Consider the following 108,616-nt stretch of genomic DNA (forward strand, 5'->3'; position numbering starts at 1 on the left):
AGCCAAAAATTAATTAATTAATTAATTTTTAAAATGGGATGGACTTCCCTGTGGCGCAGTGGTTAAGAATCCGCCTGCCGATGCAGGGGATACGGGTTCGAATTCTGGTCCAGGAAGATCCCACATGCCGTGGAGCAACTAAGCCCATGTGCCACAACTACTGAGCCCACATGCTGCAACTACTGAGCCTGCATGCCTAGAACCTGTGCTCCGCAACAAAGAGAAGACACTGCGATGAGAAGCACGTACACTGCAATGAAGAGTAGCCCCCGCTCGCCACAGCTAGAGAAAGCCCGCGTGCAGCAACAAAGACCCAACGCAGCCAGAAATAAATAAATAAATAAATTTAAAAAACAATTTAAAAAATAAAAAGGGAAAAAAGGCTCTTTTGGAGACAAAAATCTAAGACACTAGACTGCAAAACATTTCAGTGAGAAATAAAGGGACCCAGTAATTGTTGTGAAGAGCAATGCTGTGTGGGCAGTGGAATACTGTATCAGGTGTTCGCAACCATGGCGTAAAGTCTGCAGGTGACCGGAGATACGCCACCTTTTGGGAGGCACTGTGGCTGAGTTATGAAACGTGCAGGTTCTAGGGCCACCCAGACCTGACTTCAAATGTCTGTTATACATTTCCTGCTGTGTGAAAGTGGGCAAGTTAGCCTCTCTAAGCTCTAGTTCTCTCCTTCAAAATATGAGGATAATAACAGTACCCAACTCACGTGACTACTGTGGCTGATTAAAAAAGATGACACTTAATAGTGTGCTTAGTACAGTGTATGGCATGTAAGAGCTCAATAAATGTTAGATAAGAAGACTACTATCATTTTGCTAAACCCAGCTCCATTCCTAATCTTATGCCCAGTACTTGGGGTCGCTCTGATTATAGCTTATCAAATTTCTAGGCAGACACACTCCACCTCCCTTCACCAAATCATAATTGGTAGCTGCTCAAAAAATATTAGTGACTGACAGGAAGTTGGTTCATGTGAGATGTGCTTCATTCCTGTACACACGGTTATTACTGGTAGTGGCAGCTGCTAATGACATATTTTTCCACCTCCGTTGACCAAAAACAAAACAAAAACAAAAACAACCCAACAACAAAAAAACTAAAATAGGCAACAATAGTATCGAGTAGAAAATGCTCCATCAACCCACATAGAAAAACAGTAAAGAGAATGGGATTGGCCTGAACCCTCTCCCATGGTCTGTTCCAGTGAATAATCTTCCTTACTTTTTTTTTTTTATATATAAATTTATTTATTTATTTTGGCTGTGTTGGGTCTTCGTTTCTGTGCGAGGGCTTTCTCTAGTTGCGGCAAGCGGGGGCCACTCTTCATCGCGGTGCGCGGGCCTCTCATTATCGCGGCCTCTCTTGTTGCGGAGCACAGGCTCCAGACGCGCAGGCTCAGTAATTGTGGCTCACGGGCCCAGCTGCTCCGCGGCATGTGGGATCTTCCCGGATCAGGGCTCGAACCCGTGTTCCCTGCATCGGCAGGCAGACTGTCAACCGCTGCGCCACCAGGGAAGCCCTTCCTTACTTTTGATTTGCCCTATTGAGAGGGACAGGGTCAATTCATCCTGTCAGTCAGCAAGTGCCTACCATATTTATGGTAAGAATACCTCCTAAGAATACCTCCTCCACTTCTACCCCCACCTTAGTTAACTTCTATTCGATATTCAGAATTCAGCTTAAATATCATTCAGCTACTAAGGTTTAAGACTAGGCCAGGTCCCCCTGGTATGTGCCCTCATGCACTGGGAGTCTTACCTTGTTTTGCACTTCACGGAATGCACTTACAGTTTTGCTCTTGTGGTGATTACGTGCTTAAGGCTTGTCTTTTCTGTAATCTAGATAAGGAGGGAGACTTGGTGTTTGCTTAAGAGTGTATCCCTGGTACTTAGCTTGGTGCCTGCTGTGTAGTAGCTGCTCGATTCTGAAGAAAGGAAAAGAGCGAGGCTCTGATGCAGGGGTCATCAGCATCTCCCCGTAGCCCATTACTCACCAGAGCAGCGTTTGTTTGCTTTTGGTGGCCTCTGACTGCCTGGGGCAGCGCTCCTCCCCAGGGCCCTGAAGAAAGCAGCATGAGAAGCAGGGTCATTGAGAATAGCACTGTCCTCAAAAATAGTGTCTTGTGTGAGGGGCCCCATGCGAATCTCTAAGAAAGGTACCAACACCGATAGCAAAAAGGCAAAAAAGCAAAAGAGAAGTCATTTTGGGTCGATATAATTCTGGCAGTTAAAGTTCTAGTAATTCTTTTTAAACTATATCTTGAAGAGTACCCTTTCTCTGAGCTCATACTGTCATCTGTGTGGCTATTAAGGGGTAGAAACTTGGGCAAATTTGCCTTTATTTCCATTTTAGCAAGGAACTAGAATTTCTACAGTGATAATGTGTAATGATGGCATGGTGGACAGGTTTTATCTGTGTCTTCAAAAAATAACAGTAAATTACAAGTCTTATTTAGAGTAATAGAAAACTAGTGCTGATGTCCCTTTTTTTATGGGAGGGAGGGAGGGAGAGGGAGAGAGGAAGGAAGGAAGGAAGGAAGGAAAGGGGAGGGGAGGAAGGGAGGAAGGAAGGAAGGGGGAGGGGAGGGGAGGGGAGGAAGGGTTGAGTTAGACTGAGATAGGCAAATATTGATATGGCTTATATATCAATGTAAGTTTAAGTACAAGAATGTCATGATCAGATCTATATTTTTAAAGGATCACCCTTTTTAAAGTATAAAACCCAGAGAGAATATAGGTAGAAGATCTTGCTCCTTTTCTGCATATTTTATCTTGCATGCTGAAACCACCACATTCCCAGTTGCCCAAACTAGAAACACAGAAATTATCCTAGCCTTACCTCTCCCTCACCCTGCAATTAGCCACTAAATCCTATAGATTCTTTAAATAATTTTTAAATCCACCTGATGATCTCATTCTGAATGGTGTGTCCTTCACTCAGTCCCTTCTCACCTCTTTCCTGGTTGTTTCCAGTAGTCTTCTATCTAGTCTTTCCAACTAGGAACTTCCTCCCCTATTTTATTCTCCAGACTGCTGCCAGAGATCCTTCCAGGATGCAAATCTAGTACTTTTTCCACAACCTAAAACTCTTCAATGGCTTCTCATGGCCTTCAGGAAAAAGTCCAAATTGTTTCCTGTGGTGCAGAAAGCCATCTGAGATTTGGACCCCATCTAACCTTTTTGGCCATCACTCATCTCCTCCCTTCGTAGGTTGTGTTTCAGCCTTGTTGAACTCCTGGCAGGCTCCCAAACATGCCAGATGGTTTCGAAACACCAGCAGAGTCTCCACTCCCTCAGTTCTGAATGGAATTCCTTCCACCTTCCACGATGAAATCCCATTATTGTTCAAAATTCAGTTTACGGGTCATTTCCTCCCTGAAGCGTGTCTTAACATCCATCTCAGCACCATCTTCCTCCTCTGTCCTCCTATTCCATCATTGCTCACTCTCTGGAGTCCTCTGGAGTTCCCTTCCATGGCATTCGTGACATACTTTGTTTCATTCATTGTTGCTCCAAGGAAGGACCATCTGCATTTTTTTTTAATCCTGTTTTTAAAAAAGTTACTGTTAGTGTTTTGTTTCTTTAATTTAAAAAATATTTATCGTCATCATCACCATCATCACCATGCAGACTCCTGTGTTCCAAACCTACTGAAGGTCTATGAACCTCAGCCCAAAATTGGCTCTTAAAAATTCTTCTAGGTTACTGGTCATGTCCTGTTTGTTGATCAGGTGCTGGCTACACAGGGTGTTCATTTGTGCAAAATTCACTGAGCTCTACCCTTAGGGTATGTGTACATTTCTGTATGTATGTTATTTTCAGCAGAAAGTTTAAAAGGAAAAAGCTCCCTAGGTTATTCTTATGATGGAGAACCATTGACTTTCCTCTCCCTCTCTCTCTGAATTGTAAGCCCCTAGAGGACAACAAAGGCATTTATTTTGGCTTTGTACTCCCTGCATTTGTTTCACTGCCTACAGTATAGTACATGCTTAATAAATGATTAGTAAATAAAAAAATGAACAGAGGGAGAGAGTGCCTTGTGGCACTCTCCTCCCTCCCTCTCTTCCAAACATTATTTGTTCAACTCCCCTGCTGGAGCACATGATAGCTCATGCCTCAAAATTACACCTCCAAAACCACCCCCCGCCCCCATAAACCTGTGAGATGCCTCCTGGCTTCTTCTCTAGCACATGCAGGGTGTAACTGATCCAGGGCACCAGCCTGACGAGGATGAGAGAAAGGAAGCTGGTGCAGGACTTTCTGTCCCCAAACCAGTACTTCTGCCCTACCTGGGTCTGAGCCACCTGGCTCAGGCCTTCCTCACCAGGCCTGGGAATCAAGCTGGAGAGAATATGTCCTTGGAGATACTGCATTGCTAAATCTTCTATTTGCATTTCTGATGTAAAGTGCTTCCTAAACTACTCAGCTTAAATTATGTAGGAATTTGAAAAGTTTATATTTGAATATTAAGGTGTAACAATGGAGGTTTTTGTTGTTGTTGTTTTGTTTTTTTTAGCAAATTTGCAGTAGAAAGTGAGAGACACCCTGGGTGAAATATCACTTAAGTCATTTATTCAGTCACAGATGATTACCAAGAGCTTCCTAGGGATACAATGATAAATGAGAGTCATCTGCCTTAATGGAGATTACAGTGTAGTGGAGGGAGACAATCAAATAATATCTAACTTTTTCATAGCACCTATGATGTGCTGGACGCTTTACATATATATTCATTTCATCACTGTAACAACTCAGTGATGTTCTATGATTACCCCCATTGCAGCATTGCAGACTGATAGAGTCATGAAGGTCAAGTGTAGGAGGAGAGAGCCCTAATCTTGTCCTAAGGGTCAGGGAAGATTACTTGAAATGTAAGCAGTTGAAGCAGAGATCTGAGGATTGAGTTGGAATCTAGTAGACAAAGAGGTCTGGGAACAGGCAAGGGAAACAGCAGATGCAAAGGGATAGTCGTGTGTCTGAGGAACTGAAAGGCTTCTCTGTAGAGGAAGCATCAGGAGCTCAAGACGAGGTGGGGGCGGGAGGCAGGGGCCACATCACCTAGGTTTTATCTCCATGTCTTCAAAAGTATAATAAGGTCAGGGAAGCAAAAATAGGAGAATTAAGGTTTCTTCTTAGCTTTGTTCTTAATAACCTCAGCCATCCCTCTGTGGTTCCGTTTCCTTATCTGAAAAAATGTGTGAATGGACCAAAGCACTCAAGTGGTCATGGGTTCTAAAGCTCTGATTCTAGGTCAGGATCTGCTGGAAGGAATTCCGATCAAGGTGCAGGCCCTGGCTGCTGCTGAATGCGCCCGAGGCCTCTGACTCCTGTGTAGATTAAGTAAATACAGATGATGGAGAACATCACACACAATAAGTTACACGGTAAATATGGCTGTTGAGTATGGTTTGTTCCCCTTGTTGGAAATGAAGGGTGATCTGCTAATAATAACAGTGTAATAAGGATAACCACCTCTTGTGGGCATTTAACTGTGTGCCAGGACTGTACCAGGTACTTTCAGATAGATTTCTCATGACAGCTCCTAGTTAGATTCAAAAGCTGAGGCCTCACGGGATTACACAGCTTTAGGAAGGTCCTCACCACCCAAATTTGTCCTGCCCACTGAGCGTGTCCAGTCCTGTTCCCTGTCGCCAGGTGTGTTAACTTGAGCAATGACTTTCTCTTGGTTTGATCAGGGGCTGAGTTGGAATTTGAACCCAGCTCTGACTCCAGAGCCTATGGGGTTGTCTACCCTGCGATGCTGCCTTCCCTTCTTAAAACACAGGCAACTCCTTACTCTATAAATAGAGTGACATTGTCTCTTAAACGTCCTTTCTGGGTGAGGAAAGTGCTTTTTATAGCTTGGGACTGCTTCTGTTTACTTGGTCTCTTCCAGCACCGGTTAATCCCGCCTACATCTGTGACCTTCACTGTCCTTACACTGAATTCCTAGGTTTCCTCCCTGCAAAAGACAACTCCACGAGGCCACATGGTGTCTGTGTGTGCCAGCAAAGAAATTACACTCCTCTCCCTCTCCAAATCCGCCTACCTTTCTATAAATAATCGTTCTCCTTCCCCTCAGGCCTGTGAGTAGTTTGGTCACTTCACTGAACACACACACACACACACACTCACAAAGGTTTCGGGGAGGAGTGCACGACGTGAATGACCTTGCAGAGGTATCTAGCTCACTGGGGACAGGATTAGCAAACCCAAACCTCTACAAATATTTCTTGTCTTCACCCCACATTCCTCCCGAAGCTGCTCGCTCCTCTCGCGCCGGCCTCGCCCAGTCCCCTCTCGGCTCGCTCCGCCATACAAAGCCCAACCCGCCCATCTCTTCTTTGCAAAGCCAGAGAACTTCAGTCCCCATGTTGAAGCTCGGCGGTGGCGGCGGCGGTGGCGGGCAGGACTGGGCATGCTCAGTAGCGGGGACAGGTCTGGGAGGCGAGGAAGCCGCGTTTGAAGTCGCGCGGCTGGGGGATCCGGGGAAGGCGGGCTGCCGGGGCCCCGGCTGGGGGTGCGCTGGTATCCCCAATTCCGCGCCGGGAGTGGGCATGCTCCAGGCCGGCGCCGGGGGGCCGGAGCGCGGGGGGCAGGGCGTGGAGGAGGTTGGAGCGCCGGCGGGAGGAGGGGAGGAGCGCCCGGCTCGCCATCCCCCGGCGCCGGCTCTGCGGCTGTTGAATCGGAAGCCGCAAGGAGGATCCGGGGAAATAAAGACGCCCGAGAATGACCTCCAGCGAGGCCGTCTGAGCCGGGCCCCGCGCGCCGCCCCAACAGCCCCTGGCATGGGCGACCACGGCGGGCAGCCGGAGCGCTCGGCCCCGCATGCCCCGGGGACTCCCGCCGGCGCCGGCGCTGCAGTCGTGAACGGGCTGCTGCACAACGGCTTCCACCCGCCGCCCATCCAGCCGCCGCGCCTCTGCAGCCGGAGCCTCCCGGGAGGCGGCGACGCGGCGCCCCCGCGCCTCCCGCTCCAGCCAGAGCTCCAGCCACAGCCGCCGCCCCCTCAGCACGACTCCCCGGCCAAGAAATGCCGGTTGCGGAGGAGGATGGACTCGGGGAGGAAGAACAGGCCGCGTAAGTCCCTCCGGGAGGGGAGCGCGGGCGCCAGGCAGGCGCAGCGCGGGGTCCGGCACCCGGGAGCGGCGGGCCAGGCACCGAAGCGCGCGTCGTGCACACCAGCGCCCGCCGTCGGCGGACGGATCTGAGGGGGCGCAAGCACTACAGATCGTTGCCTAAGCCTGACCCTTGCTTGCTTCCATCTGTAGAATAGGCCGATTGGACTCGGAGTCTGAGCTGCTCCTCAGGTCACGGTTCTATGGAAGGCAAACGCACTGGCCACCTTACTAATTTGTCGGTGGGGAAATGCACGTGTGTCAACATTTGGTGGGGTCCGGGAGCAGAGTTAGAGCAGTGGTGGGTGGAGAGCCTGAGTTGCCCTCGTTCTTCTCTCCCCGTTCCCTTATGAGAGCTCGGGTTGGCGCTCAGGCAGTCAGCTTGCCCTTTGAATCGCAGAGAAGCCGCCAGCTCCCTGGGCCTATTCGCAAGCGCGAGGTCTGGAGGCGTGGAGTTTGACAGCCCCGGAAAATCACAGCCTATTAAACGCTGTTTCCTCGCAGCCAATGAGAGGACCTGTTGGGAGGGACACACCCACTGATACCATGTGGGCCGGAACTATGTGGACCAATGAAGATTGGAGGTGAATTTTTTTCGGGAGTTGGGAGGTGGAGTTGAGGTTTCTAATAGTAATGTACAGTGCAGAATGCTGAAATGCGTTATTTCACAATCTAAAGCTTGTATATATGTAAGTTTGTGAAGAGTCCCTTCCCCGCTGGAAATTCTGAGATGCAAATTGTAGATCGAGTTTACAACAGGTTTTTCTTATCCGAGCTGAACTTAATTCAATTTGTTACCTCTTTCTGGGTCTCCTTAATGAAGCTTATAAATGGCAGAAAGCAAAGTAAGTAGAATGCATGCTAATAAGTGATTGCATTCAAACATGCACCTTTTGCATATAGGTTTTTCTGTTTCACATAGGGAACTTGCTAGATATGCTTTGGATTCGTCTGTAAGAGCTTGATATTTGGCAAACAGCTTCACTTTTTTCTGTTTCTGTTTATCAACTTAGACTCTTAGCTTTTCTGCATTCAGTTAAAGTCTCTGAGACTTTGGAAAGCGTTTTAACTCGACTGTGGGACGCGGTAACTCTGATACTTGTGTTTTGTAGGTCTGAAATGTTTCGGTTGAAAGTTAACGTCTTGTTGGGAACTTTGAACCCATACAGCAGATTGGCTACGGTTGTAAGGAAGGCAACTAACACCTGAATTTCTGTTTTTGTTTTTGAGTCTTGTTAGAAAATGACATTGTTTATGGATTTAGCATTGATTCCTAATGATTTATTAACCTGTTTTACTTCTTTTGAAGCCACATTTTAGTTATTTCTCTGATTTTATATTAACAAACTGTATGAGAATTCACAATGTAAATAGCTAAAATATAACGAAAGAGAACTGCTTTGAGTATTTAGTATTGCTAGCTTAAATGGTCTGTGTTTGAGTGTATAATACCTCTTGAACTAATTTTTGAGGAATTGAAAATACACTCTCTTAACAATAGCATGAAGGCAGAGAAAAAATAACCCTGAGCCTTAACTTTTGCTTGCAAATCCACAGGAGGTATTATTCTAGAATACAAGAAAGTATAACTTTATGCCTGTGTGCTTTGTCAGGTATTTTGTATTTTTTTTAAATGAAAACCATAGTTATTTTAAGTTTAGTGATCATACTTATTTATCAACTTTTAAAAAGAATTCATCAAAATTGACTTTTCATTATCCTATCATGTTTTTTTTCCTCAAATTTGAACAAACATTTCTGAAATAAATTTTACATGTTCTGAGCCACATCTGCTGTGTTGACTACCAAAATCTCTTAGTTAAAACTAGGCTTAATGTAGTATCTTTATACCTTGCCTATTAGCATTCAAGTATCTTTTTACAAAAAAAAAGAAAAAAAATACTGCCCAATCAGTTGATATTTAGGTAATCTAAGACAAATCTACTTAGACTCAAGCACATCCCTATTTTCTGATGACTGATAGATTTTTACATAAGCAATTATTACAAAGAGTATTTACATGCTTTAAATGAAATTTGAGTATGTGGTTGATAAAAGCATCAAAGCTGGACGAATAATTAATTCCTACTTACAGTTTGCAACTTCAGACTCCTGCTTCTGTCCAAACCAGAGGTGTTTTAGGGCAGCCAGATATCACTTCTCTCAGATAGGCACCTGGATTGCATATGTGAGTAGGTATGTTTCTATTTGCTAATATTTTGGGTAGAGTGCAATAAACATTAAAATACTTCATGTTTAAAAACAATGAATGGAATGAAACAAACAATTCAGTAGTTTTTGATTATTTAAAAATTTTAAATCTGATCCCTCAGTGCAAGGACTATTCACAATCTTGTAATCTAAAAATCAGAATAGTGGCAGGTTGATTTTGCTAAATCAGGAAATCTTGTCTACTCTTTTTATCAAAAGATCACCTCACTCACTGTGCTTATCCTTGGAAAGCTTTTCCAAGACTTAACTGCTTCTTCAAGCTTTCTTGGTTACTTTAGCAACTGGGTGACCTCAGCCAAGTTAGCTCTCCTCTTGGAATGCTGGAGTCGGCTAGATGATCTTCAAGTATTGTTTGTTATACTGTACCTTCAGATTCTAAGATACTTCAGAGCTGACGGTTCTTTCTACATGACTTCTGCGCTAGTTATCCAGTCTGCCACATGGCTTAGCATTTTATTATTATTATTTTAAATGTTTTTATTTTTGCCTTGTGCTGATTGTTCCATGTATGTTATTGGTCTTTTCTCCGCAATTAAGTTGGAAGTCTTATTATAGACGGTAGTTTTTTTCATATGCCGTGCAACTTGGGTACAGATATTTGAGTATTTGATTGATGTTGATGAAAAAGGTACAGGTGACATCATCACCACCTCATTGAAGTAGCCGTTTCCATCTGTATGACAGACGATGGCGAAAGTCCTTCAGTGGAGTTTCCATGAGGTCTCTATAGGGAGATTCCTTTTGCATGCTCCTTGGTGCTCTGATTTCTTTGAAGCATACATAAGTAGCTGACTCCTTACGGAGTCAGCTCATATACCAAATATTTCTAAACTAATGATAGTCCTAGTAAAATGCCAAGAGCCTAATGTTTGTAAATGGTGTAGTTATTCAAACTCTGGAGGGCTTGAGTTTGAATTGCAGCTGGCTGACCTGGGGCCATTTATTTAACCTCTATGCTGCAGTTTCAGTATTGGTTAAGATGGAGCTAATCATACAACCTCATCAGGTTGATGTGAGGATTAAATAAGATAATGTGTATGTAAAGAAGTTAGATTCCTGCTTGGCACATAGCAGTTATTCAGTAAATGCCAGCTGTCATCACTGCCATACAGAACACTGTTCACCACTAACCCACAGGACAAGACGACTGAGCTGTCAGAGACACCTCAGAATGACTTCCTTACTTAAAAAGGAGGGGGGGGGGGGGCGCTACAATAAGAAAGACCACAAAGTTTTATTTGATTAGCTATGACACTCCTAGCCCCACAATTACCTTTTCCCCCCCTTCCCCCCCAAAATATCGAATAATACAAAAATGGAGGAAAAAAGCAGGAAAAAGTACTCACAGTACCATCACTCAGAGAAAATGACTGTTTAAAATGTGCTAAAGGTAATTTTGGATCATACTAAGATAAGATTTTGATAACTTTTTTTTATTAGACTGTATTTGATTTACAATGTTGTATTAGTTTCAGGTGTACAGCAAAGTAATTCAGTTATACATATACATATATCTATTCTTTTTCAAATTCTTTTCCCATTTAGATTATTACAGAATATTGAGCAGAATTCCCTATGCTATACAGTAGGTCCTTGGTGATTATGTATTTTAAATATAGTAGTGAGTATATGTCAGTCCCAAACTCCCAATTTATCCTTTTTTATTTAAAAATTTTAGCAAAAGCATTTTCTTCCAGCATTAAAGCATCATTTGTAATGGTTGTATTATATTCCCAATGTTCCATTATATAGATATACCATAATTTATTTAACCTGTCTCTCATAGCTTTAGGCTGCAGCTAGAATCTCTAAACATCATAAACAGTTCTGCAGCAACAACTTTGTACATAACTCTTTATTTTTGATGAAATTGGTGAATATATACTTTTTGGAGAAGGAACAGAAATGGCACAAAGGAGTATATAGCTGTTGCCTTGAAATCCTGGATATTTTATTCATTTATTTATTTTCTTTTTTCAGCTTTATTGAGGTATAATTGACATTTAAAATTGCAATATATTTGAAGTGTAGAACATGATGATTTGATATATGCATGCATTGTGACAAGATTCCCATCATCAAGTTAAGAAATACATCCATCACCTCATATATTTACTTTTTTATGAAAACACTTAATTCTGCTTTCTTAGCAAATTTCAGTTATACAATACAATGTTATCAACTATAGTTACTGTGTTTACATTAAATCCTCAGACCTTATTCATCTTATAACTGAAAGTTTGTACCCTTTTACTGGGCTCTCCCTATTTCCCTCACTACCACCACCCCAATCCCTGGCAACCATTGTTATTCGACTCTGTTTCTATGAGTTCCACTTTTTTTTTTTTAAGTTTCCATATATAAATGATACCACACACTATTTGTCTTTCTCTGTCTGGCTTATTTCACTTAGCATAATGCCCTCCAGCTTCATCCATGTTGTTGTAAATGGCAGGATTTCCTTCTTTCTCATAGCTGAATAATATTCTATTGTGTACATATATGCCACACTTTATTCATTCATCCATCAGCGGACACTTAGGTTGTTTCCATACCTGGATATTTTAGACTCTAAGAATACTTGGAGACAAGCCACACTAGTGAAGAGAGGAGAAAAATGCAAAGGAGGAAATTGTTTGAGCCAGCAAACACTATGCTGCAGAAAGGTAAATATCTGAGTACCATCAGAAGACTCAAGGATGTGAGCTGAGCTCTTCCTTCCCAGTGTGTGGCAACAGGCAAGAATAAGGGCTGGATCAGTGCCTGCAGCCTCCTGGTGGAAGTTCCGAATTCTGAGATTCTCCAGATCGAACACTAGCAGAAGATGGGTGAGAGTTCCTTATGCATGTAACACATTCGTGGGTACAAACTGAAGAGACCCTAACCTGTTACCAGTTTTAGCTAGCCACCACTGTCAAAGTGTAAGGCTTCACTTTTCTAAATATTGGGATATTTACCTTTGGCACTTAGAATTTCCCCTACTTCTGAGTCAGGCTAATTAGAAAACCCAGGATAAAAAGATAAACAGGTAGAATTTTCTGGTTGTATCTGCATAGAGTGTGAATATATATGCATTTTTAAAAACATAATCAGAACTTCTAGATGGACAAGGAGGTTTGCAAATCGACAACAAAAGACTAAAATGGAAAGCGAGGGCACATTCTAGATTGCTCCCTTCTAGGATGTGGTCAGATTTCTAAGTTTGTCGATGAAGTTAGGAATTGTACAATGCACATCTGAACTGAAGATTTAAGAATTTAAGGGCCCAAGTGTACAGTGTCTAAGTGGTTAAGTCAGGTATCAGGATTTATTAGGGACATGAACACCACTTTTCCCCAAAAGGCCAGTAAGTGAATTTCAACGTTAATACAAAACGTATTTTGTTTGGCATAGTAACGAAAGATGGAAAAAGTACTGTTACTTTTTAACATGTGGGACATTCAACAAGTAAATAAAACAAACTCCAGCCTGGTGTTTGGAGACAGAATTGGTAGGGAAACAAAGAGAACTGGTTTTAATTAACAGGTTTGGGGTTGGTTTTTTTTATCTGTCTAATAGCCTGACTTTTAATAGTGTGTGTGTATGTTTTAATACAAACCAATTACCATGAAAATCAATCAAGGTTTGACTTCCATTATATTTAATTATGTGCTTTAGCTTTACTATGTAGTCCAGTGTTCACCTTGGGATGACAATATACTGAATCAGATAGGGCACACAGAATTTCTTTATTTTTTTTTAACATCTTTATTGGAGTATAATTCCTTTACAATGGTGTGTTAGTTTCTGCTTTATAACAAAGAGAATCAGCTATACATATACATATATCCGCATATCTCCTCCCTCTTGCATCTCCCTCCCACCCTCCCTATCCCACCCCTCTAGGTGGTCACAAAGCACCGAGCTGATCTCCCTGTGCTATGCGGCTGCTTCCCACTAGCTAGCTATTTTACATTTGGTAGTGTATATATGTCCATGCCACTCTCTACTTCGTCTACTGGTGTGAGGTGATACCTCATTGTAGTTTTGATTTGCATTTCTCTAATGATTAGTGATGTTGAGCATCCTTTTATGTGTTTGTTGGCAATCTGTATAACTTCTTTGGAAAAATGTCTATTTAGGTCTTCTGCCCATTTTTGGATTGGGTTGTTTGTTTTTTTGATATTGAGCTGCATGAGCTGCTTGTAAATTTTGGAGATGAATCCTTTGTCAGCTGCTTCATTTGCAAATATTTTCTCCCATTCTGGGGGTTGTCTTTTTGTCTTGTTTATGGTTTCCTTTGCTGTGCAAAAGCTTTTAAGTTTCATTAGGTCCCATTTGTTTATTTTTGTTTGTATTTCCATTTCTCTAGGAGGTGTGTCAAGAAGGATCTTGCTATGATTTGTGTCATAGAGTGTTCTGCCTATGTTTTCCTCTAAGAGTTTTAAAGTGTCTGGCCTTACATTTAGGTCTTTAATCCATTTTGAGTTTATTTTTGTGTATGGTGTTAGGGAGTGTTCTAATTTCATTCTTTTACATGTAGCTGAAGAGGCTGTCTTTTCTCCATTGTATATTCTTTCTTCCTTTATCAAAAATAAGGTGAGCATATATGTGTGGGTTTATCTCTGGGCTTTCTATCCTGTTCCATTGATCTATATTTCTGTTTTTGTGCCAGTACCATACTGTCTTGATTACTGCAGCTTCGTAGTATAGTCTGAAGTCAGGGAGCCTGATTCCTCCAGCTCCATTTTTCTTTCTCAAGATTGCCTTCGCTATTCGGGGTCTTTTGTGTTCCATACAAACTGTGAAATTTTTTGTTCTAGTTCTGTGAAAAATGCCATTGGTAGTTTGATAGGGATTGCATTGTATCTGTAGATTGCTTTGGGTAATATAGTCATTTTCACAATGTTGTTTCTTCCAGTCGAAGAACATGGTATATCTCTCCATCTGTTTGTATCATCTTTAATTTCTTTCATCAGTGTCTTATAGTTTTCTGCATACAGGTCTTTTTTCTCCTTAGGTAGGTTTATTCCTAGGTGTTTTATTCTTTTTGTTGCAATACTCCCAATAAATGGGAGTATTTCCTTAATTTCTCTTTCAGATTTTTCGTCATTAGTGTATAGGAATGCAAGAGATTTCTATGCATTAATTTTGTATCCTACTTTACCAAATTCATTGATTAGCTCTAGTAGTTTTCTGGTACCATCTTTAGGATTCTCTATGTATAGTATCATGTCATCCGCAAACAGTGACAGCTTTACTTCTTCTTTTCTTATTTGGATTCCTTTTATTTCTTTTTCTTCTCTGATTGCTGTGGCTAAAACTTCCAAAACTATGTTGAATAATAGTGGTGAGAGTGGACAACCTTGTCTTGTTCCTGATCTTAGAGGAAATGGTTTCAGTTTTTCACCATTGAGAGTGATGTTGGCTGTGGGTTTCTCATATATGGCCTTTATTATGTTGAGGTAAGTTCCCTCTATGCCTACTTTCTGGAGGGTTTTTATCATAAATGGGTGTTGAATTTTGTCAAAAGCTTTTTCTGCATCTATTGAGATGATCATGTGGTTTTTATTCTTTAATTTGTTATTATGGTTTATCACATTGATTGATTTGCATATTGCATATATTGAAGAATCCTTGCATTCCTGGGATAAACCCCACTTGATCATAGTGTATGGTCCTTTTAATATGCTGTTGGATTCTGTTTGCTAGTATTTTGTTGAGGATTTTTGCATCTATGTTCATCAGTGGTATTGGCCTGTAGTTTTCTTTCTTTGTGACATCTTTGTCTGGTTTTGGTATCAGGGTGATGGTGGCCTTGTAGAATGAGTTGGGGAGTGTTCCTCCCTCTGCAATATTTTGGAAGAGTTTGAGAAGGATAGGTGTTAGCTCTTCTCTAAATGTTTGATAGAATTCGCCTGTGAAGCCATCTGGTCCTGGGCTTTTGTTTGTTGGAAGATTTTAAATTACAGTTTCAATTTCAGTGCTTGTGATTGGTCTGTTTATATTTTCTATTTCTTCCTGGCTCAGTCTCGGAAGGTTGTGCTTTTCTAAGAATTTGTCCATTTCTTCCAGGTTGTCCATTGTATTGGCATATAGTTGCTTGTAGTAATCTCTCATGATCGTTTGTATTTCTGCAGTGTCAGTTGTTACTTCTCCTTTTTCATTTCTAATTCTATTGATTTGAGTCTTTTCCCTTTTTGTTCTTGATGAGTCTGGCTAATGGTTTATCAATTTTGTTTATCTTCTCAAAGAACCAGCTTTTAGTTTTATTGATCTTTGCTATTGTTTCCTTCATTTCTTTTTCATTTACTTCTGAGCTGATCTTTATGATTTCTTTCCTTCTGCTAAGTTTGGGGTTTTTTTTGTTCTTCTTTCTCTAATTGCTTTAGGTGTAAGGTTAGGTTGTTTATTTGAGATGTTTCTTGTTTCTTGAGGTAGGATTGTATTGCTATAAACTTCCCTCTTAGAACTGCTTTTGCTGCATCCCATAGGTTTTGTGTTGTCATGTTTTCATTGTCATTTGTTTCTAAGTATTTTTTGATTTCCTCTTTGATTTCTTCAGTGATCTCTTGGTTATTTAGTAGTGTATTGTTTAGCCTCCATGTGTTTGTATTTTTTTACAGATTTTTTTCCTTTAATTGATATCGAGTCTCATAGCGTTGTGGTCAGAAAAGGTACTTGATACAATTTCAATTTTCTTAAATTTACCAAGGCTTGATTTGTGTCCCAAGATCTGATCTATCCTGGAGAATGTTCCATGAGCACTTGAGAAGAAAGTGTATTCTGTTGTTTTTGGATGGAATGTCCTATAAATATCAATTAAGTCCATCTGGTCTAATGTATCATTCAAAGCTTGTGTTTCCTTATTTATTTTCATTTTGGATGATCTGTCCATTGGTGAAAGTGGGGTGTTAAAGTCTCCTACTACGATTATGTTACTGCTGATTTCCCCTTTTATGGCTGTCAGCATTTGCCTTATGTATTGAGGTGCTCCTATGTTGGGTGCATAAATATTTGCAATTGTTATATCTTTCTTGGATTGATCCCTTGATCATTATGCCCTGTCCTTCTTTATCTCTTGTAGAAGTCTTTATTTTAAAGTCTAATTTGTCTGATATCAGAATTGCTACTCCAGCTTTCTTTTGATTTCCATTTGCATGGAATATCTTTTTCCATCCCCTCACTCTCAGTCTGTATGTGTTCCAAGGTCTGAAGTGGGTCTCTTGTTGACAGCATATATACGGGTCTTGTTTTTGTATCCATTCAGCCAGTCTCTGTCTTTTGGTTGGAGCATTTAATCCATTTACATTTAAGGTAGTTATCAATATGTATGTTTCCATTATCATTTTCTTAATTGTTTTGGGTTTGTTATTGTACATCTTTTCCTTCTCTTGTGTTTCCTGCCTAGAGAAGTGCCATTAGCGTTTGTTGTAAAGCCGATTTGGTGGTGCTGAATTCTCTTAGCTTTTGCTTGTCTGTCAAGGTTTTAATTTCTCCATCGAATCTGAATGAGATCCTTGCTTGGTAGAGTAATCTTGATTGTAGCTTTTTCCCTTTCACCACTTTAAATATGTCCTGCCATTCCCTTCTGGCTTGCAGAGTTTCTGCTGAAAGATCAGCTGTTAACCTTATGGGGATTCCCTTGTATGTTATTTGTTGCTTTTCCCTTGCTGCTTTTAATAATTTTTCTTTGCATTTAATTTTTGATAGTTTGATTAGTATGTGTCTTGGTGTGTTTCTCCTTGGATTTATCCTGTGTGGGACTCTCTGCACTTCCTGGACTTGATTGACTATTTCCATTCTCATATTAGGGAAGTTTTCAACTATGATCTCTTCAGATATTTTCTCAGTCCCATTCTTTTTCTCTTCTTCCTCTAGGAACCCTATAATTCTAATGTTGGTGCATTTAATGTTGTCCCAGAGGTCTCTGAGACTGTCCTCAATTCTTTTCATTCTTTTTTCTTTATTCTGCTCTGTGGCAGTTATTTCCACTATTTTATCTTCTAGGTCACTTATCCGTTTTTCTGCCTCAGTTATTCTGCTACTGTTTCCTTCTAGAGAATTTTTAATTTCATTTATTGTGTTGTTCATCATTGTTTGTTTGCTCTTTAGTTCTTCTAGGTCCTTGTTAAACGTTTCTTGTATTTTCTCCATTCTATTTCCAAGATTTTGGATCATGTTTACTATCATTACTCTGAATTCTTTTTCAGGTAGACTGCCTATTTCCTCTTCATTTATTTGGTCTCATGGGTTTTTACCTTGCTCCTTCATCTGCTGTGTGTTTCTCTGTCTTCTCATTTTGCTTCACGTACGATGTTTGGGGTCTCCTTTTTGCAGCCTGCAGGTTCATATTTCCCATTGTTTTTGGTGTCTGCCCCCAGTGGGTGAGGTTGGTTCAGTGGGTTGTGTAGGCTTCCTGGTGGAGGGGCCTGGTGCCTGTGTTCTGGTGGATGATGCTGGATCTTTCTGCTGTGCAGGACCATGTCCTGTGGTGTGTTTTGGGGTGTCTGTGACCTTATTATGATTTTAGGCAGCCTCTCTGCTAATGGGTGTGATTGTGTTCCTGTCTTGCTAGTTGTTTGGCATAGGGTGTCCAGCACTGTAGCTTGCTGGTCATTGAGTGGAGCTGGGTCTTAGCATTGAGATGGAGATCTCTGGGAGAGTTTTCGCTGTTTCATACTACGTGGAGCCAGGAGTTCTCTGTTGGACCAATGTCCTGAACTCGGCTCTCCCACCTCAGAGGCACAGGCCTGACACCCGGCTGGAGTACCAAGACCCTGTCAGCCACACGGCTCAGAAGAAAAGGGAGAAAAAAAGAAAGCAAGAAAGAAAAGAAAAGGAAAGAAAAGAAAGTTAATAAAATAAAAAATAAATTATTAAAAATAAGAAAAATTTAAAAGTAATAAAGTAAAAGAAAGACAGAAAGGAGAGCAACCAAACCAAAAAACAAGTCCACCAATGATAACAAGCGCTAAAAACTATACAAAATACAAACAAACAAACAAAAAACGAACAGACAGAACCCTAGGACAAATGGTAAAAGCAAAGCTGTATGGACAAAATCACACAAAGAAGCATACACATACCCACTCACAAAAAGATAAAAAGGAAAAAATATATATATCTATATATTAATTTAAAAAAAGGAAGAGAGCAACCAAATCAATAAACAAATCTACCAATGATAATAAACTCTAAATACTAAACTAAGATAAACATAAAACCAGAAACAAATTAGGTGCAGAAAGCAAACCCCAAGTTACAATTGCTCCCAAAGTCCACCACCTCAATTTTGGGATGATTCTTTGTCTATTCAGGTATTCCAGAGATGCAGGATACATCAAGTTGATTGTGGAGATTTATTCCACTGCTCCTGAGCCTGCTGGGAGAAATTTCCCTTTCTCTTCTTTGTTCGCACAGCTCCTGGGGTTCAGCTTTGGATTAGCCCCACCTCTGTGTGTAGGTCGCCTGAGGGCATCTGTTCCCTCCCAGACAGGACGGGGTTAAAGTAGCAGCTGATTCTGGGGCTCTGACTCACTCAGGCCGTGGGAGGGAGAGGTACTGAATGCGGGGCAAGCCTGCAGTGGCAGAGGCCAGCGTGACGTTTCAGCAGCCTGAGGAGCACCATGTGTTCTCCCAGGACGTTGTCCCTGGATCACGGGACCCTGGCAGTGGCAGGCTGCCCAGACTCCTGGAAGGGGAGGTGTGGATAGTGACCTGTGTTTGCTCACAGGCTTCTTGGTGGTGGCAGCAGCAGCCTTATCATCTCATTCCCGTCTCTGGTGTCTGAGCTGATAGCCGCGGCTCGTGCCCGTCTGTGGAGCTCATTTAGGCGGTACTCTGAATCCCCTCTCCTCGTGCACCCCGAAACAATGGTCTCTTGCCTCTTAGGCAGTTCTAGACTTTTTCCCAGACTCCCTCCTGGTTAGCTGTGGCGCACTAGCCCTTTCAGGCTGTGTTCCCGCAGCCAACCCCAGTTCTCTCCCTGGGGTCTGACCTCCAAAGCCCGAGCCTCAGCTCCCAGCCCCTACCCGTCCTGGCGGGTGAGCAGACAAGCCTCTCGGGCTGGTGAGTGCTGGTTGGCACCGATCCTCCATGGGGGAATCGCTCCGCTTTGCCCTCCGCACCCCTGTTGCTGCGCTCTCCTCCGTGGCTCCGAAGCTTCCACCCCCCCACCCCCTGTCTCCGCGAGTGAAGGGGCTTCCTAGTGTGTGGAAACTTTTCCTCCTTCACAGCTCCCTCTCAGAGGTGCAGGTCCTGTCCCTATTCTTTTGTCTCTGTTTTTTCTTTTTTCTTTTGTGCTACTGTGGTACGTGGGGAGTTTCTTGCCTTTTGGGAAGTCTGAGGTCTTCTGCCAGCATTCAGTAGTTGTTCTGTAGGAGTTGTTCCACATGTAGATGTATTTCTAATCTATTTGTGGGGAAGAAGATGATCTCCACTTCTTACTCCTCCGCCATCTTAAAGATCCCCCCCAGAATTTCTAAGTAGATCTTTTCTCTAGATAGTGCAGCTGTCAGTGGTAATGGTATCTCATTACTTAATTTATGACATCTTTTATGTGCTTAGAGTTGTTTAATCATACATGTGTACGTGTGGGACTGTTTTTTGTCCTTGGGAATGTATTTGAACACAGCCGATGATTCCACGGGGTAAGGCAATGTTATTTTTAGGGGCAGTTACATCAAAATAATGATCTGGGCCTCTAACAGATTTCTCTATGGTTTGGAAAGAGGGTGAAAAGACTCATGACAGTAGTGGGTACTTATGGTAGTCACTTTGATTGACCGAGTAGTCAGTGTGGCTATTATTGAGCAACAACTATGTGTCCCATTGCTCTTTACGTGTCTTTACAAAAGCATGTGATTACCACTCCCACACTCCATCTTACAGATGGGAAAAGAAAGGCCCAGAGAAGTGAAGCAACCTGCCTGAAGTCTGAATGGCAGAGCCAGAATTGAAAAACAAGTCTAACTCCGTTGCCAGCTAGCCAGCTTTCTTTTACGCCACATTCAGCCTATTATTTTGCGAAAAGGAAGTGCGTTCTGTAAAACTTGTAGAAGAGATAAGTGTGTGCAATTGGTACACCTTTGGCAAAAAGCTCATTCATGTATTTGTGGAAGTAACAGTAGCCGACATTTAGAGACGCTTACTCTGTGCCAGGAAGCTAAACACTTTACATGGATTATCTCATCCAACACTCCCAGCACCCTGTGAGATAGGTACTGCTCTAGATTGAATGCTTGTGTCCCCCCAGAATTCAGATATTGTAATCCTAACCCCCAAGGTAATGGTATTAAGAAGTGGGGCCTTTGGGAGGTAATGAGGTCACGAGGATGAGACCAGAGAGTTCTCTAGAGGTTACAGCAAAAAAGAGACAGCTGTCTAGGAATCAGGCTCTCACCAGACACCGAATCTGCCAGTGCCTTGATCTTGGATTCCAGGACTGTGAGAAATAAATTTCTGTTGTTTATAAGCTACCCAGTCTATGGTATTCTGTGACAGCAACCTGAACAGCCTGAGACAGGTACCATCATGATCTTCCTTCTGCAGATGAAGAAACTGTGTGAGGGCTCCAGGACTAGGGAAAACGGAGCTCAGATTTGGACTCTGCTGCGCCAGGGGACCAGATTCAGGACCCCAGTGGATTCCTAGGACGTATCGGTAGTGTTTTGTAGTGGAAGGAGTTTTGGAGCCACCAGATCTGTATTCAGAGCCTCATTCTACTACTTACTAACAGTGTAGCCTCCGTTGAGATGCTTAACTTCTCAGAGGCTCACTTTGTTGACTAGAAATAACTGGTGTCCACCTTACCAGTCGTGTGGATCGAACGTCGAAAATGTAGATAAAGTCTATAGTAGAATGCCTAGACCCTGATATGTGCATAGTAAAAGATATTTTACTATTAATACTAGCTGCTATTCATAAAGGGTATTTAATATTAATATTTTTGCTATTGTTTAGTCACAGAAGCTTTCAAAACTTTCTGAAATCTCAGGATTTTCATCAACTCATCTTGCTCCAACTGAGAACCTTTGGGGACTGGGTTTCAGGGTATCCTCCAACCCGATCTGACATCACCTCCTGAATGGAAGCTTCCCTAATTCCCTCTGAGGTTTCTGGAGGCAGGACACATGGCCTGTGTGTCGGGTCTTTATCTCATTGTCACTTTCATAGATTGCTCCATTGCAACTCCTGAGACCAAGTACAAGCATGCCCTGCCTGAGAGTGATGTTGGCAACTTGGTGAATAAGAAGACTGTAATTTATTTTACTGCTAATCTAGTGTCAGGACAAAGTTATTTTTAAAACAAGAAGTATCTTTCTTTGATCTTTACTGTTTGATATCTCAGCCCTTGAGTGAGGCAGATAGGCACCAAAAAGAGGAGAAAGATTAGGAAAGGGAGCACTTTTCCTTTATAAAAGCTGCATGAGTTGAACAAGGCTTCAGAATTCAGAACAGCTGCATCTAGTTCTTAGGCCTAAGTTTTTTTTTTCTATTTTATCTTTTTATTTTATTTATTTTTTTAACATCTTTATTGGAGTATAATTGCTTTACAATGCTGTGTTAGTTTCTGCTTTATAACAAAGTGAATCAGCTATACGTATACATATATCCCCATATCTCCTCCCTCTTGTCTCCCTATCCAACGCCTCTAGGTGGACACAAAGCACAGAGCTGATCTCCCTGTGCTATGCGGCTGCTTCCCACTAGCTATCTAGTTTACCCTTGGTAGTGTATATATGTCCATGCCACTCTCTCATACTTCATCCCAGCTTACCCTTCCCACTCCCCATGTCCTCAAGTCCATTCTCTACATCTGCGTCTTTATTCCTGTCCTGCCCCTAGGTTCTTCATATCCTTTTTTTTTTTTTTTTTAGATTCCGTATATATGTGTTAACATACCATATTTGTTTTTCTCTTTCTGACTTATTTCACTCTGTATGACAGACTCTAGGTCCATCCACCTCACTACAAATAACTCAATTTTGTTTCTTTTTATGGCTGAATAATATTGCATTGTATATATGTGCCACATCTTCTTTATCCATTCATCTGTCGATGGACCCTCAGCCTAGCAAAATTTGTTCTGGCAGATGATAAAATGGATATTTCTGGGTGCTTCTTGCCCTCAAGATCAGCACGTGAACCTTCTGGTGTTCCTGGCCTTGACTCTACACTGAATCTGAGGCCACAGGACTTCAGATAGAGGCTCAGGACAGTCTGGACCTGCATGGACCTCTGTGAGCTGAGGCCAGCCTGGGCAGTGCCAGCTACTGGAAATCCTCTGGGGCTTCTGGACAAACAACTCCTTTACAGCCTGATGTAGGCAGTTCGGGAGTGAAAGAGGCAGAGATGGACTTAGTTGGCTTGAAACTCAGTATGTGTCAGCAGGATGGTGAATCTTCCATCAAAACATCAGCACTCAATAAAAATTATGGGAGGGTGGTCTTAAATGTCCTTCCTTATACTAAATCAAAATCTGCCTCATAATTTCTACCCTGTGTTCCCTGACAGTACAGTACATCTAATTTATCTTATACATGGCAGCTCATTAGATATATAAAGACAGCTATTTTATTTGACTTTTCCTTGGGGTCCTACTCTCTGAAGAACCAAGAGCCGTGCTCTCACCTGCCAGACTCCATCACCCATGTGATTCAGTACAGGTTGTATTGAAATGCTAGAAAGTATTAAAGTTTAGACTGCAGGGTGGCTTCTTTGCGTTGTCATAAAGGAGATCAGGTACGTATTGACCTGGGTGACCTTGAGCGCTGAGATTTAATACTCCCCGTGGGTCGCACAGGGGCTAGTCAGTTTTTATTCCTTTGGGCCAAGGCACCGTGCTAGACCCTGGGTGTGATACTTGGTTTCATGCGATTCCAAGCTGTAGTGTAGCCTGAAGCCAGTTACATGACTTGATTTTACTCAAATGCTATGGCAGTTCCTTTAAGTCATTAAATTGTGTGTTTGAGTCAGAGGTCTTGAACATAGTTGAGTCTGTTTACCATTCATATTTCCCCCACTACCTACATTTGATGAAAAACACCTAAAGAGATACTATATGTTTAGGGGAAGGAAGGTAGTATTAGTTTGGTCAAGGAGATATCACATCTTACCTTTTGTGGAAGCTTTTTACTATGAAGAAGTGGCCCAAATGTGATTTATTCTTTGGAGTGACCACATAATGTTTCATCAGCAATCTTAAAAGGTAGTAGAGGGTAACATTAATAATTATGCCGGGACCATCTTGGGCAAACCAGGAGTTCCAGTGGTGTGCTGGATCCGGCTCCTAGAGGCTCTGGGAGCTGGTTGTACACATTACTTCCCAACTCTGCATTCGATGTCCTTGTGTTGGTAGCTTGAAATTGGCCACTGTGGGTGTATTTACACGGTGAAAATTGGCAAATGCTGAAAATCAGGGCTTTATTTTCAGAGTTCTAATTGTGAAATACTTACCAGTGCACCACTGCCTGCAATACATGTCACATGTCACTCAGAGAAAAGTCCCAGAGGGCCTCAGTAATACAAACTGAATCATTAAAGCCTTTGGGGCAGAGAATGGGAGAAAAAGCTCAACATATCCTCTGATACGCAGGACAGTGCAGAAGATGAGAAGTTAGATGACGGAGGCTCATTCTCAAGAAAGAAAGTATTCTACAAATTTTTGAGAGCCCACTGTAGTATAAGGGTAGAATTTAGAATCACATTACGGTCAGCCCTCTGTATCTGCCGATTCTGCATCTGCGGATGCAACCAACTACAGATCAAAAATATTTGAAAAAAAAAATTCCAGAAAGTTCCAAAAAGCAAAACTTGAATTTGCCATGCACTGGCAACTATTTACATAGCATTTACATTGTATTAGGTATTATAAGTAATCTAGAGATGATTTAAAGTATACGGGAGGACGTGTGTAGGTTATATGCAAATACGATGCCATTTTACATAAGGGACTTGAGCATCCGAAGATTTTGGTATCTGCTGGGCCGGGAGGGGTTCAGGGTTCTGGAACAAATCCCCTTCGGATTTTGATGGACAACTATTATCTGCCACCCTTTTTCCCTCTGAAATTCCTACACCAGAAATAGTTGGGCTCAGTGCTGGATGACCCAGTACCTACTGCAGGTGTTAGTGTACCAGCAATCCAGCATGGGAACCACGGAAAGGAGAAGATAACATACATGTCTTTATATGTGTGTATAAACACACACACACACGCTTTCACCCAAGTATTAATCATAGGAAAATCATAACTTTGGACTTCTTTATACTTACTTCACAATTCACTATTGTTTTTATTTTGAATGACAGATTATTTTGAGTTACACTCGTTGCTTGTGGATGGTGGAACAGCATAATTTTTTCTTTAAATAGGTGTAAATCTGGCCCCGGTTGAGCGTTGCACCTTTGTAGGGTGATTTAGAATTTATTGCTGCTGAAACAGCAGGGTGGAGTTGCCAGAATATCTTCATTTCATGTTTATGGTTAGGGTGGGAAGGTTGAGATTTGTCCCAGCCAAGAGGAGAAGGAACTTGGTGTGTATGTTTGGTTCCAAAACAGAATCTCTCAGGAGGGACTTCCCCAGTTCATACCCCTTTGCATTTTACTCTAAAGATAACTCATTGTTCTCCATTTATTCTCTCACTGTCCTGAAGAAATGTTTGGAGAGTGTTGGGATTTTTTTAAAAAATATTTTTATTTAGGAAAATTTCAAACATTATACAAAACTAGAGTGTATGGTATAACTAACTGCTAATTACTCATCACTCAGCTTCTATAATTATCAACTCATGTCCAATCTTATTTTATTTTGCCTATTACATGCAAACCTTCCCATCCCAAACTGGATGATATTGAAGCAAATCTCAGATATCATAACATTTCAATGGTAAATATTTTCATATATATATCTAAAAGATAAGACCTCTCTAAAAAAAATAACCATAATCTGTTATTTGTTAAAAACATTAACAATATATTATATCCAGTTGAGACAATAGTATTTTATCATGCACAATTAGATGTAGAAATTCAGTTATCTAACCACAGTTAAAATTGTTACATCCTGTTTGTTGATAGATGAAAATCTGATATGTTGCCCTGGAGGATTCCTTTGTTTGCCAGTACCTTTTATTGTTTGTTTATGATTAATTTTCAACCATTTCTTTATGGTCTGAGATTTTGAAACCTCATTCTTGTAATGAAATGGTCCTGTACCCCAAAATAGGTGCTTTGGGATCACCCCAAAATCACTGAACTAGAAGCGATTGTTATGTCCTATACAGTTTTTGTCTTGAGATTGAGAGATAAGGAACAGTCTTAAAAGAATTCCACCCCTCTCCTTTCCTCTGGAGTCATTAGGGTGGGAACAGGCAAGCTAGCACTCAGTTGGAAGATGAAGACAGTTAGGATGTAGGTCTGGACTCAGGCCTGGGACTCTGGAGGTGTTAGATTCAGGGTTGAACCAACAGGGGTATTGCTGAAATTTGTGAGATATTCGGGATTCTCCACAATCTCTCTACCTATGACCCTGTATTTCAAGTTAACCACAAAAGCAAAGAAAAAATCCTGAATCTGATATCACTCTTGTTTGTCAAGCATTCCTAGGGATCCAACCAGTTAAATATCAGTGAATTCTTATCTATATAACTGCTAGAACTGGTTTACTTTTGTCGGTTTTATGACTTTATCAGTTCTATGAAAAAAGTGCTTCAAATGCATTTTATACACCCCTGCCTTCTTTGATGGAATAATGAGTGTCATTTAATATCTTCTAACAATCTAGGGACATTATTAATATCATTTTTTATGCTGAGTTATAAAAGTAATGGAGTACAAAGTGTTTGCGTTTGCTCTTTTGTTTTCCAGTCAATGGATGTTTGTTATACATCAGTTTTATACAGGACAGAACTTTTAGGGGATCCAAATATTTCATTCAAAATTCTTCTTTAAAAATATTTTTGTCTATTTAAAAGCTGTAATTAAAAAGGTAGAGATCACCCACCTTAATGTTTGGCTGGGTTCCTTAACCTCTCTGAGCCTCAGTTTCGTCATCTGTAAAATGAGCATAATAACAGTGCCTACCTCATTGGGTTATGGGAATTAAATTAAATATTACATGTGAAGCTCCTAGCACAGCACCTGCCACATAGTAAACCCTTAATGTTAGTTGGTACAATACTGCTGCATTTTTTTATAGACCCTGGAATAAGCTTCTTCTGAATTCTTATAAACAGACCATTGATTGGCAAGTTTGCAGCTCTGAAGTATTTTTTGAAGTTTGGCCTGTGCGTCTACGTCCACATAAACTTACACAAGCTAATACATCACTTCAGCACACGTTTACCACACTCGATTAAATTTTGGGCAAGGCTTAGGCATATTTGCTTTTAGCAAATGCTCTAACAAGTAAATGGATAACCTGTCAAGTCCTGATTATGTTGTCTTAGAGTTTTAGCACTTATTATAAGGTTTTGATGCTTTTTGTTTGATTTTTATATTTATTACAAGCAAACTGAGGAGTTGTTGGATATTTTAGTATTCAGCTTTTTGTGAAAATTTTCTAGTAAATCTTTTCAAGCTACTGCATCAGTTTTGATTCAAGAAATCTCTGAGATTGTGAGGAAAGCTATTCAGAAAACCAGTTAGGATTGGCACCTACTCTCTGCAAATCAAGCTTGTCTCCATATTGTGTAATCCAAACAAGGTACAGAGATAAATTGGATGCTGAGGTTCCTGAAACTGCAGCTATCGTCCATAAATGACAGTTAACCAGCCTTTATGTTCATCGAAACAGCATCATTCTTACTGGTTAACTTTACATTAAATGTGCGATATGTTTTAAAAATAAACCAATTTAAATAAGATGTTGCTTTTATCTCTTTCAAATGTGAGGTCCAGAGTTAAAGTGTAAAAAATAAAGGTTCCAGTGCTAAAGAGTTTGAAAATCTCTTAGTGATAGAGAAGGGCAGTGTGCCCCCAGACTAAATGGTGCCCGATAAATAAAATATTTTGAATACTCATATTTATATTTGTAAAGTTTTCATCTCTTTTCCCAATTAGATATTAAATCTGGCTGCGCCTTTGACAAAAATTGTTATAGTAAAAAAAACAGTTGTTACGAATCACAGTGATCATCACTTCTGGCATCTTGGCAGTGATAACCCAGAAGGCAGCTGAGAACCTAGAGGGAAGCAAACACTTCTGAGCCACCAAAAATCACTGTTGGAAAGTAGATAAAATTGGAGATGCTCATGCATTTTACACTTGGAGTACTTCCTGGGCTCTCTCTGAGTCTATTTACTCTTACCAAAGTCACAGCTTTACCAGACTTGATTTTCTGGTTTCTCTGCAATCATACATAACAGGTTCGGGATAGACATTGCAGTACACTGACAGCAGCCAAGAAATTAACAGTGTCAGCTTCTAAAAAGCAGGACACAGAAAGCTATAACAGAGACAGAAGAATAGGCAAACGTAGCAGCCTGGGAAGCACAAGTTTATGTGGTTCCTGAGGGCATCAGTATATAGTGGGTACAGTAATTGATTCTTACATGACCCCAAGTCATCAGAAAAAGCTAAGATTTTCTTCTGTTTTCTTTAAGAATATGAGAAGGTGGGTCATGCATTTTAGGAAGATTTCCTTCAAAAACGATTTATAACTTGGCATTTATATCTTAAAAGCCATCTATAAAAGGCAGGGATTGGGCCAGAGCTTTATATATGTTATAAAATCTGCTTTACTGAGATATAATTCACATAGAATTCACCCATTTAAAGTGTACAGTTCAGTGTTTTTTAGTATATTCAGAGTGCAGCCATCACCACAATTAAGTTTAGACTACATCATCACCCCCCAAAAAACCTTATTAGCAATCACTCCCCTTTTCCCCCATACCCGTAACTCCCAACCCTAGACAACTAGTAATCTTTTTGTCTCTATAGACTTGCCTATTGTGGATATTTCATATAAATGGAATCATATAATACCTGGTCTTTTGTGATTGACTCCTTTCACTTAGCATAGTGTTTTCAAGGCTCACCCATGTCTTAGTATGTATCAGTATGTCGTTCCTTTTTACTGCCAAATAATATTTCATGTTATTTATCCATTCATCAATTGATGGACATTTGTATTGTTTCCACTTTTTGGCTATTATGAGTAATACTGCTCTGATCATTCACATACAAATTTTTGTGTGGGCATATATTTTCATTTCTCTTGGGTATATACCTGAGGCTGAACTTGCTAGATCATATACTAGCTTATGTCTAACCTCTTGCAGAACTGCCAGACTGTTTTCCAAAGTGACTGTACTATTTTATATTCCAACCAGCGGTGTAGGAGGGTTCCAGTTTCTCCACATGCTCACCAACACTTGTTATTTTCCGTGCTTTAAATATAGTCATCCTAGTGTGCTTGAAGTAGTATCGTATTGTGGTTTTGATGCGCATTTCCCTAAAAGGTGTCTTACATCCCTCAAACACTAACATCCTTGTGATTTTGAAACTTTTTGTAGGTTCAAACTTTATATCCAGTTTAATTAGACGGTTCTTGAATGGGGACTTCCCTGGTGGCACAGTGGTTAAGAATCCGCCTGCCAGTGCAGGGGACACGGGTTCGAGCCCTGGTCCGGGAAGATCCCACATGACACGGAGCAACTAAGCCAGTGCGCCACAACTACTGAGCCTGCGCTCTAGAGCCCGCAAGCCACAACTACTGAGCCCATATGCCACAACGACGGAAGCCCGCATGCCTAGAGCCCATGCTCTGCAACAAGAGAAGCCACCACAATGAGAAGCCCACGCACTGCAACAAAGAGTAGCCCCCACCAGCCGCAACTAGAGCCCACGCGCAATAACGAGGGCCCACCACAGCCAAAAATAAAATATAAACAAATAAATAAATTTATTAAAAAAAAAAATCCCAGGACTTAAAAAAAAAAAGAAGGTTCTTGAATGGCTAGGAAGTGGTGTCAGGCTTTACTTTGTGATAGTTACTGTGCTCAGAAGGGAACCCTGCAAAGAGCTGCTGCCATTTGTAAATATTAAAGGATTGTTTTAATTAAGTAGTGTCTGGTACAAGGACAATGTGAATTTCACTCATAGCAGAGTTTTCACTCCTTCTCTCCAGACTGTTTTTTTTTTTTAACTTTTTATTTTATGTTGGAGTATAGTTGATTAACAATGTTGTGTTAGTTTCGGGTTACAACAAAGTGACTCAGCCATATATATACACGTATCTGTTCTTTTTCAAATTCTTTTCCCAATTAGGTTGTTACAGAATATTGAGCAGAGTTCCCTGTGCTATACAGTAGGTCCTTGTTGGTTATCCATTTTAAATATAGCAGTGTGGACATGTCAATCCCAAACTCCCTAACTATCCCTCCCACCTCCCCTTCCCCCCTGGTAACCATAAATTCATTCTCTAAGTCTGTGAGTCCAGACTGTTCTTGATTAACGATCAGTCCTTGCAAACGAGAGTGTAAGTGCCAGGGGAGCAGGTTCATTGCTGCGCCCTGACTCTGCCACAGTGGCTCCCACTGTCTATAGGAACAAAATATCTGTTTAATGAATCAGTGGAGGCATAAGCATGTAGCTTGGTCTCAGATTGTTGGAGGAGGGTCGTTGTGACCTCTTTATTGCAGCTTGCATTGTCACGTGAGCGGTTGGCACGTCTTTTCTCGGTCCCCACCCATCTTGACTTGACAGATTTGCCAGGCTTTCACAGCTAAAATAAATGAACAAAGCCCATTTCTGGTAGCCCTGTTGTTCTGCCCTGCAGTGCCGCCTAGCAATGCTGTGCTCCCCGAAGCCTCTTTAATTAACCACTCCCTGGTATTAAATTGTCAATAGCATCCCTAGAGTAAGTAAGCATGCTCTGGTGGCTTGTCAAGACAGAAAGCTAAACCTCTTGGTTTATTCTGGGATTTGTTTAAGTAGGTAATGAGATTACCATCTTGAGCCTCAGTGCAGGGCATTAGGTAGCTGGAAGAACCATTCCTGGGTGGATGCTGGGATCAGCTCTGGTGGCTGAAACGCTCACACTGGTGACAGTCACACAGGTGCACTGTACTCAGGTCCCCGTGGCATATCTCTGCATGGTCAAAACGGTGGAATCTTTTTAGTCCACGGACTGTATTTCTTATGAATAAGGTGGTGTAATTAAAGGTGAGAACCACATGGAAGGTTGATACTCACCTTCCCTTGCCTCTAGACTGGGCGGGACAAGCAGCTTCTGGGTGAGAAATAGGGACGATGACTGTAACTGTCTGTAATTGTGTTTTCCTCACCCCCCACCCCTGCTCCCCCACTTAACCTGAGAACATTGCTGTGGAATGGGAAACAAATTACATCTGCCTCTCATTTTCCCTCTTAAGACCTGGAACAGAAATTCAGGGCGTGACTGCAGGGGTAAAGGGGAGAAGATGAGCTCAGTGGTCTCTCTGCTCTGATTTCTCTCATAAGAAGTTGGCATAGAGAGGCTCCGGGACCTTGGGAAAGAATCTGCACCTCACTGAGCCTCTCAGGGACTTGAGGAAGAGACTCGAGGAAAAGTTTGTTTTAACCTTATGGCTTTGACATTTTGGGTCCCCTCATGTCTACCTCCAACTTGGCCCTGCTAACTCCTGGCCCAGACCCAAGCTAAGAATACATTTACTGGTGCCACCAGAATGGCGCCCTGCAAGAACTTTTGTTCCTCCCAAATCTTAACCTACAAAAAAAAAAAGTGACATAGCTTTTATGTCGATGTATCTGTTTGTTCTTCTGATTTCATGTGGTTGTCTGTGCCATGGGTTGCAAATCAAAGAATATCTGCCTGCCTGACCTAAATACATGAGTACTGTTGCCAGAGCACACTTCTTTATGGAAGAATGCCTGCTTGCCTTTAAAATGGGAGTCACTGGGAGAGATTGGTTCAAGATGGCGGAGTAGAAGGACGTGCGCTCACTCCCTCTTACGAGAGCACTGTAATCACAACTGGCTGCTGGACAATCATCGACAGGAAGACACTGAAACTCACCAAAAAGATACCCCACATCCAAAGACAAAAGAGAAGCCACAATGAGTTGGTAGGACAGCCGCAATCACAATAAAATCAAATCCCATAACCGCTGGGTGGGTGACTCACAATCTGGAGAACACTTATACCACAGAAGTCCACCCACTGGAGTGAAGGTTCTGAGCCCCACGTCAGGTTTCCCAACCTGGGGGTCCAGCAACGGGAGGAGGAATTCCTAGAGAATCAGACTTTGAAGCCTAGTGGGACTTGATTGCAGGACTTCCAACAGGACTGGGGGAAACAGAGACTCCACTCCTGGAGGGCACACACAAAGTAGTGTGCACATCAGGACCCAGGGGGAAAGAGCAGTGATCCCATAGGAGACTGAACCAGACCTACCTGCTAGTGTTGGAGGGTCTCCTGCAGAGATGGGGGGGGCGGTGGCTGTGGCTCACCGTGAGGACAAGGACACTGGCAGCAGAAGTTCTGGGAAGCACTGCTTGGTGTGAGTCCTCCCAGAGTCTGCCATTAGCCCCACCAAAGAGCCAGGTAGCCTCCAGTACTGGGTCGCCTCAGGCCAAACAACGAACAGGGAGGGAACCCAGCCCCACCCATCAGCAGACAAGTGGATTAAAGTTTTACTGAGCTCTGCCCACCACCAGTCCCTCCCATCAGGAAGCTTGCACAAGCCTCTTAGATAGCCTCATCCACCAGAGGGCAGACAGCAGAAGCAAGAAGAACTACAATTCTGCAGCCTGTGGAATGAGAACCACATTCACAGAAAGATAGACAAAATGAAAAGGCAGAGGACTATGTACCAGATGAAGGAACAAGATAAAACCCCACAAAAACAACTAAATAAACTGGAGATAGGCAACTTTCCAGAAAAAGAATTCAGAACAATGATAGTGAAGATGATCCAGGACCTCGGAAAATGAATGAAGGCAAAGATCAAGAAGATGCAAGAAATGTTTAACAAAGACTTAGAATAATTAAAGAACCAACCCCTAGAAGAATTAAAGAACGAATAGAGATGAACAATGCAATAACTGAAATGAAGAATACACTAGAAGGAATCAATAGCAGAATAACTGAGGCAGAAGAACAGATAAGTGACCTGCAAGACAGAATGGTGGAATTCACTGCTGTGGAACAGAATGAAGAAAAAAGAATGAAAAGAAATGAAGACAGCCTAAGAGACCTCTGAGACAACATTAAACGCAACAACATTCACATTATAGGGGTCCCAGAAGAAGAAGAGAGAGAGAAGAGACCAGAGAAAATATTTGAAGAGATTATAGTCGAAAACTTCCCTAACATGGGAAAGGAAATAGCCACCCAAGTCCAGGAAGCGCAGCGAGTCCCATACAGGATAAATCCAAGGAAACACATGCCAAGACACATAGTAATCAAATTGGCAGAAATTAAAGACAAAGAAAAATTATTAAAAGCAACAAGGGAAAAATGACAAATAACATACAAGGGAACTCCCATAAGGTTAACAGCTGATTTCTCAGCAGAAACTCTACAGGCCAGAAGGGAGTGACACAATATATTTAAAGTAATGAAAGGGAAGAACCTACAGCCAAGATTACTCTACCTGGCAAAGATCTCATTCATATTCAACAGAAAAATCAAAAGCTTTACAGACAAGCAAAAGCTAAGAGAATTCAGCATCACCAAACCAGCTCTACAACAAATGCTAAAGGAACTTCTCTAAGTGGGAAACACAAGAGAAGAAAAAGACCTACAAAAACAAACCCAAAACAATTATGAAAATGGTAATAGGAACATACATATCGATAATTACCTTAAACGTGAATGGTTTAAATGCTCCAACCAAAAGACACCGGCTCACCGAATGGATACATAAACAAGACCCATATATATGCTGTCTACAAGAGACCCACTTCAGACCTACGGACACAGACAGACTGAAAGTGAGGAGATGGAAAAAGATATTCCGTACAAATGGAAATCAAAAGAAAGCTGGAGTAGCAATACTCATATCAGATTAAATAGACTTTAAAATAAAGAATGTTACAAGAGACAAGGCAGGACACTACATAATGATCAAGGGATCAATCCAAGAAGAAGATATAACGATTATAAATATATATGCACCCAACATAGGAGTACCTCAATACATAAGGCAAATGCTAACATTTATCAAAGAGGAAATTGACAGTAACACAATAATAGTGGGGGACTTTAACACCTCACTTACACCAGTGGACATATCATCCAGACAGAAAATTAAAGGAAGCACAAGCTTTAAATCACACAATAGACCAGATAGATTTAATTGATATTTATAGGACATTCCATCCAAAAACAGCAGATTACACTTTCTTCTCAAGTGCACATGGAACATTCTCCAGGATAGATCACATCTTGGGTCACAAATCAAGCCTCAGTAAATTTAAGAAAATTGAAATCATATCAAGCATCTTTTCTGACCACAATGCTATGAGATTAGAAATCAATTACAGGAAAAAAATGTAAAAAACACAAACACATGGAGGCTAAACAGTACGTTACTAAATAACCAAGAGATCACTGAAGAAATCAAAGAGGAAATCAAAAAAATTTTTGATTATAATTGCTGGAGACAAATTATAACAAAAACACGATGATCCAAAACCTATGGGATGCAGCAAAAACAATTCTAAGAGGGAAGTTTATCCTAATACAATCCTACCTCAAGAAACAAGAAAAATCTCAAATAAGCAATCTAACCTTACACCTAAAGGAACTAGAGAAAGAAGAACAAACAAAACCCAAAGTTAGTAGAAGGAAAGAAATCATAAAGATCAGAGCAGAAATAAATGAAATAGAAACAAAGAAAACGATAGCAAAGATCAGTAAAACTAAAAGCTGGTTCTCTGAAAAGATAAACAAAATTGATAAACCTTTACCAGACTCAAAGAAAAGGAGGGAGAGGATGCAAATCCATAAAATTAGAAATGAAAAAGGAGAAGTTACAATAGACACCACAGAAATACAAAGCATCCTAAGAGACTACTACAAGCAACTCTATGCCAATAAAATGGATAACCTGGAAGAAATGGACAAATTCTTAGAAAGGTATAACCTTCCAAGACTGAACCAGGAAGAAATAGAAAATATGAACAGACCAGTCACAAGTCATGAAATTGAAACTGTGATTAAAAATCTTCCAGTGAACAAAAGTCCAAGACCAAATAGCTTCACAGGTGAATTCTATCAAACATTTAGAGAAGAGCTAACACTTATCCTTCTCAAACTCTTCCAAAAAATTTCAGAGGAAGGAACACTCCCAAACTCATTCTACGAGGCCACCATCACCCTGATACCAAAACCAGACAAAGATACTACAAAAAAAGAAAATTACAGACCAATATCACTGATGAATATAGATGCAAAAATCCTCAACAAAATACTAGCAAACAGAATCCCAACAACACATTAAAAGGATCATGCACCGTGATCAAGTGGGATTTATCCCAGGGATGGAAGGATTCTTCAATATACACAAATCAGTCAATGTGATACACCATATTAACAAACTGAAGGAGAAAAACCATATGATAATCTCAATAGATGCAGAAAAAGCTTTTGACAAAATTCAACACCATTTATGATAAAAACGCTCCAGAAAGTGGGCACAGAGGGAACCTACCACAACATAATAAAGGCCATATACAACAAACCCACAGCAAACATCATTCTCAATGGTGAAAAACTGAAAGCATTTCCTCAAAGATGAGGAAAAAGACAAGGATGTCCACTCTCACCACTATTATTCAACATAGTTCTGGAAGTCCTAGCCACGTCAACCAGAGAAGAAAAAGAAAGAAAAGGAATACAAATACGAAAAGAAGAAGTAAAACTGTCACTGTTAGCAGATGACATGATACTATACATAGAGAATCCTAAAGATGCCACCAGAAGACTACTAGAGCTAATCAATGAATTTCGTAAGGTTGCAGGATACAAAAATTAATGCACAGAAATCTCTTGCATTCCTATACACTAACAACGAAAGATCAGAAAGAGGAATTAAGGAAACAATCCCATTCACCATTGCAACAAAAAGAATGAAATACCTAGGAATAAACCTACCTAAGGAGGTAAAAGACCTGTACTCAGAAAACTATAAGACACTGATGAAAGAAATCAAAGATGACACAAACAGATGGAGAGATATACCATGTTCTTGGGTTGGAAGAATCAATATTGTGAAAATGACTATGCTACCCAAAGCAATCTACAAATTCAATGCAATCCCTATCAAATTACCAGTGATATTTTTTATAGAACTAGAACAAAAAAACTTAAAATTTCTATGGAGACACAAAAGACACCTAATAGCCAAAGCAGTCTTGAGGGAAAAAAGCAGAGCTGGAGGAATCAGACTCCCTGACTTCAAAGCTACAGTAATCAAGACAATATGGCATTGGCACAAAAACAGAAATATAGATCAATGGAACAGGATAGAAAGCCCAGAGGTAAACCCATGCACCTATGGTCAACTAATCTGTGATAAAGGAGGCAAGGATATACAATGGAGAAAAGATAGTCTCTTCATAAGTGGTGCTGGGAAAACTGGACAGCTACATATAAAAGAATGAAATTAGTCCCTAACAACACCATACACAAAAATAAACTCAAAATGGATTAAAGACCTAAATGTAAGACCAGACACTATAAAACTCTTAGAGGAAAACATAGGAAGAACACTCTTTGACATAAATCACAGCAAGATTTTTTTGACCCACCTACTAGAGAAAGGGAAATAAAAACAAAAATAAACAAATGGGACCTAATGAAACTTAAAAGTTATTGCACAGCAAAGGAAAGTATAAACAAAACGAAAAGACAACCCTTAGAATGGGAGAAAATATTTGCAAACAGATCAATGGACAAAGGCTTAATCTCCAAAATATATGAACAGCTCATGCAGCTCAATATTAAAAAAACAAACAACCCAATCAAAAAATGGGCAGAAGACATAAATAGACATCTATCCAGAGAAGACATACAGATGCCCAAGAGGCACGTGAAAAGCTGCTCAACATCACTAATTATTAGAGAAATGCAAACCAAAACTACAATGAGGTATCACCTCACACCAGTTAGAATGGGCATCATCAGAAAATCTACAAACACCAAAGCTGGAGAGGGTGTGGAGAAAAGGGAACCCTCTTGCACTGTAGGTGGTAATGTAAATTGATACCGCCACTATGGAGAACAGTATGGAGGTTCCTTAAAAAACTAAAAATAGAACTACCATATGACCCAGCAATCCCATTACTGGGCATATACCCAGAGAAAACCATAATTCAGAAAGACACTTGCACCCCAATGTTCATTGCAGCATTATTTACAATAGCCAGGACATGGAAGCAACCTAAATGCCCATTGACAGATGAATGGATAAAGAAGATGTGGCACATACATACGATGGAATATTAGCCATAAAAAGTAATGAAATTGAGTCATTTGTAGAGACATGGATGGACTTAGAGACTTATCATACAGAGTGAAGTAAGTCAGAAAGAGAAAAACTAATATCATATGTTAACGCATATATGTGGAATCTAGAACAGTGGTACAGATGAACCAGTTTACAAGGCAGAAATAGAGACACAGATGTAGAAAACAAACGTATGGACACCAAGGGGGGAAAGTGGGGGGAGAGGGTGGTAGAATGAATTGGGAGATTGGGATTGACATATATACACTAATATGTATAAAATAGATAACTAATAAGAACCTTTTGCATAAAAAATAAATTAAATTCTTAAAAAATGGGAGTCACTGGGAGAGAAGAGCAGATGGATGAAATTTAATTATATATGGAACATTTCTAGACCCATATCTGTGGGGTTTAGTCCCAGATGAATGATAACTGGAAACTTTAGAAGCTGTATTTAAGATGTGAAAATCGCCTGTGGCACTCATGTTATAAATTGCTGAGAAATAATTTCATTAACAAGTGATAAGTTGTTTCCAAGTCCCTCCTGGGAATGGGGAGTCAGCTGGGTCATTACCGTGCATTGCCCTCAGCTGGCAGCCTGAGTTCCCTGGCCGTTAGGAGCAAAGGCAGCTCATTCAAACTCTGATTGTCACTTTCAAATAGTGGTCCAGCTACTTAGAGCATTCATTGCGATTCAGCTAGAACTGTGGTTTTGAGCTTGACCTGTGAGAATTCCAGGGGCCCCTCTTTGAAAACATTTTCTCCAGTCCTACTGCTATGGGCTCTCCAGGCAGTGGCCTAGGAATTTTTGTTTTGTTTTGTTTTTTAACGTTTTGGCCACACCTCACGGCATGTGGGATCTTATTTCCCCGACCAGGGATCAACCCACACCCACTGCAGTGGAAGTGCAGAGTCTTTTGGACCGCCAGGGAAGTCCCAGGGAGTCTATATTTTTAACAAGTGCCTTTGATGGTTTTTATGATGAGGCAAATTTGAGAAACACTGTGGTTGAATACAGCCAGTTTTAAAAAATAAAGATAATTAAAACATTTGACTTTAAAGTTTAGTTGCATAAAATACTAAAATGGAAGTTGCTTTCAGGAAATACAATTGTAAACAAATCGTAGAGATCCAGTTCAAATTGCACACACAAATCTGGTCGCATATTGTCATTTCTAACCTGGGGCTGGGTGTAGAGCAGAATATAAACAGCCTAACTTTCATAGACCTCAGGCACTTTTGCCTTTGCGGGCCCCTTGCTCCATAAAAAAGAAATAAAAATTGTATTTTACGACTCTTTTGATATAAAGATGGATGTGTTGATAAGATGTATTACAACATTTTCTTTGACCTGAAAATTCATATATTTTCTTCTGATTTTAAAAGAAATTGCAATATTTTCGTGATGGCTTAAAAATACTATAGGCACCGAGCCTATTGTGCCTAACAGTTAATTTGGGCCTGCATGGCAGAGGTGGTGAAATCCAGAAGTTAGTTCTGGAGGCTGATGTGATGATACTTCTACTTGTCTCGGGAGTTCTGAAAGGAATCCTCACTATCCTTTCGCTCTTTCTCATGTGAGACTATGATCAGCCCTTTTGTTCCCACCCTTGTCCGGGTGAGAGGGAGAAAGTTGATGGGCATCTGAGGCTGTGTCAGTGGAAGAAGGGTTACTGTCACACGGGGGTATATAGCCTTTCCCATGGTGATCCATTCCCACAAACATACCTGTGCTTCCTTAACTGTGTTTTGAATTGCCAAGTTTAACATACAGGTTTTGCCTTGACAATAAGGGAGTAATTCAGGTCTCTTCCTACCTGAAGGAGCCCTGGTGATGTCAAGCATCTAACTGGCTAAAGGACTCTGCTCTTGGGTGTCAGGCTTCCCGTCATTCTTTTTTTTTTTTTTTTTTAACTTTTTAAATTGAAGTATAGTTGCTGTGCAATATTATATAAGTTGCAGGTGTACAATATAGTGATTCACAATTTTTAAAGATTATAGTCCATTTATAGTTATTACAAGATCTTGGCTATATTCCATGTGTTGTACAATATATCCTTGTAGCTTATTTTATACCTAATAGTTTGTACCTTTCACTTCCCTACCCCTGTCTTGCCCCTCTCCCCTTCCCTCTCCCCACTGGTAACCACTAGTTTGTCCTCTATATCTGTGAGTCTGTTTCTTTTTTGTTATATTCACTAGTTTGTTTTATTTTTTAAATTCCACATATGATAGCATACAGTATTTGTCTTTCTCTGTTTTTCTTATTTCACTAAGCATAATACCCTCCAAGTCCATCCATGTTGTTGCAAATGGCAAAATTTAATTCTTTTTTTATGACTGAGTAGTATGCCATTGTATATATGTACCACATCTTCTTTATATTGCCATCTTGGATTTTGGTAACAGGCTTGAGATGGGTAGAATATTGCTTGAGAAAGGAAGGAACTGTTGAGATGAGGAATGCAGGCATACTTTTTTTCACGGGCAAGACCACAGATCTGCTCTCTGCTCACTGAAGCAAAATTAAAATTTTTTTTTCTTTTGCATCATTACATAGAAGTTTTTGATTGAGAATTCTAAAATAACTCTGATTATGAAGATTCAACATATTGACTGTAAAAAAATTGAAAAACATCATATCAGCAAAGCCAGAAGAAGAAAAAAACCTTAATCCACTATACATAATGCCTGTTAACATCTTGGCCTGAAGTTTCTAGTCTTGTGTTCTGCGAACAATAGCTGTTTAATTTTTATACAAAATTGTAATCGTACGAAATGTACCATTTAATCACCCACACTTTTCACCTAACAATATATGATGAACATTCTGCTTACATCGTTAATTGCCATCCTACAAAATGATTTTAATGGTGATGTATTGTTCCTTTGTGTTAGTGGATAATCGTTTATTTAACCAGCCTTCTATTTTTGGACATTAAATTTCACATCCTCATTATTAGTAGTAAAACTTTAATGATTTTTGTAAGATAAATTTTTAAATGCATGCATAATTATTTGTTTAGGGTAAAGTGGAACTAATGTATCAAAGGGCATAGGAATCTGGAACTTTTTGATGTATATTTCCAAATAGTCCAGAGGAAGGATTGCAACAGTTTATATTCCCATTAGTACTCTGTAAGCGCTTGTGTTCTTGTATCCTTGCCATGTGACTAAAATATAAACTAAAGAAATCTGGTATGCATTAATTTGAAAGAAACCATGATTCAGGTTTCTTTGCATAAGAGTATTTAATGTTTAGCAGATTGCTCTGTGTGCAGTAATTATGGGTTTCTTCACAATGTTATGGAAACCCTTTTATTAAATTTTACATTTACCATTTTCTTCAAGGTCCTTAAATAGTTCTTAGGGTCTCAACTGTTACGTTTTATGCTGTTAAAAGTACGGTTTTGGAGGACTTTGTGTGTGTGTATTTAGGATGATAGAATATGAGAACCAAACAGAACTTTAGTTAGTTGGGTTAGTCTACCTCCATCTTACAGATTAGTAAATGGCTCAAGAAAGAAACTTGCCCACAATCATTCTATCTCTTGCAAGTGACAGACAACTCAGACAAGCAGAGCGAAATGGGGAATTTGTTGCTCATGAAACTAAAAATAGGTTCTCTTACCTACTGTGACTGACCTTGGGTAATTCCTTGATCTTTCTAAACCTTGATTTTCTTATCTGTAAACAGGGTGTTGGACTCCACCAAAGGTCCCTTCTACCTCTTAAAGTTCAATGTTTCTATGAATATATTAGCAAAGAATTTCATTATACTATCAACCAAATTTAGACATAGTGAAGGGAAGGCTAGCGCTCAGGAAATTTTTAAAGAAATACGGTTTGTATTACACACTTGGATCTAACTTAAAGTTGTTGTGGTTGTTTTTAACTTGCAGAGATCCTTAGGCAACTTGAACATAGTTAGTATTCACATAGTGTAAAAATATCTCCAAAGTGCTTGAAAAGTCTCTTTTCTCTGTTGATCACACATCATGTTCAAACATCTTTTCCGCCTATTTATTAGTTTGCTTAACAAACCTATTAACAAATAGTGGGGAAAGAAAGTCAGTCCTTTTGCTCCCTGTTCACAACTCTTATAACAAATTTCAACTTGGTGAACCTAGGGAGAACTGTCCATGACAGCAGCAGGTTGCTGAGTCAGACCCGTGCACAGAGGAGCTAATCTTGAGCGCTGGGCACCTACTTTACACACGGGAAGACATACCGATGGTAGGGAAACTTGCCTCACCAGGAACACCCTGAAGCTCTGTGGCTGGTTGTTTGAGAGGAGGTAGATTTTCTCATGTCAGGCTCCCTTAGCTCTTTAAGATTGTTTCCTTGACTGGTAGGAAAACTTTTCTCTCTGTTTGTGTGTGGTTGTTTTGTTTTTGATTTTGGTTTTGATTTTTTCTCAGTCTTCACTCATTTATGCTATTTGGAGTTCACTGTGTAACCCTTGAAATTTACTGCAAGAAGCGTAAGTGTCCCCCATTGTAAAGCAATTATACTCCAGTAAAGATGTTATATATATTTAAGTGCCCCTCAGAGACTATTCTAGTGTTCTGAAAAGGTCTTTAAGAAACAGGCTTTGTCTTAAAGCCATTGACTACCAATAAAATTTTAAAATATTTTCACCACACTATGTAGAATACAGATTCACTTCAGGGTTTTAACTACTATCAGATTGCCAATTCAGGTTTGTGTTTCCAGAAATTTTTACACAAATAAATGCAACAGAGCCTATGTACCCTTTTATTCACACTCAGCTACCACATGTTTATCAGCGATACTGGCAGTCCCTGGATCTGGTTCTGCAGGAGAGGGAAGGTTCCAGGGAAAAAACCAGCCAGAGATTTTGATGGAAAGTATACTAGTCAGGACAGGCAAGATCATCCTGCAGTAACAACCTCCAAATCTCAGGACCTTAAAACAACAAAGGTTTATTTCTCCTTCACCCTGTAAGTTCATTGATGGGCAGCTGGGGTTCCAATCTGGCTCATCTTGACTCTGCATCTTGGCTGATGGAGCAATCATTATCTTGAATTTCGGTGGTGACGGTAACAGAGAAAGAGTTCTGCAAGGTCTGGCACGAGCCGTAAGTGCTCTTGCCTGAAAGTGACACACACCATTTCCATTCCTAACTCACTGTCCAGATTAAGCACATTACCCAGCTCTGTTCAAAAATGGCCCGGAACTGCAGTCTGACCCCACAGGCCAGGAAGGAAGGGAAGCAGCAGCGCTAGTGACGACCACAGTTTGCTCTTCTGATTACCAGATATTTGGCTCGCTGTGCCTCCTGCAGGTGAAATACTCATCCCCTCCCCAAAGCAGAGAACCCCGCAGTCCCACCCAGTCACAGCATCCGGATGATGCACAGTTGGTACTAAATTAGGGGGTCATTTTGACATCCACTCTGGATGTGGGTCCTCTTGATCTAGAGACTTCTGAACTAGAAAAGGCATCTGGGTTTAAAAGGGAGGAGTAAAGGGTGAATGCAGACATTCTGTATCTAGAACGAGCATCACTTCTGGCCAACACAGAACAGGCTCTTAGTGGTTCAGCTGAATTTATCAAAAGCATCTGCATACCCTGGATTAAAGAAAACATAAGTCATGGATTATAGCTGCATTGGGATTTCTTCTTTCCCCTTCTCTTCTATCTCCATCCACAGCTTGTATATGGGAAGTGTAGTTTAGGTAGACCTTGATATCAGGAAGATAAATAAAACTGAACATTTAAAATATGACAGTGTCCTATAAAAGCATTAAAATGTGAATAGAAGAGCATTTAATTTTTTGTGAAGGTAAGAAATGAATATAGGTAAGTGAAAGCAATTTCTGTTGCCATTCAAACTATAGTTTTCCAATCCTTGCTCCCTTTTACCTTAACCCAAACTGCTGATATGACATTTAACTGAATTTCCAAAACTCTACACTTTTTCCCTCTGTTTTGCTGAGTTGCTAACAAAAGCTTTGAAATGGCTCAAAACTGCGCAGGAGGTGAAGCAGGAAGAAGAAACTGGAATCGTAAATAACTTATAAAATGCTTAGCTGTCCCCTGACACATTTTAAAAAGTGAGACCTCTTTTCAGTTTCCTGTACTTAACAATATCCAACCAAATAAAGGCCATGTAGGGGCTCTTCTGGGTTACACACACCTTATTCTGTCCGTTCTGTGCTAAGGTGTCTCCTATTTTCTGTTATCACTGAATTCTTATTTTTTTACTTCTTTATATACTGAAAGTTCTAAGTATAGAATTTTCTCATCCTCTCCCCTGACTTCTAATCTCTACCTATAAAACCTGCTTATCCTGCCACCCTCTGACAATATTAACAACCTGAAGGGGTGGACCTCTGTACCTTCCTGTGGGCTCATAAAATCATAAACACTTAAGGGTCTTCTTTCCACCTGCCTGCCTGCTGTCCTTCATCCCTCCCTTCCTCCTTTCTTTCCTCCCTTCCTCCCCTACTTTTTTTTCAAACCAGATGGGGTTAATAAATTATTTACACTTCTAGGTATCTCTTGCTGTTCTCATTAACAGAAGATTGGGGGTGTATCTCTCTAGGCAGTTAGTATAGATCTCATTCATTCTTTTTAATGTCTGCCTAATATTCCATGGTTTGGAAGTCATACTTTATTGAAGTTTCTCTGTTAAAGAGCATGCACGTTGTTTCCAATTTGTTTTGATCTTGCTTTTTGTTTTTCTTAAATTTGGCCACTGTAAGGGGTGCAGTGAACTTCCTTATACCCATCCTCGAATACTGGTCCTTTTTCTAATATGGTCCAAGAGAGGGATTAACTGCATTTAAAATGTATGTGTACTTTTAATTTTTTTTTTTTTTTATTAATTAATTTATTTATGGTTGTGTTGTGTCTTCGTTTCTGTGCGAGGGCTTTCTCTAGTTGTGGCAAGCGGGGGCCACTCTTCATCGCGGTGCGCGGGCCTCTCAGTATCGCGGCCTCTCTTGTTGCGGAGCACAGGCTCCAGACGCGCAGGCTCAGTAATTGTGGCTCACGGGCCCAGTTGCTCCGCGGCATGTGGGATCTTCCCAGACCAGGGCTCGAACCCGTGTCCCCTGCATTGGCAGGTGGATTCTTAACCACTGCGCCACCAAGGAAGCCCGAATTTTTAATAGATGTTGCTAGATGTTTAATAGATGTTGTTGTCTTTCAAAAATAGTTATCCTAGCAATGTTCCAGAATACCCTTCCCCCATCCTATCCAGTAGTATGTGTCTTTCCTACTTTGATGAGAATGGATTACACCTGCAACCCCAATTGCATAGCCTGGGCACCTGTTGACGTACTATAGCGTATTTCAGTGGAGTTTAAAACTAGGGCTCTGGATGGCCTGTGTGTTTAGGGGTAGTTGCAATTTTTTGTGTGTGTTTCTTTAAAAATCCATGGAAAGTTTATGGGAGGGAGGGAACTGGAGGCCATTCTTATGCAGTCCACTCCTTTCACAGATAAGGAAATTGAGATCCAGGGAGGTGGAGGGAGTTAATGTGAGCTAGTTACTGGCTGCTGCTTCTGGGAAGCAATTGGTCTGAATTCTAAATCAGGGATTTACCTATTACCTACACTGTGGGCCATGCTGACAGTAATTTTTAGAGAATGGACCAAGAAATGTCATCTGTGAGATAGGGATGAACTGTTTCCAGTTTTCTATTCTCTCCTGCTAGGATAAGCAAGCTTCCCACCCTACACTGGGTTGTGTGGGATTTGCTTTGCAGACTTCTGCAAAGATAATAGGACATTTGTTAAATTGGTTTTGTCAGTGGAATTTGCTGCTCTTAATCTGTTTGGGAGTTTGAGGTTTTATTTTTCTATACCATTAGAGTTACTGCTTACTAAGTGTGGAGCAGCTGGCTTGTGTCACAGCTAAAATGCCAACAGGGAAGCACAAGAGAGAAGATTCTGTTCAGGAATGGCTTCCTCCTATGTACTCCTTCCTCCTCCCTCCCCAGTGTACCCATGAAGAGAGCTAAATAGTGGAGCTGCCTAGAAAAAAGAAGCCCTCTAGGTCCCAGGTATGTTCTTGGCAATGTAATCTCTAGGTGTAATGTGCACAGTTTGACCAGGGCTCAAATGGATGTTCTCTAGGGCTGAATAAAATAAGCTTTTTGAAAGAAGCCACTTTTACTGCTTGAGTCTTTAAACTCAGTCTTAATAGAAGTTTCAGCTTTAGCCCATGGAGTCTGCTGAGGAAGATGAAAAGGGAGACTCCAAATTTTGGATTCCCACTTGGGTTTGCCCTGTGTTCATTACAGATCATATGACAGCCCAGCGTTAACTTTCCAGGTTGCCTGTAAATAAAGTCAGCCTGTTCAGGGAGCTCAGCCCGTTCTCTTAATAATAATAAAAAATAATTACGATGGAAATTCATTTTGTCATAGATAAGCCTCTCCAGCAGATTAAATATAAATATATATTTATATATAAAAATATAACACAAAACATGCTTTTGTGTTGCAGACCTGGTCAGGAGCTATGCTTATTTGTGGGCTTGACTCTCAGTGGTCATGGTTCTTGTGGCTTAGCAGTTTGCAAGCCTGCAAGTTGAAACCTCTGGGGAACGTTAAAAAAAAAAAAATGCTCATGCCTAGATCCTCCCTCAGAGTTAAATCAGAATCTGTGGCAGAGGACACATGGCTGAGGTGAGGACTTCTGGGCGGGCCATTTGAGATGGAGAGAGTATCTCTCCTTAATAAAGAAAGAAATGAGTTGTAGCTCGAGCTGTTCTTTTGAGAATTCTGTCGCCATAGGGATCATCATGTGTGCCCCTCAGCTCTCACAGCCCACTCTCTCTCCTTTCTCCTTCCTATTTATCCTGTAGATTAAAGCAGTGGAGTCATATCATATAAAGTCAGCTCATGAAGGCAAAAATTGAATGCTGTAAAAATGATCTTCGAAGAATGAGCTAGGAAGACACCGTGAGGCGTAGAGGTCAACATACCATCTCTTGGTACACTTAGCATAGCCAGCGTTTCCTCTGGCATCAGAACAGATCACTGTTTCTTTGGCTGAGATTCTGATAAAATAGCATTTGGGAGCCAGAGTGTATGCAAAATATGTATCTCTAAGTATTGGAGTTAACTCTGTTTGTTGAGATTCTGGAGCCCTGAGAACCACGTGGGAATTGAGACTGGCTTAGGGAATCTTATTCTCATCTCATATTCGATTCCGAGGCCGATTCTGAATGAAGTGTAGGCAGAATCATGGACACCATTTAAAGTGTGAATTTCTCCTCGCCTGTCTCTTCTTTTAGGCACCTATAGTTGAATTCAGGTAAACTGCATGGTAAATGCAGCTAGAGATGCAACACCACTGCATTTCATTATTGACTATTCAAAGACAGCCCGTTTCTTTGTCCAGAATTCAAGGGCACTCTGTCTTTCTGTCCGCTAGCGTTCCCGTGGTTCGGCATGGATATCGGTGGGACGCTGGTTAAATTGGTCTACTTTGAACCGAAGGATATTACAGCTGAAGAGGAGCAGGAGGAAGTGGAGAACCTGAAGAGCATCAGGAAGTATTTGACTTCTAACACAGCTTATGGGAAAACCGGGATCCGAGACGTGCACCTGGAACTGAAAAACTTGACCATGTGTGGGCGGAAGGGGAACCTGCATTTCATCCGCTTTCCCAGCTGCGCGATGCACAGGTTCATCCAGATGGGCAGCGAGAAGAACTTCTCCAGCCTGCACACCTCTCTCTGTGCCACGGGAGGCGGGGCTTTTAAGTTCGAAGAGGACTTCAGAACGGTAGGTCCGCTTTACCCCCGTGCAAACAACAAAACCACCTCTTAGAGAAAGAAAGAAAACCTCTCCCATACCCATGATCATGGCATCTCTTATGGAAGAACCTGACCACTAGGCTTGGGACTTTGGACAAGCTTACTTCACCCCTCTGTGCCTCAGTTTCCTCATCTATAGGAGAATAAAAATAGTTTCTGCCTCGTAGGGTTGTTACGTGAAGGATTGAATGAGATAATATGTACCTGGCACTTAGTGCTCAATAAATATTGGCTGTCCTCATCATTTTTGTTACAATTACTTCTGCACAATATGCTAAAGACAAGGTGATGTAAATCCCCTTCTGAAGTATTTTAGTTTTCCACAGACTCTTATGTTTCATGAAAAACATAATCATTGTGCCCGTTTCATAGATACATAGACTGAGGCCTGCAGGAAAGGCTTTCTACACATCTTACTAAAAATGATTACTTCTTTCTACCCATTTGCTGTGTATCTTTTTTGTTTTATGAATGTCCTTCAGAAGTTTTGCTCACAAGCAAAAATGAAATCTTTGACATTATTTAGAGGTGAATTCCTGTATTGATGAATATGATCTAGGGAGTATGGCTCTACATAATAAGAATAGTACTATATCCTGACTGGCAGTGTTGCTCATTTAGATTTGACACAGTTGGCTAAGTGGAAGATATGGACGAGTGACATGGAGTCCTAACTTTCTCTTTACTAAGCGATCCCTAACACCTATGTGTTCCAATTTCCCCATTTCTACAGTCAAGATAATCTCTATACTGTCTAGCTTCATCTCACAGGGAATCAAATGAGAAGAAAGAGAGACAATAGATAGAGAAAATAAAGAAAATTAAATTAACAGTAGTGATTGAACATAGAAGAAGGAAGGGTTGGAAGATTTGGGGATTAGTCTTGCCAGAAAGTTTATCATTAATGAATAAATTAATAAATCAATGCATTATTCATTGTACTTAATAAAGCTATAATTGCAAATTTTATTTGCATCATCAAAAGTAACATCATTTATCTCATTGATAAGTAGTTTCTACAAGAGCTGACAATACAGCCCTAGAGCATTATATTAAGTCAGATTGATTATATTCAGGTTTTGGCTTTTCCTCTTGTGTCCCCTTTCCCTTTGCCAGCAGAATCTGACACTGCCACTTACTTAAATGATCCATGGGATCTTTTTCCCACTAAGGGGGCCCAATGATTGAAGAGTTTTGAAACTGAGAAAGTTGAGATCCAGGGGCATGAAAATTAGGTTCAAGTTCATAAATTAAAAAGCACTGATCTGAATTCTAGTGCTGTTTCTGCATTTAACTAGCTGGGTGACTGGGCAAGACATGTCCCTCCTGTGCGCCTCGGTTTCATCATTTTCAGAAAGTGGCAGTAAGGTGTTCAGGCGGATAAGGAAACTAAAGCTAAAGAGAGATGAAGAGGCGCTAAATACTGTCCCCTAGGTAAGAGCTGGGTGTCAGCTCAATTCTGATTCAGGAAATGCTGACCCACCCCTAGTGCTGTGAGCTCCCCAGGTCCCTCCAGGATGTCCTCTGTGTCCATCTCCACTAGGGAGCCTGAAGTGTACCAAGGTGACCTGGGACATTTAAGCAAGCTCCATCAAAGTCTCCATCCCTCCTCTTGGGTAATGCCCTGGATTCCAGAAAGTGACTCAATCTATGTTGGCCACGAGCAAGTGTGTTTCTCAAGTTTCTGAACTGAGAAAGGTCATATCTTATTACAGCCAAGATAAAGAAGCCTCTGCTCCTTCAGGAGGCTTCTGGAGCCTAATGAACAGACTGGAGCAGGGAGCAAGTTTGGAGTATTTGCCTAACAGCCTGGCCATCTGTAAAATGAAGTATTATATGGCCTGCCTTCTGTTTCCATGCTCAATCTTGGCCAAAGTGAAGACAATTGAAGACAGATCTCTTCCTGTAGCCCGTCTGTCAGTAAGTGATATGCCCTGATCCTTCCAAAGTTTGTGAGGATGAATAGTTTTTATCATTCTCTTTCCTAAGCATTCATTCTCATTCAACAAGTATTTATCATACTCTATCAATGCAACAAGTACTGTTATGAACAAAACAAAGCCCCTGCCTTCCTGGAGCTTATATTCTAGTGCAGGGAGATGGTCAATAATCAAATAAGTGATTATAGAGTATATCAAATGGCAGTAAGTGAGGAAAAGAAATAGGTAAGGGGGATAGGAAGTGCTGGGCGGGTCTTTGTGTGATGAGGTAACATTGGAGTAGGAACCCGAAGAAGAAATAGAGCAAACCAGGCTGGTATGGGGAAGAGTTAGGGTTAGTAAGTGCTAAGGCCCTTAGGTATAATGTATCCAAGCTCTTCCCTTTCCAGAATGGGAAATTGAAGGTGCACACTAAGTTGTAAAGGATCAATATATACTACTATACTATGTAGTAAACAATCTGACAAATAATAAAGCAGTGCATATACATACCTGTAAAGTCCTGTCATTGTTGTTATATAAAATCACTCTTCTGAGCATAATACAAGTTTGCAGACATGTATTTTAAAAACCTGAGTAACTAGGGCTATCTAAATGATGTTCAGCCGACCCTGAATAGTTAGCAATTGTTACGTCTGATGACTCTGTCCTTTTCATATATAGTAAATGTACTTAAATCCTTAGATAATGTTAACTAGTCTTCATCAATTTAGAATGTACAAGAAAGAGTTACAAAGCCACGAGACAAGCGTTAAACTAGACCCCTGTGTAGAATACTTTCAGTTGAACAAAGCTGCATTTCTTTCCTCCTTTTTCTTTCTTTTTTTCCTTCCTCCTTCCTTTTCCCTTTTCCTTCCTTCCTTTCTTCCTCCTTCCCTCCCTCCCTCTCTTCCTTCCTTCCTTCCTCCCTCCCTCCCTCTCTTCCTTCCTTCCTTCAACATTTTAGGATCACTGTCACAAACAAATTTCTGGCTGGCAAAAGTTTGCCTTCAAAATTAATGATTCAACAAAATGGAACACAGAAGAAAAACTTAAACAACATATGCTCCAAGAGATTGGTAGGCCAATGAAGAATCCTACCATTTGAGAAAGTGATTCTCAAAGGGGAGACTCTCATGTGGTTGTATACCAGGGCACTTAATCCTGTAGATTTCATTTAACTTTGTGTTTCTCCCCACTGTCTATGTTCTGCGAGTGTTGTTTTAAAGAACCTACCAGAATATTTTATGTACCAAATCTAATATTTTCATCCACAAGTACACTTCCCAACTTCAACAGGAGTCCTCTTTAGAATGCAAAGTATTCTACTGATAGAAAATTTTTAGAAAAAAGTCATCCTTTTTGTCCACTTAGCTCTTCATTACAAGAGATACTTTTCCTTGTAAGTTTTGTTCAGTCCAAGACTAACACTTATTAGAAGTTAGAAGTGACTCTTTTCATTTTTTAGAAGAAAACAAATACCTACCTTCTAAACAAGCAGGATATAACAACAATCTTACTTGGTTTACATGAGATTTAGGGAACAGTAAAAGATTCTCTTATTGCTTCACTACATTTTTTTCAAGGTGTGAGGACTTAAGAATTGGCCTTCAGTAAGCCAGAAATCTCCAAGGACACAACCGAAAAAAGTTAATAATGGTGGAAAAATCATCAGGAGGGGATAATAAGGTAATTGTGGATGTGTGAAATTCTAAATCTAAGTAGACCATTCATTATTAGCTGGGTTCCTATCATTAATCCAGGGACTGATTTGTGATATTGCAGGAGCATAAGCTTTGTAGATACCGTCACCCTCCACTTCATTCTGGCTCGACCCTTTTGGCCATTCATGTACCCCTTTTATCATTGGGTGCCAGGAGGAAGAGGCCATCTTTGAAGTTTTGTTATTTTTCTCACTCACAGAACATATTTGAAATTCATCTCTCTCTCAGGTCTCAGTTAGCTGTCCTGTGCGAGGAGAAAAGAGCCCCGAGTGTAATTTATAATTCAGAGTCAACCATTTTATATGCAAATTGTTCTTGGTTTAGTAAGATAACCTTTTCTGCCACTTCCATTATGATTTATGGAGCCAGAGTCAGAAAAAGCACCTTGGGAAGTGTGGGGTATCATACAGATGTGTATTTTATTCATTTTGTGCAAAACGATTTGGTGGCTCATTTCTCAAGCACAGGAGAGTGATGGAACTGGTTTGGGGTAGGTCCCTAGAGAGTAGGTATGAAACCTCCTGGGATGGTTTTTACCAGATTTATTTACTCAGCTATTTATTTAGTTCCTTTTTAAGTTTATCTTATTGAAGTCTAGTTGATTTACAATGTTGCATTAATTTCTGCTATATAGCAGAGTGATTCAGTTATACATATATATATACCTTCTTTTTCATATTCTTTTCCATTATGGTTTATCACAGGGTATTGAATATAGTTCCCTGTGCTATACAGTAGGACCTTGTTGTTTAGCCATCTTATATATAATAGTATTTATTTTTGACAGACTGAAGCACATAAGGAGAACCTCTTACAGTTGTATCCTGAACATGAGTTTAGAATCCATATTTTTTCTAATTTCATCATACAGGGCATCACTGAATTCCTTTGAGAAATTAGAGTTTTCGGTTTGGAAATGATGTTTCCAAATGTATTTCAACTTGAGATAAGAAGACCTGAGTTATTTTACTTCTTATATAAAATTCACGTATAACTCATGTTTCCAAAGCATGTTCACACAGCCATCTCGCTGGATTCTTGAAAACAGCCCTACAGGTTAGCCAGGGCAGCTGCTGTTGGGGAGAGTATGTGATTTTATTGAAGGCCTGTTGTCACTGTACTGGAGTGGGGTCATGCATAACCCCAGCTCTTCAGCTCCAAAGTCTGTGTGGTCCTAGGACCAGCAGCACCGCCTGGGATATTGTTAGACATGCAATCAGAAACTCTGGGAGTGGGACCCAGCGATCTGTGATTTAACAAACCCTCCAGGTGATTCTAATGGCATCTAAAATTTGAGAACCCCACTGCACCCATGCTTGCTTGGGTGACTTTGGGACTAGGCAAAGCAAAGTTAGTTTATCATAGTAGTAGTTTGAAAAAAAATTTATTTTTTTTACTTTATTTCTTCCCCTACTTCCATTATTTACAGAGTTTGAGTCTTAGGGCAAGTTTGGTTTGTTGGTGTTAAGTTTGGGGAATAGTTTAAACTTAATGATTCCTAAAGAATTGGCAGAACTCATACTTTCCAAAAGTGCTAAGGAGAGTCACACGCAGTGGGGTGCTGAAGTCAGCTCCTACTGTCTCACGAGAGCCCATTGTGTGCGTGAGAGCGCATTGTGTCTTCCCAACGCTGTGTTTAGTGACATCGTGTTGGTAGCTTGAAGTTGGCTATGGTGGGAGTGATTATACCATGGAAATTGGTAAATGCTATAAACCAGGGCATTTGCTCCCTGAGAGCTGGTTGTTAAACATTTACCAGCACATCTTGGTGACAAGGTTATGTTCACATTAGCTGAAGCTTCATCTGCATGTTTGCTGGATCTGATATTTTTTTAAAAATTTAAAACTAGCTGCCAGCATTTAAAAATTGGAAGTTTTCACATAAAATCTGGATTTCCAGCTCTTGAGAAATAGAATCATTTGGCAACATTAAGCCCCCATTACCACATGGCAACAACGGGCTGCAGTGAATTTTAAACATGTGTGGATTGTCTCGTGTGCCACAATCCCCATCATTCTGTTACTTTAACATTTAGTCAAGGGGCTTCACTCCTTTACTGGCTCCTGCAGCATTTGCTTTTGTTACCCTGGTATAAAGAAAACTAAACCCAAAGAAAGAGTGTTTCTCCATAGCTGGGATCTGAACATACTGTCCAAGTAATGATTTGACTCATTGCTTACACTTGGGAGCCTGTCCCTTTTCCTGGATGGAAAAGACCTTTGAGGGAGGTCTCCATAGGTCTCAATGAAAGTGACTAATATTTCTGTTTCCCAGTTTGGGGATGCATGACCTCAGGCTTCAGAAATATCTATCCCTCAGTAAAATGTTATAGAAGAGATGTTTGTTTGCTGCTAGCACTTTATTTGAAAGTGATTTTGAGGGGAAAGGTGAGATCTTTCCCTTCAGAGCAAAGCTACATGCTTTGTTTACTTGCCCTGACAGGTTTTTCTTTTTCCCGAACATAGTTTCAGGATGTCCCCTGAACAGACAGTGTCACTGTTCGTGTTTGTGATGTTGGTTCTGGGTACTGCTGTCAATATTGTTGATGGACCTCCGATTAATTTTTAAGCAGGTGAACCTATGGCCCCAAGACTGGGTGATGAAATCGCTACCTTTCAGTTTGTGGTGATCCAGAAGGGGACAGTTTACCCTGTTCCATTTAAGAAATGTTTATTAAGCCATTATTATGGACAGGCCTTTCAGCGTGGTGCTCAGGGGCAACCACTGAACCAAAAACAAGCCAGAATGTGACCCACGCTGTGAGTGCGTTGGAAGACGTTGATAGGGCCAGGGAATCCCAGAGGATGAGAAAATAGCATTTACACGGCTGTGTCACTATAGTGTTTAGGTCTCCAGATAGCCTTATACCTATAGTATTACCCCCTGAACACGAGAATCATGACATGCATCTCACCCAAAAGTTTCACTTGGTGAAAAATGAAATGTTCAAAATCACTTATGAGATAGATGTACTTTATCACCAAGTGTCATTTAGAATGATTGTTTCTGTGTATCAAGAAAACGTCTAGTGCTTGTTTCGGCAGCACATATACTAAAAATTGGAACGATGCAGAGAAGATTAGCATGGCCCCTGCGCAAGGATGACACGCAAATTTGTAAAGCATTCCATATTTTTAAAGATGTTAAAAAAAAAAGAAGACGTCTTCCACCTTGCTGGTAACCTATTCTAACTAATTCTGCTCTGCAGCTATAGCTTCAGTGGATTTTGTTGAATGGGACATTCAGGTGAGTGACCAAAAGTCAGAAGTTTTCTTCTAGCTATTAACTTTTATAATGAAGATGATGCTTTGGGGGCAAAATATCTAAGTATAGTAGTTGTGTAGGTGGTTTCCAGATCCCAGAAGCAGGACTCATTATGAATGAAGACAAGAGAAGAACAGCGAGTTATTAGGAGGCATTTGCTAGTTGTATCACTTAGGGAAAATTATTTAAGCTCTATGAGCCTTAACCATAGAGTTAGGATAACAATATCTCCTCATGGGGTTTTTGTGAGAATTAAATGATCTGGTACAGGTGCTTGGCATATAGTAAATAATAAATACCAGTTATTATTTTCTTAAAGGGATTTTTTAAAATTTAAACTAGAACTTAAAAATGATCTTCCATCATTGGTTCAGTTTCATGTTGGTGAATGTTAGATTTTTTTTTTTTTTTTTTTTGGGCCAGCAGTAATATCACTCTTGAGGATCGTGAATAAACTTTTGAGGATGCAAAGTACCCATGCTCTGCTAAGGCTAGCCCTCAGCCAGCTTATTCCCCTTTACTTTTTTCCCCCGTACCTAGGAGAATAGGAGTTTTTGTTTCATAGGAGCGTGAAAGGACACTCTGGGACCACCTCAGCTATTAATAAAAGAGTCAATATTTTTTGAGTCCTTTGCACCTACCAAGCCCTGTGTTAGCATTTTACATATATTATTATCATGTAACCTTCACAATACTGCACTGTGGGTATTATTCCCATTTTACAAAAGAGGAAACTGAGGCTTGAGAAGTTAAGTAACTTGCCCCACATCCCTCAATTAGGTAAGTGTTGGAGTTATAGCATTCAAAGCCAGGTCTGTCGAACTCCAAAGCCCAGGCTTGGGAAAAGGAGAGTTGGGCTGTGTGGGCTCAGAGGAGATTGTCCCCAGCTCCCAGGCTCACATGCCTCCCTCAGGACCCCGTATCCTGCCAAGAAGTGTAGGAGCCTTTCTGCTTTCAGAACATTCTCAGTCGCCTCACCCTGAGGTATGCTGGGTTAGCTTCCTGTGACTGCTCTAACAAATTACCGCAAACCTAGCAACTTAAAACAACGGAAATTTACTCAGTCATAGTTCTGGAGGCCAGAGGGCCGAAATCAGGGTGTTGGCAGGACCACACTTCCTTCAGAGACTCCTGGGCAGAAGAATCCATTCTTTGCCTCTCCCAGCGTCTGGTGGCCATCGGCCTTCCTTGGCCTGTGGTGCAGCTCTCCAGGCTCTGCCTCCCGTCTTTACAAGGCCTTCTCCTCTGTGTCTGTCAGATCTTTCCTGTGTCTCGTAAGGAAACTGTCAGTGGACTTAGGGCCCACCCAGATAACCCAGGATGCCCTCTGCATCTCAAGATTCTTCACTGAATCACACCTGCAAAGAGCCTTTTTCCAAATAAGGTAGCATTCACAGGTTCTGAAAATTAGGACATGGACGTATCTTTCAGGGGCAACCCTTCTGCCCACTCCACGTGCTAGTGGCTGCCTTGCCAGCTGTCACGTAGGGTCCTGTCTCTCGGCAGGCACCGTGGGTAGACATGACGTCCGGTAAAGGCTGCCTTTCCAGCGGAATGACTGGTTCTCAACAAGATTGCACAGCGTGGTGCTTGAAGGATGTTTCCATGCTTTTCCTGTTTGTGACACATGTTCAGTTCAGCTGAAAGCTTCCGGGGGCTTCCCCTGAGGTGGCAGTGGTCTCTCTCACAAGGGCTCCTTCTCTTTCAGATTGCTGACCTGCAGCTCCACAAACTGGACGAACTGGACTGTCTGATTCAGGGCCTGCTTTACGTTGACTCTATTGGCTTCAACGGCAAGCCGGAATGTTACTATTTCGAAAATCCCACAAATCCCGAGTTGTGTCAAAAAAGGCCGTACTGTCTGGATAACCCGTACCCTATGTTGCTGGTGAACATGGGCTCAGGTGTCAGCATCCTAGCAGTGTACTCCAAGGACAACTATAAAAGAGTTACAGGGACCAGGTAAACGTGGTTTCCACTGAAGAACCTTTTTGTGCTTAAACCCAGGCCTCTTCCTGGAAGACCACTTTCTGAAAAGGTTATTTATATTTAATACATTTTTAAAAGAAAGATCTTACCCTCCTCAGCCAACCAAAAAGGACCTATTGGATATGTTACACAGGGTGATTTATAGAAAGGTTAATAAAACACAGCCTTGGTTGGAAACTGGTCAGCTTGTGGGAAGAAAAAGTGTTGCACATACCAGAAATTTTCCCAAAGGCAGACATGTTAAGTGCCAGGTGAATGGCAGGGACCACAATACAGTAGAATCCAGGTGGAAGGATGCTTGGGATGGTCAAAGAGGGCTTCTTTTTGGAAGTACCTTGGTGCCTAGCACAGGAAGAATTGCTTGAAATAGTCGTCCCAATCAGAGAGCCAGATTGGGTTTACAAAGAATGTTTTTTACCCTTACGTGAATGCTCCAGCTGCAAACTGGAATAGTCAGCACACCTCACAGGGAATTTGGGAGTGCAGTGGATGGGAAAACAGCCCTGTGACTAGAGCAGAGCAGAGTACCATGTTTCTTAATGTACACACTCCCCAAGGGCACGTGGGCTCAGCTTCCTGTTAATGGGGATTCAACACGGGAAAAAGATCCAGGGTCAGAAGTCTTTGAGAAATTGTAGTATAAACAAAATTAAACAGGTTTTCCTTACTTATAAGAAGATTTGGTATGAAGTGTTTCTTCAACTTATTGGACCACAGAACCCAGTTTTGGAGGAACAACTTAAGGAACTAGTGTTGTGTGGCGTGTGCTTTGAAACATGGTATTGAAACCCTTGTTTTTGATAGATGAAGATATCATGTAACTTCTCTGGGCCTCAGTTTCCTTGTTTGTGCCATGAAGTGAGTTGTTTCTTAGTTTCTACAAGCTTTTCCAGTACTGAAATTCTGCGGTTCTACTCACCCGTTAGGAGGAGAGCACTGCTTTTCTCCTGTATTGACATGACTTGTGATGGGTTCTGCATACCTCAGTGGTTCACCACTGGGGAAGGGAAGATTGAGGCCCCCAGGGGACGTTTGGCAATGTCTGGAGACATTTTTTGGTTGTCACAACTGGAGGTGCAGTGATAATGGCATCTAGTGACCAGAGGTTAGGGGTGCTGCTAAATGTCCTACCGTGCATTGGTCAGTCCCCCACAGCAAAAGAGTATCGAGCCCCAAATGTTAACAGTTAGTGGTGTTAAGAAACCCTGAACCACGCATTCTGACTGATCCTGCTCGTGTCCAGAATATAGGCTTTGGTGTGTACATTAATTGCCACTAGTCAATACATTTTCTCACTGAGAATACAGCACTAACCTTACTTGCTCACATGAGAATCACAACTGGCCCCATGGCCTCATTAGGGCTGTCAGAACTACCAGAGACAAATGAAGAATTCGGCTGAGCTGGTTTTACCTTAAGAGAGTGATCTCCTGAGAAAGGTACAATTTTTAAGAAACTACAAACAGCTTCCCAAAAGGAGCCATTGAATTGGTAGAGCTTGTCTCAAGGTAACAACAAGCTAAACATTTTCCAGAATTAGAGATATTTATAATTTTGTTCATTAACACTTAACAAATTCATGAATTATATCACAGGTACACTCTCTCAAACTTGGGGGTTCCAAGGATCTGGGTTGTCTTTGAATAATGAGCCAAATTGTGACGTTTGGCATCTGTCACATGTGCAATAATGCCTACCCATTCCAGTTATTGGTAAATGCCAGTTAATGATCACTGATTTGCAATCATCAACAAATCCTGTGTGGATGCCCAAGCTTCCTTACAAGCTCTCTTTAACCAGTAGTTTTGGAAAGGTGCTACAGGAGACTGAAGGTTACTAGAGAGCCCTTTCTGGGGCTGCCACAGGTCGGGGAGGGGAATGAAATATCAAGTCTCTGGGCCCCAGATCTTCCTTGTCCAACCAGAGTTGTTCTGCCAAAGGTTTTTTTTGATCCAAGTTAGAAAACCACTGATCTAAACTACAGGCATACCTCGGAGATATTGCAGGTTCCATTCCAGACCACCACAATAAGCGAGTATCGCAATAAAGCGAATCACACAAATTTTTTGGTTTCCCGGTGCATATAAATGTTGTGTTTACACTGTACTGTAGTCTATTAAGTGTGCAGTAGAATTATGTTTTTAAAATGTATGCCTTTATTAAAAAATATGTTATTGCTAAAAAATGCTAACCATCATCTAAGCCTTCAGTGGGTTTTAATCCTTATGCGATAGTAGCACCAAAGATCACAGATCACCGTAACAAATATAATAATAATTTTAAAATTTGAAATATTGGGAGAATTACCCAAAATATGACACAGAGACAAAAAGTGAGCAAATGTTGTTGGAAAAATGGCACCGATAGACTTGTGGATGCAGGATTGCTGCAAACCTTCAATTTGTAAAAAATGCAATATCTGCAAAGTGTAATAAAGGGCAGCACAGGAAAACGAGGTGTGCCTGTATTTTGGTCAGCAGTGAACATCAGTGTGTGGAATACACTTTGGGAATCACTGATTTAAGCAAATGGCTTCAGTTTTAATTTTGTTACTCCTACTGTGATAGCTATAACTCTAGGTTTTTTATTATTCTCATACACCCTATTTTCCCATTAAGCATTTTTATTTTTAGGAAGCCACATCGTTACAGGATATCAGTTTTCTTTTAAGCATATGATTTTAAATGGTTTGTTTCAGTGTTGTGTGTAACTTTACCGCATCCTAGATTAGTAGCGACATTTCTGTTGGCCAACTCCCATTTTATTATAGAAGTCAACTGAAAAAACAGAACTTAACAGCTAACATTGTTAGAATGTGTAATCTATTAAAAGAGGAATGAAAAGAATTTTAAAACTTCAGTGAAATGAACAGTGCAGCTTATTTCATTCTCTTGGAATCAATTTTCAGGGCATGAACATTCAGTAATTGGATTCTTCTACTTCTTCTTAAAATTCCTCACTACAAGTTTGTTGGGTTTTAAAAAAAAAAAGTGATGTTTTGGTCTCTGATTTGCTGAGGATCTTGCTGTGTGTCTGCTGAAACAAACATGTATCTGATTACGAGCGAGAGAATCACTAGACTAGAGAGTGGTTAGCAGGTCGAAGATGTTAATAAAGTGCTCTTCTGCAACCGTGCATTCTTTCCTCCTATCTGCAGTGCTCCAGCTGTGCCAGTTCATACTCGCTTTCTCCATTCAGCTCCGATTCTTTGGAGTCACCTGTCACTTTCCAGTCATACAAAGCCCGTGTCCTTTTTCACTCATACCAACACATCAGATGATGAGTTGCCTTCTTTCTAAGTCAGCCAGTGTCTTCAGGTGCCTATGTTTGGAGTTGGTTGTTGAACACCTTGCTGAATACAGATACCTGATATTCAAAGAAAGGTTATTAGTCTGGATGAAAGGTAGAAACTAGAAATGTGAGCTAAGCCTTTTAAAAGAATATAAAGAGAGAAAACAAGGCAAATTCAGATGACACGCAAACCAAAAAGCGTTCCCATTAAACCACGCTAGCTTTCTAGGGGAGACTGAAACTAATGACGTCGCATGAGGTCCCATGTTAAATGTAAATGAAGACAAACTTTCTTAGAGGGAATCCAAAATTTCTACTGTGACTGAGGTGTCAAGGCAATAACGCCCATGGAGCTCTTTTTGTCCTCATGGTACTGCACCTACAGTTTGGATATTGTGACTTGTGCCTAGCTACCTAATTTTCCACGAGAACCCATCATTTCAATCAAGTATGTATTTTTGTAAGAATCACCATTTAAGAAACATCACAGTTACTCCTTAGATGTGATTTAAAGAACCGTGTGTCTATAATCTGGTGCCTTCTTGGTAAACAGTTATTGACAGTCAGTATAATTTACCCTAAATTTCTTTTTTTCAAATTTAAGTTTTGAAAATAACCTCGATCTCAACTTGAATTTTCTCTTAAAAGCCAGTAGCCAAACACATGTGGAATTCCCAGGGCTAGCAGCTCTTGAGGCTTCAGAACAAACTGATATGCATTTGCTCTTCTGTCTAGTAGGTAAAGAGTAAGGCCCATTCATGGCCATATCAGTGCTCTTTCCTGCCAGGAGCTCACTGGTGACAGCTTTACTCTGAATCTGCTTTTCTTCCCCTCAGGTAACTTTGATATTAATACACAATTGAGTTCACTCTCAACTATCATAATTGGTTTCTAATTTTGTCTCAAAAGACTATTTTAGAAGAATTTCCCTCCAAACAACTGAAAGCTTTTAAAACATGGTTAGAGCACTGAAACCATTTTAAGATCTTTGTTACTATTTTTTGACTATTGGGTGGTAAGTAAAGTACTAATAACCTTTTCTAGAGTTTACTAGAAAAAAATCCAATATGAGATCCATCGGTGGTTTCCTTTTTGAAATTTTTGAGGAGCTTAAATGAAATTATTTCTGCTAGAGAAGCAAGGTCAGATGAAAGATACAGCTTGGGGGCCAGCTGTTCCGGGCAGCGTCCCAGTTCAGTTTTGTCACCACAGAGTTTGTCTCTATAGATACGAACTATGCTTCAGGTACACACAGTTTCTTTTTCTAAGTATTTGTGTTTAGCTACATATGTTTGTATTTTTTCTTTTTAATAGAGGTCATTTCTCTGGTTATTTGCTGCTTTCAGACCACCCAAATAAGGCAGATAGATCATGATTTGGCCCCATTTTATAGGTGGGAAGATTGCATGAAGCACTTAGGTCAGTGGCTAGTTCAAGGTCTCACAACGGAAATCAGTGAGAGTCTTTCTCTGGTTTTGTTCTTAAACTTCAGGGCGAGTTGTCCTTGATGTTTCTTTTAGTCTCTGCCCTCTTTTTTTATCCAATCTACCCTAAAGCTCTTTTTCACCCAGCACTTTGATTCAAGTGCCCCTTTGTTTTTCTTCTGTTCTTATTAACCCATATTAGTGATATTGATGTAGTTGGGGACTTGGATGGGCATCTCTTAAAGTAAAACTTAAAAAATAAACCTTATTGTTCCTTCAGTCTTGGAGGTGGAACATTCCTAGGCCTATGTTGCTTGCTGACTGGTTGTGAGACCTTTGAAGAAGCTCTGGAAATGGCAGCTAAAGGCGACAGCACCAATGTTGATAAGCTGGTGAAGGACATTTACGGAGGAGACTATGAACGATTTGGCCTTCAAGGATCTGCGGTAGCATCAAGGTAGAGACTAAGTAGCTAGGAGCAGTAGTGATTAAACACAAGGCAACCTCTCCACCCTGGCTGTTTATTTAGTTGTTGTTTTTTTTAAATGTCAACCCACCAGCCTGGTGCAAGGATCTATGGTATTGGAGCTCAGACTTGATCTCCTGCCCTTGATGAAGCACTGAGATGTTTAGCTCTTGATGCTTGTGCTTAAAATAAGGCAGCTTTGAAAGAAGGTTCTGGAAAACTGCAACAGTTTCCCCCGTTCCATTCTTGTCCAGATATCTAGAGGCATTTAAAATTTTTTTTTCCCCGTTAATAGCCATGCTACTTTGTCCCTATTAAGAAAAGGGCAGCCAACCATTCATACCGTAATCCTGTCTGCTTGTAAACCATGGTAGCCAAATCAGGTCATTTGAGCTCAATCAGAGTTATTCATAAAGCTTTCCACAGGACTTTGGTGGAAGCATGGGGCCTAAGGATGATTTTGAACACTCTCGCTAATATTTCCAACATAGCTTTGGCAACATGATGAGTAAGGAAAAGCGAGATTCCATCAGCAAGGAAGACCTCGCCCGAGCCACCCTGGTCACCATCACCAACAACATTGGCTCCATTGCTCGGATGTGTGCACTGAATGAGGTAAGGCCTTAACCTAGGGAAAGCCATGTGCCATTCATAAACATCGTTTGACAGTGCAATAACTGTTGACCCTCACAAAACCACAGATCCTTAGGAAACCTGCCCTTCCTCGTAGTCACACCTGGTAGAACATGAGGGGCGTGTGTTGCGGGGAGGGAGGGGAGTACGTTTTAGTTTTAAGTAGGCACTAGATGATGACAAAACCATCTAACTGTGGAAACATGGTAAAAATGACAATCTATACCATAACCTCTCCAACCTCAAGGACACACACCTAATGAAGGGTGGCGAACATCTCTCTGCATCCTTGCAAATAATTGCAGGTAAAACATTCCACTTGCAATATTCGATATTCTCTCTGCTTTCAGCTTCTTTACAGTGTTGCCTTGTGGCATGGAGTTCAAGCAGCATTGTACAGGGCTATCAAAGCACAGAGAGCTTGCTACAGCTGAGGCCAGCCAGAGCCCCAGGCACAAGAAAGGGTGGACCTGATGACAGACCAAGCTTTGGTACCATGTTTTAAAACACTGCAAAATTCCTTTGGAAAGAATGGAACCCTTTTCTGAAGTACAAGATGTGTAAAGTAGATGTGTAATACAACTGAGTTGTATTAGGAAGACAAGAAAGAGGGGGCATGGAATAGGTAATAGTAGAAGAAGCACTAAAGAATCTAGTAGCATCAGTAATAGAGGTTTTTTTTAATATAAATTTTAAGAGAAATATGACATACATACAGAAGAGGGGGCTTAAATCACAAGTGTACAGCCTGACGAATTTTCACACACACACACACACACACACACACACACACACACACACACACACACACACACACACACACACCCCCTAATACCCACCACACAGATCAAGAATTAGAACGTTACAGGTACTGCAGAAACCCTTTCCAACCCCCTTCTAGTTGAATAGTGGGCTGTTAAACAGGGTATGAGGCAGTCTTTATAATAGGTGGATGGCAGCCCTGCCTTTGAACTCGGGTTACAAGAGAGACATCCTCCTTTCACAATATTTTTTTTTTCACATCTTTATTGGAGTATAAATGCTTTACAATGTTGTGTTAGTTTCTGCTGTACAACAAAGTGAATCAGCTATATGTATACATATATCCCCACATCCCCTTCCTCTTGAGCCTCCCTCCCACCCTCCCTATCCCATCCTTCAAGGTCGTCACAAAGCATCGAGTTAATCTTGTGCTATGCAGCAGCTTCCCACTAGCCATCCATTTTACATTTGGTAGGGTAAATATGTCAATGCTACTCTCACTTCGTCCCAGCTTCCCCTTCCCACCCTGTGCCCTCAAGTTTGTCCTCTACGTCTTCATCTGCATCTTTATTCCTGCCCTGCCACTAGATTCATCAGTACCACTTTTTTAAATTCCATATATATGCGTTAGCATACAGTATTTGTTTTTCTCTTTCTGACTTACTTCACTCTGTGTGACAGACCCTAGGTCCATCCACCTCACTACAAATAACTCAGTTTCATTTCTTTTTATGGCTGAGTAATATTCCATTGTATATATGTGCCACATCTTCTTTATCCATTCATCTGTCGATGGACACTTACGTTGCTTCCATGTCTATTGTAAATAGTGCTGCAATGAACATTGTGGTACATGACTCTTTTTGAATTATGGTTTTCTCAGGGTATATGCCCAGTAGTGGGATTCCTGGGTCATATGGTAGTTCTATTTTTAGTTTTTTAAGGACCCTCCATACTGTTCTCCATAGTGGCTGTATCAATTTACATTCCCACCAACAGTGCAGGAAGGTTCCCTTTTCTCCACACCCTCTCCAGCATTTATTGTTTGTAGAATTTTTGATGATGGCCATTTTGACCGGTGTGAGGTGATACCTCATTGTGGTTTTGATTTGCATTTCTCTAATGATTAGTGATGTTGAGCATCATTTCATTTATTTGTTGGCCATCCGTATGTCTTCTTTGGAGAAATGTCTATTTAGGTCTTCCACCCATTTTTGGATTGGGTTGTTTGTTTTTTTGATATTGAGCTGCAATGAGCTGCTTGTATATTTTGGAGATTAATCCTTTGTCAGTTGCTTCATTTGCAAATATTTTCTCCCATTCTGAGGGTTGTCTTTTGGTCTTGTTTATGGTTTCCTTTGCTGTGCAAAAGCTTTTCAGTTTCATTAGGTCCCATTTGTTTATTTTTGTTTTTATTTCCATTACCCTAGGAGGTGGGTCAAAAAAGATCTTGCTGTGATTTATGTCATAGAGTGTTCTTCCTATGTTTTCTTCTAAGAGTTTTGTAGTGTCTGGCCTTACATTTAGGTCTTTAATCCATTTTGAGTTTATTTTTGTGTATGGTGTTAGGGAGTGTTCTAATTTCATCTTTTACATGTAGCTGTCCAGTTTTCCCAGCACCACTTACTGAAGAGGCTGTCTTTTCTCCATTGTCTATTCTTGCCTCCTTTGTCAAAGATATACAGTGGTAAATGGGATTGTTTCCTTAATTTCTCTTTCTGATCTTTCATTGTTAGTATATAGGAATGCAAGAGATTTCTGTGCATTAATTTTGTATCCTGCAACCTTACCAAATTCATTGATTAGTTCTAGTAGTTTTCTGGTGGCATCTTTAGGATTTTCTATGTATAGTATCATGTCATCTGCAAACAGTGACAGCTTTACTTCTTCTTTTCGAATTTGCATTCCTTTTATTTCTTTTTCTTCTCTGACTGCTGTGGCTAGGACTTCCAATACTATGTTGAATAATAGTGGCGAGAGTGGACATCCTTGTTTTGTTCCTTGTCTCTTGTAACATTCTTTAGTTTAAAGTCTACTTAATCTGATATGAGTATTGCTACTCCAGCTTTCTTGTGATTTCCATTTGCATGGAATATCTCTTTCCATCCCCTCACTTTCAGTCTGTATGTGTCCCTAGGTCTGAAGTGGGTTTCTTATAGACAGCATATATAAGGGTCTTGTTTTTGTATCCATTCAGGCAGTCTGTGTCTTTTGTTTGGGGCATTTAATCCATTTACATTCGAGGTGATTATCGATATGTATGTTCCTATTACCATTTTCTTAATTGATTTGGGTTTGATTTTATGAGTCTTTTTCTTCTCCTGTGTTTCCCGCTTAGAGAAGTTCCTTCAGCATTTGTTGTAAAGCTGGTTTGGTGGTTCTGAATTTTCGTAGCTTTTGCTTTTCTGTAAAGCTTTTGATTTCTCCATCGAATGTGAATGAGATCCTTGCTGGGTAGAGTAAGGTTGTAGGTTTTTTCTTGGTTGTAGGTTTTTCCCTTTCATCACTTTAAATATGTCCCACCACTCCCTTCTGGCTTGCAGAGTTTCTGCTGAAAGATCAGTTGTTAACCTTATGGGGATCCCCTTGTATGTTATTTGTTGCTTTTCCCTTGCTGCTTTTAATAATTTTTCTTTGTATTTAATTTTTGATAGTTTGATTAATATGCGTCTCGGCATGTTTCTCTTTAGGTTTATCCTGTATGGGACTCTCTGCACTTCCTGGACTTGATTGACTATTTCCTTTCCCATGTTAGGATAGTTTTCGACTATAATGTCTTCAAATATTGTCTCAGACCCTTTCTTTTTCTCTTCTTCTTCTGGGCCCCCTATAATTTGAATGTTGGTGTGTTTAATGTTGTCCCAGAGGTCTCTGAGACTGTCCTCAACTCTTTTCATTCTTTCTTCTTTATTCTGCTCCCTGGCAGTTATTTCCACCATTTTATCTTCCAGCTCACTTATCCATTCTTCTGCCTCAGTTATTCTGCTAGTGATTTCTTCTAGAGTATTTTTAATTTCAGTTATTGTGTTGTTCATCATTGTTTGTTTGCTCTTTAGTTCTTCTAGATCCTTGTTAAATGTTTCTTGTATTTTTCTCCACTCTGTTTCCGAGATTTTGGATCATCTTTACTATCATTACTCTGAATTCTTTTTCAGGTAGGTTGCCTATTTTGTCTTCATTTATTTGGTCTTGTAGGTTTTTACCATGCTCTTTCATCTGTAACATATTTTTGTCTTTTTTTTTTTTTTTGATTGGTGTGGCTGTATTCCTGTCTTACTGGTTGTTTGGCCTGAGGCGTCCACACTGGAGTTTGCAGGCGGTTGGGTAGAGCTGGGTCTTGGTGCTGAAATGAGGACCTCTGGGAGTCCTCACTCTGATTAATATTCCCTGGGGTCTGAGGTTCTCAGTTAGTCCAGCGGTTTGGACTTGGTGCTCCCACCACAGCAGCTCAGGCCCCCAACCTCCAGCCTGGGAACCAAGATCCCGCAAGCCACGTAGTGTGGCAAAAAAAAAAAGAAAGAGAAAAAAAGGAGCAGTTCAATAACAATAAAAAATAAAATAAAATTAGAAAGATAAAAAATATCTAAGGAAAAATAAAAATATAATTGAAACAAATGCAACAAGGTAAAACAAATCCACCACAGAATAAAGGAAAAACAAAAGGAGGGGGAACAAGCCAAAAGGAGCAGAATAATAACAAAGTATAAAGAATAAAATAAAATTCCAAAAATAAAACAATTATTAGAAAAAATGAAAATATAAATAAATCAACTACAAGGTAAGACAGAACCCCAATCTAAAAGAGGAAAAGAGAAGAAAAAAAAAGCCTTGTCTATGGGGGGCGGAGTTTAGGCAGGGGGTGGAACTTAGGCAGGGGCGATGCTCAAGCGTGGGGCGGGGCCTCTGCTTAGGACCTGCACAGAAGGGGAGAGGCAGCACGTCCAAACAGGGGCCTCTGGAGTGTGGAGTTCCAGAGTTTGGAGGTAAGGCCCTGGGTGAGGGTGTGTGGCTGGGGTTTATGCCCAGCGTGTTAGAGGGGGTCTCCGTGTGCAGAGGCGGGGCCCTGGGTGGGGGTGCGGGGTGAGGCTTGGGCTCTGCAGGGTAGGAGAGAGGCTCCAGGGCAGAGGATTAGGCCCGGGAGCCCAACAGGCTCCCCGGTGCCTAAGTGGACAGGGAAAGCACTGGCCACGTTCCCTTCCCCTTCACGCCTCCCCCAACCCAGGATCTCCCCTGTCCCTGCTGGACCCCTAATCATGGGCCCACCTCCCACCCCTCTACCCAGGGAAAATTTTCACAGTGGTTAATGGGTTCATGTATTGTTAAAGCTTGAGACAGTTAGAAGGCGATGTTCCCAGACCCTGGTTGCTCTTGATAGACTGAACAGAAATAATGCCAGCTCCCAAGACTCTCCTCCCTTTGATATGAGTGACCATAGCAACTGGCTCTGTGAGTGAGTGAGGAGTGAGCAGAGTCTGTGTGGCAGATAGGCTGAGCTCGGTGTGAGGGGTGTGTTCAGAACACAAATCTGTATCCATGACAACAAAAATATACGTGTATTTTTTGTTATCATATTGTAACCCACATACTGACCAAAGAGGATATTTCACCATATATCCTAAAGGTAGAGACTGGGTATTGTTTCTTTTTTGTATTCCCAGTGTTTGGCACAGAACAACCTGACCAAAGTTGTTAGATGAATAACCCATACCATAGCCATTTAATTTATTGAGTTGGTGGGGAGTTCCCTGGTGGCCTAGTGGTTGGGGTTTGGAGCTGTCATTGCCATGGCCCAGATTCGATCCCTGGTCGGGGAACTGAGATCCCATGAGCCGCGTGTCATGGCCAAAATATTTTTTAAAAAAAAATTTTTTTAATAAATAAATAAAATTTTAAAAATAATTTATGAGTTGGTAATATATTTTATAGTTGGAAGTTTGGGGGATTTAAGGAATGCACAGGCAAATTTAGATGAACTCCAGTTTTAATTTCATATGTGAATGTTGGGAGCTGAATTTCATATCAGATCTAAGGCAGCCTAACATAATACCTGTAAATGAGCCCAGTATCAGTCTCTGCCTCCCCCAACCAAATTCTACCCCTCATGTTCTTGTGGAATGCATTCTGAGGTTTGTTTGACTTCATCTTGGAAATCCTGAAATAATTCTACTTAAAAAAAAAAAAATTCACTCTGCAAGGTCCTGGAGTACAGTGATACACAGCACATTGGGTCTGTTGCTAAATGCTATTTTTATGTCATGGTTCAATTGTTTTTCTTTCATTTTTTTTTCCAGAATATTGACAGAGTTGTGTTTGTTGGGAATTTTCTCAGAATCAATATGGTCTCCATGAAGCTGCTAGCATATGCCATGGATTTTTGGTCCAAAGGACAGCTAAAAGCTCTGTTTTTGGAACATGAGGTAGGTTGAGTTCACATGGACTTAATTGTCCTACATGGAAGTTTTTGGGTTGTCTTAACATATGAGCGGGTTCCTTAGTTTGCATTTATGCAAAAGCTAAGGAAGAACATTATATAAAATGGAAGCTCTATTATCCAACAATCAGGACTAGTAGATGGTTAATTTAAAAAAAAAAAAAAGTTAAAATGGGTAACCATGGAAAAATATCTCTCTACTTTTACCATTCTATTTTAATATAAAATATATAAATGTTCATTCACTCACCAATTTCTTGATGTAGGACCAAGACCTATTTTTGAGCATGGGTTCTGCTGATCAGAGCTTTGTAATTGTCTTTCTTTTTTCCATAATCCACAAGTATTATGCACCTTTTATGATTTCTGGTTTGTTTCTTTAAAGTAGATCAAGAAATTAAAGATACTTACGAAGCAATTTGGTTGCAGAGTCATTCTAGATTTTCCCAATCTTTCATATGTAGGATCCACCTAAATAGAGGACGGTGGTTTGTGACTACCTTTTTCAATCTTTGTTTCATTTTCTTCCATTTTTATTGAGATATAATTGGCATATAACATTGTGTAAGTTTAAGGTACACAACAATGGTTTGGTAATGTATATACTGTAAAATGGTTATCAGTGTAACTTTAGTTATCGTCCATCACCACACATTGTTACAAAGATTTTTTTTTTCCTTGTGATGAGAACTTTTAAGATCTACTCTCCTAGCAACTTTCACTTGTTAACTAGCTGTTCAGTCTTTCTCAAGAATTTAACTGGATTTTCAAAGAGGTGACCATTCATCTTGTACTCTTTTTACTGGTTTAGGTGGCATATAATTACATTAGATTATTACATTAACAATAAAACTGTCATAAACAAATTTGAGGATAAACACAGGTGACTCTTGGCAAGTAAACAACTCAGCTGGTGAGAACAGAAGTGCTTGGGCTGCTCAGAGTAGCCTGGTGGGCTTGAGAGGCTGGTGTGCTAGACATTAGGCAGCCTGTTTACAGAAGAAGTGGAGAGCTCCGGTTAATGCAAAGAGTCCCTCATATCCAGTTCCTACACTAATACAAATCAGAAGTTTCTAAGACTGAGTGGGGAGCCCTCATCTCTTCCCACCTGTCTATCCCCCTTTAAAATCAATACTGTAGAGAGCAGCTGTTTATCACGGGAGGTACCCAAAGCCTTGGGTATATTGCAGCAGAAAGAACATTGGGAGAACGAGTGTCATAAATTTTAATTGTAATGAATAACTACTGTGGCATTTTTCTCATCTCCAAACTGAATTATTTATGTGAAAAGTTGCTGATGCATTTATAAATTATTTAGCGCTCTCTAAGCCTATGTTTTGTTTTATTAAAGCATCTAAAACAATACGAAGTTAAATACCAAATAGTTAACTGTTTAACTATACTAAATAAAGTTTTTGTTTTTGTCTTTTTAAGGAGGCTAAGGCATGAAGTGATATAACTTTTTTGTGGGGGGCAAGGGCAGTGGAGTCTCAGAATTTTCACTCCCCCTCCTCCAACCAGAGCAGCTCCTTTTTTATCTGCTTAGTTATCGATTTCCCTTGTAAGATTTTGTTTAAAAAAATAATTAAAATGAAAAAGAAGACCACTCTTCTAGCCCATCTGGTGTTGCCATATTTAGCGATTAAAAATATAGGACACAGTTATTTTACCTGGCATTTATCTGGCAACCCTAAGTTTAGATCCTCTTGGACTAAGGCAGAAAACAAACCCTGGAAGCTGTCAGGGATGAAAAGCCATCTACAAGGGCACACAGGTAGTTAGTTGATGGTAAGATAAGGAAAAAAGAGCCAGCGTTTGGGGGAAACCTACTTCTCTGGATAAAAAGGCATATCCCTTTGTACAATCTTAGGCCTCTGTGAATGATGGCTTTGGTTTGTTACTAAGTATCATAACTCAGTCTCTATGGCCGATGAAAGTAGAGCAATTTTATATCTCCTTGTAGGTGTTTCTCAGAAAATTCTCTACATTCTTAGGTTCATTCTCACTTAGGCAGGTCTTCCTGGAGGATATTATGGAGAGAGAACTTTTGGGAGGTGCTGGTGAGGTGGCTTTCCTGCCCTGCCTGGAGTCCTCACTCACTCAGTCTCATTCATTCCACTTATGTAAGTGAGCGTCTCCTAAGAGAAGTAGTCTAGCCAAGCAGTTGAGAGCACAGGCTCTCGCTGACTTGGAGACTTTAGGCAATGACTCTACCTCTCCATTTCTGTTTTAGTTTTTGTAAAATGGGGTGATAATATTATTTGTCTCATAAAGTTACTGTGACGATTAAGTGAGGAAATCCATGTACATTTCTAGCATATAGTGAGCCCTCAGATGTTAGCTGGCAGTAGAGGCAAAGATCCTATCATGTAGTGTTCTGCCAGATGCCACCCATTTCGCAGTAAGTAACTGTTGAGTCAGGCAAATACCAGAGGAGTAGAGTCTCTTGCCTTTTGGAAACCCGCTTCTCTAAACATTGCCATTTTTCAGCTTCCTTCATTTTCACAGATACATGAGCTTTTCCTTTACAGATGAGCAAAGGGAAACTTGAGCTGATTTAGATGCCTTTCCAGGATCTACTGAGGGAAGCTTAGAGCTGTACCTTGTGAGACATTACAACTTTGAAGTCAGATAGATTTGCGATTGAACCCTGGCACAACTCACGTGACCTTGAAAGGGTAATTTACCTTATTACCTCCCATTTCTCATCTGTGGAATGGGAGTAATAATGTGAATTTTGCCATGGCAAGGATTAAAATGAAATAATCATAATCCTAAAAATCCTAAAAATTGCCAACACTGACGTAGTATACACTGTGGTGCCAGACATTTTTCTACGCACTTTACATCAGTTAATTTATTTAATGTATATAAACAAATAGATATCCAATGCATTATTATTATTATTATTATTATTATTATTATTATTATTATATCATGTTTCATGCCAGAGGTCAGGTTTTTTTTTTTTTTTTTTTTTTTTTTTATTTTATGGCTGTGCTGGGTCTTCGTTTCTGTGCGAGGGCTTTCTCTAGTTGCGGCAAGTGGGGGCCACTCTTCATCGCAGTGCACGGGCCTCTCACTATCGCAGCCTCTCTTGTTGCAGAGCACAGGCTCCAGACGCACAGGCTCAGTAATTGTGGTTCACGGGCCTAGTTGCTCCGCAGCATGTGGGATCTTCCCAGACCAGGGCTCGAACCCGTGTCCCCTGCATTGGCAGGCAGACTCCCAACCACTGCGCCACCAGGGAAGCCCCAGAGGTCAGGTTTTAAGTTTCTTGTATCTATAGCATTAGGGGGCAGCATTCCTCGAATTATGAAAAACAGTAGGTATTGGACTAAGGTTCGGAGATAATCGTACAGAAGTTTTCTCATTGTTGTTGTAGGGTTATTTTGGAGCTGTTGGGGCACTGCTGGAACTGTTCAAAATGACTGATGACCAGTAGAGATGGGCCACAGACGGAACAGCCTTCTGTGAGAACAGGGATCTAAGCTCTGCGGCTGGAGAGGGTGAAAGCCACTGTGGGACGGAAGCCAAGCCATTATGGCAGATGAACCTGCTGGATTTGTAAATAATTAAAATCCTTCTAGCTGATCTTTTACTCTTGGGTTTTGAGCTTATGATTCAAAATGGGGAATACAAGAGTTTTTTCTGTATACTGTATTTTTTAAAAAAATATTTGTGCAGCGTGGCCAAACCTACCAATTTTATGCATTGACTTTGAAAAATTGTATGATGTTTAAGAAGGACCTGAAACGTAAGTGCTGTTTATTTTTCTTCTGGGGTTTACTGATCAGTGTGGTAATTTTAACTTCATTTAGTAATTACTCTAGGAGATTTTACCTTGACTTATATTTTTCATGACGTTTCATGATTTGCTGTTGGTTTCAAATGAAACTACAAATCTGTCATGTTTTACTGTGAACACTATTTTGTTTGTTTGTTTACCTTTTTGGGTCTTGTTTTTTCTGTTTGAATGTCTTAGGGAAAAAGAGAGTCCTTCCCCCTGTTTCTGTCCTCGGATGACTCCCCATCCCCCCTCCAATACCGTTCTTTGATGTAATTGTTCATATTAATCAAGGTGCTGACCAACTCAATACAAAGTTAAGCACGAGATCTAAAGCTCTCAAAAGTGCCCTTGAAGAGAAAACTCTGAAAAAGCGTTCATGAATTTAGTGAGTCTGGCAAAAGTTGAAAATTATATGCAATTTTGTCGTATCCCTTATGAACATATAGTGTTGCGTTAGATTTATTTTATGTTAGGTTATGTTAAATTGAAATGTTCTCTGATGAAGTGTCCTCATCCATGCACAGTGTATGAATGGCAACAAATCCTTGTGCAAGATGTTGGGATTTACAGGGGAAAGTCTCCCGGTAGATTAACTGTTCACGTTGGGATGTTTAGGAGAAGTCATGGGTTGAGATGTCATGTGGTAATATCTGTGTTTTGTACATGTATGTAGCTAGGAGCTTTGTAACAAGGCATCTTAAATAATAATAAAGTTGTTTTTTATTTGAAATATTTTAAACTGTATTTCAATCCCACTTTCTAAAATTAAAAAAAAAATTATGATACTGATCTATATATTTTTTTTCTGTTTGAAAGATATCATTGGGACTGATGGGTAACTTTCAAATGAGAGTCTTGTACAAATACTGAAACACATGAGATCTAATGATTTAGAACTAATTAATCTTTTGAATTGAGCATATTAATGAAAGGGATTTTTGAAGGGCAGTACAATTGCTCCATGATGAAACTTTCCTTCTCTGCCTTCTGGGCACTATCTTTAATTTCCATGTCTTCAAGTCTTGAAGAAGTTGATGTTAATGGAAGTATTCACTTGTCTGGTTAAAATAAAGCCTGTTTCTGTTGTGATTTTTTTTTTAGTGTATATGTTATTTTCATTTCTTAACCTTTATCCTTTATGTCCATCTTATCTGCTTTTGTATCATAAAATGAATATGTGTTGTACTTTTGCTACTCTACATTTCATAATTTGAAGCTTTCACATAAGCATGGTAAGGTCCAAAACACTGTGTCTTCAGTTGAAGCTGTAGCCCTATGCAGGGTTGTTTTTTTTTTTTTTTAATGTAGCTTTATTGTTCTTATACAACTAACTCCTTATTCCCAAAAGATCACTACTATATTTTGTAATTCTGAAAGAGTTCCAAAATTTGGTCATCACAATTATATTTGATCAACTTCCGCCTGGCTTAAAAAAATTCAAGCAATTAAGATGCTCTTGAAAAAGGTAAGTGTGAAAATCCACATATCCTCCGTGATAGTACCTGTTTTAGATTGTTCTCTTCTGCCATTCCTACTCTCATCTGTTAGGGAATAGCACCCCTTGGATCATGGTTCTGCAAAAAATAAAATCAGGGCAAGTTAGTGTGACTGCATAATTTTTTAATTATCTGGAATTACTTGATCTCTCATTACAAATGTTTAAAACATTGGTTTAGCTGAGGAGATAAATTACTCCATTATACAAATATCAGTTAAATGTTGGTTACTTATAGCCAGCATTTTTTTTTTTTTTTAATGAGGGAGTTGTAGCCTGAGGAATTTTTTTACATTCACTTGAATTATAGAAACTTTCCTTTGGCTCAACATCATGAAGAAACTTGGCAAGACTAAAGAATTTTTATCTTGAACTCCATGAAGTCAGGGTGACCAGGTGGTCCAGAACATGACTTTTGGTTCTGAGACAGCTGCAGTTTTGATCCAGCTCAGCTATTGACAAGCTTTGTGGACAACTTGCTAACCCTCTCTCTAAACCCTAATTTTCTCACTCATAAAATGGGGCAAATAGTAGTTTTTACCTATGTATTTAAGAAGCTTAGCACAAGGGCTAACACATAGTAAAAGCTTCATTAATGCTAGCTATGCTGGAAAAAAAATAGATGTTTTTAAATTAATGCATTAAATCAGTGATTTCTAAACTGGAATGTGGGGAATCCATTTTAGCATAAAGCATCACACAGATCTGCATATGCTAGTACACGTCTACAGCCCCATATCCACACTTCAAAATCCCAAACTCTTAACATTTCTCTTGACAAAAATTCACGACAGAAAAAGTTGATTTGAGCATTATTTATCATTCTTTGGAGGGCTCTTCACATGTTTTGTTGCAAAGCTATTAATGTGTTTGATTACAGGGTCTGCCCCAGACCCTACCAGAGGTGTTAATTAAGTAGGGAACAAGTCTGAATCTTGAAACAGAAGTGGTCTCAAGAGTTTCAGATAAAGGGCTCATGGAAAGATTTACTTGTATTCTTCAGCTGATGTATTCTTCCATATTCCATATTTACATGGATTCAGAGTCCCTTTGTTGGGAACCATTGTTACAGGTAATTTATACTTGACATCATTCAGTCATACAAGGAATATTAAGAAGTTATTTTGTGCCAGGAAGGAGCACTGAGTAAACTAGGAGGAATAGGATTCAACCCCTGCTGTCCAGTGCGGAGAAGACAGAAGTCTTAAACCAACACATATAATTAAGTGTCACAGGTGTCATTCATTCATTCATTCACAAATATTCACAGCAGTGAACAAACCAGACCCATCCTCACAGACCTTACATTCCGGAAGGGAAGACAGATACATTCCTAATTATATAATGTTACATCCGTACTACAAAGAGAAAAAGTAAGGTAGAGGGGCCTCAGAGGGAGGTAATTCTGTTTAGAAAATGAAAAGGGGATTGAAACTTCTTTGGTTAGAGTGCTAAAAGACAATCTGTCTTAGGAGGTGATGTTGGAGCAGAGGTGAATGAAGCTGAGAACACACCGTGGAAATACCTGGGGAAAATACTTGTACTCCTGGAAAATGAGAATGGAGGTTGTGAAAACCTGTAAGGAGGCCAGTATGCCTGGAGTAAACAACGGGCAGAGTGGTGGGAAATGCAGTTTTAGGAGTAGCCGTGGACCGGGTCCTATACAAAGTCCCCCAAGTGAGGGTAGAAAACTGCCCTTGAAGGAGGCATTGGTCCCCTCTCCTGGAGGGGAGGGTGCAAGAAAAGTTTTCATAAGAGTCTTAGCCAACAAGTAGAGACCCCCGAGTGGAGCAGGAGGGAAGGGCTGCCCAAGCAGAGAGGGCAGGATGAGAGAAGCACTGAGAGAAGAAACAGCCTGGCTTATTCGGGACGCCGTTTGCTTCAGCCGGAGTGTGGTTAGTGGGAGAGAAACCAGATACTAGGAGAGAAGAAAACAGATTATGGAAGGACTCGTATTCCATGTAAAAGATGTTTCTGTAGTCAGTGTGAAGCCATCAAAGAGTGTCAAGTAAAGTGAAACTAGAACTAATCTGGCTTCAAAGTGATAATAGAGCAAAAATGATTCTGCTTATATAAAATGTCTAGAATAGGCAAAGAGACGGAAATTCGATGAGTGGTTTCACAGGGCTGGGGATTTGGAAGAAATGAGGACTTAACTGCTAATAGTTATGAGGCTGCTTTTTTGGTGATGAAAATGTTCTAAAATTGATTGAAGTGATGATTGTACAACTCAACTAGAAACCACTGAATTAATTAAATGGTATGTGAATTATATTTCAGTAAAGCTACTTTTCAAACATAAGTTAAATTTGAAGGTTGAAAAACTCCTTTAAATACAGCACAAAAGTGAAATTAGGTATGTTAATTGGATGTTCTTCTTTATTTTAACCTAACTGGTGTCATTTTCAGTTTTGTAAAATATTCTACTCATTGTATTTGATTTTCTACCTTCTTTCTCCTGTACATTCCTGGAACATTTTTAGACACAACAACCAAGTGCATTTAGTCAAATGTGTATGGCAGAGTTGATGTGGTTACGGTAATAAATAACAAATGCCAGCAAAAATAAATGCCGGCAGCCTCAGCCCCAGTTGCCTAAGGTTTCTTTTTTTTGAACAAATGGATTTCCTTTTTAATTTTTGCAGTTATAGCTTAAGAAGAGTTTTTATTTTCCCTTAGATTTAAAACAACTAGAAAGAATTGGACTTTTTTATATTAGACTTTTTCTTCTCTCTTCTCTTCCTCCCCTTCAGTCTGTTCATGAAATTTGCTGTTGCTATTTTAACCAGGTTCAGCATGTAAAGAATTCATGCCATTTGGCTGCCATAATATGGCTAATGAATGTCTATTTTAGTTCCAGAGTGAGGCAGGTGGTCTATGTCTTCTTGTGTACCTTTAAGAGATACTTAAATTGTAATTTTAAAGAAAACTTAAATTTTAAAATAATTGTTTTCCATTGACTACTCAAGTTTACTTACCCTGACTTATTAAATATTTTTTCATGGTATGTTCTCAGACTATGTTTTCTAGCATTTTTCTTGTGTTTGCATGCTTGTGTGAGTGTGTATACATGGTGCACTGAGGAAGAGATAAACCCCAAGTTAATCCTGCAAGTAATGCATCTGGCACTTATATGAGAACCATAATTTATGCAGAGTGTATTTTTAAATTCAATACTTGAACAGTTCGTCAAATGTTACATTATTTTAAATGTAGGCCAACAGTGCTTCTGTATTAAGCTCCACAAGTGTGTGGGTTGAAATTAGGCAAGTTAAATGGGATTGTGAATGTTAAACAGGAATATTTTTAAGCATTCTCCTTTGGGGTTTGATTACTATTTATATTGGATTTATAAATTTTGAAAGAAGCAGTTACTCTTGTCTGTCTGTTCACATGCCAACATCAACATTGAATTTATCAAGTAATTATTTATGCAATGTTTAGACAGGCAAAATGAAATGGAGAAGGGAGCCAATTATCTGTGGATCCTACCCACACAGTTTTCAACAACTGCAGAGAAAATGGGTTGGTTGTCCAGAACAACTGTTTTGTTGACTCTGCCCTGAACATTTAGTTAATTATGCAATTCTTCCTGTCCTTTAGCCTGTGTTTCTACATTCCATGCCTGGCCTCAGCTGTCCGTGGCAGTCATGACTGAGGTCGTTAATTAACCATGACGACTGCCTCAGCAAAATCAGGCTGGAGGAATCCCTGTCCATTACAAAGCTTGGTCTCAGGGAACCTTAAGGACCATTTCACCTGCGGCATAATCTATTTTAGTGGCCATCGAGAAAGATACTACCAAGATATAACCACCCTTGGATATAAGAAATTTACCTTTTTAAAAGGGTATATGACATTAAGATTTGCTTTAAAAAGAAAACGCCAAACTGAGTCTCGTTTTCGGATCCCACGCAAATTCCAAACACACTGGCATGCAAACTTTAAGATTTATTAACTCATTATATAATGTTAACTATCGATTAATTAGTTAATTAAAGCTCATGTTTTAATGTCAGCTTTTACTTATTGATCCAGTGCTGCAAAAGAGAATTTGGAAGCAATGATGGAGTCTTACATTTCAACTCAGGGGAAATCAGTTTTGATCATTCAATCGGTAAGTTGCAAAACTATGCTAAAAGCTTTGCCCAAAGCAAGGTTACCAAGTATAAGAAGTGGAAATTAAACTTTTTGCTTTTATTCTAATTTTTAAATTCCTAAATAAATGTTGAACAACTCTTTAGGGAATATCAGTTAGGAAGGAGCCAACTTACTAGCCTGCTTTAAACTCTCTTGAACACTCACAGGTTCTGACCTGGCACCGGATGAAGAGGGAGGGCTTGTGACAGAGAAGACCTTTAACATTATTCCAAACCTGCGTTTCTGTGATTCTAAGAACTGAGCATTGAGCCTGCCCTTTATAAAGTTATCACATGAGAATAAATTGTGTTTACATGGAAAAGAGCTCATAACAGTGACAGCTCTGGGGGATTAAGCCTTTCATGTGCTTGGCATTCCGTGTACATGACCTCCTTTAATGTACCCAGCAAATGAACACGGTGGGGATTCCTGTCTCCATTTTATAGAAAAGACTGAGGTTTGGAGAGGTAAAGGAGCATGCCCACGATCACATACCAATCATCAGGAATCTTGAAATGGCCTTTTGGGAAAAATGAAGGCTTCTTTTGGGTCCAAATGATCCAGATATTTGCTTCCATTTTCCAAAAGGGATTTTATATAGACACAATGTCTGACTGTGTAACTATCACTCCTATCATTCATCTCATTGAAATTTCTTCATACCCAGGCTCAATATTTCACATTGGCTGGTCTGAGGTCCTAGCTCAAGAGCCTTCCTTCTTTGTTATTCAGTTAATATTAACATTCCCCTGCTTGGCCTTCTCTCTTTCTTCTTTAGTCACACTTCCACCACACTCTATACAAGCATTGATACTAGACTTGCACATACTAGAGTGCTTATAAAACAGACAAAACAAAAAGCTTATTGACTAAACTTCTATGCAGTTAAAATGATCTGTATTTCATCTTGTCCAAGAAGAAATACTTGAGTCTACAAAATACTGGCTTACTGTGAAGACCCATGCCAAAATTATTTTTGCAAAATGGAATAATTATTGACTTCTGTACCAATTTTCTCTATTATAATTCGAAATAATTTCTATTTTAGTCAATAACTTACGTATCTGAGCTCTGATATTACTTTGGAAAATTTATTCTTCTCATGAAACAGTTCATCTTGATGTGATTTTTAATTAATCCTTTAATTCTTAAATTTTGAAAGAGAGTTATATAGAAATTATGGTATTTGGTTTTTAAGTGTTTCTCATTAGATTTAAAATTTTTAGTAGGAATGCAATTTTTAGTATCAGCAAATAAACCTCTTTTCAATAGTTAATTAATATTTAAATGACCTATCATTTTGTCTTGATTATGATTTTTATTAGGAAGAGCATGTCTTCTAAATCCACTGTCATCCTTAAAGATAGAAGAAGAGTTCTTTATTGAGTTATTTTTATTCCTGTTCAATTTTTTTTTTTGTCCCTAGAAATGATGTAGGTCAAAGACAGTTTTCTTTTTCAAATGGAATCCTATGTTCTCAATAACTTAGCCCAGAGTTAAATTGCTTAAATACTCATAGCATCTCAGATGTCAGATGGCTTTCACAGAAGGAGATGCTCAGCATACAGAATATCTTACACTGTGGTATAGGCCAACGTGCCTCAGAATAACCTGGAGCGTTTGTTTAACATGACTATTTGGGGACCTCTCCCTGGACGATCTGTATCTGAATGTCTAAGATTGGGGTCCCAGAATGCATGAAAAAAGATCTTCTCAAAGAATCCTTAAAAACCTAAAATTTGAGAATCACTGTCTTAAAGGTTATATTATTACTAACATTAAAAATCATATCCACATTTAAATAAACATCCCTGATTCTCTGGCAGGTCACACCCAGTTGCAGGAAAGCAACATTGTTGGATGATCAGCGACTGATTAAATAAACCCAACTGCTGTCTCTGCTAAAAATGCTGGTACCACATAGACATTAATCAACCATGGCCACTACATGATGACTGACACCCTTCAAAACAATAGACACAAATAGCACAGTTTTATAGCTTGGTTTTCAATTTCTGTTCCATTCCCACATTTTTCTAATACCTCTTTTGGTGTTCTGAATTTAGTTTGTAGGGAAGAAGGAATCTCTTAGCTGGGCAGTTACTCTGCTTAAGATTGTCTGAGGTTCATCTCGGATGAGCCACTATTCTCTCTCCAAGTATGGAAGCAACAAAAGCATCTTCATAAGGTCAGCCTGCACTTACTACTGCTGTCATCTCTGGTTACTAAATAAACACTTTGCATTTTTGAAGTGCTCTGCAAACACACTGGAAACTTTAAGGACAATTTGCACAGAAACTAAAAAGATTCCACGTCTTGGGCTTCCCTGGTGGCGCAGTGGTAAAGAATCCGCCTGCCAATGTAGGGCACACGGGTTCAAGCCCTGGTCCGGGAAGATCCCACATGCCGCGGAGCAACTAACCCCGTGCGCCACAACTACTGAGCCTGCGCTCTAGAGCTCGCGAGCCACAACTACTGAAGCCCGCATGCCTACAGCCCACGCTCCGCAACAAGAGAAGCCACCACAATGAGAAGCCCGCGCACCGCAACAAAGAGTAGCCCCCGCTCGTCACAAATAGAGAAAACCCGTGCGCAGCAACCAGGACCCAATGCAGTCAAAAATAAATTAATAAATTAATTAATTTTAAAAATAATAATAATAAATAAATTCTTCAGGCTCAGGAAGAGGAGTTACTCTAAATTCCCAATGACTGCAAGTCACTTATTCACCTAGGTATTTAGGTATATTTATTAATATACCTAATTATTTAGGTATATTATTCACCTAGGTATTTAAGTGTATTAATTTCCAGCATATCCTGAAACACTGTTATTTTGAAAAACCTGTACCATATTAAATTAAAGATCATTAAAATAAACATATTTTCTTCACTCTTACTGTGTAATTGCTAAAAATGTTCTCCCCGGGGTCATTCAATTTATCTAAAACTAAAGCATGTTTTTTTTTCCCACTTAAGGAGGTGATGATGAAGTGAAAATATTAAGGAAAAAAGCCCACTTTTTGTTTTTGCTTTGTATACACTCTATTATTCTGAAAGGTCCATCATTTTGAAAGCTTAAGGTATATGAATCATTTCACTGCAAAGGTATATACATATATCTACATCTACGTCTATACAGCTGTTTCATGACTTTCAATATGTGTTCATAGATTGCTATTATATCTTATCATTAATAAGCATTTATATTATATTAAAAACTCTAAAAAGAGATACAAATGAACTTACTTCCAAAACAAAAAGAGACTCACAGATATAGAAAACAAACTTATGGTTACCAAAAGGGAAAAGGAGGGTGGGGAGAGGGATAAATTAGGAGGTTGGGATTAACATATACACACTACTATACATAAAATAGTTAACCAACAGTACATAGCACAGGGAACTCTACTCAATATTTTGCAATAAACTATAAGGGAAAAGAATCTGAAAAAATATATACATAAACATTTACGTGTATAACCGAATCACTGTGCTGTACACCTGAAATTAACATGATACTGTAAATCAACTGTACTTCAATAAAAACAATTTTTAAAATTTTAAAAAACTATTCAAAGCAAGCTTTTACTAATTGTTGTATTTCATGTAATTATGACCTCCTAGAGCTTCCTTGCAGCACTTAAACAAAGAGTCAATAGGGGGTATACAAAATCCCCAAATGATTTTGACATTTGGACCAATCACATCACTTGAGCCAAGACTCTTTGTTCTTAAAATCTCAGCTGGCTGTTCTAATGGCTGGCTACCCACCCGGCCCACCAAGCAGGGTTGTTTGTCAAGACTTTGAAGCACATATTCTGCCTCCAGAATCAACACTGCATAGTGATTATTTCTCTCTCTTTTTTGTTTCTTTTCCCCCAATACTTTATTTTCAATAATCTTCACTTTCCTGAAGGAATTGATTTGGGGAATGGGGACCACTCTTTCAAAAAAAAGTTAAAGTTAGTATTTTAATCCCCCAAAGGCAGGGACTATAAAGAACATTCCAATCACACGACCGCACCACATTTTTGTGTTTAAATTAAGTCAGGGTTATGATGGCGATTAATAACACACACTGACTCAAAAAGTCAGTTGGCATGATTAGGAAGGGCAAACTTTTCTGGTTTTAGTAGAGAAACAAAATAAGCATATAATTGACCTTTGCATTCCATTCTACTTGAAAAAGGCTTTCCAGCCTTTTAAAAAATCTTCATACTTCTGTTCCATATCACACTCGGAATTAGATACTTTAAAAATATGCCATTAACCAAATTTTGTCTTGGCAGCTGGTTTAAATATTTATTTAAGATATGTAGCAGTTGCGGCACTTAGAATTTAAAACAGATGGCAGGACTATATTGGCACTGTGCATTACTGGCAGAAGTGGACCATTTGAGCTTTCTTAAAGTTTTGCAGATTTGAAGTTTGAGGGGACATAATTGACCCTCTTTTCCTCTGTCCTTAGGGGAGCACAGAATTGTTTAGGGATGCTAACTCAGAAATCATGACACAAGATGTGTGCAGCTGTTTAGGAGAGTGAATGGAAGAGGCAGGTACCCGTAGGATGCTCGCCTCCCCTCCCCTTCCAGCTCACTTATTCTGTCTTCTTGTTAGGACATTTACTTCATTTTCTGGGTCTCTGGAGACTTATTGTTGGCACACATTCCCACACTGAGACAAGTCATTTTCCTCATCAGGAAAGATTAAGAAAAGAATAGAAGACTGTGTGGAGGCAAAATGCAAAGTCCCAGCATTTCTCTGCTGACCTCAGCGATTAATGACCCAAAAGTCCATATCTTGGTAGAATCTTAAAGATTCTAAGAGTTTAGCACAGGGTCTGGCACATAGTAGGTACTCAGTAAATCTTGAACAACGGAATGTTTCCTCCAGCTAGAGTTTCCTCAGCCTTTTTGTGTCTTTAAAATTGAAGTATAGTTGATTTACAATGTTGTGTTACTTCAAGTGTACAGCAAAGTGATTCAGTTATACACATATATACTTTTTCTTTTCTATTATAGGTCATTACAAGATATTGAATATAGTTTCGTGTGCTATAACATGGATGCACCTAGAGATTATCATACTAAGTGAAGTAAGCCAGAAAGAGAAAGACAAATACCATATGATATCATTTATACGTGGAATCTAAAATACAACACAAATGAACTTATCTATGAAACAGAAGCAGAATCACAGACATGGAGACCAGACTTGTGGTTGCCAAGGCGGGGGGTGGGGAGGGATGGATTGGGAGTTTGGGATGAGCAGATGCCAACTATTACATATATGTAGAACTGAATCACTTTGCTGTACACCAGAAACTAATACAGCATTGTAAATCAACTACACTTTAATAAAATAAATTAAGAAAATAATAAACCATGTTTCTTTGTTTTGCTAATTTAAAAATTATAAAACTAACACAACCTCCATGTAATAACTCAATAACACATCAAATGAGAGTCCCACTTTACTCTTACCTATTTCCACTCTTCCTGTCTCCCCAGAAGTAAGCACTGATGTCAGTTCGGTACATACATTGCCAATTTTTTCCTATTCATTTGCATTTATAGGTACTCATGGAAATATATCATTTTAATAACATATATTAGTTATGGATGCATATTATATATTAGAAATATAAAAATATGCATGGAAATAATAAACATGAAGTTCAAGATAAGGTTATGAAAGAGCTGCCCTCCACTCTCAGTCACAACAGAGTGTGAGAGTTCCCTTCCAGCTATTTGTCTAGTGCCCATAGGTGAGAGCTGCCTTTCATAATATTAGCGCCTGGATCTCACTGCTAGAACAGGCATCAAGGAGACGCACCGTGCTGCACCGGTTGGGCTTCATGGCAGCGTGTTTAAATTTAAGCTGAGGGCTTCCCTGGTGGCGCAGTGGTTGAGAATCTGCCTGCCAATGCAGGGGACACGGGTTCGAGCCCTGGTCTGGGAAGATCCCACAGGCCGCGGAGCAACTGGGCCCGTGAGCCACAACTACTGAGCCTCCGCGTCTGGAGCCTGTGCTCCGCAACAAGAGAGGCCACGATAGTGAGAGGCCCGCGCACCGCGATGAAGAGTGGCCCCCGCTCGCCGCAACTAGAGAAAGCCCTCACAGAAATGAAGACCTAACACAGCCAAAAAAAATTAATTAATTATTGTAAAAAAACAAACAAAAAAACAACCAGCTTTGCCTTATTAATAAAAAAAAAAAGAAAAAAAAATTTAAGCTGAGTTTTCTGCACAGTGTGTTGGTTTCCATCAAACTCCAGATCTGAAGCCAACTTCTCCAGGAGGCTTCCTGCACTGCCCCACCCCGCCTTGGCCCCCATTGTGAAGTGTGACGCCCTTCTCCAGTTGGCAGAATACAGGCACGCCTCCTTTTGTTGTGCTTCGCTTTATTGCACTTCACAGATGTTGTATTTTTTAAGAACTGAAGGTTTGTGGCAACCCTGCAACGAGCAAGTACTATTGGTGCCATTTTTCCAACAGAATTTGCTCATTTGATGTCTCTGTGTCACACTTTGGTAATTCTCACAACACTTCAAACTTTTTTATTATTATTATGTTTGTTATGGTGATCTGTGGTCACTGATCTTTGATGATACTATTGTCATTGTTTGGGGGCACCGACCAAGAACTTTATCAATAACTGTTGTGTGTGTTCTGACAGCTTTACTGACCGGCCATTCTCCATCTCCCTCCCTCTCCTTGGGCCTCCCTGTTCCCTGAGACACAATATTGAAATTAGGCCAATTTATAACCCTTCAATGGCCTCTAAGTGAAAGGAAAGATACACATCTCTCACTTCATTTTTTTCCGCTGCGCAGCTTGCAAGATCTTAGTTCCCCGACCAGGGATTGAATCCGGGCCACGGCAGTGAAAGTGTGGAGTCCTAACCACTAGACCGCTAGGGAATTCCCAAGAGATGCACGTCTCTCACTTTACATCAAAAGCTAGAAATAATTAAGCTTAATGAGGGAGGCATGTTAAAAGCTACATAGGTTGAAAGCTAGGCCTCTTGCTCCGGTCAGGCAAGCTGTGAATGCAAAGGAAAAGTTTTTTTTTTTTAATTTTTATTGGCATATAGTTGATTAAAAATGCTGTGTTAGTTTCAGGTGTACAGCAAAGTGAATCAGTTATACATATATGTATATCTCCTTTTTTTTTTTTAGATTCTTTTCCCATATAGGCCACTACAGAGTATTGAGTAGAGTTCCCTGTGCTATACAGTAGGTCCTTATTAGTTATCTATTTTACATATAGTAGTGTGTATATGTCAGTCCCAATCTCCAAATTTATCTCTCCCCCCTCCCAGGAAAAGTTCTTGAAGGAAATTAAAAGTGTTATTCCAGTGAACACAGGAATGATAAGAAAGTAAAACAGCTTAATTACTGATATGGAGAAAGTTTTAGTGGTCTGGATAGAAGATCAAACCAGCCATAACATTCCCGTAGGCCAAAGTCTAATCCAGAGCAAGGCCCTAATTCTCTTCAATTCTACAAAGGCTGAGAAAGGTAAGGAAGCTGCAGAAGAAAAGTTTGGAGCTAGCAGGGGTTTTGGTTCATGAGGCTTAAGGGGAAAAGCTGCCTCCACAAGTTGGACGGGCAAGGTGAAGCAGCAAGGGCTGATGTAGAAGCTGCAGCAAGTTACCTAGAAGATCTAGCTATGATAATGAATGAAGGTGACTACACTAAACAACAGATTTTCAACGTAGATAAAACAGCCTTCTGTTGCAAGAAGATGTCAGCTAGGACTTTCATAGCTAGAGAGGAGAAGCCAGTGCCTCGCTTCAGAGCTTCAAAGGACAGGCTGACTATCCCGTTAGGGGCTAATGCAGTTCATCACACAATAAGTTAAAGCCAATGCTCATTTACTATTCCAAAATCCTGGAGCCCTTAAGAACTACGCTAAATCTACACTGCCTGTGCTCTATAAATGAAACAACAAGCCTGGATGATAGTATGTGTGCTTACAACATAGTTTACTGAATATTTTAAGCCCACTGTTAAGAACTACTGCTTCAGAAAAAGAGATTCCTTTCAAAATATTACTGCTCATTGGCAAAACACCAGGTCACCTAAGAGCTCTGATGGAGATATACAATGAGATTAATATTGTTTTAATGGCTGATAACACAACATCCATTCTGCAGCCCAGGGATCAAGGAGTCATTTCAACTGTCTTATTACTGAAGAAACACATTTCATAAGGCTACAGCTGCCATAGATAGTGATTCCTCTGATGGATGTGGGTAAAGTCAACTGAAAGCCTTCTGGAAAGAATTCACCATTCTAGATGCCATTAAGGACATTCTTATGGGAATAGGTCAAGATATCAACATTAACAGGAATTTGGAAGAAGTTGATTCCAGCCCTCATGGATACCTTTGAGGGGTTCAGGACCCCAGCAGAGGAAGTAACTGCAGATGTAGTGGAAATAACAAGAGAACTAGAATCAGAAGTGGAGCCTGAAGATGTGACTGAATTGCTGCAATCTCACGATAAAACTTTTGCAGATGAGGAGTTGCTTCTCATGGATGAGTAAAGAAAGTGATTTCTTGAGATGGAATCTACTCCTGGTGACGATACTGTGAAGACTGTTGAAATGACAACAAAGGATTTAGAATAGTACATAAACGTAGTTGACAAGGCAGTGGCAGGGTTTGAGAGTATTAACTTCAATTTGGAAAGATGTTCTACTGTGGGTAAAATGCTATCAAACAGCAGTGCATGCTGCAGAGAAAATCGTTCATGAAAAGAAGAGTCAATTGATGTGGCAAACTTCACTGTTCTTATTTTAAGAAACTGCCGCTGCCACCCCAACCTTCAGCCACTGCCCTGATCAGTCAGCAGCCTTCAGCATCAAGGCCAGGCCCTCCACCAGCAAAAAGATTACAACTTGCTAAAGACTTAGATGATGGTTAACATTTTTTAGCAATAAAGTATTTTTAAATTAAAGTATGTAGGGCTTCCCTGGTGGCACAGTGGTTAAGAATCCACCTGCCAGTGCAGGGGACACGGGTTCAAGCCCTGGTCCGGGAAGATCCCACATGCTGTGGAGCAACTAAGCCTGTGCGCCACAACTACTGAGCCCGCACTCTAGAGCCCGCGAGCCACAACTACTGAGCCCAAGCGCCGCAACTACTGAAGCCCGTGTGCCTAGAGCCCATGCTCTGCAACAAGAGAGGCCACCGCAATGAGGAGCCTGCACAACGCAACGAAGAGTAGCCCCCGCTCGCCGCAACTAGAGAAAGCCCGCGCGCAGCAACGAAGACCCAACGCAGCCAAAAATAAAATAAATAAATTTTGTTTAATAAAGTATGTATATATTTTTTAGACATAATGCTATTGCACGCTTAAAAGACTTCAGTATATTGTAAATTAACTTTTATATGCACTGGAAAACCAAAAAATTCATGTGACTTGCTTTATTGCCATGGTCTCCAACAAAACCCACGATATCTCTGAGGTATGCCTGTAGTTATCTTTTCTCTCCCTTATGCCACTTATCACGTCCCACCATCTAGTCCTGTTTTTTGAACGTACAACCCTTCACCACTGACTTGTAGCTTTTAAGGATAGAAACTGGGTTATGCATCTTCGTATTCTCTTTGTGCCTAGAACATTGCCTCAGTCAACAAATGACAGGACACATATGGTTTAACACCCGTTTTGTATAAATGAAGGTATTACAGATTAATACAGTCTATATATTTATTTTATTTAAAACATTTTAAAATCAGGCAAAATTCACTTAATGGCGTCTAGAATGGTGAATCCTTTCCAGAAGTGTTTCAATTGACTTTGCCCATTTTAAAGAGAGCAATTCAGGGGCATTTAATATATTCACAACCTTATGCATCTACTGTCTAGTTCTAAAACATCTTCATCACCCCAAAAGAAAGCCCCCTGCCCATAAAGCAGTTACTTCCTTAGCCCCTGGCAAACACTAATGTGCTTTCTGTCTGTATGGATTTACCTATTCTGGATATTTCATATAAATGGAATCATACAGTACATAATCTTTTGTGTCTGGATTCTTTGACTTAGCACAATATTTTCAAGATTCATCCATGATGTTGCACGTATTAATATTTCATTCCTTTTTATGGTTAAATAAACTATTCTATATATTTTATTTGCAATTTGTTGCAGGTATATGTCATCTGCCTGATTTTACCTCTAGATGGCATTACTTTCTTGGGAATTTCCTGGTCTGTCCCAATACTATTTAGTGAAATTAACACTGTAAAATTATATCAAGAACTGCTTTCACTGCAAAGCCAAATGAGTCCTAATGAATCAGCCATTATGGATGCTTTGACACTACAGCATACAATATGTCATGGATCTGGCCATTACATGCTGTTATAAGCAACAGTGGCTTCTGGGTAAGTAGAGATTACTTTTCAGATGTGTTTTTAAAATATCTATTTCATACTGAATTATTGTAGCTTGAATCTTGTTATTAAGCTGGCAGTAAATAATAATACCCCAGTCAAGACTGGAATAACAAAATACTATAGGGGATTTTGTAATGTCATTGTGAAATCTACATGATACTCGGTTTGATTTATAGACCTGGCTCTGTCTATTACCTAAAGGACCATGGACAAATCTCACTGGTCTTGCTTAATCCTCTAGAAAGAGATGAAAGTAAATTAAAACCTTCCTTGTGGGGTTTTATGAGTAGCAAATGAAAAATGACTGTGAAAATGCACTGTAATCTGGGAAGCACTATGCTAATTGTTACTAATTTTGAGGACTTAAAGATTCATACACATCAGTGTTTATATTATGCATAAAAATGTTATTGTCTTTAAGATAGTCAGTGTCATTAAGCTCAGGGCTTCTCAAGAATTTTAACAGTTTAAAAAGCAATTCCATTTTGAGTATCTTCCTGAGACTATCATCAGAGAGAGTGGTCCGAGAAGATTCTGTGAGGAAATTACAGCACTTTTAAGTAAGTGATCTCTGCACTGGATACTCCTAGTTTGTTTAGTTTAGTTAGGTGAGGTAACTTTGACTTGACTGAAATATATTTTAGTATGAGAAGCATTTGTCCTGTCTGGTGATAATAGTTCAGAGCTTCTTTGTACCTTTAGTGCCCAAGAGAATTTGACATATAATAACCCTTAAATATATAATGATAAATAAGTAATAATGAGTTCCATTTCCTATATTTCTCCTTTATTTGACTAGGAGTTTATTTAGGGTAACAATAATTTTATTGTTTATTGAATTCTCATTACCAAATAGTGCCTGGTGGTCAAAAAAAACAAAAAACAGAAAAACCCAACCAACCAAACAAAAAAAGAAGCGTTTGTTGTATGCAAAATGAGTAAATTACTGGATACAAATATTGCTTCTAAAGATGCAGAAAATATAGGTTTAAAATAGTTTATGTTTTAAATTATTAACAGCTTATTTCAAAGTTGTGCATTCTCCCCTAGTTGACCTAGTTGCTTAATTAAAGCTGCCCAAGCAGTTAACACCTGGAGCATCTTTTGACAGACAAAAAAATCAAAGCAAGTAAGTGGTGTTCATAGGTAGGTCTACAAATGATTCATGTGCCCTAAATTTCTTAAAACACAAGCAATACAGAGTTCTTTGCATGTGTAGGAAGCACTGGGGTCTTGAAAACAGAATGGGCAGAGGCTTGGGGACAAATGGATGAAATGAGATAATACAAAGCATTCAATTCAGTACTTGGCTCCCAGCACCTTTGTGCTAATTAGGTAAAGACCTCTCTGGGCAGATGCAGCCCTGCAGGCTTACAGTTTGGCAAGCTGAGTGGGGATTGGATTACTGTTCCCAAGCTCCCTTGGGCAGCAACCTTGCACAATGAACAACCTGCAGAACAATTTTTGGAGGCCCTCCGGCTAGCTATTGTCATCGAGAGACAGCATGACAGAGTGAGTAGTCAGCCTCGCCAGCTTACCAGTGGGTACCTCGTAACAGAGTAATCTTTCCGTGGCTTGGTTACTCACTTGTAAAATGAGGCAATACTAATATTCCCCTCGCTGGGTCATTATGCAGAGTGAATGACTGAATGTATGTAAAACACATAGAGCAGTGCATGGCAAATGTATATATTCCATAAAATGTTAGGTATTGTTATCAATATTAGACTAGTTCTCAATAACAGACAAGGCAAAGTGGTATCAACTCTTTGACAGTCTTTGAGGCATGGGGTTTAGGGTGGTAAGGCTTTGAAGGAAGGGTGGTCGTCGGCACAAAGTTCCCTGTCTTGAAGAGAAGTAGGAGCAATTAAACCCTACAAAGAACCATCCAAATTTAGGGGTGTGGAATTCTTCCTTGGAACTCCATGATCTTATACACCACCTCCATTCCAATGACTTCCATCTAGATGTTCAATATGTATTTGTTGGTGGGTTTTTAAAGTAATTTTAAATGTCTAAAATCTTTGCTCTCCATCCAGCGCTGCCGGCTGATTTGTTAGGATTGCTAGTTTATACTGAAGTCAAATGAGGCAGTTTTCTCAGTCTCTTCCCCTGAGAAGATTATTTATGTGTACTTTTCCAAATACTGCAGCATTCTTTTCTTTTACCTTTCCAGATTGAACTTTTAATTAATTAATTAACTTAATTGAAGTATAGCTGATTTACAATATTAGTTTCAGGTGATCAACGTAGTGATTCAGTATTTTTATAGATTATACTCCACTTAAAATTATTACAAAATAATGGCTATATTTCCCTGTGCTGTACAATATATCCTTGTTGCTTATTTATTTTGTACATTGAAGTTTGTATCTCTTAATCTTCTACTCCTATCTTGCCCCTCCCCCTTCCCTCTCCTCTCTGGTAACCACTAGTTTGTTCTCCGTATCTGTGTGGGCACTTAGGTTGTAAGTTCTAATACTAAACACAAGGGGGCAGCGTTCTGCCACCTATCCCCGCCCTGGCTCCGTTCAGAAACCTGATTTTCATGAAGTGCTTTTTTTTAAGCCTATCTTAGTTAAGGAGGCAAATCCTTATTCCTTTAAGACCAGGCTTACTGTTTTTCTTCACTACTGCCTGGAATATATACCTATCCTCCTGTAGAAATAAAATTGAAATCTAAAAGCCTGACTGTATTTATACCCAGGACATGTTAATAGGGAGTTTAAAAAACAACAAAATATTTAAACCAAAGCATTTTAGGCTAGCTATCCCTCTCTACTGGGTAACATAAAATATAATGATATTGCCATTAAGGTGATTGTCTGGGCTCTCTTAAACACTAATTTGCTCTGTTAATCACCATAGATCCTTTCCAAAGGTAATTGCTAACCCTGAATACTTCATTCCACAAGTATTTACTAAGTGCCTTCTACGTGCTAGGGATTTTTCTGGGGATTTAATGGAACCCAGACAAGGGTTGTATCTTTGTGTTTAGACTGGTGATATTCTGTCAGGAGAGGGAGGGAGGGATATACCTGCCTGCAGAGGCTCGGCCCCTTTGAAAGAATATCTTTAAAACGTTTAGGTTTGTTAAGATGGAAGGGAATTTAGAGATCACCTAGTGGAAACTCAGATGCCTAGAGGGCCAGACAGATAAATAAATAAAATGGGCCAGTTGGGTCTGCAATTAAGTGAAGAACAGGTGTCTAATTTAAAGACCACTCTCTCCCAATAAGCTCTGGCTAGAATTTTCTTCTCTCTTCTTTTTTTTTTTTTAAACCCAAAACAAGACCTGCTCCCCTCAACACACACACACCTTCTCCTAAAGTTACCAAACAGAAAGAACTGTTTTAAGGAAGGTGGATTCACAGAACCAGGAAGGGCAAGGAGTCAAGATAAATCACCTTGTCCTCCACCCCACCCCTCCCCCCAAGTTTTTTTAAACAAATGTATTAACCCAAACCATGATAACTATTGAGCAATGCAAGACCACAACATGGACAGTGGCCAAAGGCTACGGTATAGGTGAGGTCGCTGTTTTTCTCTTTCCTCAAGGAATTTTCTAGGCCATTAAGAGAGCTTCCCTTTCTGAGTCTGGTTTTTCTAAGTCTCCCGTTAGCTTTCAGCAGGAACAGGGCATGCGGTGTAACCATCTTCAGGTGCTATCAGAAGAGAAATGCGAGGGGCTAGCTGTGTCTTCCTCCCCTGTCACTAGTGAATGTGAGAAGAATGTGAGATGCAGGCAAGCAGTCTCTGGAGCCAGATTTGTCAAGGGAATTCAGATGTTGATCTTTCAAAGAGAAGCCAGAAATCTGGAGTTTCATGGGAAATCTCCCAATTTTAGAGAGCTGCCAATGAATTATCTCAATGCCGTGAAGGCCATTCCAAGCTCCTCTGAGAGCTAAATTTGCCTCCTTGTCCAGTAGCTTAACCTCTAACCTAATTAAATCCTCTAATTCTACAGATTAAATAACAGGCCCAGAGAAGTTAATGACTTGCCCAACATCATCACATAATCTGTATTTTTTCCTCTAAGTCATAAAATAGCTGAAAAAAGTGGAGGAAATGTCTTACAACCAATGAGACAACTATTGTCAACTTAAATAAAAGGTAGGTGTGAAATGAGCCAGCTACTTGGCAATGTTGGTGTTGAGACAATTCAGAAGGGTATGATTTATACTAACAATGAATGTAGTACCTAATGTGGAAAATGATGATTATTGCAGAGGGGCTAATGAGAAAGTAAAAGATGCTCTGGCTGCCATGAGTTACAAATCAGCACCATGATGGTTCTATCAAATTTGAGTAAGTAACTATGAACACAACAGGGTATTGGAAAACAGCTGCAGGCTTACATATCAAGAAATTCTGGGTAAGTCAGACATTCCATTATTTCATAAATCTAATAAGAGAAGTGCATATGGATTTTACTATTACATTAGGGAAAAAATAGCTCAATATCACACAGGAAATACAATAAACATGTAGGTATTGCTAAAGAGCTCAAACAAATGAGGGGATGAAGGAACATTTAAGTGAAGCCAGTTGGGACTTCAAATTCTGGGGCCATTTCAAACATGTCCAGTGGTCATTTTTTTTATATGGGGGCTAGGAATATTTTATACCGTTTAAGAAAGTGCTATTTTTTTGATTGTTCACTACACGTGGCTAATTCTTGTGCCACACTGACATTCCAAGAGGACAGCCAAGTGCTGACTGATGTCACCATCTGGTTTTACCAGGTCGTGTTCACCTCTCACTGACCGTCTCCAGATTCTGTTAGGGCAGAGTGGGTGTCTAAATTGTTCACGGTCATGCTCCCAGCTAAGTTCCTGGCACTCAGAAGGCCCTCAGTAACTGTTTAGTTAGGCTGAATTGGCTCAGCTGGAATTGAAGAATCAGAAGCAGTTGGAAGGGAGCTTAGAGCTAGTTCTCATCATCCTCATCCATCCCACCCCTCCCAGCACGATACCACCCCCTCCTCTTCCACGTCCCCCTCCATCAGTGATGGGAAATACAACGCACTGTTAGCAAGCAGTCAAACCTACTTCAATAATCCTGCCTTAGACCCTCTCCAGATGATGCTAATGCCAAACTAGATAGTCATAATGTTCTTGGCCAAAAGCCTATACTTTTAAAATGAGATTACATGAGATTCATATGAGTTTTAATATAACCATAATAAGTATTAATAATGCATGCTGTATAATCAATTGGCATTCTCCCCCAAAGAGCTCAAATTCTTATTTCTTATTGTGATAAATTTGTACTTACAGATAAACAGGAATACATCTCTCTTCATAAGGGGCAAAACAACCTTTTAGCTTCATAGAAGTTTCCCAACAATAATGTGATCTAGCTCCACTAGGCTGGAAGAGCATGGGCTTGAGAATTTCAGATCACCGGTCACCAGTATAACTCTGGAATGGAATTTAATTTCTAAATGCACACTCTCACCCCAACCAAAATGTCTAACTTGTCTATCTCAGGGACTCCACACCTTGAAAACTTCGAATCCTTTAAACCATTCATTCATCCAATAACTGAGTTCCTGATATATGCCAAGCACCATGCTAGGTACCAGAGGCACAATGGTGAACACGATGGGCATGGTTCCTATTCTCACTGAGCTTTTAGTTTAGGGCCAAACAAAATGAAAGCAAACAGCAACAAAAAACTCAAGTTGAGATAAAAATTATGAAGGAGGGGCTTCCCTGGTGGCGCAGTGGTTGAGAATCTGCCTGCTAATGCAGGGGACACGGGTTCGAGCCCTGGTCTGGGAAGATCCCACATGCCGCGGAGCAGCTGGGCCCGTGAGCCACAATTGCTGAGCCTGCGCGTCTGGAGCCTGTGCCCCGCGACGGGAGGGGCCGCGATAGAGAAAGGCCCGCGCACCGCGATGAAGAGCGGTCCCCGCACCGCGATGAAGAGTGGCCCCCGCTTGCCGCAACTGGAGAAAGCCCTCGCACGAACCGAAGACCCAACACAGCCAAAAATAAATAAATAAAATAAATAAATAAATAAGAAAATCCTTAAAAAAAAAAAAAAAAAATTATGAAGGAGAAAGAAAGTGCTAAGATGGAGAATAATGGAGGAGAGAGATTGAGTTTAAATAGAGTGGTCTTAGAAGACCTCTGGGGAGGTGGTATTTAAGTTGAGGTCTCTGCAATTAAAAAAAAAAAAAAAAGATGAAGAGCTTTCCAGGCAGGAGGAAGAACAGATGTAAAGACTCTACGTCCTTGGCTTGATGCTAAGAAAAAAAACAGACATGGGGAATGCGGCACAAGATGATGCAGCGATAGGCAGGGGCATGACACACTTATGGGCCATGGTCAGAGGAGCCCAGATTGGTGCTTCGGGAGCCATAGAAAAGTTATAAGCTGCAAGGCAATGTGATCTAATTTAAGTTTTGAGAAAAAAATTCTTGGTGTTCTCATGGCAGAGGCTTAGAGCAAAAACAAGTAGATGGGTTAGGCTGCTATGACAGGAGTAGGCAAGAGAAGGCAGCAAGCGGGATTAGGGTGCTGGCAATGCAGATGGAAAAAAGTGAGGCGGATTTTGAGCTAGATTTTGATGAGTTCATTGACAGGACGTGCAGACGGATTGATGTGGGAGGTAAGGGACGGCTCTTAGATTTCTGGCTTGATGAATGGAATGGATTGGAAGCCCAACACAATAAAATCATAGAGGAGAGCTGCTCTGCTTAAAGAAGGAGAAAAGGAAAAGGGGAGGTCTGGGTCCTGTCCACTGGGGCGCCTTCCCAACTATCCTTGGGTCTCCCTAGGATACCTAGGTCATGGTTCTTAAATTTTAGGGTGCTGAGCCGTTTGGAAAGCCTATTAACATACTGGTTCCTACATGTAGTGTTTCTGGAACAGAGCACTTGGAGCAGATATAGACCAGAAGGTTAATGTTGATGTGTCTGCTTACAAGATACACTGCTTTCAACTAACCTTCAGATTGGTTGGAAACACTTAAAGCAACTGGCAAGCCGTTTGCTGGCAGACTTATGGCTCCTTTTTATAAATGTATAAAAACCAAGGTAGCCTTTTTTTCTTCACTTCGTGTTTTTCCACTCTTCACACTCTACCGAAATAAAATAGAACCAATGGCTATTATTTATATTGCTAGAAACTCTTTGAGTGGTTCTTCCAGTGGTTGGGATGAATTGTATTTTCTTCGCTTAATGATGCTATAGTGTCATCGACTATAATCACGAGAACTAGTTCATATGAATGTATAAATGTGTCTCTGCTGAAAAAGACTGATACAATAGTACCCAGTATGTGTTAATTTGTGTAACTATTAAGATATACTTTAGCATAGAAACTAAAGGGGCATTTGGCCATTGTTCTTTTACCTCGATGCCTTATTTATTTGGATTGGCTTTATCCTCATCAAATACTTGCTTCAATTTGCACTTTCTGAATTTATCAAAAATGAATAAAGGTGAAGCAGAAACTTGCTAATTAATCCATTAAGAAGACCAATACAGAGAGTCAAAAAGGGTAAATCAGCCCCAAACAAAGCTGGCTGGTTGTTTTTTTGCAAATAAAGTCTAACCAGCCTTCCCTGTGTTTCTGATGTTAGCAGGTGAGCTGTCTAGCTGGAACAATGCATCCCTTCCAATGACTTACAGAAGCCGTCTGGTCCTGCTGTGAGCAGGTCCTGCTTACTATCACTCATTCTTCTCTTGAAAGAGAATGTTTCCGCTCTGCTGGTGTACACCTCTCTCCTGCCTCTGAATGGTTATCACGCTTATGTGACTCATGAGGCACTCGCTCCATCCCGCTTAGCAGTCAGCTGTGCATCTATCCTATCTCCCCCACTAGACATTGCGAGCATTCCCCGAGGTCCAGGCCGTGTCCTCCTGCTCTGGTTTCATCTCAGCTCTCTTGCTCTGAAGATTTTCGAGCCTTATCTCTAACTGTGACCTTCTCCCTTGGCCCCTGACCTAAATTTCCAACAGTCTGCTGGGGATTTCACTCCCATCTCAAGCTCCACGTGTCATATATTGAATAGTTCACCAACTGCCACCTCTTAACTCCTCTCTCTGTTAATGATCACCATCCTCCCGGCTGGAGACACACATGCTTCTCGTGTCTCTTTCACTCCCTATCTAATAAGTCACTTTGTCCTATTGATTTTCCCTGTTCTCGTCAAAATGACTTATTTACTCACTGCCAAATACACCTTGCACTTTCCCACTGCTAATATTGTTACCTGCAGTCTCACCTACCATGAGAGCCTTCTTATCTGCTTACTGACATGCTCCAAGGAGTTCCAGGCTCACCTGTAAAGTCAGCCTTTACCTTAAGCAGCATCTGTCCCAAGCATTTAGCTTCTCCTCTGAATTCTAGCAGGTGTTGACTTCCTTTATCAAAATGATCATGCACCTTTTCTTTTTGAAATGTTAGATTGTGGTGACGGTGTTTTTGAAATCTTTTATTGTTATTCAACTTCTCTCATTTGCGTGGTTACTTCAACTAGATTGTAAATTCCTTGAAGACAGGAACGCTCTCTTAAATACTATTGTACTGTGCACAGGCTAGACACTCAAAAAAACTGGTTGATTTGTTTGCGTTGGATTTGTCTGATGATAGAGATGGAGAGACAGGCACTGTAGTTCAGTTTGCAATTCAGTCGCTCATTAAGTTGGACCATTAAACACAAATAATTTATTTTCCCTTCTAATATATTGCTCACAACACGTTTTTTTCCCCTTGAGTCATTGAAAAGAACATACTAGCACAATAAAAACTGGGGAAAAAAGACTTCTGATAGATGTGTTCGCAAAAACTTTTCTCTTATACTCTTCTAAAGTAAATACAAGACCTGCACTGAATTTATAGTAGTCCATCTCTTGGCTAAATAACGCTGCATGACAAACCACAACAACACTGCAGTAGCTACAACAGGAAACCTTTATTTTTGTGCGTAAGCGTGTAGGTTGGCTGGGCAGTTCTGCTGATCTGAGCTGATCTAGGTGGGCTCACTCTTGCGCCTGAAGCCTGCCATGGGGGTAGCAGCCAGCTCTGCTAATGTTGGTCTGGCTCTCTTGGTGTCTGGGGCCTTGGCTGGGGTGACTGAGCTGACTGAGCTTGGCCCTATGTGTTCGCTCATCCTCCAGCAGGCTAGCTCAGGCTCATTCTCATGGTGATGCAGGGTACTGAGAGAGAGCCAGTGGTGGCATGGCCCCCTAATATCTAGACTCAGCACTGGCCCACCACTGTTCCTCTTCCCCACTGATTCAAGGGGTGGGGAAACAGGCCCCACTTCCCGATGGGCAGAGCTAATTCACATTGCAAAGGATATGGAAACAGGGATGGAGAACCCCAGCTGTTCTTGCAATCAATCTATCCCAGAGTACACAGACCTGATTTCATATACCAGCACAGTTTCCTAGTTGTATAATATTGGGCAATTTATTTAACCACTCTAAGCCACTTTCCCTCAGTTGGAAAATAGGTCCTGTGAGACTCAAAGGAAATCTATACACAGGGCCTGGGACATTATAGGAAGTCATTAAATTCCTCACAGCTCTCCCAACAGCTGTTTAGAGAAGGGAAAGAAGTGTACATCATCTCTTAACATGACGAAAATTAGATAATTTTATTTAAATTTGATTTGGAGAAACCAAACGCTAAACCCAAATGCATAATTCAGGAAAAAATGACATAAAAGTTTGAGCAGTCATTTGAAAGATTTTGAAGAAATTAACTGGGAAACAAAGCTCAATGTTATTAAAATCAGTAGGACCTTTGTGCTGATCCTATGGGAGCAAGAAAGGGCAGGTCACAAAGTCTGTGGGTCAGACCATGGGGACTTTCTCATTGTTTTTTGGGTCATACTCCACATCTGGTTGGGTGACAAAACCAGCAGTTTCTCTCACTTTCCCATTCTCCATGTAAACTTTCTTATCCCCGATGTGTTCTCGGAAGGGGTCCTAGCTGGGTCAGAGAACTCTCAACCTGCACAGCAGCCCTGAACTAGGAAGAAAGTCATGGTGTGGGGCTATCTTGGTCCTACCCACGGTTGCTGACTTAGCTCAGAATAAATGTCATAAATCCTAATCGAATGAATCTATAAGAGGAAGAATCACAAAGGTGACAACAAAGGTGATGTGTAACTAACATTCACTCATTCCACAAAGATTTATTGAAGTTCCTACTCTGTCAGCACTGGGGGAACAGTAAATGAGACTGAGAAGTTTTCTGCCATCAAATAGCTTATATTTTATGGGGTCAAGGGAAGAGTATTTGTATTTGCTGTATGTTCAGCTAACATTTATTTTATTTTTAATTTTCCCCTCAACTTTATTGAGGCATAATTGACAAATGAAAATTCAATATACTTAAAGTGTACAGCACGATGATATGATATATGTATACATTGTGAAATGATTACCACAACCAAGCTAATTGAAACACCCATCACCTAATATAGTTACCTTTTTTTTGTGTGTGGTGAGAACACTTAAGATCTGCTCCCTTTGCAAATTTCAGGACACAATACAGTATTATTAACTATAGTCACCATGCTGTACATTAGATCCCCAGAATTTATGCATCTTATAAGTAAAAGTTTATACCCTTTGACCCCATTTCCCACAACACCCAGACCCTGGCAACCACTGTTCTATTCTCTGCTTCTGTGAATTTAAATTTTTTAGATTCCACATATAAGTGAGATCATACAGTATTTGTCTTTCTGTGTCTGGCTTATTCACATAGCATTATGTCCTCCAGGTTCATCCATGTTGTTGCAAATGGCAGGATCTTCTTGTTTTATGACTGAATAATATTCCATTGTGTATATATATATGTATATATATAGATCACATCTTCTTTATCCATTCATCGGTCAACAGACACGTAGGTCGTTTCCATATCTTGGCTATTGTGAATCATTCTGCTAACACTGATTAAGTACTTACTATGCATTAGATACTGTGCTAGGCACTTCACACATATATGTCTCATTTAACCTTCACAGTAGCCCTGGAAGGAAGGTGTTGTTATTTTGCTTGTTTCATAAGTGAAGAAACTGAAGTTTTGAGTTGTTATGTAACTTATCCAAGGTCACCCAGCTAGCAAGTTCCTGATAGGTTAACATTGGAAGTGATGGGGTGGGGAGGATTTAAGTGACAGTATCCACTGGGGGTCTGGTGATAAATGGAGTTCAGAGAGAGGTGAGACTTGGAAACGCACTGCTTCTGACGGGCAGGTGTTAGCCACAGTCATGACAAGAGGGGGATCGGGATTTGAGCAGAGAAATAGGGGCTAAATTCTAAGAAAACCTTCATAAGAAAAGAAGTGATGTGATGAAAAAGGAACCAAGGAAGACAATAAAGAAAGTGGAATCTGAAAGGTGCCCATAGGTTGTGATCTTATGAAAGAAGTCAGAAGAACAGGAATTTGAGAAAAGGTTATTCAGAAGTCTGTTTCTTGGTGTCCTGGGAAGAATCACAATTTCCCATTCCATGTGCTGCCCTCATTTGTATAACTGACAGCATACTATACTTGCATCTTTTTTATGCTGTTCGTAGTTATCCTTAGAATCTCTATTAGCCATGGAAATAAACTTTCAAATTCTATTTAGGCAAAAGCTTCACATTTCCATCCCCTACCCCCAACCTTCTGGTAGCTTCCAGTCTGACGTGGACACCCCAAATATTATTTATCTGGAACCAATGTTCTCGTTTCTCTCTGCTGAGTCCACACATCCTTGTTTGACCAAATAACAGGAACAAACAATTCCTTCTATAATGGATGTACCCTAAGGTGTTACGCTTCTGAGAATCTCATCTGAAAATTGATTCCCCTGAACCATGGCACAGTATGATTTTAGTTCACACACTTGTTATTTATTGGTTACAAATGGTAGGGATTTGACTAGGTATGCTGTGTCTCTAGGCCAGAACAGTACAGGTAGTGTCCAACTCAGAGAGGGGATGAAGAAGCTAGGGGAGGGGGTTGGAGCACAGCCATAAATGGTAGTTGAGGTACCAGAGTAGCTGACCACATTCGCAAAAGGTTATTTAACTAATAATGATCCAACTGTAGTACCATGTCCCCCCCAACTTTTAAACATGTAAAATTATTATTAATACGAATACTGGTTAAGACTTCTTGCACATTTACTATGTGCAGGGCATGGCATCCAGCACATTCTATGGATTATCCCATTTTGACTCTCACAAGGACTCAATGGCTTAGGTTTAATGATCAATTCCTCCACCTCCCTTAGGACAGATGAGATTCTGAGTAGAATTAGGAAAAGCTGAAATATCTGGGCTCACCTCCTCACCAAAATCCTGGCCTCTAGCCACCGCTGTCCAATAGAACTTCCTGTGATGAAGGAGATGTTTTATTTGCTGTCCAGTATGGCAGCTACGAGCTGCACATCGATGCAGAGCACTTGAAATGTGATTACTGCAACAGACTTGCACTAAGAAACAAACACACAAAATACCTGAATTTTAATTAAAATTTAGTAAATAGCCACATTTCGTAGTCGTTTTGGACTGTGCCAATATAGAACATTTCCACCACTGCAGAAAATTCTATTGGATAGCACTGTGTAGGAGAAATGCTGCATTTCCCCCTTCCTCCCTGGTTGGATTCCAAGGCAAGCAAAGGGGTTTGTCCTCCCCTTCCCAGCTCCTCCAACCCTCCAGCCTTAGAGAAAGGAGATTGCTCATTCCGTCTTCTCCTTCTTCACCTCCACACTGCCCACCCCATGGCACCAACTTGTTCAACAGCCTCGAGTTGGGGGAGCCCCAAAGGGGGAAGCAGATGGGAGTGACCTTCTCTATCAGCAGCATCATCAACAACCCACAGTTACTTCTCAAAAGGCGAAAATCATTCTGCCAGAGAGAGAATCAGCCGAGCTAAATCTGAACAAACAAACACACGCACACAGCATTTAATGACATAAACAAAAGAATTGCTCTGTGCTTTGCTAGAGTCCCTATAACTGGTGACTTAGATGGAGGAAAGCCTGTGAGGTTTTCTTTCTCTTCTTCAAAACTCTAAAAAATAACTGGTTGGAAGAGAGACCTTCAAGATGGCAGAGGAGCAAGACGTGGAGACCACCTTCCTCTCCACAAATACATCAGAAATACATCTACATGTGGAACAACTCCTACAGAACACCTACTGAACGCTGGCAGAAGAACTCAGACCTCCCAACAGGCAAGAAACTCCCCATGGACCACAGCAGGGCAAAAGAAAAAAGAAAAAACAGAGACAAAAGAATAGGGATGGGACCTGCCCCTCTGGGAGGGAGCTGTGAAGGAGGAAAAGTTTCCACACACTAGGAAGCCTCTTCACTGGCGGGGACAGGGGGTGGCAGCGGGGGAAGCTTCAGAGCCACGGAGGAGAGCGCAGCAACAGGGGTGCAGAGGGCAAAGCAGAGAGATTCCCGCACAGAGGATCGGTGCCGAGCAGCACTCACCAGCCCGAGAGGCTTGTCTGCTTACCCGCCGGGACGGGCGGGGGCTGGGAGCTGAGGCTCGGGCTTCGGAGGGCGGATCCCAGGGAGAGGACTGGGGTTGGCTGCGTAAACACAGCCTGAAGGGGGCTAGTGTGCCACAGCTAGACGGGAGTGAGTCCGGGAAAAAGTCTGGACCTGCCTAAGAGGCAAGAGACCATTGTTTCGGGGTGCACGAGGAGAGGGGATTCAGAGCACTGCCTAAACAAGCTCCAGAGAAGGGCACCAGCCGCGGCTATCAGTGCGGACGCCAGAGACGGGCATGAGACGCTAAGGCTGCCGCTGCCACCACCAAGAAGCCTGTGTGCGAGCACAGGTCACTCTCCACACCTCCCCTCCCGGGAGCCTGTGCAGCCCGCCACTGCCAGCGTCCCGTGATCCAGGGACAATTTCCCCAGGAGAACACATGACGCGCCACAGGCTGGTGCAATGTCATGCCGGCCTCGGCCGCCGCAGGCTCGCCCCACATTCCGTACCCCTCCCTCTCCCCGGCCTGTGTGAGCCAGAGCCCCTGAACCAGCTGCTCCTTTAACCCCGTCCTGTCTGAGCGAAGAACAGACGACCTCAGGTGACCTACACACAGAGGTGGGTCCAAATCCAAAGCTGAACCCCAGGAGCTGTGCGAACAAAGAAGAGAAAGGGAAATTTCTCCCAGCAGCCTCAGAAGCAGCGGATTAAGTCTCCACAATCAACTTGATGTACCTGCATCTGTGGAATACCTGAATAGACAATGAATCATCCCACAATTGAGGCAGTGGACTTTGGGAGCAACTGTAGACTTGGGGTTTGCTTTCTGCATCTAATTTGTTTCTGATTTTATGTTTATCTTAGTTTGGTATTTAAAGTCTATTACCATTGGTAGATTTGTTTATTGATTTGGTTGCTCTCTTCTTTTTTTATATATATATAGATATAGGTATATTTTTCCTTTTTCTCTTTTTTGTGAGTGTGTATGTGTATGCTTCTTAGTGTGATTTTGTCTGTACAGCTTTGCTTCTACCATTTGTCCTAGGGTTCTATCTGTCCGTTTGTTGTTGTTGTTGTTGTTCTTTTAGTATAGTTTTTAGCGCTTGTTATCATTGGTGGATTTGATTTTTGGTTTGGTTGCTCTCTTCTTTGTTTCTTCCTTTCATTTTTTTCCTTTTTCTTAATTACTTTTTAATTTTTTATTTTTAACAATATTTTTATTTTTTATTTTAATAACTTTTAATTTAATTAAATTAATTAAATAATTATTTTTTTTTCCCTTTTCTTCTGAGCCGTGTGGATGAAAGGCTCTTGCTGCTCCAGCCAGGTGTCAGGCCTGTGCCTCTGAGGTGGGAGAGCCAAGTTCAGGACATTGGTTCAACAGAGACCTCCTGGCTCCACATAGTATCAAATGGCAAAAGCTCTCCCAGAGATCTCCATCTCAACACTAAGACCCAGCTCCACTCAACGACCAGCAAGGTACAGTGTTGAACACCCTATGCCAAACAACTAGCAAGACAGGAACACAATCACACCCATTAGCAGAGAGGCTGCCTAAAATCATAATAAGGTCACAGACACCCCAAAACACACCACCGGACGTGGTCCTGGTCACCAGAAAGACAAGATCCAGCCATCCACCAGACCACAGGCACCAGTCCCCTCCACCAGAAAGCCTACACAACCCACTGAACCAACCTTAGCTACTGGGGGCAGACACCAAAAACAACGGGAACTACGAACCTGCAACCTGCAAAAAGGAGACCCCAAACACTGTAAGTTAAGCTAAATGAGAAGACACAGAAATACACAGCAGATGAAGGAGCAAGGTAAAAACCCACCAGACCTAACAAATGAAGAGGAAATAGGCAGTCTACCTGAAAAAGAATTCAGAATAATGATAGTAAAGATGATCCAAAATCTTGGAAATAGAATGGAGAAAATACAAGAAACTTTTAACAAGGACCTAGAAGAACTAAAGAGCAAACAAACAAGGATGAACAACACAATAAATGAAATTAAAAGTTCTCTAGAAGGAATCAAGCAGTATAACTGAGGCAGAAGAACAGATAAGTGACCTGGAAGATAAAATAGTGGAAATAACTACCGCAGAGCAGAATAAAGAAAAAAGAATGAAAAGAATTGAGGACAGTCTCAGAGACCTCTGGGACAACATTAAACACACCAACATTAGAATTATAGGGTTCCTAGAGGAAGAAGAGAAAAAGAATGGGACTGAGAAAATATTTGAAGAGATTATAGTTGAAAACTTCCCTAATATGGGAAAGGAAAGAGTCAATCAAGTCCAGGAAGTGTGGAGTCCCATACAGGATAAATCCAAGGAGAGCCACACAAACTATCAAAAATTAAATACAAAGAAAAAATATTAAAAGCAGCAAGGGAAAAGCAACAAATAATATTCAAGGGAATCCTGATAAGGTTAACAGCTGATCTTTCAGCAGAAACTCTGCAAGCCAGAAGGGAGTGGCAGGACATATTTAAATGATGAATGGGAAAAACCTACAAGCAAGATTACTCTACCCAGGAAGGATCTCATTCAGATTCGACGGAGACATTAAAACCTTTACAGACAAGCAAAAGCTAAGAGAATTCAGCACCACCAAACCAGCTTTACAACAAATGCTAAAGGAACTTCTCTAGGCAGGAAACACAACAGAAAGAAAAGGACTACAATAACAAACCCAAAACAATTAAGAAAATGGTAATAGGAACATAAATATCCATAACTACCTTAAATGTAAATGGATTAAATGTTGCAGCCAAAAGACATAGACTGGCTGAATGGATGCAAAACCAAGACCCGTATATTTGCTGTCTACAAGAGACGCACTTCAGACCTAGGGACACATGCAGACTGAAAGTGAGGGGATGTAAAAAGATATTGCATGTAAATGGAAATCAAAAGGAAGCTTCAGTAGCAATTCTCATATCAGACAAAATAAACTTTAAAATAAAGACTATTACAAGGGACGAAGAAGGACACTACATAATGATCAAAGGGTCAATCCAAGAAGAAGATATAACAATTGTAAGTATTTATGCACCCAAGATAGGAGCACCTCAATACATAAGGCAAATGCTAACAGCCATAAAAGGGGAAATTGACAGTAACACAATCATAGTAGGGGACTTTAACACCCCACTTTCACCAATGGACAGATCATCCAAAATGAAAATAAATAAGGAAACACCAGCTTTAAATGATACATTAAACAAGATGGACTCAATTGATATTTATAGGACATTCCATCCAAAAACAACAGAATACACTTTCTTCTCAAGTGCTCATGGAACATTCTCCAGGATAGATCAGACCTTGGGTCACAAATCAAGCCTTGGTAAATTTAAGAAAAGTGAAATCATATCAAGTATCTTTTCCAACCACAATGCTATGAGACTAGATATCAATTACAGGAAAAACATCTGTAAAAAATTCAAACACATGGAGGCTAAACAATACACTACTTAATAACGAAGAGATCACTGAAGAAATCAAAGAGGAAATCAAAAAATACCTAGAAACAAATGACAATGAAAACACGATGACCCAAAACCCATGGGATGCAGCAAAAGCAGTTCTAAGAGGGAAATTTATAGCAATACAATCCTACCTCAAGAAACAGGAAACATCTCGAATAAACAACCTAACCTTGCACCTGAAGCAATTAGAGAAAGAAGAACAAAAAAACCCCAAAGCTAGCAGAAGGAAAGAAATCATAAAGATCAGATCAGAAATAAATGAAAAAGAAATGAAGGAAACAATAGCAAAAATCAATGAAACTAAAAGCTGGTTCTTTGAGAAGATAAACAAAATTGATAAACCATTAGCCAGACTCATCAAGAGAAAAAGGGAGAAGACTCAAATCAATAGAATTAGAAATGAAAAAGGAGAAGTAACCACTGACACTGCAGAAATACAAACGATCATGAGAGATTACTACAAGCAACTCTATGCCAATAAAATGGACAACCTGGAAGAAATGGACAGATTCTTAGAAATGCACAACCTGCCGAGACTGAACCAGGAAGAAATACAAAATATGAACAGACCAATCACAAGCACTGAAATTGAAACTGTGATTTAAAACCTTCCAACAAACAAAAGCCCAGGACCAGATGGCTTCACAGGTGAATTCTATCAAACATTTAGAGAAGAGCTAACACCTATCCTTCTCAAACTCTTCCAAAATATTGCAGAGGGAGGAACACTCCCAAACTCATTCTACGAGGCCACCATCACCCTGATACCAAAACCAGACAAAGATGTCACAAAGAAAGAAAACTACAGGCCAATATCATTGATGAACATAGATGCAAAAATCCTCAACAAAATACTAGCAAACAGAATCCAACAGCACATTAAAAGGATCATACACCATGATCAAGTGGGATTTATCCCAGGAATGCAAGGATTCTTCAATATACGCAAATCAATCAATGTGATAAACCATATTAACAAACTGAAGGAGAAAAACCATATGATCATCTCAATAGATGCAGAAAAAGCTTTTGACAAAATTCAACATCCATTTATGATAAAAACCCTCCAGAAAGTAGGCATAGAGGTAACTTACATCAACATAATAAAGGCCATCTATGACAAACCCACAGTCAACATCATTCTCAATGGTGAAAAACTGAAACCATTTCCTCTAAGATCAGGAACAAGACAAGGTTGTTGTCTTCTTCACTCTCACTGGTATTATTCAACATAGTTTTGGAAGTTTTTGCCACAGCGAATCAGAGAAGAAAAAGAAATAAAAGAAATCCAAATCAGAAAAGAAGTAAAGCTGTCACTCTTTGCAGATGACATGATACTATACATAGAGAATCCTAAAGATGCTACCAGAAAACTACTAGAGCTAATCAATGCATTTGGTAAAGTAGCAGGATAGAAAATTAATGCACAATTAAGACAATTTAAGGAAACACTCCAATTTACCATTGCAACAAAAAGAATAAAATACCTAGCAATAAATCTACCTAAGGAGACAAAAGACCTGTATGCAGAAAACTATAAGACACTGATGAAAGAAATTAAAGATGATACAAACAGATGGAGAGTTATACCATGTTCTTGGATTGGAAGAATCAACATTGTGAAAATGACTGTACTACCCAAAGCAATCTACAGATTCAATGCAATCCCTATGAAACTACCACTGGCATTTTTCAAAGAACTAGAACAAAAAATTTCACAATTTGTATGGAAACACAAAAGACCCCGAATAGCCAAAGCAATCTTGAGAAAGAAAAACGGAGCTGGAGGAATCAGACTCCCTGACTTCAGACTATACTACGAAGCTACAGTAATCAAGACAGTATGGTACTGGCACAAAAACAGAAATATAGATCAATGGAACAGGATAGAAAGCCCAGAGATAAACCCACGCATATATGCTCACCTTATTTTTGATAAAGGAAGAAAGAATATACAATGGAGAAAAGACAGCCTCTTCAGCTACATGCAAAAGAATGAAATTAGAACACTCCCTAACACCATACACAAAAATAAACTCTAAATGGATTAAAGACCTAAATGTAAAGCCAGACACTATAAAACTCTTAGAGGAAACTAGGCAGAACGCTCTATGACATAAATCACAGCAAGATCCTTTTTGACCCACCTCCTAGAGAAATGGAAATAAAAATAAACAAATGGGACCTAATGAAACTTAAAAGCTTTTGCACAGCAAAGGAAACCATAAACAAGACAAGAAGACAACCCTCAGAATGGGAGAAAATATTTGCAAATGAAGCAGCTGACAAAGGATTAATCTCCAAAATTTACAAGCAGCTCATGCAGCTCAATATCAAAAAAACAACCCAATCCAAAAATGGGCAGAATATCTAAATAGACATTTCTTCAAAGAAGATATACAGATTACCAACCATCACATGAAATGATGCTCAACGTCAATAATCATTAGAGAAATGCAAATCAAAACTACAATGAGGTATCACCTCACACCAGTCAGAATGGCCATTATCAAAAATTCTACAAACAATAAATGCTGGAGAGGGTGTGGAGAAAAGGGAACCCTCTTGCACTGTTGGTGGGAATGTAAACTGATACAGCCACTATGGAGAACAGTATGGAGGTTCCTTAAAAAACTAAAAATAGAACTACCATAGGACCCAGCCATCCCACTACTGGGCATATACCCTGAGAAAACCATAATTCAAAAATTGTCATCTACCACAATGTTCATTGCAGCTCTCTTTACAATAGCCAGGACATGGAAGCAACCTAAGTGTCCATCAACAGATGAATGGATAAAGAAGATGTGGCACATACATACAATGGAATATTACTCAGCCATAAAAAGAAACAAAATTGAGTCATTTGTAGTGAGGTGGATGGGCCTAGAGACTGTCATACAGAGTGAAGTAAGTCAGAAAGAGAAAAACAAATACCATGTGCTAACACATATATATGGAATCTTAAAAAAAGGATATGAAGAACCTAGGGGCAGGACAGGAATAAAGACGCAGATGTAGAGAATGGACTTGAGGACACGGGGAGTGGGAAGGGTAAGCTGGGACGAAGTAGAGGGTGGCATGGACATATATACACTACCAAATGTAAAATAGATAGCTAATGGGAAGCAGCCGCATAGCACAGGGATATCAGCTCGGTGCTTTGTGACCACCTAGCGGGGTGGGATAGGGAGGATGGGAGGGAGATGCAAGAGGGAGGAGATATGGGGATGTATGTATATGTATAGCTGATTCACTTTGTTATAAAGCAGGGACTAACACACCATTTTAAAACAATTATACTCCAATAAAGATGTTAAAAAAAAAAAGAAAAAAGAAGAAAAAATAAATAACTGGTTGTCCTACATTATTTAAGTGGAAAATGGGTCTTCTTGACCACCCAAAGCAATGTTTAACTAAGAGAAGTATTTTTCTGAACTGCAAAAGTATTCAAGTCTTTAACCTAAAGACCTTCACAGATGAAAGCGCAGGACTCGCAGCTGCTTCAACATTTTAAGTACATTTTCAATGCTAATGAATTCTTCTACAATTCGTATTTGCTAATTCTTCTGTGTGTTTTAGAGGTAGCTTCACTAATCATTACTTAGATGTAACCCAGAGCTTTTTGCAGGTGAAAAGAGGAGCTCAATCCAGATTTTATAGTCAAAGAGCAGGAAACTGGGGAGGGGGTAAAGAGACAAACTAGCAGGAGGGTAAAATGAGGAAGGTCTTTAGCAGTCTATTTTAAAAATACCCTAAGGTATTGTGTGGCCACCTCGCCATAACTTTCTAGTCCCCTCCTCAAATTTTCCAAAAAGTCTTACTCACTCTGAAACTTTGAAGTACAACGGACTAAATCACCTAGGGATTCTTGTTAAACGGCTCTGGGGTTGGGCCTGAGATTTTGCATCTCAAGCAACGTCCCAGGTGACAATGCTGTTGAGTAGCAAAAGGATGTAGAACCCAAGAAATTGGAATCAGACCTAGTCAGTTCGGAGACTTTGCTTCTGACAGGGAGCATAATTTACAGGAAGGTCCCTCGGGCAGCTCCTTAGGCCAGTGAGACAGCCGCCTTCAGGGCGACGTTTGGAGAGTTGGGCGAACCTTAGCACAAGCAGCAGCCGTAATTTTACTGGGGGTGTGTTACGTACGTACGTACCGGACTCCTGCGCCGCATTCATTTTGTCCTCTTCAGCAAGCACAGGAAGTGGACGCTATTATTATCGTCGTTTTATAGGTGAAGAAAGGCTCGGAGATTTAAGTAACTTGGCTAAGGTCACGAGCTTTTCAGGAGAGTTGAAT

At 40.2% G+C, this 108,616-nt stretch overlaps 1 protein-coding gene and 1 non-coding gene across 8 annotated transcripts; both read left to right on the forward strand.

The window, feature by feature from the left end:
• The first annotated feature begins 6,184 nt into the window (after positions 1-6,184).
• Positions 6,185-72,391, forward strand: PANK1 (pantothenate kinase 1). 7 transcript variants are annotated; one of them, XM_057530481.1, is made up of 7 exons: positions 6,185-7,094; positions 46,224-46,576; positions 55,225-55,478; positions 60,501-60,677; positions 61,178-61,301; positions 67,373-67,498; positions 70,898-72,391. In XM_057530481.1, the coding sequence occupies exons 1-7, from the start codon at positions 6,386-6,388 to the stop codon at positions 70,955-70,957; spliced, it is 1,803 nt and encodes a 600-aa protein (XP_057386464.1). In that variant the 5' UTR covers positions 6,185-6,385; the 3' UTR covers positions 70,958-72,391. The 7 variants fall into 7 exon arrangements, with proteins under 7 accessions (XP_057386464.1, XP_057386466.1, XP_007179196.1 ...); XM_007179134.2 differs by lacking the exon at positions 6,185-7,094 and adding an exon at positions 7,817-7,977; XM_057530482.1 differs by lacking the exon at positions 6,185-7,094 and adding an exon at positions 43,997-44,845.
• LOC114237605 (U6 spliceosomal RNA) lies at positions 53,281-53,388 on the forward strand. Its single transcript, XR_003623134.1, has one exon. It is a non-coding gene; the product is annotated as a U6 spliceosomal RNA (small nuclear RNA).
• Positions 72,392-108,616: the final 36,225 nt, after the last annotated feature.

Source organism: Balaenoptera acutorostrata, chromosome 16, assembly GCF_949987535.1.
Source record: "Balaenoptera acutorostrata chromosome 16, mBalAcu1.1, whole genome shotgun sequence".
Taxonomy (NCBI): domain Eukaryota; kingdom Metazoa; phylum Chordata; class Mammalia; order Artiodactyla; family Balaenopteridae; genus Balaenoptera; species Balaenoptera acutorostrata.

Coding starts and splice junctions, on each gene's coding strand:
- PANK1 (XM_057530481.1), top strand. CDS start 6,386: ATGTTGAAGCTCGGCGGTGGCGGCGGCGGTGGCGGGCAGGACTGGGCA. Junction 7,095..46,223: donor GGGGAGGAAGAACAGGCCGC/GTAAGTCCCTCC, acceptor TCTGTCCGCTAG/CGTTCCCGTGGTTCGGCATG. Junction 61,302..67,372: donor GGATGTGTGCACTGAATGAG/GTAAGGCCTTAA, acceptor TTTTTTTTCCAG/AATATTGACAGAGTTGTGTT.